General features: G+C 45.1%; 4 protein-coding genes and 1 pseudogene across 9 annotated transcripts; 2 read left to right on the forward strand and 3 right to left on the reverse strand.

Moving 5' to 3' along the window:
- Positions 1-1,327: 1,327 nt before the first annotated feature.
- Positions 1,328-9,104, forward strand: XCR1 (X-C motif chemokine receptor 1). The gene is made up of 2 exons (XM_084752188.1): positions 1,328-1,468; positions 7,015-9,104. The coding sequence occupies exons 1-2, from the start codon at positions 1,447-1,449 to the stop codon at positions 8,049-8,051; spliced, it is 1,059 nt and encodes a 352-aa protein (XP_084608314.1). The 5' UTR covers positions 1,328-1,446; the 3' UTR covers positions 8,052-9,104.
- A 1,671-nt stretch (positions 9,105-10,775) lies between these two features.
- FYCO1 (FYVE and coiled-coil domain autophagy adaptor 1) lies at positions 10,776-92,418 on the forward strand (the record flags this gene model as incomplete). 4 transcript variants are annotated; one of them, XM_084752811.1, is made up of 18 exons in its annotated part: positions 10,776-11,181; positions 22,155-22,288; positions 24,546-24,652; positions 26,265-26,390; positions 30,189-30,295; positions 31,672-31,815; positions 35,474-35,564; positions 36,402-38,744; positions 40,171-40,263; positions 40,656-40,774; positions 41,802-41,969; positions 44,060-44,209; positions 44,515-44,726; positions 47,327-47,471; positions 65,315-65,410; positions 80,536-80,746; positions 86,794-86,903; positions 89,296-92,418. In XM_084752811.1, the coding sequence occupies exons 2-18, from the start codon at positions 22,234-22,236 to the stop codon at positions 89,369-89,371; spliced, it is 4,353 nt and encodes a 1,450-aa protein (XP_084608937.1). In that variant the 5' UTR covers positions 10,776-11,181; positions 22,155-22,233. The 4 variants fall into 4 exon arrangements, with proteins under 4 accessions (XP_084608937.1, XP_084608940.1, XP_084608939.1 ...); XM_084752813.1 differs by lacking the exon at positions 10,776-11,181 and adding an exon at positions 11,229-11,690; XM_084752812.1 differs by lacking the exon at positions 10,776-11,181 and adding an exon at positions 21,171-21,272.
- On the reverse strand, positions 54,809-60,946 carry CXCR6 (C-X-C motif chemokine receptor 6). 2 transcript variants are annotated; one of them, XM_084752818.1, is made up of 2 exons: positions 60,753-60,946; positions 54,809-56,679 (listed from the first exon to the last, which is right to left on the reverse strand). In XM_084752818.1, exon 2 carries the CDS (start codon positions 56,677-56,679, stop codon positions 55,630-55,632), a length of 1,050 nt encoding a protein of 349 aa, XP_084608944.1. In that variant the 5' UTR covers positions 60,753-60,946; the 3' UTR covers positions 54,809-55,629. The 2 variants fall into 2 exon arrangements, with proteins under 2 accessions (XP_084608944.1, XP_084608945.1); XM_084752819.1 differs by lacking the exon at positions 60,753-60,946 and adding an exon at positions 60,434-60,743.
- A 3,199-nt stretch (positions 92,419-95,617) lies between the features above and the next one.
- Positions 95,618-109,038, reverse strand: CCR9 (C-C motif chemokine receptor 9). Its single transcript, XM_084754773.1, has 3 exons — positions 108,860-109,038; positions 101,731-101,775; positions 95,618-96,809 (listed from the first exon to the last, which is right to left on the reverse strand). Exons 2-3 carry the CDS (start codon positions 101,749-101,751, stop codon positions 95,721-95,723), a joined length of 1,110 nt encoding a protein of 369 aa, XP_084610899.1. The 5' UTR covers positions 101,752-101,775; positions 108,860-109,038; the 3' UTR covers positions 95,618-95,720.
- A 5,870-nt stretch (positions 109,039-114,908) lies between these two features.
- On the reverse strand, positions 114,909-115,947 carry LOC311580531 (ribosomal biogenesis factor-like; annotated as a pseudogene). Its single transcript has one exon. The product of its transcript is annotated as a ribosomal biogenesis factor-like (transcript).
- Between the last annotated feature and the right edge of the window lie 27,567 nt (positions 115,948-143,514).

Genomic DNA, 143,514 nt, shown 5'->3' on the forward strand with positions numbered 1-143,514 from the left:
CCTGTCCGGTTTGACGTTCTGCCCTGACTTCCTTCAGTGATGGACAACTATGTGGAAGCATAAGCCACATAAACCTTTTCCTCCCCAATTTGCTTTGGCCACGGTGTTTCATCACAGCAGTGATAACCCTGACTAAGACAGTGGAATTTTCTAGACTGCCAGCAGGTAGGAGATGGAGGCAGTGAGTAAAGCATGCAGGGCGCCTTCTGCTGGCTCTTAGCCTCATGGATAGAAGAACTCGAGAACAATTATAGAGTTTGAGAAGAGAAACAACAGGACAGCACCCTCAAGGTTTTCTTAGCTTCCAGGGAGGCAAAAAAAAAAAGCCATGCTATTTGAGTTAGAGTCAGGAAAACAGGCACCCTCAGCAACAGAAGTCGGCCAGCTGCAGGGTCTGATAGTGGAATCTTTAGAGAGAAAGAGTGAGAATGTCCAGAGGGAAGTGAAAAGAAGCTGGAAACTCTTTCCTCTTTTTGCCATAAAAAGTGGGAAATGGCATGTCTGCACTGCATGCTTTGCTATATGGAAGTCATTGAGAAAGTCCTTTACCTAACTATCCGTGATCCTGGAAATGGAGAGCTAGACTTTCTTACGTCCAACAGCAAATTTGATCAGTACAGGTTTGATCTGGAGGTTTGAGCTCATAAACAGCATAGTGTAGAGCCTGGGTATTCGTTAGTTTTTTTTCACAAAGATTGAAAAACCAGCCCCAGTGCCCACTAGAAGCAGTTCCTTCCACCACTATCCTTTGGCTCAGAAAGAAAGTGTAACCCTTGAGCCGACACATTTTGGTAAATTCCTGTGTATCATGCAGACTCAATCTGGGAACCAGAGGCCCCTGTGAGTGCACCACAGAGCTGGGCCCAGATGCAGTTCTTAAGGCTCCCGATGCAGCAGCAGTACGTTTTATTTTGGGGGTTATTTGTTTGGATGTTTAGACAGGGTCTCATTGTAATCCAGGATGGTCTTCAACTTACTGTGTAGATAGGTTTACCTTAAATTTTGACCCTCCCCTTACCTTTATCCCCCAAATTCTGAGATTATTGGGAATGTACCACTACATCTAGAAAGCAGCAGTGCCGTCGGTGTGACAGTATATCCAAATCTGGTCTCCTTTTGTGTGGGATTGCAACACAAACAGAGCCATGTATCTTGTTGGAGTTGGTTGGCTGAACACTTAAACCAAAAGATCCCCAGTCCACAGCTAAACAGTGTTTTAGAGCTTTATGGGGTAGGCTAAAGAGCCTGCCTGCAGTTCATACTGAAACCAAGCATAAGGTAGCATTTAAAAAAATAGTTCCAAAACTTCATCCTTAATAAAGAGGAAGCGTGAGCCCAGCCTAGACAACTCAATGGGATCTGTATCTATCACAGGGTGAGCTCTGCGTGAGGCTCTAGCACTGGAAAACTAAGGAAGCACAAAGCATACGGACCTGGAAAAGTGACATGGAAAGAGGTTCAGACTCAGGTGAGTTCCTTTACATACATTTTAAACTTACATTCCACCCCCCTCCCTTTAAGAGCCTGCTTCAGGTCACCAGAACCATTTAGCAGACTAATAAACCCCAGGAGCTCTGAGGCTTGCCTCTGAGACTCAGACTCCTTTCACCTGGGATTTCCCAACAATTTGTACTTTTAGAGAAGGAAATCTATGCACCTTTCCTTGAGTAGTGCGGATATAAGTGTTTTCCTTGTTGAAAGAAACCGAGGGTTTCTTCCAAGTTGCTGTGTAAGTTCTTACTACTGTTGATGGCAGGGTAACTTAGAACTATGTTGCTCAACCTAAATTACCTCATGGGCCAAAAATTAAATTCACTCCCTTAGAGTTGAGCTAACTCACAGGGACGGTGAGGAGGAACAACAGAAAAACAGAAGCTATATTCCTAAAATACGTTAGCATAAAAATAACAACTTCGTTCAAGGAATATAGCAATTTTCTTAGTGCCAAATATAAGTGACCGTGACCCAAAACATGGAGTCAAGTTATCTTGAAGACCTGGTGTAGTGGGGACAAGGTTACATTCTGTTTTACTTTTTGAGACAGTCTCACATAGCCCAGACTGACCTCAAATTCACTGCATTGCTGAGAGTGGCCTTAAGATCTCCCCCTCCACTATTATTATTTTGGCCTTGAGCTCTTAGTTCTCCTAAGAATGATGGAGTGACAGAAATGTGCCAATACACTAAGCTGTAACACAAACTTTTACAAGTTAAGGTCTTGGCTAAACATGTGCCTGTGTCCTCAGGTAGGCAGCGGCTACAGTGCACAGGGTTTCTCCATGCAGGTCTGACTGAGATGCTGTGGCCTTCTTAGCATTAGTGCTGGTAGGGGTTGATATATCACATCAAATACAGAAACTGATGATAGAAAATGGCCATTACAAGACCACGTATAACTTTGGCTCTTTATTTGCAACATTTCACCTCTCCACAGTCACAAAACCCCAGTAAGTGAAGGACAAAGAGTCTTCGGGCTCCAATACATGGAGAACTTCAGTTCACAGATGCTGCTCAGAAGAGCTTGGGATTTGCCACCCTTCTGCTCGGAATCCCAAGTTTTCCTAGCACAGAACAGGGTGGCCTCCAGATTTTTCAAGGAAATGGAGTGGTTTTGTGGCTTTGCTTCTAACTTGTTGAGAACTTGTATTGAGAACGGATGCTAAACTTTGTCAAATACTTTTGTGCATTTAACAACAAAGATGATGTAGGTTTTAGTTCTGTTCTGGTCTGTTAATATGGTCATGTAAAAATGCCTTTCAAAAAATATTTTTGGAGCCACAGAGATGGTCCAGTAGATAAAGGTTCTATCCTAGGTATCTGCATGGTTGAAGGAGACAACCAACTTCCATAAGTTTTCCCCTCCTCCAAATGCATACCATGCCAAGTATGTGACGCATATACTCATAAACACAAATAAATAAATAATGTAATAAATATTTTAAATGTATTGTTGAACTTGACTCAGCTTACATTTTGGAAAGAATATTTGTGTTGAGGTAAAGATGTAGCTCAGTTGGTAGAGCATTTACCTACTGTGGGCCAAGTTCTGGATTTAGTCCCCAGCACTATATAAACCTGGTGTGGTGGCACAGGCCTTGAATCTTAGCAGTCTCAAAGTACAGCCAGGAGGATCAGAATGTTAAGAACCTTGACTGTATAATAAGTTCAAGGCCAGCCTGATTCAAAAAGTAAAAGGAGGATTTTTGTTTCTGTGTTCCTGTTCATGAAGAATATTAGTCTATAGTTTTTGTTTAACTTTTTGTCTTATTTTGGTATCATGGGTATACTTGCCTCACAAAGCAAATTGAATGGGATCTATCTTCTATTTTAGATATTTGTGTAAGATTGATGGTTTTTTTCCTCAAATATTTGAAAAATTCCTAACACTATGGCTCTGCCCCCCGCCTGCAGGGAACAGCACTTCAAATATAAATTCAGTTATTTCAGACATTACTAGTATGTTTATGGTTCAAAGACCATCCCATAAGCCAAATATATGGCCAAAACATCGGGCTTTCTATCCTTTTTCCTTCTGTTATTTATACCTCTCACTTTCCAGTAGTTTTAGTTGGCCTAAACCTGGCTATCTGAAAGAAAAAAAAAAAAACCAACAACAAACAAACAAGCAAAAAACCTGCAATATTTGTATAGCTTATTTTAACACAATGATCTTCAGTTCATTCATTTTTTTTTCAGAAAATTACTTAATATCATTTTTCTTTATGGATGAATAAAAACTCCATTATGTTATGCCTTAGTTGCTGTTCTGTTGCTGTAAAGAGAAACCACGAAAGAGGCAACTCTTACAACAACGTTTAACTAGGAATTTGCTCAACATTTTTAGAGTTAGTCCATGATCATCATGGTGGAAGCAGACAGGGGTGATGTTGGAGTAAGAGCTGAGAGTTTTACATTCAGAGAGGGGGAGGTTAAGGGGGAGGGAGAGGGGGGAAAGGGAGAGAGAGGGGAGAGAGAGGGAGGGAAAGGAAGGAAGATAGAGGGAGAGGGAGGAAGAGGAGGAGAGAGGGAGAGAGAGAGAGAGAGAGAGAGAGAGAGAGAGAGAGAGAGAGCTGACTGGTGCTTTTGAAGATGCAAACCCTACATCTAGTAACAGGCACCTCCTAATCCTTCCCAAACTTTTCCACTCCCTGGTGTTTGAGCCTGTGGGTTCATTCTCCTTCAGATCACCACAGTGCACATCACGTTATTCTGCATCTGCTCATCAGCTGACAAATCACCTTCGGCTGACTCTGAATGGTGTTGTAAGAAACATAGATGTGCAGGTTTCTCTGTTGTAAAGACTTAGAGACCTTTGGGCATATACCAGGAATGGGTCATGGGGTAGCTCTATATTTAGGTTTTTTACCGTACCCTCTCCACCATTTGCTGTTTTTAAAATGATAGTTACTCTGACTTGGGGGGAGCAGTAAAATATCAATGTGGTTTTTAATTTGCATTTCTCCAGTCCCTAAAGATGTTAAGTATTCTTTAGGGTTTGGGCCATTTGTACTTCATCTTTTGAAAACTGGCTATTCACTTCATTTATTGATTGAGTTTTTTGGGTTATTTAGTTCTTAAAAGTTCTTTATATATTCAACTATTAATCTTCTGTCAAATGTATAACTAGATTTTTCTCCCATTCTATATGCCTTCTCTTCATCTGATTATTTCCTTTGCTAAGCAGAAGCTTTTTAATTTCATGAAATCCCATTTGTCTATTTCTTGTATTACTTTCTGAGCTACTGGAGCCCTTTTCTATGCCAAATCTTGAAGTGTTTTCTCTGTTTTCTTCTAATAGTTTCAGAAGTTCAGGTCTTAAATTAAAGTCTTTACTGCACTTTGAAATTTTTTAAATTGGGATCTAATTTATTTTTTACATGTAGATAACCAGTTTTCCCAGCACAATTTGTTGAAAAGGCTAGCTTTCCTCCAATGTATGTTTTGATATTTTTGTCAAAAATCTGGTAGTATCTATAGCTGTGTGGGTTCTTTATCTATTCCACTGATCTACACATCTTTTTATCCACAACCATGCTGCTTTATTACGACACAACACACTTTTTAAATAAAAAAAAAATAGCCCTAGCTGACCTCAAATTCATGATCTTCCCACCTTAGTCTCAGAGTAGCCAAACCATAGGCATGCACTGCGCGCCCAGCTTATCTCAATTGTAATATTTGAGCTATCTCTCTAATTATCTTCCTCAAAATACAAGAACTAGAAGTTTGAGTTGTATTGTTAGCTGCTCCAGCTTCCTGTTTTTATAATGCTGATAAAGTGTTTTCACCAAGTTGAACCACTCTCCTGCACCATGAAATGGAGGTGGATCTATCTTACAAAAAGTTGCAGAACCACAGGGAGTTGCTACGGCCTATAGGCACAGCCCCCCCAATCACAGGGAGTTGCTACGGCCTATAGGCACAGCCCCCCCCATCACAGGGAGTTGCTACAGTCTATAGGCACAGCCCCCCCCATCACAGGGAGTTGCTACGGCCTATAGGCACAGCCCCCCCAATCAAAGGGAGTTGCTATGGCCTATAGGCACAGCCCCTCCAATCACAGGGAGTTGCTATGGCCTATAGGCACAGCCCCCCCAATCACAGGGAGTTGCTATGGCCTATAGGCACAGCCCCCCCAATCACAGGGAGTTGCTATGGCCTATAGGCACAGCCCCCCCAATCACAGAGAGTTGCTATGGTCTATAGGCACAGCCCCCCCAATCACAGGGAGTTGCTATGGCCTATAGGCACAGCCCCCCCAATCACAGGAAGTTGCTACGGTCTATAGGCACAGCCCCCCCCCAATCACAGGGAGTTGCTACGGCCTATAGGCACAGCCCCCCCAATCAAAGGGAGTTGCTATGGCCTATAGGCACAGCCCCCCCAATCACAGGGAGTTGCTATGGCCTATAGGCACAGCCCCCCCAATCACAGGGAGTTGCTATGGCCTATAGGCACAGTTCTCACACACACACACACACACACACACACACACACACACACACACACAGAGCAGGTGATGCCAACTCACTTATCTGTCTCAGATAACTGCTGCTTCCAGCTTTTCCTCCTCCTCCTCCTACAATCCAGCACCTTCAGTGACTAATCACAATGAGAATTCCAGCCTTCCAGCCATTTCCTCAGGTACCCGGCAAAGTTGAACACATCTGGCTGACTACCATGTGCTTAGCTGCTCTCCTGCATCCCTACTCCAGATACCTGCCTTCCTCTTCAAGACCTGTAAACCAAACTCTCAACTGAAAAAGCTTTCTGCTCCAACAGCTAATCTTCTGTGTTAGCAAGGATTTGGCCTTCCAGAATTTTCATCTGTAGCTTTGGAATTATTTTTGCTTTGTCTGTGATCTCACTTTTTCAGGCTGTCCTAGGAAAGAGAAAAAAATTGAAAGGGATCCTGCTGTCAAGATCTACGCAGTTCATGAAGAGAAAATAAGAGATAATAGGGGAAATGAAAGAAGAAAGGGAGGAGAGGGAGACAGGGGAGACGGATGGAACACTCGCTATCCATCTATTGAATAAGTGTATGAATGACATTGAGTAAATGATCTCTAGCGAATAACTTCATTAATGAATCTGGAAACACGAGCCCTTTCATATATGAAAAACTAAGGCTCAGAAAGGCTTAAAAAATGCAGAGGGGTACAATACTGGGGGTCCACTTTGCTTTCAAGTCTTTCAATCCTGCTCCACTTCTCTTTTCCCCCTCAACTACTGAGAACCTGTGTTATTTTAAGGCTTCTCAGTTGTCAGTCTACCAGAAAAATGGAGCTTGTGACAGAAAGTAAATCAATGCTGTGTGTCATTGGTCAAGAAAGTCTTTCTACGGGAAAGAAAAATGTTCCTTAAAGACTTTATGTAGTAGCCCAATTCTCGATCTTGTCACAAATAGTTCACTAATGGACTCTAGTCCATGGACTTTACCTTTTTTGGTAACATGGACATAATGATCTCTATCCTAGCCATATGGCTTTAAACCCAACATGTCTATCATTTCAGATGCTCTCAGTGTTCCCGCCTCCTGGGTCCAGATGGAGTCCCCTACAGCCTCTGAGTATATCACCACCTCTTACGACTATCAGGATAATGGGAGTCTTCTGTGTGAGAACAAGGTCACCTTTGCCAGATTCTCCATCACTGTCCTGTACTCTCTGGTATTTCTTCTCAGCCTGGTGGGCAACAGCCTGGTGTTGTGGGTCTTGGTGAAGTATGAAAACCTGGCGTCACTCACTAATATCTTCATCCTCAACCTGTGTCTCTCAGACCTGATGTTCTCCTTCCTGCTGCCCGTGTGGATCTCAGCCTATTGGGGTTGGTTTCTAGGTGACTTCCTCTGCAAGCTCTTCAACCTGATCTTCTCCATCAGCCTCTACAGCAGCATATTCTTCCTCACCATCATGACCATCCACCGCTACCTGTCTGTAGTGAGCCCCATCTCTACTCTGGGTATCCATACCCTCCGCTGCCGTATGCTGGTGACCACAGCTGTGTGGGCAGCCAGCATCCTATCCTCCATCCCAGAAGCTATCTTCCACAAAGAGAATTCCTCGGGATGTACTTACTCTGAGCTCCATGGGTACTTAGCCTCAGTCTACCAGCACAATGTCATCTTCCTCCTCTCCATAGGTGTCATCCTGTTCTGTTATGTACAGATTCTCAGGACCTTGTTTCGCTCAAGGTCCAGACAGAGGCACCGGACTGTCAGGCTCATCTTTACCATTGTGGTGGCGTACTTCCTCAGCTGGGCTCCCTACAACCTCATCCTCTTCCTCCAGACACTACTGAAAATTGGAATCATCCAGGAGAGCTGTGAGATCAGCTATCAGCTGGATGTTGCTATGTTCACCTGCCGCAATTTGGCCTTCTCCCAATGCTGCTTCAACCCAGTGCTTTACGTCTTTGTTGGGGTCAAGTTCCGCAGACACCTGAAAAGTCTTCTCCAGCAGGTGTGGTTGTGCCGGCAGAAGCCATCCAGCCCTGTCCCGCTCACCCACTCCCCTGGTATCTTTACATATGAAGGCCCTTCCTTCTACTGAGCAGAGAGGATGGACACAAGGAGGTGCCATGGGATGTTAGAGGAAGGCAAGGAGGGAGAAGTGCATCAGGAAGGAGAGCTGAAGAAGACACAACTGTGGGGATACCAGCAACTACTGCAGGGGGATGGAGGGAAGGCATGACACCTGTGGGAGAAAGTGCTTCCATCTGGGAAACCCAAAGCAACGCTTCCTGGACTCAGCTCATCATTCATCCTCTTACTTAGACACGGGTTGCTTATCAGTGATTGGTCAGAAGATTCTAAACGGAAGGATTTCCAGACTCTGGTAGCACTTGAAGCTTGAAGTATGTGCTTAATGTGCCGTGTTGTTGCTGGAACATAGGGTTGTCCCAACTGACTTCCCCCTCTTTGGTGGTGGGTGGTTCTGTGCTTCTTAGCAGCTACTGAGGAAAACTGTCCTCAGGACAAGAATAATCACATCCTCAAATAAACACAGTCACAGTGAAATCTGGACCATAAGGTCCCACTAAACTGAAGATCGTTCTGTATTCTGGCAACAGCTGCTAACACAATAAACTGGCTTTTAAATATTTGGCCCATAATTGAAAGAATGAATGCAGTGCGTGCTACCATCTGCATTAAGTAATTATTTGGACAATACAAAGATGAATATGATATGGTTGCTGACTTCCAGGGGACACCAATCCATCTGTAAAGGTCCAGATAAGCAAAGACCACTAAACAAAGTCATGCAGGCCGAAGGTTCCTCTGACATTTCATCTCTTCCTGCCACCCGGATCATGGTGCCAGCTTTCCATTCTCCAGAGCTGACTTCTCCTACAGTACCGCACTCCCTTTCCATGAGCTGCCAGGGCCAGGGCCTGTAGCTTCTGCCTTCCTAGGGTCTCTACAGCTTGTTTTCGTGATCATCTCTACAATGGCCTCAATTCCACAGTGTCTTGCTTTTTTTCTCTCTCTCTCTTTGTTTCATCTTCCTCCTCCAGGAGGCTGCCTGCTTTGAGTTTTTCTCTGATTACAGCTTCTTTGCCTGAAGTTTTTCTTTGAAGCTTTAATAAAATTGTTCCCAAGCTTCCTTCTGAGTCAGTTCTTAAATTCTTTTATTAGAATCTTAATACAAGCTAAGAACCCCACTAGGGGACCCAGATTTCCCTGGTAGTCTAACACAACTCCACCAGAGAACCCAGAACTTCAGGTAAAACATTGTTGCCTTTGGAGAACCTTAGGCTGCCATGTCTGCAGCCAGGTCCAGAGGCAGAGCTCAGATCCTGTTCTTTCAACCATAAATAAATAAATAAATTATGTAATGTATTTTTAAAGAATTACTGAAAAATAAAAATAAAACCATAAAAGCCATAGGGTTAACCAGGAAGTATTAACTTTCAAGGAGGAAGAGAGATGGCCCAGCCAATAGGTGAGAGTACTAGCTGCTCTTCCAGAGGGCCCAGGTTCAGTTTCCAAAACCCACTTGGTGCCTCACAACCATTTTTAACTCCAGCTCCAGGGAAACCCACTGCACTTCGCCCTTCTGGCCTCCTTTAGACAAAGCTGAGCATTTCATGGACCTGACACTGTGTTGGGTAGAGATGCCTCAGGGACCTTCACTCCATCCTAGTTCAGAGCTCTGGCCGTTAGCCGGGTGGGCTTGGAACTCCTTTACCTCGCCAAGGCTCAGTCTTCTCATCTTTGGAGTACAGATATGAATCCTACCTGCAGCACAGGGTTATGCCGAGTTTTAGGCAGGATGCTATATAGGTTTTTGGTTAGAGTATGGCGTACCAGGTTCTTAATACATAAATCATCTGCTGTACAATACACACATGATGTGACCCCTTAAAGCTAAATCATCTAGTGATGTCATAGCCATCTTACTTTGTCTGGCTATATCCCAGATGACTTGCCTACGAAACTCTCAAAATGCATCACTGCCCTTAAATAACTCATGATTGTGGGAAGGCCTATCTTTCACTTCTCTGTAAACTTATTTGGGGGTCTAAGTTTCAAACAAGGGTGTTTATAATCCCTCTCATCCTTAGCAACCCAAAGCTGTTCAGACTGTGGTTAGAGCAAGTTTTCCTCAGTTCACTATGATGATAATTCTTCATTTCTGATGTCATCTCCTTTCACTTCTCTCATTTCCTTTTGTTTAAAAAAAAGGGAATCGTTTCTGTTCAGGAGGCTCCTTTTTATCTCCACCCACACATGGCCAACTCCATCAGGTGAATATGTTGTCTCATATACCTCTAATGTAAACCATGAAATTAACTAAGAAATCTCATTTCCTTCTTTTATGAATTTATCCTAAAAGTCTGGAATAGTGAGGTCTGGCAGATGCCGCTAGTTAGGTAAGTCCTGTAGGACAGACAGGCATTTCTAGCTAAAATGGTGAAAATTAAGGCAGAGCAAGGAGGCCAGGCAGAGCTCAGGAGTGTAGCCTAGTTACTGATGTTCCTATACACTGTCTCTTTTCTTGAGCATGTTCACGGATACTGGCCTTGGAACGCCAGGTTCTATTGCATCAGGCTTTCAGGGTGCTTTGCAAAATACATCAACAAACAAAGACAGGGCTGAGGAAGCTAAGCATAGTTCATTACAGATAATTTCAAAATTTGATTTTTATGTCTCTGTTAAACGAGGGGAATTAAAAACTAAGAATTTCGGTCCAGGAATACATAGTGGGTTCTTTTTTTTAGCTCAATAAATAAAAATTAATAGCACAAAAATACTAATGACATAGTTTTATATTGTTTGGGGGATTTTTTTTAAATTCAAGTATATTATATTTACAGCTCATGCACAGTTCAAAGCCAAACAGGCAAGCCACGTTGCAAGAACTTAACAACAGTAGCCAACAACACTATATCAGGAGTCACGACAGTCGACTTCCGGTCCATCTCTGAGTAGGCAAAGCTGGCTCGGGTTTCCCCTAAAGGGACGTCATCTCCTGGAGCATGCCGGGAGTCGTAGTTGATGTCCGCCGGCCCGTTGCACCCGATGGGAGTTATAGGCCACCTGTCGAGCATGATGGGAGTTGTAGTCCTCACGCGCTCTCGGTGCTCTGCGCGCTTCATGGCCGCCGGCACTGCGCTCTCCTACTCTTCCGCTCGGCCCCTGAAAGTTTCGTTTCTGCCCAGCAGTGGACCCATGAGCGTGTAAGTGCCGCGGGCGGCCGGAGAGACCTCGGGGACTCTGGGGCCATCCTGGACCCCGGCGCGGAGGTTTCTCGGGGGCGTGGGTCCTCACCTGTTGCTGAGGCTGTCCCCTCCCACTCAGGGCGCCCGCCGCCGAGGGAGCACCCTCTGGCCAGACAGGCTGGCTTCGGTACCCAGGCTGTTTTGGGGGTCGGCTAGAAAGACCCTCAGCACTGTTGCAAGACGCGAGCCGGCAGAGGGGCCACCCTGTGGAACCTCATAGTGAAGTCGCCCTGTGAGGCGGAGTTTCGGCAGTACTCCAGAAACCCCTGGCACAGGAGCCAAGCCCTAAAGTTCTATCAGGCATTGGGGCTTAACCCTCAGGAAGCCATGACCTCTCCTTGCAAGACTCCTGACACCCTGTCGTTCCAGGAAGGACAGTTTGTGCCTTTCTGTGTCCTCGCTGACGTTGACCTTAACCACTGCACTTGTGTTTAGGTAGCTCTGCGGTGAAGTTTCTGGAAACACCTGTAAGACAACTTAGTGTATCTGGTGTAGTAGACTGAGAGCTTGTGCTGTTGGCACCCAGGCTTGGGCTGGGAATGGGGGGCAGATCGACACCCAATTTTTATACGAGAACCTGTGGTTGACACTTTAGCCACATAGCTTCCTTTTAATGCATGTAACGATTCTTTTGTGCCACTTTGCAATGTTTCCACTGCTGTCTCTTGCAGAAAAACAGCACTTGTTGATTTTTTTTTTGGCTTTGGTTAGAGGCTCTCTGCCTTGCGTGTCCGACTTACCACAGAGGTTTCCTTTCTAGACCGAGAAATGGGTCAGGGGCTTTTAGGGGTAGAGGATCAGGACATAATCTACTTACAGCCTCTCAGCAGTGGTGGTCTGAAGCAAGGTTAATTCCTCTGCCATCTGCCTGCCTGTCGCTGACGACGCCGCTGCTGCTGCTGCCGCCGCTGGGTGGGAAGAATTGGTATCAAGCTACAGTTCTTGCTTTTAGTTTTGCAACCTTCTGGATCAGATGGCTGCCTCTGACCCTCTTGGTGTATGACAACCAGTTCTGCTGTGTTGAAATGCAGAATACTAGTTATGGGCCAGGATTGTTATCCTGGAAACCAGCACAGTGTTGACTGTCAGCCTCCTTTCACTAAAAGGATCTGAAAAGCTTTAGGAAACAGAGTTTATCTGCTGTTGTTTAGTGCTCATCTCTGGGTACCACTTCTTCAAAAATCGCTTATTTTATTAAGAAAATAGGTAAGGTACACAGAGTCCTGCAAGGCCGTGTGTGTGTGTGTGTGTGTGTGTGTGTGTGTGTGTGTGTGTGTGTGTTTCATATTTTACTTTATTTTTGCAGTTGCTTTAGAACTTGGAAATGGTCTCAGGTTCCTTTGCCATTTAGCCAGAATGGCTAAGAGCCAAGTGTTTAGCCCAGTTCTTTGGGATGAGACAAAAGACACCACTTGTAATAGCAAGGTAATCAGTAACATCTGGTGGCCTTGGCCTATTTTGGTCATTGAGGCTGGAGGTCTCCTGCCTCCAGAACACAAGAGTAACCAAGAAGTGTCAGTCCCTGATCCTGGCATCCCCTTACAGGAAGGGTTGGCTGACAGGTCACCTCTAATTTCTGGAGATTCCAAAAACAAGATATTGATAACTCAAGACTGGAGTGTATCAATGTGAGTTAGAGGAAGTGTGTTGACGGGAACCACTGGTAGATTAGGAGCTGCTGTCATTACAAGCATCCCCAGGCAGCAGAGAGGGTCATGACTAGTGTCTGTACCCTCAGAGGTACCTGTAAGTAGAGGCCGGTTGTCTGTGGCCATGTTGACATCTGGTCATCTAGGCAGCTGCTTTGTTTCTGCTTCTCTCAAGCAGCATTTGAACTTCAATTTGAGCAGCTATTGTGGGGTAGAAATTGGGATGTTTCTGCGGGTCTACACATGGAAAAACACTGCAGTTAACTGAAGTGTCTGTACCATCCTAGGATCATAGCTCTGGCTCTGCTCAGTTGGGTAAGAGGAGGAATATTGTCATCTGTTCTCTAACATTGGAGCCAGTTAGTCAGACTGGTCTTCATAGTGGCCACCAATGGCCCTTTGAATTCATAAGGCTCTGAGGCATTTGAACAGCACCATGGGCCCATTTTCATGTGGTCCGGGTCACAGTGGCAGGAATGAATATATTTACACATTGTGGTTCAGAGGGAAAGCATAGGAGAATCTGTGGTTTGAGTGCTGTGCTGTGGCCTGGTGATTGGTTTCAGTACTATGGACTGGTCTAGTGGTTGCTTTTTGTACCTATGGGCCAGCCTAGCCATCCAGTAGCCTGAGGTACTACACCTTTGGCCTGAGGCAGGACATCACTTTCAGTATTTCTTAGCATCCAAAAAACCTGAACCACAAGAGCCATTCAAGCAAACTTTTCATGTACTTGGAGCTAGGCCAAGACAGAATTCCCAGGGGATTCAGTGTCAGTCTGGACAACTGAACCAGAGACGGGTCAGTTGAAATGAACTGTAAGAGGCCGGATGTAGTGGCACACACCTGTAATCCCAGCAGCACCAAGGAGGCAGAGGCAGAGGCAGGTCGATCTCAGTGAGTTCAAGGCCAGCCTGGTCTACAAAGTGAGTCCAGGTCAGCCAGGGCTACAAAGAGAAACCTGTCCCAAAAAACTGAAGGGGGAGAAAAAGAAAGAAAGAAAAAAAGAGAGAAAGAGAAAGGAAGGAAGCTGTAAGGAATTTGCTGAAACTGAAGCTATAGCCCTGGATGGTTTTTTCCAGGACAACTGAAGACTTGGTCAGGAACATGGAAAAGATACTTTCTTAGCCAAAGTTAGCCGCTGAGAACAGCCGTTCTCCCCCTTCCTCTGTTCTCCAACCACAATTCTTAATCTGTATGTGAAGGAAGATAAAGGCTCCCCTCCCCTCCACTGTATCCAAAAAACAAGATAGAATGTGTTCAGATAACTTGAAGTGAGCTAAATTAAATGTACATTGAGTCTCATTCCACCGTGCCGCGACTCTCCTCACACTATTTGTTGAATAATACGCGCAGTCTAAAAGGCTGACCAGGGTTGCATTGACAGAACTCACCTACCCCTGATAAGGGAAAGTGTCGTGACCATTGCCTCCCGCTCAGACTTCAGCTACCCTGTGCAGTAGGGAATTTAAAGCTGTTAGCTTTTTCTAACCCAGCCAGCTCCCAAATAATGAGACAGAGACCTATTAGATTTATTTAACAAGCCTTAAGCACAGTGACTGAGCAGACATCCATCTGTGCTAACCCTCTATGCTAACCTGGCTCCTTGCCATCCTCAGTTTTGCCTTGGTTCACTCCTTGCCTCATGGACAAATCCTATCTCTTCCTGAGACCCCTGGCTGGGATCAGCAGTCCCGCTTTCCTCTCTCCTCTGCCCAGGCATTGGCTGTTCAACTTTTTAACAGCTAATTAGAAATAAATGGGGAGCATTCTCTACACAACATTGCTAAAGGAGATTCTTCAGTACTCATTACAAAGCCCATGTCTGGACTGTTACCAGATCTGGGGCACAGAAACACAGTCCACAAGACGGTCCTCTAACAACTCTGGGTCTTGACTTTATTTTCTATCATGCTCCTCCCCAGGGGCACACCAGAACCCAGACTCCAGAGACCACCTCACTGCAGTTTGCCTACTTGATTGTCAGATCCACACATCTGGGAATGGAAGATGGCTTTGGGGAAATATGTTCCCCTTTAGGCCACCACAACAAAATGCCACAAATTAGGCTTAAGCAACAGAAACTTTATTTTCCCGCAGCTCTGAAGTCCTAAATAAAGGCTTGGCAGGTCCTGAGGCCTCTTTTCATTTGCATTTGGCCACTTTCTCACTAATTCACATTTCTGTAGTGTTTCGTGTGTTCGTAGTTCCCTTTACAGAAACACAAATCAGATTGGATCAGGACCTACCATCAAAACTCCACTTAATTTCAGATGTCTTTCCACCAAAGACTCCATCTTCAAACACAATCATGTTCTTAGATATGGAGATTAAGGCTTCACCCTAAGACCAGTTAGTAGACACAACACTGCCCCTAATAAGAGGGTGGGCTAAGGGGGGGGGTGGCGTGTGGTGGGTGGACTGGTTATTATTCCGGGCCAAGTGAAGATTTCTAAGGAAGACTTCCTTAGAGAACAAACTGTGGTACACCCTTATTTCTGTCCCAAATAAGGCCAGAAAGAGTAGTGGACTTGGTCGGGGGAAGGCTTGGGGATCATGAGGCAGAGCTCAGTCTTGATAAAGGGCACAGATCCCTGAAACCTGGAGCCAGAGCCTTGGCTTCTCAGGATAATCCAGGCCAACACAGCTAAAAAGAGATTAGTGGACAGTCCTGCCACTCCAGAAAATGGGACCTTATGTCCCAGGCTAAGATGTGAACCACAGGTGCTAGTAGAAATCCCCTGAGCACTCAGAACACTGGCTGTCTTTATCCAGGCTAGGGTAGAGGAGGTTCCACAGCCCATCCCTGCATTGTTTCCCCACTCACTCTGCATAGTACTTCTGTGAGAGTCTCACAGCCAGGACAATATAATCTCCACATTTACGTGTTTGTTTTAAAATGCACATAATTTGTACCGTGTAGAAGTAACTTTTATTCTCCTGGCTCAGTTGTTGTCTGGGAGACTTGCTGCCTCTTTCTGGTAACCTAGGCCTAGTCCTGGAAGCTTTTAGCCTCCATACAACCTAAAGTAGGCCTAGAATGTTTTCAGCCTCTGGGACTTACTGCTTAATAAGCTCACCCTTTCTTCTTTCTGAGCTCTGGGGTGGCTGGTTCAACTCAGCTCTTCTGACTCAAACACCTCTTCAAGCTGAATTACTCAATCTGGGTTCTCTCTTGGCCCAGAATTGCTGTGCTTGGCCTCAAACTAACTCAGCAATCTGCTCTAATCTTCTGTCTTATTTTGTCTTCACCTGAGGTCTCTCTCGGCAACCCATCTCTCTATTACTGTCCTGGTAAAAACTGCCTCCTCTTTCTCTGCATTACTTCATTAAGTAGCTTCCCTTTCCTCTCTTTTCATGAGAGTTGCGGGTATCCCATTCTGTCAGATCTTCTCTGATTCGTCACCTTTTCTGCCACTCAATTAGACATCACTTTCAAACGTGGGTGCTTCCTTCTATAAGCTAATTTTACCATTGTTTGGGATTGAAGGTGTGTTCCACCACACCTAGACCTAAGCTCTTCTTTACCTGGTACTTCTCTATACCAGGCTGGCCTTGAACTCACATCTGCTTGCCTCCGTCTCTTGGATTAAAGGCGGATTTGTATTCCAGGCAGATCACACAGACCTAGGTCTTTGGATGTGATCTCTTGCCAGAACAGCCTTGTTCTGAATTAACATTCCTCTATAGTACAAAACAAAAAATAGAACTTTTTTCCATTTTGTAAAAAAATTTGGGGGTTTATAATATAATTACAACATTTTTTTCCTCCCTCCAAGCCCTCTCCTATATTCCTCTTTGCCAAATTGTGGCCGGTTTTGTTAGTGCTCTAGGGAAATGACTTAAGAAACCTCTTATAATTGGTGACAGGGACGTGGGCAAGAGAAGGTTCAAGACACAGTGACTGTATCATAAATCCTCATTCTGTTTAAAAGGTGATTGCAAGAGAGAGGGTTCAGAAAAGATGACCTGGGCATGCAGCTGGGAAATACTTTAATTATAGGTCCAAGGGGTTGGATCACCTAATGAGCCTTTGCTAATATTTGCTGAAATGCCTGCCCCTGCGTTGGGCTCTGGAACCCCCTATAAAGTACCATAGTCACTTAGTAAGATTCTGGTGAGGGTAGCCTGCCTGCTCACTAACATTTTTCACATTCAAGCTAATAGGACCTCCTGGTCTTCAAAACTACAAATACCAGTCAAAGGCCGTCATCTCTGTTGTTTGTAATGAGGTATTTAATACAGTGCTGGGTATGTTGAACTAGGTCAAGGCTATTTAGTCTTGCAGAAAGGCCTTCTGAGTTTCAACATCATGTATTTCTTTTGATGAAGGTGGAATTTGCCATTGTTTCACTTTGTTTGGCACTGGGGAGGAATCCACTAAACCCAGTTCTCTCTGGGTCAGTTTTTAGTTGTCTTAGGAAAGCGCGGTGAGGTGGACTTCCACACCCCAGCTGTCTTCCTCAGGATTCTTCCTGGTGTGGCTGTTCAGACACTGTGTTGTTGTTCATGCTTGAGCCAGTTTGTAGGCGCCATTGTGAATACTAGTCATTCACAATGTAATGTGAGTGTAAGTAAGCTTCAGGCGGAGTGTCTTTGTTTCTTAGTTTGGAACTAACATACTGTATATGTTGTGTTTAGCATGTAGGGTATCTGGACAGGTGTGGAATTAATTTGGATATCAGAGATCATCTTTCACCTCTAAAAGAATACCTTGGCTCTGACTAGGTTCTCAGTACTTAGTCCTAGGTAAAAATAATAATTTTTTAAGTCAGCGTGTTTAGTTTCTTTTCTTCTTGGCCAGAAAGTTTGATGGCTTAAGGCGTTGGGATAGACTTAAACATAACATCGAGTTGTTGGCAAGAAAGATTTTAGCTACATGTATGGAAGCTCTAGTATTTTCTGAATTAGGGGAGCAGTCTGCTCAGGAGTTGTAGATGGCAGGGGAGACTTTATCATTCTAGAAGTCGTATAGAGGGGGAAGTTGACCATGGTGTGGAGATTAAAACTGCCCCCTGCTCTGTCTTTCCTTGTTAATAAAGCCCAGATCAAGGTTACAGTACTCCAGAGTCCATGGAAACAGTGTCCTTCAGATAACTCTGCTCTCTCCAGGGAGCTCTGATGTTCTTCCTATTAGGTGACTGCCCAGAGGGTTTGTTGTTGTTTTGTTTTTGTCTTGTTCTTTTTAAGTGCCAGTGGTTCTCAACCTGTGGGTCGCCACCACAACAGGGGGTGCATATCAGATATCTTGTATATTAGATAGATAGATAGATAGATAGATAGATAGATAGATAGATAGATAGTTCATAACAGTAGCAAAATTACAGTTATGAAGTAAGAATGAAATAATTTTATGGTTGGGGGGTGACCACAACATGAAGAACTGTATTAAAGAGTCACAGCATTAGGAAAGTTGAAAACCATTGTTTTAGACTCTGGAAAATTAGCCTGTGAGCCAAGTACAAGCTAAGTCAGTTCTCACCGTGAGTACCATGGACAAAGGGCAGCGGCTCTCAAGCACCACAAAGTTTTGTTTTGTTTTTTGTTTGTTTAAAACAGGGCCTCACTATGTAGCCCTGGCTAGCCCAGAACTTGTTAGGGAGATCAGGCTGGACTCTAACTCACAGAGATATGCCTGTTTCTGCCTCTTGAATGCCAAGACTAAAGGTGTGCACCATCACACCCAGCTCAGTCTTAAAGGAAATCATTTTTGTCTGTTTCCACCTCCTTGTGCCAAGACTTTGGTTTGATTGGCATACAGCTTTCCCTGAAGGCCAGACTCCAGAGAGCTAGAACCCAGGAAACTCAGTGAGTGGGTTGTACAGTACACACACAGCCACATCTTCAGCTGGGTGTCAGTCACAGTGGGTTGTTCTCACCTCCTTCCCAAGCTTCCTTCACCGAGAGACACGCACCTCAGCCTCATTGTGGCCCTTACGTTGCCTGGGCATGCAGCCACGGGCTTCATGGCGTGAGCGTGCAGTCATCCTTCTGTGTGGTTACATCTGGGAGCCACATGCCCTGAATTGGCAACGGAGGAATGAGTAATGCCGGGAAGCTGTTGCCGCCATCTTCACTCTGCCTCCACCTGGCCTCACCTGCCTCTCCAGGGACATCCTGGCAAGTTGACACAGAGACTCTGTCACCTCTCCTTCTAGCATATAGAAATGACATGTTCTTTTGTCACCTTTAACAACTTATCACACTACTGCTTTGAGGGGAGATACAATTTACAGTTAGGTGAATTTTATTTATTACTATTGGGTTTGTTTGTTTTCTGTTGTTTGTGGCTTTTGTTTTTGTTTTTTCAGTGCTGGAGCTTGAACCCATGGCTTTGAGCATCCTAGGTAGGCACTACCAGTAGGGCTGCATCCCCAGCCCTTTGGCTTTTGGTATGGAGATGGAGTCTTCCTGTATAGCCTAGCTGTTTATATAGGGTTATCTGGGTAGAGGGAAGCTCAGTAGAGAAAATTCGTCTTGTTGGCTCAGGGCATGTTATAGGGATATTTTCTTAGTGAATGATAAGGGAGGAGCCCAGCCCATTGCTGGCAGCACTGCCCCTGGGTCCCAGGTTGAATAAAAAGGCAGGCTAAGCAGTCAGTAAGCAGTGTGCCTCTGCGATCTCCTTCAGTTCCTGCCTGCCAGTTTCCATCTCAGGTTCCTGCCCTGACTTCCTTTCATGATAGATTACAACTGTAAGCTGAAATAAACCTCTTCTTCTTCAAGTGGCCTTTGGTCTTGGTGTTTATCACAGTGATAGAAAGCAAAGTGATAGAAAGCAAACTAAGACAAATTGTCTGGGCTTTGTCTGAAGAAGTAGGCTGTTGTTTTAAATGGAAATTCCAATCGTTCTATATTACCAATAAAGACTCAGGAGCCGGATGCTGGGGTGAAAACCTGCTAGCTCAGAGAGGCAGAGAAAGCACCAGCTGACCTTCCTGCTCAGCTCACATCCCAATGGAGATGGCCTCAGCTGACAGCCCAGGAGGAAAAGGCCAAAAAACCCAACACAAAGGCTTGCTAGCTCAAAAGCCAGAGGGCAAGAAGCTGAGGAGGGGAAGAGCTAAAAGCCCAAGAGCTCAAGAGCTCCTTCTACTTCTACACACTGTCTTAAATACCCCTCAACTCAAAAGCCTGTCCTACTCTTTAAGCCTTGTCAGATGGCTTCTTGCTCTGCCTCTTGACCTAGGGTTAACTTCATTAAATCCTGTGTACAGAAAGCTTTTGGGTTAAAGGTGTGTGTTAGGGCCCAGCCATGCTAAACAAGAGACAGGTTTCTGCAGTTCACAGTCTGAGGGATTACCATGGGATCAAAGGTCCTGCAACCGTGGGCTTCTCAGAAACCACTCCTGTCCCTAGTCTATTGTCCTCGATGAGTGGTACCAGCACTTGTTGGGGCCTTTATAGGCAGTGCTTATTAGGACTGCGGTCTGAGTGCCTGGCGTTTTCTTCCTGGGCCTGAGAAGCCCTCTGTTTCCACTGACTCACAACTGTGCTGGCTTGTGAGTTAAAAATAGATCTGAGGCACCTGTTCAGTGACAAGCCTATGCTGACCTAACCAGTCAGTGGAATGCTTATAAATATCTGGAGTTGCTTATGCCTTAGGGCCATTTTCTTACCAGGGCTTCCTTGTGCCACCTCCAGGAGCGAGCTATAGCAATGAACGAGTGAGAGCTGGCCCGTGTTAGACAGACAAAAAGTGACATGTTATAGTGAGCCGCTGACATTCAAGACAGTCCCAAGGAGCCAGTAGAAGGCTTAAGTCATGTTCTGTAGTGATGTTGTGCTGTCTTAGGGTTCTGCAGGGTTTACTGGGAAAACTCCAGGTTTGAAACCACACAGAACAGTAATCAAGTCAATTCTACTCACTGGCTCTCAGCCTTAGGTTACAGAGCACCAGATTTTCCTTATAAACAGGAAAAAAAGATTGTGAAAAGTAAGTGCTCTGTGTAAAATATGTACCAGAGCCCTGGGCAAGCTCTCAGTAATATGGCTGCTACTGTTCATACAGCAGACATTGTGCCTTCACACAGGATGCCTAGAGGGCAGATTAGAGCGTCCTAAAGGCCTTGCTGTCCACATGCATGGTCTGAACTCTTATAGCTGCTCACATCTCTTTTTGTTGGTCTTCAAACACTACTGTGTCCTTAAATGACATTAACAGCTGCCCAAATTGAGCCAACTGTAGACTTTCCAACTGAAGAAAACTATGACTGAACTTAAAATAGTAGCTTGTCCCTGGGCTGGTGGGAGGGCTGTGTAGGCCCCTGGGTGGCAAGTCAGGGAGTATTTTTACCCTCAGGCTTAGCTGAACATAGAGTAGAAGAACCTCAAAACCCTGACAATGGAGTTGTCACCTTCTACTAGGCAGGCCAAGCGGTTCCTGTCAGAAGCCCTAGGGTATGTATTCCCAGCCTCCTGCCCCCCACCCCCCAAACAAAACAAAACAAAACACTGCCTGGCTATGAGTGCTCCTTAGAAGGAAATATGAGAAAATAACGGCTCTGAACAGATCTGGCTCCTCAGAGTTTAGGGATGTCAGAATCTGAGGTAAGTAGGCCTGACCTCTGTGGAAGGTGGTAAAGGAGCCGCTGGAGACTTTTCAGAGGATGAAATATGAGGCAGTTATGTCCCAAGAGACAGGATGGGCAGATCAAAAAGAACCAGCTATGCTTTTAAGTTGGTCTTGCTCCTTTTAAAGTCTGTTTTAGTTAGGGTTTATATTACTCCAATAAAGACTGTGACCAAAAGCAACTTGGGAAGGGAAGAGTTTATCTTAAAACTCTCCAGTCATACTCTGTCACTGAGGGAAAACAGGCAGGAACCTCGAGGCAGGATCTGGAGCAGTAGCTGTGGAAGAAAGCTCTGCCTGCTCTTCAGGACTTGCACAGCCTTCTTTCTTATACCGCCCAGGACCAGCACCAGCCACAATGGGCTGAGCCTTCCCACATCAATCACTAATTAAGAAAATGCCCTAGAAGCTTGTCCACAGCTTAGTCTTAAGAAGCATCTTCTTGCTTATCGTTCCTTCCTTGATAACTCTAGTCTGGATCAAGTTGACAAAAATAAATAAATAGATATAAAAATAAAAAGAACCAGAACAGTATTGAATCAAGTCATGGTGTCAGAACATAAGTATGTCAGAAGCAAACCTGAGAGTACCTCCTAACAAGATTCACACAAAAAGGTCACGTCGTCTCCTTTAGGAAAGACACCTGTTGAGTCCTTACCTAGAGTGGAGGTCCTCCATACTCTTTAAACTGTGGCCTCTTCCCTGTACAGGTGCCACCATGAAGTCTGACCATCGCTGACTGGCAGCCACACAGCACTGAAGTGAGTAAGCATTCAAGAAAGGAGGACCATGGCTTCGAACAGCACTGAGACCCAGCTCCAGAGGATCATCCGTGATCTACAAGGTCTGGTTGAATGGCCGATTTTGAGGAACTTGGGCCTGTGCCCTGGCTGTTGGTAGTCGGAATTCCGCCCTCTCCTCTTTGTTCACACACAGAGTAATTGGAGCCCTCAGGAGACATCATATTGAAATATTTGGTTCTCAGATACCCAGCCTCCGTCTAAGTGGGAGGGCTCACCTCACATTCCTCTCAGAGCAGCATAGCTAGTTGGCGAACAAAATCACTAAGAAAATTGGAGCTGGCTTCATTGGTCTATATGCTTTAAGCTGCCCAATTGCCTTTGATGGGATCACCCTAATGCACCCCACACCTGCCCTTACTGGACTTTGGGGAGCTTGGCTTTTAGTGAGAAGGATGTTTTCCTCTCTGTGAAAGGGAGGTGAGAAACTTGGAGGTTTCCTGTTGCGTCTGTCCACACCAGCCCCCAGCCGCTGGTGGCCACTGCCCTGCATTTTAGCCCTTGGCCTATGACCTCCCGGCTTCCTGAGGAGCCACTTGGGTTTGTTGCCCTAACCCATTGGAGAAAGGCAAGGGAGGGGAAGCAGACAAAACTACACCCTGACAGAATAACAACATTTCTGTGGACTGCAGTATCCAACTTTCACCATTTTAGATGATTGCCCAAGGGATCTTCCTCTTTGGTCCTGGGAGGCATATGCCATTGCTGCTGTCACTTGTTCAGGGGAGGAGCTAGGCACAGTGGAGTGTCTGACTTTCCTACTATCATACAATCAGTGTGGAAGAGTTACACACCACCAGGCTTAGCTGGTGACCACACTAGACTTTCAGCTAAAATGGTTGGTGATTTTTGTTTTATTTTCAGTTTATACAGACATTCAGAGAAAAATAAGTGACAGTTTGGACAAATCTGTGTTTGCCGTTGGCCTTTAGAGAGTTCACCACAAAGTAGCCTTTTCTGTATCACAGTGGCTTGTTTTCAAAGAAAGCCTATGAACCCACATTGGCTTCACAGAATCTCACAGCTGATTCGGTCGTCTTAAAACCTACATCCTGTCCTCAAACCCAACCAACAAACAAGGGAGCAAACTGCACCCTGGAGAGGTGAAGGGACCAATGTCGTCTTAGAGCTCAGCTGTTTGCTAACAGGATCTTAACGCTAAATCTCAACCCTGTATCCCTTGTCTGTAAATGGGGGTGATAATAAGAGTCTTATTTCCTAGATCCCATGTTGTATTTAATTTGTCCATCTTGTCTCAGCACTAAAATTAGAATTCTTATTACATAACATCTCAGACTTACTAAACTAAGGCAGATACTCCATTAATGAAATATGCACACCCAGTTAACAGAACATATTGTTATCATTGTTACTGTTAAGTGTACTTGCTGGGTGCTCTGAAACCTGTGCTGACAGGGTTGTACTAAATGCTGTAGTTTGTACTAGAAGCTTGGCTCCCACTGTTGAAGAGAAATGAAACTTTTTAGAGTCTAGTGACAAGTGATTGGGTCATGGCCACCCTGAAAAGACCTCAGTGCTGGTTTACAGAGTAGTCTTTTAAGTATGGTTTAATTGCTGTGGGGGCAAGTTATGAAATGGATCTTTACACGATTAAGTACCAGAGGCCACCATTTGGCATCTTCAAAACTGATGCCTTGGCTTTTACATGTGTTTCTTGTTTAATTCATTATTGTAAAGCAAGTGTTGCCTTATTTTTCAACATATCTAACATGAATCCCAATTTCAGGGCTGTTAAAATGTTACATATTTTTACTTGGTGAATACCCAGCATTTGGTGTTTTGTTATTACAAAACAAAACAGAATTTATCCTGGCCATTCTCTTGCCCTTCACTGTCCTAAGCCTGTTTTTTGTTTTGTTTGGTTTTGGTGTGTGTGTGTGTGTGTGTGTGTGTGTGTGTGTGTGTGTGTGTGTGTGTGTGATTAATCCACGTACCAACCATTTGTTGACTTGCTGTCCAGCAAGTCCTACACATAATGCTAGCTTGGTGGTGGACACACAGGGATGAATGTACAAAATGAAACAAACCCATGCCCAGTCAGCGAGCTGCTGGAGTGCACTGTGCCTCTCCTACTGAAGTTGTATCATCTGAACACTGACATGTCCTTTGTGTTCCCGAGGTGACTGTCACTGACCACTAACGCTTTCTGGTGTTATTTCTGCTCATTTCTCAGACTTGCTTTTCAGCACATCTAAGATGCATGCCAATTTTAGGGCTGTTTAAGTGTGAAGTAGACAAGTGTGTCTCTCCAGTCACATGTTCCTGTTTGTTGTCTTAAAGATGCAGTGACAGAACTAAGCAATGAATTTAAGGAAGGAGGAGAGCCAGTCACAGATGACAGCACCAGCTTGCACAAGTTTTCTTATAAACTTGAGTATCTTCTGCAAGTAAGTGGCGCCTGTCACGTGTTGTTTTGTCACAGTTGTCTCTTGTTCCCCATTTGCGTGAGTTTTATCAGTTTCCAGGATGTCGTTCAGAAAGCACAAAGGAACAATTAAGCCCCTGTCCATGAGACTAAGAGTCAAAGCAGTCCTGAGAGCCCAGTCCTCCCGTGTGGTCAGGATGCTCTGGGAACTGAGAGCTCAGTCCTCCCGTGTGGTCAGGATACCTTTCCAGCAAAGCTCTTAGCTGCAGGGTAGTTACTTACACCCTTTGAGAACTTGGCGTGGTCTGTGGTGTCTTTCTCTTACAAACACAATATATGTACACAGCCAGGCATGAAGGCAGTTTTCAGGAGTGCAGACTCTGGAAAATCATTCACAGTCCATTACAGAGCCTTGCTCCTCAAGCTGGTTACCATGGCACTGGCTATTTTGTCAAGCAGACATTCTTTTCATATTTTCATGGTGTAACTTTTGTGCCTGGTTAGTTTGACCCAGACAAGTATGATGGTTTGGGAAGTACATGTTTTTGAAATAGACAGGAAGTAAATAGACCTGCAGTCATTTTACCAAAGTTGTATAAGGCAATACTATTTTTGTTTGCTTGCTTGTGTTTTGTGTAATGTGGATTTGATAATAGCGTATGTGAATCTTGCTCCCACAACCAGGGGCAAATGCGATAAATGGTATAAAAAGATACCTGCTGTACTCTAGACCCCATCCCACTGGAGAGCCCAGGGTGGGAGAATGCTAGAGTAAGCTCCCCTGACACCAGCTGGCCATCAGGGTTTGCTTGCTTTGTTTGTTTCTCTTTTCCAGTTAAGCCCATTTTGGTTTTGAATTTGAAAGTACTTAGCACTGACAGCTATTTGACTTTTTCTTGTATTCTAAGAGAGTTGAGTAATGGATAAAATGTCATTACCTCGTTCCCTAAGCTACAGCACTGTTAACACCCTGTTAACATAAGATTCTTCACTTGACTTTCCTTATCACATTAGGGGTTTTCCACCAAACTAGTAACCCATAGGAGGATAGATCTGTTTTTTTTTTCTTTTATTACCTTTTTCTCCTTCTTGCCTTCCTTTCTCCATCCTTTTCTCTCTTTTTTTTATTAATCAGTCATCTATCCAGCTTGCTACACTAAACTACAACTCAGGCTTTATGCTAGATAAGTCTTTTGGGATAGCTATTAGTCCTAAATCCTACTAGTTATATGACCTTGAGCTGTATTTAGTAGCCTTAGTCTGCACATCTAGTTTGTGAATTGTGGGCTGGAGAGATGTCTCAGAGGTTAAGAGCACTGGCTGTTCTAAAGGTCCTGAGTTCAATTCCCAGCTCACATGGTAGCTCATAACCATCTATAATGAGATCTGATGCCCTCTTCTGACGGGCAGGCACACATGCAGGCAGAGCATTGTATACATATTAAATAAATAAATCTAAAAAATAAAACCCCCTTGTTTTGAGATTAACATAATCTAATTTGCCAGTAAATCAAAATAAGAGCATTAAGAGCCCCCCAGTACCTGTCCCTAGGAAGCTGGTGATGTTTTATCATGTCAGTAGAGCATGAACAACAGTGAGCTCAGACTCTGTCTCTATTCCTTTCCCTGCCCAGTTTGATCAGAAGGAGAAGACTAGCCTCCTGGGTAGCAAGAAGGACTACTGGGATTACTTCTGTGCGTGCCTAGCCAAGGTGAAGGGAGCAAATGATGGGATACGGTTTGTCAGGTCCATCTCTGAGGTAAGCCAAGCCACGGACGGAAGGACCGCCTGTCTTCCCCTGGCATGTCTAAAGCTTCTTGGGGGACACCTCTTCTACAAATAGCTGGGGTATAGCATGAAGTCTGTGGGTGGTTAAGAAGCCAAGACACTGGGCACCTGTTACTTGGTTCAAGCTCATGGAAACTAGCTGAGTGTAGACTAAGCAGAAATGAACCTGGTCCAAAGTTTCACTCCCCAGCTAGGCTGTCCACACTGGAAGTCTCTGTTTATGGCACCCTTTGGAAGTGTGCAATACCATTTCCTTTTTTTTTTTTTTTTTAATAAATCATTTTCTTTGGAATTGCTAGGCCAGGGAGCTTACATGACAACTCATTAGGTAAAAAGTATTGGGCACCAACCCTGATAACCTAAGTTTCAGGTCTAGGATTCTCATGATAGAAAGAGAGAACAGACCTCGCCCATATATGCCATGACACACACATATCCTAGAGTGAACACACACACACACACACGTGTACACACACACACACACACACACACACACACACACACACACACACACATACTGAATGAATGAATGAATGAATGAATGAATACCAATAATTTTAGTGTTGCTAGGCTACTTTTCCAGCAGTTTCCTCAGGAAACTTAGATGTGAGGGGAGAATAGCGTAGAATCTCAACGATATTTCTTATCATGTAGGGCTGCTAAGTGACTACATCAGCTGGGCCCTTGACAAAGGGCTGAATGCCCTGGCTTTGACTTACTACACACAGACACACCACAGTGCACACTTTTCTTCCTTGTGGATCCTAATTTGCAATCCTGTCCCAAGACCTCCGTGGCAGTTCCTTTAATCCATTTGCCTTGGCTGCTTTGCATCAGAAGCTAGAAGGCCTGTGTTGAAGTCCATGGCAGAGTCTGCTCAGGACACCATATTGTGAATGACTCAACCTCAGATGATTCCCTTCACGCCTCTTTCCCATCCCTGTCCCCAATAACTCTTCCTTTGTCATCAGGACAATCAACCCAGAAGTGAAGCTCGTATCTATGGGAACTGCTGGGTACTGAGTGACCCTAGTACTCAGGTGCCCTTTTGGTCTTCCAGTGTAACTAGAATTTGATAGCTCAGAAGAATTTATAGACTTCCTCAGGGCCTTTTGGGCAGGAGATAGCCATATCTCTTTACTGTGAGCACTAACATATGTGAGCATTCTAGTGAGCCTCTTCTAGGGGCTCAAAGTGGGCCCTTTTGGCACCGTGTTTCCCTGAAGTGTGAGGAAGCCAGCTGGGCTCCAGGCTCATGGTGCTGTGTTTCCCTGAAGTGTAAGGAAGCCAGCTGGGCTCCAGGCTCATGGTGCTGTGTTTCCCTGAAGTGTGAGGAAGCCAGCTGGGGTCCAGGCTCATGGCGCTGTGTTTCCCTGAAGTGTAAGGAAGCCAGCTGGGCTCCAGGCTCATGGCGCTGTGTTTCCCTGAAGTGTAAGGAAGCCAGCTGGGCTCCAGGCTCATGGTGCTGTGTTTCCCTGAAGTGTAAGGAAGCCAGCTGGGCTCCAGGCTCATGGTGCTGTGTTTCCCTGAAGTGTAAGGAAGCCAGCTGGGCTCCAGGCTCATGGCGCTGTGTTTCCCTGAAGTGTAAGGAAGCCAGCTGGGCTCCAGGCTCATGGCGCTGTGTTTCCCTGAAGTGTAAGGAAGCCAGCTGGGCTCCAGGCTCATGGCGCTGTGTTTCCCTGAAGTGTAAGGAAGCCAGCTGGGCTCCAGGCTCATGGCGCTGTGTTTCCCTGAAGTGTAAGGAAGCCAGCTGGACTCCAGGCTCATGGCGCAATGGCCTGGTTTAAAACACAAGGAGCTCATGCTCCCTGCAGGTCTCCTGCCCTGTGCTGCTTTGTGTTCTCTTCAGCATGGTGTCTATGGGCTCTAATTGGATGCGAAGAAAACTCGGAACTGAGTAGTGAAACCTGGCCCCTGCTCTAAAGCAATTTTTAAAAAAAGGGATATGTAGTTAACTTTCATTTGCAGTATAGAGGAAATATTCCTTTTCCCAAAGGACTTTACAGTAAGTAGCTAGCTCCCTTTATATAATCATCTGTCTCTTCAGCTAATGAGCTGAAATGTTACCATGTCGGAAGTTTTGCTGTCATGTAGGAGGAATAATAATGGCTTACTCCTGCTCAGGGAGGGAGCTAGCAGACAAGAGTGGCTTTGTGGGCAGAGGTCTGACTAAACTCCTCCACTACAGTTTTTGCGTATGTAGGTATACACCTTGCCTAGCTGTTCTTGGCTGCCCAGATGTTGTTCCCACTGAGCACTTTTTCTCCACTCACTGTCAGAGGATAAAGTGTTTGTATTTGGGTCCAGCATCTAGGTTGTCCCCTAAGTATCTGCTGAGGTAACTATTTGGAAGCATACCAATGTGCTTTATATAAGTCAGTCTTCTGCTCACCTCCACTTCAGCCGCTGTGACTATGCGTAGTACAGACATGGAGAAATATCTGTGGCTTTCAAAGCTCATGAGGTTTTATGTCTTTTAAAACCACTTCATAATATATCATTTCCTTGAGTCATCACTGAGAAGGTAAATTGCTCTGAGTTGAAGGTGTTAACTGCTACTGGGATGTTTACAGCATCATTGATGCCTTAGTGGTATGCCACATATACCCTGTCTCAATCCAGGGCATCTTAACAGTAGAGAATAGTAAGGCCTTTTCTTGACCAAAGTACTGTCATCTCTCTCTCACCACATTTTGACCATTAAAGGGGTAGAGTCTTGGCCCTGCTTTCTCTACTTATATCCAGAGCTTGTGCCAATAGTTACCTGTGGTAGGTCAGTGTGTTTTGAATGCTTGACTGCTTTAGAGATGATAGCTCAGAATTAAGAATCTCAGTTTGCAAACCTGTCTCAAGCATCTTCTATGGCAGTTCCCTTTAGTCTACTTGTTTTGGCTGCCACATGCCCACAGCCAGTAGGGCCCTGCATTGCAGCTTCATAGCAGAGTCTGCCCAGAGCACCATGTTGCAAGTGACTAAACCTTAGATGGATCCCTTTATGCCTTTACATGCTTTCGTCATCACAGTCATGGTAGAGTTATGGACACCTGGGCTTTTCTTATGACATACACTCCTAGGTGACAAGACTTCCTGGAAAGTCCTGTTCTCAGCCATGGCACACTGACGAAATGCAATGAGTTGGCTTATCTAAAAAGAAACCAGCCCAGTTTGGAAAAATATGGACAGACACATAAGGGGTTGGTGGTTTTTATCTCCATATAGGTGATAACGGAAGCTGTTGTACATCTGGCAAAACCTTTGCAAAGCTCCCCTTACACAACTCCACTCTTTCTATTCTCCCTTCCACACATTCCAACCAAACCTCTGAGGCCCCTCTCTCAGACCCCCAGGACCTTACACCTAGCACCAGCCTATCTTAACATCCCTTCCTCCTGTAGCTCCTGTGCGAGAAGCCGTTCAGCTGCCTCCAGGTTTCACTTCTTGCTCTAGATTAAATAAAGGAGTTTCCTATTTGAATCAGATTCTGATGGAAAAGGAACAAAAGTGACTCTTGAATATGTAAGTGTTTGAGTCATATTGATATATCTTTCTTCACGTGTGTGCTGCAACATAGTCTCCGCTGGAGGCCTGGGATGAGCCCTCCCAGCTCAGACTTCACTCTAGAGTGACAGTACCAGATGCCTTGTGTCCTTTGAGGGGCATGAGAGCTGCCAGTGTCAGAGTAGGTTGAACAGCATGTTCTGTCTTGTATGTGGCCTTTGCTAATCCTCCCTGAGGCAGGTGTTCTTCCCAATATAATCTGTGTTTTCAGCTCCGAACATCTCTGGGAAAAGGGAGAGCCTTCATTCGCTATTCTTTGGTGCACCAGAGGCTGGCAGACACCTTGCAACAGTGCTTCATGAACACTAAAGTGACCAGGTAATTGCGAGACTTTGCTGGGCTCAACCCCATAGCACTGAGAAATGGAAATCATGTCAGCCAAACCAGAATGCCAGCAGCAGGTGCCTCTAGTTTCTTTCACATCCGTTATTCTTTTCTCTTTTTACCCATCTTTGAACATGTAGGATAGAAGAGGGGAAGACTGCATTTCTCTCGTTCTCTCATGTGCCCAGCTGTGACTTAGAGCTTAGAGCCCGACCTCTTAACTCCTACCAGAGTGAGGACCCCTCAGCCTGTCAGGGCTCCTTGGAGACTGAAGGGCCACTGCTGTGAATCTAGGTTGCCCATGTGTCAGCCTTTGTACCTGTTAAGTGCTACAGGCTCACCAGGAAACAGGAAGGGAGGAGGAGAGGCAGGCCTGAGTGAGGAAGGCCAGGAAGTGTTGGGTGAGGAGCTGCAGATCTGGAGCTATCAGCTGAACCTCCTTGGGTTGTCAGCATTCCTTTTCTGGGTCTGCTCTGCCTCTCCCCAGAAATTCGAGTTTATGCAAGAAAGAACTTTTTTAAAATTGCAAGCAAATCTTAGCTCTATATTGTCATGTTTGCATTTTATTTACATAAAAGAATAGTTTGTATTCCTGTGACAGGCTTATGAGTTTAAAAAAAACATTTGCGCAGCTAGACTTGGTGGCACATGCCTGTAATCCCAGCACTCGGAGGCAGGGGCAGACAGATCACTATGAGTTCAAGGCCAGAATCTAGGACAGCCAAAACTACACAGAAAGCCTGTCTCAAAAAACAAAACAGAACAAAAACATTTGTGAACTTGATTTGAAGAGTATATTGATCTGGGTATTTGGTAAAGACTGCTTTAAACAGCTCAAGCTCACAGACCACAAATATCAGCCACGTAATCCCTTAAACTCATCAGTACTGTGCTTTTAACTTCTTATTGCTTCATGTGAAATACATAAACCACTAACAACGTACATTCAACATTTCTGGATAGACATCTGCTCCTTGGCTTTTTATTTGATGTCTGGGCAGAAGTTAGAAATGAGCCCAGTGTGTCTTGTTGATTTCTGTGAAAGGAATAAAAGTTGAGGTTATCTTCACAAAAGGAAGTGCCCTGTCTCCTGTAGTTGCCCTTTCTTGGCAAGTCACTAAGATTTGAGGATCTCAAATTCTTTGAAGGAAAAGAGATATCATTGCAACAGTTTCTTTGGTGGGAAGAAAGCTTATTTGAGAACCTAAGATCTGGCAGTGGGAGATAAAATGGTTCGCCTGTTTTTTGATTTAGTGACATATTACTGGGTCTGGTAAAGCAGAGAGAGAGCTGCACAGATCGTCTTGAGTAGGTTCACTCTTTGCTCATCCTTGTCACTCCTCAGTTGATACAGTGTATATTTTCTGCAGTGACTGGTACTATGCGAGAAGCCCCTTTCTGAAGGCAAAGCTGAGCTCTGACATTGTGGGCCAATTGTATGAGCTGACAGAGGTTCAGTTTGATCTAGCGTCGAGGGGCTACGACCTGGATGCCGCCTGGCCCACGTTTGCCAGGTACTGTGGGGGATTGCTTTCTTTCAAAAAGTTGAGAAAAGAGATGTGCGGTGTTTTGGGGACTGCCACCCATCTGTCCGGCCATTCTGCCTGCTCAGTAAACTACATACAGCCTCATAAGTAGTCTTTCTGCCTTCCCCATTTATTCGTTCATTTATATAAGCATTGGCTCATGGGCTTTTGGGTAGTGGTGGGTTTTTGTTTGGGGGAAGTTGTCTTGTTATATTGTTCAGTGGCTTACGTTCTGTCATTATTTTGGAGCATAACCCATATTTGTCCAATGGGAGATTTTTTCTTTTGGGCTGATACTCATAAGGTTTCTTTCTTCAGTCTGATACATTTGTCTTTTAAGAAATAAAATATCAGCCGGGCGGTGGTGGCGCACGCCTTTAATCCCAGCACTTGGGAGGCAGAGGCAGGAGGATCGCTGTGAGTTCAAGATCAGCCTGGTCTACAAAGCGAGTCCAGGACAGTAAGGGCTATACAGAGAAACTGTCTCAAAACAAACAAACAAACAACAACAACAACAAAAAAAAAAAAAGAAAAGAAAAGAAAAAAGAAATAAAATATCATACATCTAAGTACGTACCTTACTGCTGTCTTTCTCCTTTTTCCTGTCCAGAAGTACACAGTACAAGCTTGAGGCATATCGATCGCAAGGCTTTGTTTTTTCTATATGTATATGTATCCATAAATATTTTATGATATCATATATATTCTATATAATGTACATTTTCAACATTTTATGTACAGCGAGTCATGAGAAAGCTGTTACTTTGTACTTGCCTTTTTCATTTCATATTCTGTAGTTTTACTTGTACATACACCTGTGGCTCTATGGCGGTGGGGTAGAATCAAGCCATAGCACTATGTGAGGCCACACTGCTCATTACTTCACATGTTCTGTGACAGCTTTCATTCAGGAATAGTTGTTCGACCATGTACTTCACAAGCTCATTTACAGGCCAGCAGACCCATGATGTAGAATATTCAACTTCATGAGTAACCGTATCCAGGTGTGACACCCCCTTGTGGAGTTAGGATGGTTCCACCTTTCCACAGTGATAATGCACCAAGCGTTTCCTTCCTCCATCTCCATCCTCCCTCCTCACACACACGTGTGAGTGTGTGACACTCTTGACTAGGGTCATTACTAGGTTGAAGGGACCAATAAGTCTGACAGTTCAATAACTCCAGGTTGATTATGGTGGGGTAAAGGTGTGATTAGATTACAGTGTCCTGTGAATGGAGATTTGTCCCGCAGCCCTGTGCTTCAGAGCCACAGCACCCAGCAGAACTTTGTTCAGTGAAGGGTCTTATTTAGTCCCTTATACAATCTTATATATATAGTCCCTTGTACAGTCACCGTGCCTGAGGCTCATTCAGGTCTTCAGCCACACTGTAGATACGTAATAAAGAAGTGACTTTAGCCCTCTCAGCACAGTGGTACCTTTTTATTTTTTAAACCAGTTTGAATGTTTTTTCTTTTTCTATTTTTTCTCATTGACAAATAGACTGTGACAGGTACCTAAAACAACTAAAACTTGGAAAATGTTTTACTGAGGCTTTTTGTTTGTTTTGTTTTTGGAGGCGGAAGAAGAGTGAAAGAAAGCTACAGTATTTAGGTTGATTGCTTTGCCTGTGTGTGCATGTGAGTGCATGCATGTTTGTATGTGTACGCATGTGAGTGCATGCATGTTTGTATGTGTGTACATGTGAGTGTATGCATGTTTGTATGTGTGTACATGTGAGTGTATGCATGTTTGTTTGTATGTGCAAATGCTTGGATGTCAGAGGAGGGCACCAGTTATCCTTTGTTCCTCTGTATCTATTATTTTGAGGCAGGTGTCTCCCTGAAGCTGGGCCTCTCAAGTTTTCTGCTGTAAGCTGTAAGCTAACAAGCCCCAGTGATCTTTGTGTCTTCACCTCTCTTAAGAGATGGGATTTCTGAGGTGTCCAGGGTACTTCATTTGTCACATAGGTGCTGGGATCCAAACTGCAGTCCTCATGATTGCTTAACAAGCATTCTTAACTGTGGGGCCATCCCTAACACCCACACCATGATGTTAAACCACAGCAGTGGAGCACCTGCCACAGCCCATGATGTTAAACCACAGCAGTGGAGCACCTGCCACAGCCCATGATGTTAAACCACAGCAGTGGAGCACCTGCCACGGTTCATGATGTTGAACCACAGCAGTGGAGCATCTGCCACAGCCCATGATGTTAAACCACAGCAGTGGAGCATCTGCCACAGCCCATGATGTTAAACCACAGCAGTGGAGCATCTGCCACAGCCCATGATGTTAAACCACAGCAGTGGAGCACCTGCCACAGCCCGTGATGTTAAACCACAGCAGTGGAGCACCTGCCACAGCCCATGATGTTAAACTACAGCAGTGGAGCACCTGCCACAGCCTGTGGAACTCTTTGGAAAGAAGTGTTGTGTTTTCCTCTTTTTGCTCCATCTAGGAAAGAGTACTCCTGCATTCAAGCATTTGTTACTATAATGAAGAACCTGAGGCAGACTACCTTTATAAAGAAAAGACATTTCTAGTCTGGGGGCATGACTCCGCAGTTAAGAGTGCTTCTTGCTTTTTCAAGAGGTCCTAAGTTCAAATTCCAGAACCCACATCAAGCAGCTTACAGCCACTTCAGCTTTAGGAAAATCTGATACCCTCTTCTGGCCTCTACCGGCACCCCTTCACACATACACCACACATAAAAATAAAGCCTTAAATTTTTAAGGAGTCTTGAAACTCCTCCTTTTAGGGGGAAAAAAGGAGGGTGGCTTGTCTTGCTCACAATTTGAGAGGCTGAAGGCCTAGGCAACATGGCCCAGGCTCTGGCAACGGATCCCTTTGACTATCACTTCAGAGCAGGTAGGCAGAGAGGGAATGAGGAATAGTCTATGCAGAAGTAAGACATCACATGCCCCAGATAGTAAGCCAGGGGTTACTGTTCCATAGTGCCTTCCAGCAGCACACCCCCAGTTGTTCTAAGGGCTGATATTAGCCACATTTTTTAAAGGTCCCACTATCTCTCTGTACCACCACTCACAGGACCAACATATGAACCCTTTGGTAGACAAATTTAAGAGATATCCAGACCATATCCTCCTACCACCTGGTTGCATAGTGTCTTAGTCAGGATTTCTGTTGCTGCAAGGAAACACCATGATCAAAAAGTAAGTTGGGGAGAAAAGAGTTTATTTGCTTATACTTCCATATAGCTGTTCATTATTGAAGGAAGTCAGGACAGGAACCAGGAGGCAGGAGCTGATGCAGAGGCCATGGAGGAACACGGCTTACCTGCTTGCCTCACATGGCTTACTCAGCCTGCTTTTTTATAGAAACCAAGACCACCAGCCCAGAGATGGCCCCACCCACAATAGGCTAATTGAGAAAATGCCTCCCAGCTGGATCTCATGGAGGCATTTCCTCACCCAAGGCTCCTTCCTCCCGATGACTCTACCTTGTGTCAAGTTGACACAAAATCAGCTAGTACACCTAGTAACTTTCGGTACCACTTCCTTTGTGCATGTGTGTATGTGCTGTGTGTGCGTTTGCACATGTGTTCGTGGGGGAGGGGGAGTATGTATATACCTGAGTTTGTTTTCTCATCTGAATGCAAGTGTGTTTGTTCTGTGGCCCCACAGGAGGACACTGGCCAGCGGCTCTTCTGCGTACATGTGGAAACCTCCCAGCCGGAGCTCCAGCATGAGCAGTTTAGTGAGCAACTACTTGCAGGTACTGTCAGGAAGGCTGGGCTCAGCAGGCTGTTAGTGTGACCCGGGTATGTCTTTTCCCCTAGCACCTCAAGGGTTAATTTTCTCAAATATTTGTTGTTCCAGGCAGAGTAATAGAACCTTTCAAATATATCCTGTAATTTAGATTCTTACAGCCAGGTAAAGTTTAGATCTTTTTCAAACTGCGCTCCTAAAATATTTAAAGTATTTTACAGCACTGAACTTAGAATTGACCCTGTCACCTACCAGTGCCCAACTAAGGGAAAATTACTTAACTTCGAAGCTTCAACTCCTTCTTCTGAAAGAGGGAGCAGTCGGGTCACCCCGGTCATAAGTGGGGGAGCAAGTGGAAGAGTGCTTGAGAACAGTGGTTGGGGGCCCTATCTTCTCAGAAACAGGAACCTATTATAACTACGTAATAGAAACTTACCTGCAGCACAGGAGTAGTCGTTGTGTATAAAGAGCATTAAACATAGAAAAGACTACACTTTGGCCCCAGCTGTGATTCTTGTCATGCTTGGTGCTGTGCATATAATACAATGCGTTAACCATAATTGCAGTGTGACTGAGTTTAGATTTCCTGAGACCCAGTGCCCTTTAGACTCAAAGCTGACGGAGGCTGGAGAGAGACGTGAGTCTGCTTAGCAGCAGGGCTGTGAGACCCCGAATGTGCTCTGACCTGTGGCAGTTTACGGGTTCTAGTCTTTGGAGTAGCTCTAAAAGCATACCTCAGGGCTAGGCAGTTCCGCTGTCTGCACTTCTACTTTCACTGACTACAAAATCTATCCAAATAATGGGCAGGTTCATTCCAAAGCTCCGGTGTTTTACTTTCCTCTAGACTCAGGAGATGGCCTCCAGTTTTGACCTGAACAGTTCCCTAAACAATGAAGCACTTGAAGGCTTCGACGAGATGCGGCTGGAGCTGGACCAATTGGAGGTTCGGGAGAAACAGCTACAAGAGCATGTGCAGCAGCTGGACAGGGAGAACCAAGCACTTCGCGCGATGGTCAGCAGGCAGGGGGAGCAGCTCCAGGCAGAGGAGAGCGCTGGCCTCACGGGCCTGGTGGCAGAGCTCCAGAAGCAGGGGCAGGCCACCCAGGCCACGGTGAAGACGCTGCAGACATGCCTGCAGGCCCTGGAGCGGAACGTGGACAAAAAAGAGAACAGCAGCCACTCAGCCTCACAGCTCGAGAACATGGCGCAGAAGCTTGAGGCTGTGAGAGACTCCTTGGGTAGGAAGAACCAGCTTTTAGCCAGCCTTTCAGATTGCCTGGCCAGGGCTGAGAAGAGGGCAACTCCATCTCTGGACACAAAATTTCATCAAGAGCAAGTTCCTGCTGACCTGGCCCTGAAGGTCCAGGAGCTGAAGGGAAAACTTGAAGCCCTAGAAGGAGAGAACACCAAGGCCCAGGAGCTAAACAGGCAGCAGGATATCAAGCTGGAGCAGTTGGCCAAGGAACTACAGCTGAAGGAGGAAGCCCGGGCTGGCCTGGAGCACTTAGTGAAGGATGTGGCCCCACTTCAGGAAGAGTTAGCTGGAAAAAAGCAAGAGTCCTCTCAGCTCCGGGAACAGCTGCAGGAATCCCTGGCCCACCTGAGCTCTGTGGAGCAGGAGCTGGCAGAAGCCAGGCAGCAGGGAAAACAGCAACAAGAAGAAAAGCAGCTGCTGGAGCAGGAGGCCAAGTCTCTCACATGGCAGCTGCAGCTCCTGGAGACCCAGCTCGCACAGGTGAGTCAGCTCGTGAGTGACCTGGAGGAGCAGAAGAAGCAGCTCACGCAGGACAGAGACCGCCTCAGCCAGAAAGTAAGCACACTGGAGCAGCTAGCTGAGGTGCAGGCAGCCAACAAGAGTAGGGAGGCTCTGGCCTCCCCGAGCTCTGTCCCACCACAGGCTGGGGAGAGTCCAGAAGAGGGGCAGCAGTGCCTCCAGGAAGAGCGGGTGAGCAATGCCACAGCACCAGAGGCAGACCAGGAGGAGTTGCAAAAGGTCAACCAGGAGCTACAGAAGGAGCTGCAGAACATGGCTGTGCGCAACCAGCTCCTAGAAGGCAAACTGCAGGCCTTGCAAACTGACTACAAGGCACTGCAGCAGCGAGAGGCAGCCATCCAGGGCTCCTTAGCCTCCCTGGAAGCCGAGCAGGCCAGCATCCGGCACCTGGGAGACCAGATGGAAGCAAGCCTCCTAGCTGTGAGGAAAGCCAAAGAGACTATGAAGGCCCAGGTGGCAGAGAAGGAGGCTGCCCTGCAGAGTAAGGAGAGTGAGTGTCGGCGCCTGCAGGAAGAGGCAGAGCAGTGCCGCCTTCGGACAGAGGCCCAGGCCCAGGAGCTCAGAGCTCTTGAGAGCCAGTGCCAGCAGCAGAGTCACCTGATCGAGGCCCTCTCTGCAGAAAAAGGCCAACAGGGACTCAGCCTACCTCAAGTCAACACAGCCCAAATGGCCCTGTCTCAAGCACAGCTGGAAATTCACCAGGGGGAAGCCCAGCGGTTACAGACTGAGGTGGTGGACCTCCAGGCCAAGCTCCAGGTGGCCCTTGGTGACAGAGACAAGTTACAGAGCCAGCTGAGCGTGGCCGAGGCAGTCCTGAGGGAGCACAAGACCCTAGTGCAACAACTGAAAGAGCAGAATGAAGCGCTCAACAGGGCCCATGTCCAGGAGCTGCTGCAGTGCTCAGAGAGAGAAGGCATCCTGCAGGAGGAGAGCATCTGCAAGGCCCAGAAGCAGGAGCAAGAGCTGCAAGCCCTGCATGCAGAGCTGTCTCGGGTGAGGTGCAGCTCTGAGGGAGCCCACCTGGAGCATGCAGAGCTACAGGATCAGCTGCACCGAGCCAACACAGACACGGCTGAGCTCGGCATACAGGTCTGTGCCCTGACAGCCGAGAAGGATCGACTGGAGGGGGCACTGGCTAGCTTGGCCCAGGAACTCCGGGACTCCAAAGAGGCAGCACGACAGGAACGAAAGGCCTTGGAGCTCCAAGTGATGGGACTACAGCAAGAGAACGAGAGCTTGCAGGAAAAGCTGAAGGCAGCTGAGGAGGCGGCTAGTTCATGCTCTGGTCTGCAGGCACAGCTGGCCCAGGCCGAGCAGCTGACCCAGAGCCTCCAAGAGGCTGCAAACCAGGAACGAGATGCTCTTAAGTTCCAGCTAAGTACTGAGATCATGGACCACCAGAACAGATTGAAGGTAAGCTCAGCTTTAGGCATTTCTCAAGGTATACCTGGCTCCATAATTAGAAAGCCCTGCAGCAAGAAAAGGGTGAAGATCAAAAAAATGCCTGGTTTCGTTCAGCTGTAGCTCACACTTCTTTACAGAGACACACCAGGCAGAGCATGGGGAGTAGTGCCTTCGCCTGCAGCCTCCACTTAGGCTGTGGCAGATGTTGGCCCACACAGAACTTTTTTCAAAATTAGTAGCCAACACTGGCAGAGCAGGATGTACACAAATTCAGTTCTGTAGCCTCTTTTGAATTTTCATCAGATCTAGCAGCCCATTTCTCTATCCCCACAAGGCAGCAGGCAGCAGCCACTCAAGGAGTGCACACAGCCTTCTGCTGCTTCTCCTGCTGTGCGTGTGTGCACTGCCCGTTCCGCACATGAGCTTCAGCTTCTTGCTCAGCCTTAAGTTTGGGAGCCGCATCCTCCACAAGTCACCAGTCTGTGACAGCTTAAATCCTGGCTCTATTCCTTATTAAATCATCAGTTCCTCTGTGCTGTCCTGATGGCTGCAGAGTGTAGGGAGCTGGCTCAGTTAGGAAAGCAAGGCCCTTAAAGCAGACAAAGCTGCGAGACCCCAGCAGAGCCTGAGCCTCTGATACTGCATGAAGAAAGGGGGCTGAAGAATGGGTGGAAACATGAGCAGCTGTCCTGAACTCACACTGTGGACCAGGCTGGCCTCAGCCTCTCAGAAATCCGCTTGCTTCTACCTCGCAGAGTGCTGGGATTACAGGCATGCATCACTGCGCCCAGCTAAAAATGAATTTTTTATTAAAAATAAATAAAAACAAAAAATTATAAAAAGTGGAGAGCCAGGCAAGGTGGTATACCTCTTTAATTCCAGCAATTAGGAGGTGGTAGCAGGTGGATCTCTGTGGGTTCAAGGCCAGCCTAGTCTATATGACAAGTTCCAGGCCAGCCTGGACTACATACTGAAATTCTGTCTCAAAGTAAATAAATAAATACATACATACACTCAGTGTCGATCTCTGGCCTCCACACACAGACTTTTGCATACATAAAACATGTAAACTGCATACACAACACCAAAGCAACAGCAGAACCCAAAACCAACATGGGTCAAAGTCTGGCACAGCCTGACCCTAAACCTCTGTGCTTAGGCCCCTGTGTCCTCAGCCCACTCTGCACCCTCTCCTAAAAGTGCCCTCCCCACCCCAAGCCACCCCATCCCTGAGGCTCATGGACCATTTTTTTCACCTGCAGAAAGTAATTCTGTTTGAAGAACAAGCTGAGTCTCTTTTCGTAGCAAACTTGCAAGTATTTTGTTACCAGTAGAGAAGAAGCTTGTTGAGCCACTTCAAGGATAGTGGTAATAAAAGTGAAGGAGTCTCAGAGCAAGAGCCTCTCTCTTACGACACCTTCCTTATCCTTCCCAGACAGCCAATGAAGAGTGTGGAAGCCTCAAGGCCCAGCTAGAAGAGCAAGGCCGGCAACTGAAAATGACTCAGGACGCTGTGCAGGAACTGAAGGTGGGCCTGCTTTCACTAGATTGCTGAAAGCTCACAACGCTGCCAGTTCTCAATACTCAGACAATATTCCAAGTCTATGCCATGACTCCCTTCCTCTCCCTGGACTTTGGGCTGAGAGGATATTGTTCTCAGTCACCTGTGTCGGTACTCTCTAGTGTCAGTCAGTAACAACACTCCATGCCTCCTGCACTCCAGCACCCCACTGAAGAGCAGGCTATTCCCCACAAATGCAGAACATAGGTTCCTGGCCTCATGAGCTTCAGCACAACAAACCTTTCCCCTTAGAAACAGCCTCATGAGGCAGTGTGGCTAGTGTGGAAGAAGAGGCAGTCTCTTCTTCCATGGAGGGCAAGGATTAAGGTTTGTGTGCTCTCCCCAATGTCCTATACCAGGTCACCAAGGCAGCCGTGGAGGAGAAGTTGAAGTGCACCAGCAGCCACCTTGCAGAGTGCCAGGCCACTTTGCTACACAAGGATGAAGAAAGTACGACTCTTCAAATAAGCCTGGAAAGGTCAGTCACGGGGTCACCTGGAAAAGTCACTCTCAGGGTCACCCACACAGCTGCTGCTGGTCTTCAGGGAGTGGGTAGGTGCACTCATTTTAGAAAGTGAGCCACTTGCACTAGATGAGAAAATCTTGCAAAAGTCATGCCATCAGAAAACACGGGTCAGAAGCTTGCCCCGGAAACCCCCCCCCCATCTTCTGCCATCGTCCACACAAGGCAGGGTGCTTGTTTCGTCTGGTACCCCTTTTTACCTCCAGCAAAGGACACACTAACTGCATGCTTCCAAAAATCTGAAAGGAAGCACAGAATGGCAGGAGTAAGGAGAAGCTCTGAGCCCTGCTTGCTTGTGGCTTGTTCTCAGGGCTGCGTGTGCATCCTTGGCTGAACAGACTTAACTGGAAAGCATGCAAACAATGTAGGCTTTCCATAGAATGTGACTTGAGTGCAGTTCTTACCTTGCTGTGTCTTCGGGTTTGTAGCATCCTTAGAAACTGCCATGGAAGGGGATAGTTAAACTGTGTGGGATGCATGGGATTGGGCAGCCAGCCAGCTCCGTCAGCCCCTCTCCTGTATAGACTCCCTAGGGTCTAGAACAGAATTCAGGGGATTAAAGAATGTATCAGGTAGAAGGCCTGCTGAGTGTCCAGCACCCTCCCCACAGACCTCGAGAGCAAGTTCCTTCTTTGTAACCACCCCTGAGAGACCACACCTCTCCTTCACGTCCTGACTCTGCCCCCTGCTCAACCTCCATCACTATCCCATAAGTCTTCCACTCCCAGCCTAGGTCCTGCCCAGGAATCCTTACAGGAGAGTATGTTACCATCCTGGAGTGTCTCTGCCATCTCAGAATACCCCTTCATGGTTGAGGGGGAAGTAGGGAGAGTGCATAACCCATGTGGAGCAGGTCACACCTCACCATGAGAGGAAAAGGCCCGGAGGGCTGCAGGACCTCTCACTGAAGGCCAGGAGAGCCCAGAAATCCCGGGAAGCTGAATATCAGGGCTAACAGCACAACTTACTTCTCGCCTCCCAGAACTCAGAGGGAACTTGAAAAGGCCACATCAAAAATCCAAGAGTATTACAACAGACTCTGCCAGGAGGTGACAAACAGGGAAAGGAATGATCAGAAGATGCTTGCAGACCTAGATGACCTGAACAGAACCAAGAAATACCTTGAGGAGCGGCTGATAGAGCTGCTCAGGTGAGTGTGGGGCCGTCGGGGACACTGTCCCGGACTGACTTTTCTTAGAAAAAAGCATTTCTGAAAATGACAGTTTAGTGAGACTGGGCCCTTCTCCTCTAGCTCTGGCCATCTGGAAGGCCAGTCTCCCTGATCATGGCACTGTTCTGTGGGTTTGGGTTTCCATGGTCATGCAGGGCTGTGTCCAAACTCTGGGTGTTTTGCTAAGAATGACAGTGAAATGACATTTAGTAACTTTGGTCATTTCCCTATAGCTGTTGCCCAGCTCCAGGGAGCCGTCTCCTCTTGTCTGTCCCTTTTTCGTAGGATCAAGTCTCCCTGTGGGAAGCCAGCAGCAGTGCCCATGTAAGAGTCAAACTAGCAAGGGCTCTGAGGGAGCCAACATGTTCCACTCTTGCACTCAAGAGTAGCCATGGTGCCTGACTTTCTAAGACGATGTGGAAGCTGAATTTTTATATGAAATGTTCTGATTATTAAATGCTTGCCAGTCGTTCACAACTTTAACTTCTTAAAGGAATCAAGTATGCAAGATAAAATACTGTCACTGTATCTCCCTCCCTCCCTCCTTCCTTTATTTCTTTCTGTGACGAAATACTTGGCAAAGGCAACTTAAGGGAGGAGAGACGTGTTTTGGCCTGGTGTCCAGACCGTCTCAGGCAGCCCTGGCAGGGAAGGCATGACAGTGGCTTTGCTTCAGTCCATGGCAGTCAGAACTTAAGGCAGTAGTAATATTCCATGTCTTAGCAGATGACGAAGTAGAGACTCCCAGTGACCCACCTTCACCAGCCATGCCTTCCATTCAAAAGTTGCACAGCCTCCTCAGATAGCACCGCTAGCTTTTCGGGGGCTGAGGGCTCAAACACATGAGTTACTTCAAACTCGAGTCATAAGAACTATGCAGCGTCCGGCAGGGATCCACCCATGGCCACTCTTGTTTTTCCACCTCTAGATTGATTTGAAGCAAAATCCAGACATAATATTACTTCATCTATGAACACTCCATGTCAAACTTTCCAAGACAAGAGATATTTTTGCTTTGTTTTCTGTATTTTATTTTGAGACAGGATCTTAATATACATCCCTGGCTGACCTGAGACTCACTATGTAGATGAGGCTGGCCTCAAACTCACAGAGATGTACTTGCTTCTCTTTCTCCGGAGTTCTGGGATTAAAGATTTGTGCTACTACACCCAGCTTCCAAGACAAGAGCACTTAGACAACTACACCTTGAAAAATAAACGTGTCAAGAGACACTTGGTAAAACCTTGGGGCAGATAAGTTCTGACTCCTTCCATTTGTGGTGGTAGCAGCCATGAGTGTGGTGTGCCTAGGTTTACTCGTCAGAATCCCAGATATCTTCTTGAGGAATGTGCTAGAGAAACCAAGTAGCATTCTCACGTTCCAGGGTATGAGTACCCGGCTTCCTAGCGACATCAAGGTCAGATACTGTGGACCAGCTGGAAAACCAAGCTGGCCCAGAGGATGAGTCTACCTGTCTCGTAACAGTTTATGAATCCTTGAACAAAGCCAGCTATCTCTGCGTTCCTAATCCTTACCCACCTTCAGAGGACCTGGGTTCAATTTTCAGCACCCACAAGACAGCTTACAACTATCTTTGACTACAATCCTGGGGATCTGGTGCCTTCTTTATACCTCACGGGCCTTGCACATGTAAAAGAACACAGACATACATGCAGGCAAATTGCTTATTGCAGGTGCACTCGAACCATGCCCATTATCAACTTGGTTGAATGCTTAAGCTTACACCTCCAGTAGTTTTTGGTTTTAGTGTTAATTAGATAATTAGAGTGATATATCAGTACTGGCAGTTCCCTGTGGTTGACTAAGCCTTCTGTATATATCATGTGCCCATTACATACTCTCACATTACATGGGCTAAAAGAAAAACCCAGTGTGTCTGGGTGCCTTTGGAAGCCTCGTCAGAGAGCCTGTGCTTTGAGGACCTCGAGTTGGGAAGAGGAAAAGTGCCTTAGCTTCTGTGGCTTGGAACATTGGATATCAGCTTTCTGAAATGAAGTGGGGGTCATTGTTAGCTCCTTGCAGATTCTTAAAATATGGTATTATTGCAGGGACAAAGATGCTCTCTGGCAAAAGTCCGATGCACTGGAATTCCAGCAGAAGCTCAGTGCTGAAGAGAAAGGTATTGGGGACATGGAGGCCAACCACTGCCATGACTGCAAGAGGGAGTTCAGCTGGATCGTGCGGCGGCATCACTGCAGGTCAGCAGCAGGCAGCTGGCTGGTGCAGGTGGAGGGTCTGAGACAAGTGTGGGCTACTCACAGCCCCCTGAAAGGATGTGAGTGGACTTAAGGGAACTCACAGGCATGTGGAATACTTGGAGACCAGCAATCTGTTAGCTGTTTTGAGCCTGTAGGGGAAATCAGATGGTGCCAGAGAACACAGCTCCTTCAGGCAGAGGCATGGGCCACCAGGAGCCCAACACAGAGACCTGTTCTAGTACCAAGCAGACCTCAAGCTCTCCCTTGTGTGTCCTTCTCACAGCCTGTGTTTGTCTCGTTCCCAGAATATGTGGCCGCATCTTCTGTTACTACTGCTGTAACAATTACGCTGTGACTAAGCCCAGTGGCAAGAAGGAACGCTGCTGCCGAGCCTGCTTCCGGAAGTTCGGCGAAGGCCCTGGATCTCCTGATAGCAGTGGCTCGGGCACTAGCCAGGGAGAGCCCAGCTCCAGGGTGTCTCCAGCTGAAGCACACCCCCAGGCCATAGGAAGCCAAGGTCAGGCCTCTGTTCCTGGGTTCATAGATGTCACTGCTCTCTCGCTCTGGCCAGTTATCTTGAGCAAACTTTATTCAATGGCTTCCAAACTTAGGTGTCTAAGAGATGCATTTAGGTGCATAGACTACCACCGACCCAAAACTTTCTTATATTACTAGAATTGATAAGGGAGTAACTTTCTCCTGCCATGATTGAGTGTGATTTAATAAGGAGTGTGTGTACACACATACTACCAATGAAATACTCGCCATACATTGAGAAGCCTGTCCTCTGATGACTCTTTCCTGATATGCGTTATCTGTCCTATGGTAACCTAAGACCAGCAATTGTACTTTCAGTAGTCAGTATCTTTATTCCTTTCTCTTAATGGCTGAGGAGATTATATTCTTTGTGTCCTCCACCTCATCCAAGAAACAGACACAGCACGCGGTTTGATTCCTGCTACTTTTGCATCCAAACCCCCCTGATAGTTGGCCCAGGCTGTCGTCTGGACGCTGGGCTTCTCCCCGTCCAGGCATCATGGCTGGCTGAGTTGGTCCTGTGAAAGCTCCTTCGATAGCCTGAATGCGAGGCGCATGGCCTCCAGAATCCTGCTCCTCTCCTGCTTACATGGACCCATAGACCTTACCACTCAGGCATGGGGGTTGTGCTTTTTCACACACAGCATTGCGGTCTTCAGATCTTTTCTTGTTTTTTTAAAAACTGCAAGTCCTCTACGTATTCTGGATATGAATTTTTTATCAGATATGTTTTATAAATGTTTTCTCCCAATTTACAGCTTGTATTCTAGTTTTCTTTTTGAAGAGAAGTTGTAGTTAAAGTAAAATTTATATCATGTTTTATGTTTCAAATTTTTTATGTATCTAACTTTGCTTAACCCTGTATTTAAAGGATTTAAAGGTCTCTCCTCCTCCTCCTGTTCCTCTTCTTCCTCTTCCTTCTCTTTCTCTCTTTCCCCCATCCTTTTCCTCCTCTTCTTCCTCTTTCTCCTCCTCCTCTTCTTTAAATTTTGGGTTTGAGGTTTTTTTGCTTTGGTTAAGTGAGTGAGTGATTCAGTGGGTGGTTTGTTGGTGACAGGGACTCACTTAGTAGCCCAGCTGTTCAGGAACTCTGTATAGACTGAGCTAGACTCAAACTCAGGAATCTGCCCGCCTCTGCTGATTAAAGGTGTGTGCCATCACACCTGGATTCTTACTATTTTAGGGTGTGTGTGTGTGACTTGTTTTGAGTTAATTTGTAGTGTGGTGGTAATATATTTGTCAAAAAGCCAATTGAAAACAAAACCAAAAAACAAACATATGAAAAACCTGACCTCACATATTTGAGTCTTTTTCTAGACTTTGTTACATTCCATCCATCTGTGTGCCTTTTTTTTTCACACCAGTTCCTCACTGTATGGTTACCACAGATTGTTTGGTTTGATTGTTGTTTGTTTTTTTGGTATTTTTGCTTATTTGTGACAGGATCAATTTCTTTATGTAGCCCTGGTCATCCTGGAATTTACTTTGTAGACCAGCTGTCCTCAAACTCACAGAGATCCACCTGCCTCTGTCTCCAAAGTACTGGGATTAAAGGTGTGTGCTGCTGGTTGCTATAGATTCCTAATGCCTCTTACTGACAAACAAAGATAGCCTTCCAATTTTATTCTTTACTGAACATAGACATTTTGGAATGAGTTTCTTGGTTTCTAAAAGTAAATCATGATGTGGTTTTCATTGGGATCTCATTGAGTCTGGAGATCAGTTTGCAGAGACTTGACATCTTCATAGAGTGTTGACCATTTCAGTCCAGGAACACGGAAGAGCTTCCATCTGCTCTGGTCTGTGTTGTCCTTGCTGAGCATTCTTTTGTACCTCTCTCACCCAGTTCCCATCCCTTTGGCAGCCTCAGAAGACAGGTTAAGTGTAACAAGTCCTTCTTGTCCGTCGGCCTTCTGCTTCTCTATCACAGAGAGCTGAGAGGAAAGCACACCCTCTACAGCAGAGGACAGCGAAGCCACCATGCCTCTGTACCCTAGATTCCCTTGCCCTATCTCACAGATCATTTCTTGTCTGCCTCAGACTTAACCCTTACATTTCCATGGTACGTGCTCATGGGCAGCAGATTTGCACAGTGGCTGCCTATCGAGTAGTCAGGGCCAAACAAAAGACCCAATGCCTCCTGCAGAGCCCTGGAGAGAGAGAGGTTCTGTTCTACACAACAGTGGACTATAAGGGGGAGGAAATTAGGAAATCTGCTTCAAATTATTTCTGCTTGTGTCTTATGGAAGATTGTCTCATTGGATCAGTACAGTTCTTTGTTAGTTTCTATCCTGATTTTTCCCTTTCTAAATAAGGGTCTGAGAGGTTGTGGAAGTAGTTGAAACTTCCACCCTGCCTTTAAGAGAGGTCTTGAGGCTATGTATTCAAAATCTTACATAGTCGCTCCGTTTTCTGGAATGTTCCAGTAGTCTTTCTCTCATACTTACATAAAATAAAGTTAAGAAACCATTTAAGTTTCACTCTATCGCCTTGTTCTCCATTGCAGCACGCTCTGTTACCCCAGGCCTGTGCTTAATGGTTGTATGTCTTTTTCTCTCCTGGTTTGCCTCCACCACCCAGGAGTCAGCCCAGTCTGCAGAGCACCAGATGATGCTGTGTTTGACATCATCACTGATGAGGAACTGTGCCAGATTCAAGAATCTGGCTCCTCCTTGCCTGAAACACCGACTGAAACTGATTCAATAGACCCAAATATGGCTGAACAGTGAGTAGATGTCACCTCCATTTCCAAAGTGCTCATGAAGTGCCTATCCCTTGTGCTTTTTTTTTTTTTTTTTTAAATCAAAGGACCAGGAATATAAGATGTTAGAAGTAGGATTGGCTATCTCTGCTGAGGGAAGATGCCTCAGAACAGTGTTGAGAATGTGATGGCTCTTGAAAAGGACAGTGCTAAGGAAACAGGCAGGGAGATACTCTATCAGAAAGTCCTTGGGAGCTGGGCACGGTGCCCTGACTCAGAATCTTCACTTTAACCAATCTTTGCCTTGGGCAACTGTATTAGTCAGTTCAGGCTGCTGCAGCAAGAGACCACAGGGTGTGTGACTTAAACTATGGAAATGCACTTTATTATCATTCGAGGGTGGATATCAAAGATCTAAGTGCTGCCAGCGTTGGTTTCTTCTCCTTTGTTTGCAGATCGCCACCTTCTTGCAGCATCCTTTATATCCCTGTGTCCTTTAATCTCCTTTTCATGCCAGGACACTGCTGGATTTTTTATTTAATCACCTCCTTAAAGGCCTTTTGTAATTAAAATCATACCAATTTTAGTTAAAAACCATAGCTATGATTTAATCTAAATAAATCTAACAAATTTAAATAAATAAATTTAAATAGTTTAAAATTAAAGCCCTCATTGCCAAACCTAAGATAGCTCCTGTTCACCGTTGCTTCTGTGACTCTGAACCAGTTCTGTCCTTCATGAAACACTTGTCTGACACATTCAGGTCAGTCGTCATCACTGGTGTTCCCCAGGTATCTTCTCTTCCTGGAGCAGTAGGCCATGATGTGCTGAGACCCTGTGAATCCATGAACCAAAATAAATCCTTCCTCCCTTAAGTTATTCCTGCCAAGTATTTTGTAGTTAAAAATAACAACTTATCACAGAAAATTGGAGTCGTGGTTGTGATTAAATCTGACTGGTTGAAGACCTTTGAGGAAGAATGTTAAACAGTTTGGAGATGCCCGCCAGCAAAGCCCCACCTGTAGGCACAGCTTAGTGAGCTGCGTTGGTGGTGTTCTTAACACCAACATGCCACTAGAAGTGTGAACAATCTAGATTGTGCTGTAAGGTTTTGGCTGGGGACAAGAACTTTATCAGGAGTTGGAGTAAAGATCACTTATGTTCCATTCTAGCTAAATAACTGACCACGTGTCGCTTGCGTCCTGAAGCTTTGAGTAATGCTGAACGTAAAAATAATAGACTAGGGGCCAGAGAGGTGGCTCAGCAGTTTAGAGCACTGGCTGCACATTCACATCAGACACCAGGTAACCATCTGTAACTCCAGTTCCAGGGAGTAGGATTCCCCTCTGGCTACTGTGGGCACCTGCATGCACATGATACACACAACCTCAAGCAGTATACATACATACACATTAAGAAAACAATGAATTTTAAATTTATTTATGCTCTGGCATGAACTCTTTGCTTCCTGACTCAAGCCATGTGAACAGGCTTCAGCCTCTGACTTGACACTCCTGCCGAGCGTAACACTTAGCTCTAGTTTTAGCCAAGTTTATGAGCACTGGGGGAGGGGTGTGGGGGAGCAGAGCAGCAAGACATGAAAGTATTTAGCTTGGCAAGGAAATAAGTGCAATTATATTTAAAGTTGTAGACAAAGTAAGTGTGGACAAAGTAACTAACACTGTTAGAAATTAATGCCATCAGCCATCAAAAGGAAATGGCTGCTTTGCATTGAGACAGTAGGAAAGAAAGGTGCCCTAAGGCCAAGAATCCTCTTATCAAAGGCTTCAGAATATAAAAAGGGAATGTTTGGACAGATTCAAGAGTGACCTTCTCTAAAATGATCACCTAGGAAGTATTTTTTCCAGGAGTAGCTACGCAGACACTGCCACGTCATCTGTGTCCTAGAAGATCCAGCCACACATGAAGCTGGCAGCAGAACTACATTTGCCACGCAGTGATGGCTTTGTGAGCATCGCAGAATGCAAGAGCTGCAGGTCATAGAGGCTTGACTGAGGTTCTAGAGAAAAGCCTGCGAGGCTAGCAGTGTGGAGTAGGGTCAGATTCTCTGGCAATCCATGAGTGAAAATCCATGCATGAGAGTTGGAGGGTAAAACCTAAATTGCAATGGAGACCCCAGTATATTGTAGATACCAGAAATGTGGAACATTTGCCAAGGAAAATTTCAGGTACCTAGTAGAGGCAGTCCTAGAGAAAGCCTGTATGTGCGACAGGCAAGAAGGCTGGTAAGGGTAGAGCTTATATCAAATTTGTCCCACATTCCAGACGTAAAGCTAGGATTTAATGTTTTCACTGTCACACTTGTCATATCTCTCTTTGCTCTACCTTCATTTCTCCCTTTTAGAATGGGAATGTTTTTATGTATTAGAAGTATGTAATTTAAGTTGTTACTGGTCTCACAGTTGAGCATGCCTTAAGTTTCAAAAGAGACTTTGAACTTTCAAACAGTGTAGAGGTGATTAAGACTACAGGGCTTTCTCTGAAGCTGAATTAAATGCAGTCTGTGTTGTGAGATGGCAGTGAGCCTTCGGGGTCAAGGGCTGAATGTTACCCTTTGAATCTGAAGTGTCTCTGATAGGTTTGTTTTGAACGTTTAGTCCTAGGCTTGTGGCACTGTTTTGAAGGCTGTGGATCATTTAGAAGGTGTGGCCTGACTGGTGGAAGCAGAGGTCAAAGAGGTTAAGCCTTGGAAAGTTTTGACTACCCCTGGTTCCAGCATGAGTTCTCTGCTTCCGAGCCTAGTGCCATGTAAATGAGTCTAGACAAAGCTGCTCTCTGCCCTGCATTCCCTGCTACGATGGGCTGACACCTTCTGAGCCAAAACAGATCCTTCCTTAAGTTCCTCCTGCCAGCTACTTTATAACCGCAGTGAGGAAAGAAGCAGGTGCATCTCAAAAGGCCAGCTCTCCTGGTGCTCACGGCGACTCACAGTGAGGTCGCTAGCTCTGCTGCCCAGAATCCAAAATAGGGCCAGGAGTCACCTGTCACCTTTATCAATTCCTGCCACATGGGAAGGGCTGTACTTAATGTTTATGAGGCTGCTAGCCTAGATTTTAAAACTTGAGTGCATCTCCACACTTGTGTGTCCTCTGACTGTTAACACTGAATTCAGCTCATGGACAAAGCTTCTCTTTGCCAAACCCAAGACAGCTCCTTCTCACTGTTGTTTCTCTGACTTTAGACCAGTGTTCTCTTCTTTCTGAAACCCTTGTCTGGCACACACTGGTCAGTAGTCACCAGTGTTCACCCCAACCCCCGTGACCCAGTGGACCCCAGGATTTCTTCTCTTTCTTTAGCAGGAAAATACATTCTGCCCTTGGTACCTGCAAGCTCCATGGATAGAGACAGGTAGACCAGGAGCTAGGAGCCCAGCAGGGTGCCATTGATTTTTAAAGTGTTCTCACAGACACCTGTACCCTGCATAAAGTAGCTATTCTCTAGCTTCCTCCCCGTCTTTCACCTTCCTCTTTCCTAGTAGGAACAGAAACAGAAAGCGCCCAGACAGCTGACAAGTGTGCGTAGGTTTTGGTCTTGGGAAATTGGGAACTGTTCCAGAGGAAGGAAACTGCCACCTGCAGCTGCCAGTGCAGGTCTGCGATTCACTGAGAGGAACCTGTAGTCCTTGTACCTCACCTATGTGAATGGAGAGCCCCCTGTCTACACTGTAGACTGTGTGTGTTAGCGTGAGCTTTGCTTTGCTTCTGTTTTTTATTTTTTGTTTTTGTTTTCTTGGAGACAGTTTTTCTGTGTAGCCTTGGCTGTCCTGGACTTGCTTTGTAGACAGGCTGGCCTCAAACTCACAGAGTGCAGGGATTATAGGTGTGCACCGCCACCACCCGGCTTATGGGAGCTTTTCCTTAGCTTTCTTTTCTTCTCATGTTGAAAACTCAATCAAAGTCTGAGAAAATATGAAAAGGAGAGCCCTACGCGTGCACCGCCATCCATCACAGAAAACTTAGAAAGGTAACCAGTCTGAGGAACAAAGCAACACAAGAGAAATTAAGCTTTGACCCTTCCTATCAGGGTCAACTGTCCTTCACTCATATCTGGCTTATCTTGAATGTTGACACTTAGGAACACAGCCCTCACCTCACAGCCCTGCACAACCTTTCAGACATGCCTGTAGTCTCTCCCTTAGACACCACTACCCAGATTTCCAGTTGTTCTTAGAATTGAGGTGATAGGTGTTTGGCTTGCTCAGTCTCTGCCCAACTCACACACAGCCAAAGCCTCCGAGACCTGGCCTACTCTCCAGGTACCAGATATACAGGCCATTCAGGGTGAAAAGATTAAGCTTTGGGCACAAGCAAGCCTCCAAGCCCTATGGCCATGGCAGTGCAGCCTCTGAGCACAGCTCCTTTAGCTGTGCAGGGCAGCCTAGCGTACATTCCATCTACCCTTCCTTAGGAAAGGGAGTCGAAGACAGTGCCTGGGCCAGAGCCCTCCTGTGGAGATGCGTGACATTTCTGACGTTGTCCTGGTCTGTGCATAGACATTACCATGCACACATGCTTCTCAGCATTTCCAGCTTGTAGCCTCACCATCAGATTATACTAAATGATCTGAACTGAAACCCGCCCTCAGTGCCTGCTTGCCAGTCACTTCAGAACCAAGGCTTTGCAGCCAGGGTGCTTAGCGGAAGAACTGTGGTCAGCAGCCAAGAGATCTGATGCCTGCTGTCTCAGAAATGAAACAGGGACAGGATATGGTGATCATGGTTAAAGTTGAAAAGCCATCTTAAGTCTATATTACCATAGGACCTCTGACTGTGGAGGAGCTGGCAGACCCTCTGTGTAGTATAACACCTACCTGAAAGCTCTGTGGCTACTGTTTAAGGGCAGAGAGGCTGCTAACAAGGACCAGCCCTCATTTAATTTTCCTCTGAAGTGGGGGTGACAGTATCAAGCTGCCTACAAAACAGCACTCCTAACTGGGCCTGAAGAACTGGGCGTCTGGCCAAGATGCTGCTTTGAAAGCTGCAGTGACTGGCTTCTGGATTCCGTGCTCCCTCTTCTGCCTTCTTGTAGCACCATCTCCTCATCCAAGACCCTCACCAAGAACTCCTGGGTGATCAGATGGCCCCTAGAAGGGAGTCGCCATGCATTCGCCTCTCTGAAAGCATAGCTGCGTGTGGCCTCTGTGTGTCTAACTGGAGCCAGAGCCCATCAGCACCTCCACTACGTTAAGTAATGCAGAGCTCAGTGGGAGTGGAGCACAGTCTTTGTTCTCAGGCGCTGAAACACGTTTGGATCGTCTGGATTCAAGCAGGGTCCATGTTCATCCAGCTCCAACCCTCACTCAACAAAGCACCCTGGCCTTTGATAGGATCTGCTGCTATGAGCAAGGAAAGCCAAAGGTTGGGAGAAAGATGGCTGAGTGAGACCCCTGACACCTCTGAGGGAATGGAGCCTACAGCAACAGCCTTTCCTGAGCCGTGGTGCAGGCAGACACACGCCTTCTTTAACTAACTCATGCTGGGGTTTTTTGGTTGTTTTGTATGTGTGTATATTTATTGCCAATGATGGTGTAGGTACAGGAAAAGATAGTAACCTGCCCCAGTTGTAGTAAGATGCTCAGAGAATGAGGTGAATGGTGGCTGAGGAGGCAGAGAAGGAAGGTTCTGTTGGCTGTGCTTAACTGGCGACAGACAAGCAGGCTTCTCTTATGCCGCTTATAAACGCTTCTGTGGGGGAGCCTGCAAGAGGGCGTGATCCGCAGGGTCTCCCACCTCATCTGATTTCCTCGTTGGGCAGACAGCTGGTCAGAGATAACCCGGGAAGCATTGCCACCTGGCAGTGTGAGTCAATGGGCCAGGCCTCAGAGAGACTTTCTAGCATTGGCCTGGGTTGACACTGTTTCTGAATGCTGAGTGCCCAGCCCTGCCTCTCTCTAGAATGCCTATGTAGATAGTTACATGTCACATGACTCACCTTCCTTTCCATTTAAAGCCTATGCCTCCTGAGCTGGGATATTAGGGAAGTCAGAGACTCAGGCCCCCTGCATCAGTAGTGTTGCACATAAAGACGAGTGCACTGAAGGGTCAGCCTTAGCATTATGCATAGAGTGGGCTAGTTGTTTGAACAAGCACTTGGTGTTGTGTGTCACTTGCACATAACAAGGGAGTGTATTATCACTCTTACATGAATGGGTTTGATAAAACGGGACATGGGACCATGTGGGTACTCCAAGTGTGGTCAGATTTTTTTTTTTTTTTGAGCCAGAATTTATATGGCATGCCCTGCATGTCCAGAAAGAAAACATACAACAGCCTTTGTCACTACACCCACCCTTAGGGATAGCATAAGGAACCTCTACTATGTCTTTTAAGAAATAACTTGTGCCAGTTTGGAGATCTTTCGCCCACAAATTAGGTTGTGTTGTATAGCGTTTTGATTTGGTTTGTTTTGAGACAGGGTCTCATGTAGCCTAAGTTGGCCTCAAACTTTATCTACCTGAGAATAACCTTAAACTTTTAATCCTCCTTCCTTCACCTCCCAAATCCTGGGATTATAGGTATGTGACACCTAGTGCTGGGATTCAAATCTAGGACTCCATGCATGCTAGACAAGCAGCTACCTCCCTCACCAGTGTTAGGTGTTTCATATGTATTATATGAAGTCCTCAAATCAACCGAAAAGATATGGCCAAAGGTCAAGAGATTTGTTCAGGTCAGGTGTGCTGACATATGTCTTCAACCCAGCACTTGAGAGTCACAGGCAAGTGCATCTCTGTGAGTTCAAGGACAGGCTGGTTGACACAACAAATTCCAGACTGGTCATGGCTCTATAGTAAGGAGGGAGGGAGGGAGAGGGAGGAGCTAGAGCTCGGGTGCAAGCATCTGAGAGAGGTAGAGATTGATTTGTTTCAGGTCCTGCGTAGTGAAGGGCAGGGTGGCGTCCCTGGGCTGCTCTCCTCAGATCCTGACCCCGGGGTCAGCTTGCCTCCTATGCGTTCTGCTCAGCTCTTTAGGTTCGTGGTCCTATGTAGGTGAATGATTTGGTGGTACAAGCACATATAGCCCTATTCATCTGATTGCCAGGATCTAGTCAGCATGAGTCTGGATGTAAAATTACCTCATCCTGGAGCAGTGTTACAGAAGTTGAACAAATGCACCCCACATCTTGGACAGGAGCAGAAACCACCATGAAAGCAAGATTGTCACCATTGCTATAGTCCATTTCCTGCATAGACAACTGCTACCAACGTTTAGTTTTAACTTTTTCCCTTTATTCAGGCCTAGAAGTTAACCACATTGTTTTTGTGTAGTTCGTGAGGGTTTATTTTGTTTTGTGTCTTAGGTATACCAAGTTAAGGTAGAATGTGCCTAAAGATGAAAACAGTTTGAAAACTTTTATAAGATTTTATTTCTTAGCCTCAAAACTCAATATTTGCTGTATTGTATGTATGTATTACATGTCATGGCCATTGGAAAAAATTTTTTTCCTTTTTTTTTTTTTAATGAGCTAAGCCACCAGAGTCCACTCTAGTAATGCTACTTAGATTTGTTATAGTATTAAACTCTGTTTTATGCATTTTTCTAGTATTACATGGACCATTGAAATTCAGCTAATTTACTCGGGCCTAAGTTTAGTCTTATGCTGCTCTTTCCAAGACTGATCCAAGAAAACATAAGCATCCACCAATATAGAAGGCAGAGAGAGCCCTGGATGTGTCAGAGCTATTATCCTGTTAGATGCCTGGTGATAGGTCTGAACTACATAGATCAGCATTGGGGGAGGCCACAGGGCTGCGCCTCAACTTTCCACTGCTTTACCATAACATCTTCTAAACTCAGGAGCTCTGCATGTCACCTGCCATCAACAGCTTTGTTGATGCAGCTTCTCTTCAACATTTAACCCCAAATTTGGTAAAAAGAGAACCTGAGATCTCTAGAGTTAGCAGTCATAACCTCGACTTCAGCATTCTTAGGCATAGAAGAAAGAACGTGCTTAAAAATCCCAAGACATTCCCCTTTCAGCATTAGGCTTAGCTATTAAGAACAGGGCAATCTTCTGAGAAGTTCTGTACACAGCCACAGTTTTCAGTGACTTCTCCGTGAGAGCCCACATGCTATAAGCAAAGCCTTTATTGTCGCGTCTGAAGGACATAGCCATGCTCCTAAGAATTCTGATACTAGCTTCTCCAAGTCTGGGAGGGCTTCCTACAGTTGGAACATGCTGGTGGTCTGTACATTGGGGGAGGCAGAACAAGTCTTAGAATTGTCCTCAGAAGACTTCCACTGGTTTGAGACTCCCAGGTAAGGGAGGCAGCCAACATCTTTCACAAGTTTCCAGAGGTTCTTCCGGAACTTTAAGCCAACAAAGGCATAGAGTACAGGGTTAAGGCAGGCCCGGAGGTATGCTATAGCCTCTGTCACTAGGATGGCGTATTCAAAGCTGGTCATGGTATAGAACTCCCAGCTTGTGCTTCGGATTAATTTGGTGAGGTTAAAGGGTGTCTGAGTCAGCAGGAACATGGCCACTACAAGGAAGATGATCTTTAGAGATTTGTGCTTCTGGAAGTTTCGAGCATGAAGCAAGGTCTTGATGATGCCTGAGTAGCACACGACCATGGTGAGCAGTGGGAGAAAGAAGCCCAGAGTCATCTGCGTGACAAGAACCACAGTGGATGTCGCCTCATTGTGGTACTGACAGATAAGCTTGTCAGGGTGTTCAACACTTCCATAGATGATATTTGGCAAGGAAACTAGCAGCGAGATGACCCAAATGAGTAAGCAAGTGAGCTGGCCCCAGACCTTCCACTTGGTCTGCTGCCTGAAGACCCTGGTAGCCTGGACCACTACAATGAAGCGATCTACCGTGATGCAGGTGAGAGTGAGCATGGACACATAGAAGTTCACGGTATACATGCCTTGAAGAGCTTTGCACATGACTGTGCCGAAGATCCACTCATAGGTGCCTGCATAGGCCCAAAAGGGCAGAGTACAGACAAACACCAGGTCAGCCAGGGGCAGGTTCGCCAGGAACACATCTGTCAGACTCCTCAGCTTCTGGTAGAAAATGTATACAATCAAAACAAGGGAGTTCCCCAGCAGTCCAAAGACAAACACCACCAGGTACATGCAGGGCACAAAGACCTCCTTGAACTTGAGGAACTGTTCGTGTCTCTGCCTGTTGTCACTGGAATTGCCGAAGAGCCAGCCAACTGTGTCGTGGTGCTCATCGTCCATGGTGTCTGCTGTGGCAGGCATCTGTGAGTCAAAACCCAAGAGTTACATTTGGGTCTGTTTGAGTGACGTTTTTCTTCCCACATACTTACTAACTGCATTTAGGAAGCAGACTGTCACCTCTGTCCCCACTTGTCGTGCTCAGCAACAGCAGTGTGCTCCAGATTCCTCCCATGCATATCCCGTAAAACACTGCTCAGTTGTTTAAAAAAGAGACCATTCAATCAAGTGAGCACAGTAGCCCTTTGGTTTTATTGTTTTGTATTGTATGGATGGATGCCTTACCTCCATGTATGTATGTGAACTGTGTGTGTGGTGCTCACCAAGGCCAGAGGAAGGTGTTGGATTGCCTGGGACTGGAGTTACAGATGGTTGTGAAGCACCATGTGATGCTGGGAATCAAGCCAAGGTCCTGCGGAGACTGCCCGGTGCTAACTGCCGAGCTGTCTCTCCAGGCCCACAACAACTGGCTATCAGCAGGGCCCGTAGAGGCCCTGTGGCTTCCTGGGTCTCACAGCAGGTGCCTACCACTTTGTGCCCCGTGTCGGTCAGGGTTACGTTACCCTGACATAAGCTAGAGTTGCGTGAGAAGGGCTCTCACTTGAGAAAATGTCTCCATAAGACTGGCCTGTAGGGACACTCTCCACCGTGGAGTGCTGAGTGGGCTCTGACTTTCATGCAAACTCTGGGGCCCCATTTCTGACCACGTCCCCTTGATGGGGAGGCCTGGTGACACTCAGAGAAGAGACTCGATACCCTATAAGCATTTACAGGGGAGGAGGTCGCCCTCAGTCACAGACAAAGGGGAGGGAGGGAGGAATGGGAGGATATAAGGGATGTGTTAACAAATGAGATGTAATATGAATAATTAATAATTTAAAAAAGAAAATAAAGGGGAAATATTCAAAATCTTAAAAAAAAAAAAAAAAAAAAAGGCTGGCCTGTAGGCGAGTCTGTCTGTGCTGCATTTCCTTAATGAGAGATTGATGTGTAATGCCCCATCCCTTTCCTGGTGAGGACGCCCCTGAGCTGGTAGTCCTGTGCACTAAGGAAAAAACAGGATACATGCCAGGAAGGAAATAGCCATGTAAGTAGCATTTTTCCATGGTCCGTGCTTCGGGTTCCGCCTCTGGGTTCCTGCTCTGATGCACTATCATCAGGACATGTGAAACGAAATAAACCTTTTCCTCCGCAAGTTGTTTTTTGGTCATGATGTTTTATCACAGCATTAGAAACCCTAACTAAAACAGCCCCACTTGTTAAAAGCCATGAAAGCCAAATCAAATGCCCCTTCTAGGATGCTTCCTTACTGGTATACTCAGGGGCTCGGAGGATGATAAGGATCATGCCTGGCTGTGGAGTATTTCCTGTTTACTCTTCCTCGGTAAAAGGGCAATTGATGGGACAGCAAGGGAAAGAGCTGGCTCTGTTACGAGGGATTAAGGTGGTGTCCTGATGCCCCAAACCAAACTTCTCCAGTTACCATCTCTAACAGTTTATGACATCTATGCTGGAGCCTCAGGTCCTGAAGATGCATTTATTTTCAGGAATCTCTTAAGAAGGAATGTGGCACCACACAAGGAAACAATTTCCTTCGGGACCTAATGGTCTCTTCACAAATGGAAGGCCAGTTAAAATGGTGTGTGAGGTGGAGTGGCTGCTAAATAGGTTTGTAGCAAAGGCCACATGCCTGCCTTTCTTGCCCAAGACTTCATCCTCTGTGGCTGTCGCGTCTCTGATCCTGCTCTGCCTTGTGACTTTACCAAGGACCACAAGTAGGACATAGGGTGATGTAACCTGTGGCCTGACTGTAGGGACAACTGTGACAGCATTTGGCCTGAGAGTACTGGGCCAACCTTGCCAGTGTGGATTCTAGATGTCTGAAGAAAAGCATATGTTTGGTAGAACCTCTGTAAGATTTACCAAGACAAAACACTCCCTGGTCAGATGAGGGCATATGAGAGTTGAAGACATCCTCCCCTTTTAATCCATGTGGTCATTTCTTGCCCTGAAGTTGAGTCCTAAGCGGAAACAGTGACCACCCGGATGCTGTCGCAGCCTCCACCTTCCCTAGAGCCATAGTGCCTTTTCTCACCAGCGAGGAAAGCCCTTGCCTTGCAGTAAGGCTATTCAGTAAATAGTCCCCACGCCTACACCTCAAGGTTAGATCTCAGGTCTTGATAGGCTGGTAACAGGCATCCTGCCCAGCAGCTTTCTGAGGTGCTACAACAAGGTCAGATATTGTGTGTGTATGTGTTATTGACTCAAATGAGGATTTTTTTTTCATCTAAATTATAAACAGCTTTGCTTTCCTAAGAGTATCATTGAGTTCTCTGTTGTTACCTGACTTGTACTTGACTTCTTGTTGTCCTACCTTTTTCTGGACCCTTCAGAAAGTGTGCACATTCACAGTCAGTGTTCTGTTGGCAGATAGAGACTAGACTGTACAAATGGAATATTGAAAATCACTGGACTGGGGAGATGGCTGTCAGCAAAATATTTGCCTTAGAACCATGAGGACCTCAGTTCCCTAAAACTCACATTTAAAAAAAAAAACAAAACAAAACAGGTGAGTGGGGCTGGAGAGATGGCTCAGAGGTTAAGAGCACTGACTACTCTTCCAAAGGTCCTGAGTTCAATACCCAGCAACCACATGGCTGCTCACAACCATCTACAATGAGATCTGGTGCCCTCTTCTGGCAGGCACACATACGAGCAGAATATGTATAAATAATAAGTAAATAAATATTAAAAAGAAAAAGAAAAGAAAAGATGTGCTCACTAAGCGATAGTGGCCTTTAAAAAAAAAAACAGGTGGGCGTGCTGGTGTACACTTGCAACCCCAGCACTGGGGGGTAGATACCCACAAACACTCAAGTGTACGTGCATACACACAAAACCACTGCCCCTTACACAAAAAGTTAACATTTCTTTATAATAATTGAAATGTTGATTTAGGAAAATGAAAAGGTAATAAAACTTTGGACATAATGTAAAATCTTGATAGTAAACTATAAATGTTTCTAAAGCATAAAATGTAACTCAAATATTTAAGAAGTGCTTTTAATTATTTTGGAAGTTCCAGTATATTTAAACTGCTAAACGAAAACGATAAATATGAGAAAAACATGGAAAAAGAAAAGCATGGGCTATTATGGTTACAAGGAGATGCACCCTGATCTTCCTGTTGCCACCTCCCAAGGACTGGGATTGCTACCACACCTGGCTTCTTAACCTTTTGTGGTCTTTGAGACATCTTTGAGAATCTCATTATAACTGTAGACCTTCCCTGAGAAATAATGCCACACACCTATTATAGACTCTTGCTTTAGAACCTTTGGTAACATTTATAATTTTTACTACAATCTCAACAGACCAAACTCTGTCAGCATTGGCCTTTGTCTGGCAGGGTTACAAATTATTTATTTCTTCTCCTTTTTACTTTTTTGTAGTCTATACTATCTACAGTTGTGCATTGACTTATACAGAAAAAAATGAGTGGTAATTGTGGATTATATCTTGTTTCATAAGATACAAAAGAACAACAAAAAAAGGAATATTATTGATTAAAAATAGAAGAACAGCGCCAGGCGTGGTGGCGCACACCTTTAATTCCAGCACTCAGGAGGCAGAGGCAGGCTGGTCTTTGTGAGTTTAAAGCCAGCCTGGTCTACAAAGCGAGTCCAGGACAGCCAAGCCTACATAGAGAAACCCTGTCTCAAACCTTCCCCTCCCAAAAAGAAGAAGAAGAGGAGGAGGAGGAGGAACCATGACTTACCGGTAGAGACGCTCCAATACCTTTGTTCCAAAGTGAGGTGCGCTCGCTAAAGGTCTGCCTCTGCTTCTCTGTGATATGACCTGTGTTGATGTCCCTGGTGGGTCTGGTTATGCCATTACTACTTTTCCAGTCCTTTTATAAGCATTTGCTATATTCCAGAACCAATGAAGTAGTTTCCCTATTTTCTAACCCTTACAGCAATCCCAGCAGAGAGGGATAGGAGCCATGGATAGCTGAATTCAGTAGCTTGCACATGTACGTAGGTCATAGCACAGGCAGGAATCTGAGAGACCCCGGCAAAGGAAAGCAAATGACTCACCAGTGGAGAAGCCCCAGTAGCTTTGTTCCAGAGTGAGGTGTGCCTGCTAAAGATCTGCCTCTGCTTCTCTGTGATGTGGTCTGTGTTTCCGTCAAATAGTCAAGAGCCTTTAGCTGGTGACCTACCCCTCTCTCTGTGCTCCAGGCACAATCCACGTGACAAGCTTGACAAGCCCGCCCACCTATCTTGAGAGTGGAGGATGCAGCCTGATTCGGATGCTTCAACCTCCCTTTTCTTGTCTTGGCAGATACTCTGCTGTTAGAACACGGCAGGGCTCCCATTTGTTAACTAAAGGGGAGCAGTGAGTAGACCTGACTTCTGTCAGTCCACTGAAGAAGGTGGACTTTGTCCATTAAAATTACTTTGTTTACTGACCACACATAACTTTGGGCTATACATTTGGGTCTAGGCTAACACAGAGACCATGCTATGGGCTAGACTCTGTGAGTGCATCTCCAGCTTGTCCCACAGGTGTCTCACATCAGCCCCGAAGGCCAGGTATTACCTCCATTTACAGATGAGAACATAGCAACCAGGGCCAAAATAATTGGTGGGTTCAGAGCTACAAGCTCAGGTTTCCGTTCACTCCCAGATCAGGGACTGGGTCACTTCTAGGTGATTGACTGTGCTGGAGGCCTGGTGTGGCCCTACATGCTGGCCCCGCAGGCCTCTGGCAGGCAGTGCCCACCTACCATGCTCATCTTGGCTAGAGCTGCCCAAGGTTGCCCTCCTAGACCTTCTCCCATGCGGTAAACATTATGATCTTACTTCAGTCTGGTTATTAGTTTCTCTTGGAAACTACCCTGGAAGTTAGGAACTGAGAGTGAGAGCAGAATCTAGAAACCAATATTGGATTTTGCTGTAAGCCAGGTATCATGCTAGAGGCTCCCATGGTCAGCTGTTGGGTTTTGTTCACTTCCTCATGGATGCAGTGAGCAATGAACAGATGAAAAGATGAATAGGCTGCTCCAGATACTGAGAGTGAGATCATTGATGCTCCTCTCCTTCTAAAAGATCTCTTTGGGTGCTAGAAAGATGGCTCAGCAGTTAAGAGCACTTCCTGTTCTCCCAAAAGGCCCTGATTTGATTACCAGCACCCATATGGTGGTACACAACCGTGTATAACTCCAGCTCATATCTGTGAGCAAAACACTCATACACATAAAATAAATAAGTCTAAATATATTGTAAAGTTGCCTTTTAGGACAAGACACCCCCTTAGACAAAAATGGCCTGACCCTGGGGCGTTTGAGTTCAGAGTTAGTGGTTTTCCTACATTTTCAGGGTAGCATGAGAATGGCCTGAGCTTTGTCAGGCTTGGTTGTACTCTTCCAGAAATCATGTATCTTCCCCAGGAAGAACAGAGGCCCATCTTGAGCCTCTGTTACTGTGTGTGCATGGTCATCTATAGGTATATGCATGGGTGGATGTGGGGAGATCACCTGTGGAGATTTGACAATACATGGTACTTTTGTCATCGTTGTGCTCCAATGGAAAGTTCTGTGTGAGCCCGATGTGGTGGCGCACACCTTTAATCCCAGCACTCAGGAATCAGAGACAAGTGGATTGCTGTGAGTTTGGGGCCAACCTGGTCTACAGAGTGAATGAATCCAGGACAGCCAAGGCTACACAGAGAAACCCTGTCTTGTAAGACAAAAAGAAAGAAAGAAAGAAAGGAAAGAAAAGCTCTGTGTAAAACAAAAGATTTGCAGCTAAATTCAAGGGACTAGTCCATTTGGACCCACTTTACCAAATACATAAATAAACAAACAAACAAACAAACAAGCAAATACCTTTTTACTACTCATATCTCTAGTGCTGGCTGTTCCAGGGTCCTTATGATCCTTTGAATCAGAGATCTAAACTTCTCAGGAGTGCACACCCAATTGTCTGTGTCTTGTGTTTCCTCTGAGATACTTGAATGTCTAAGATAGAATTGAGAAAAGAATGCAAGGGACATGCTAGGCACTTCTGCTGCCATCTCATCTTGAAAGCCAGGTTGTGCCGACCTATCACCTTTTCTAGAAACCTGAAACCCTCAAGTCAGAACTATTAGGGTATCACCTCTAGGACCCAGGTTTTTTGGGTTTTGTTTGGTTGGCTGGTTTTGTTTTTTGTTGTTTGCTTGTTTGTTTTTTACATTTCCTTCTGCTTTGGGGGAGAAGTTAACACGGGGCACCAATGGGTGGCCAAGCTGTGGAGGACAAACTCATGACTGAGTAACCCTGAGGGAATAGCGAGCCATTCGCAAGTAAGCCAGTGCTGGCTTGCTTATTAGCACCCCTTGCTGGTCACGAGGGTGGGCCTGCGGGTTTGTGTTTTGTGATAAGGCCATAAGAACTAAATCTTCCGAAGCTAAGATCTTAGAAGTGCTGGCTTTTGCTCCGTTGTTACACGGACAGGAAGTAAGTTACCATGGTGGTTTGCTCTGTGCCACACTGTAAGACCGGCCTGTGTGGGGACTGAACCTTTGACGTACAGCTAGTCCAAACTAGGAGCAGAAGTCTTATAGTTTATTTGACTTTGACTCATTTGAGTTTACATGGCAACCTATGACTAGCGACCACTGTTGGGCGATACAGTCTGAACTGAAGACTCCCAGTGCCCTGCTGGAGCCTAGGATTCAGTGGAGCAAGTGACAAAGTAGAGAGAAACCTCCAAGAAAAACCATAAGCAAGTCATCAAGGGCTGCTGGGCATTCCTCAGGTGGAGCATCTGGTTTTGACAGCCTAATAATACAGTGAAAAGCTAGAGGCCTAATTGGAAGTACCCAGGTGACGCCTCGCCCCAAGAGGGATGAGCTTCCGCCAATTTGAGAGTAGAGCCCTTAGCCTCTGCCTCGTCTGCACCTCTGTATTCCTTTTTCTTAAATTTTTTATCCTATCTATGGGGGGTATTTTGCCTGTGCATGTAAGTATGTGCGCCGTATGCACACAGTGCCTCTGGGGCCAGAAGAGAGTGTCGGTTCCCCTGGGACTGGAGTTAGAGACAGTTGTAAACCACCATATGGGTACTGGGATCCAAACCTGCATCCTCGGGAAGAGTGGCAAGTGCTCTTAACGCTGAGCCATCTCTCCAGCTTCAACGATTTATTATTATTTTACTTAGGTACATATTCGTGTGTATGTGCATATAGCTGCTCATGCCTGAAGAGGCCAAAAGAGGACAAGGTGTTGGGTTTCCTGGAGCTGGAGTTGCTGGTAGTTGTGAGCCACCTGATATGGGTGCTGCAAACTGAGCTTGGGTCTTCTGGAAGAATAGCGAGTACTCATAACTGCTGAGCCATTCTTTATTCTTTAGTAAAATTGGAGTATTGATTTACATCCACCCTTGAGGGCATTTGGGATGGAAAAGTCCCTTACACTGAGGCTTATGATGCAGACATTTCTTAAGCATAGGCTATGTGTTCGATGAGAGTCCTAGGAACACTGGGATCATCATCACCTTAGAGCAGCGGTTCTCAGCCTATGGATCACAACCCTGTTGGGAGTCACATATCAGATATTTTACATTACAATTACAATAACAGTAGCAAAATTACAGTTATAAAGTAGCAACAAAATAACTTAATGGTTGGGGCGGGGGGGTGGGGTCCACCACAACAGGAGGAACTGTATTATAAAGGGTCACAGCATTAGGAAGGGTGAGAGCCAGTGCCTTAGAGGGAAGAGCACATCAGCGGACTGGCGGGCTTGTCACCCTGAGAAGCAGGCGAAGCTAATGGTAGGCCTGTTGTGAGGAGCAAGGAAGGGAGAAAGGTCACCTGAGAACACTGGTTTTTCTGGGCTTCTCAGTAGGAAAGAACATGGCTGTAGAAGAAGAGAGGTTGTCCTCTAGTGGTCCCGCTTGTGTTTCCTGCTGTTCTCACGCGTGCTTTATCCCTTGAAGCATTTACATGACTACCTAGGAGAGGCCAAAGTTCCCCAAAACGCTGCAGAGCTTTTGAAAGCGTGTGAAGCTGGAGTGAGCACGCCTGGTGTCCAGGCGGTCAGGAGCCTTTGGTGAGAGGGACGTACTGACCATACCTCTGTCATCTGAGTTCCTCCAGAACGCTCGAGAAGGGACAATTAGAGCATCTTGGGAAGGAGTCATCCTTGGCAGAAGACCTTCTAATTGAGGCTCCCACATGGGAGCAAACCATTTTCTCTCTTGGATCTGTATCTTCTTGGGTATAGTTGCCAACTGATGTTGGTTGGATTACGAGACCCCTAAGGGCTACTAGCCAGGCTGGGCGTATAGCCCTGGGTGGAAACACATGAGCTGTAGTCAGGGAATGCGAGAATCTGGAACCAGCTCTGCATGGGCTTCAGTTCTTGTGCCCCAGGGCCAGGACTAAGGAGGAAGGAGGAAATGGTGCTGTCATCACACCTGCCCCCACCATCAAGAAGGAATTGCTGGTGTGGCAGGGGAGAGTAGCTCATCGGTGTGTATGCTCACACTCCTTCCAGGCAATGTCGGTCTTCACCCTGCTGTCCTTGCACAACTGCATTATAGAGCTCAGGCTGTAGAACTTGCTGTGCTGATTGATAGCTGATGGCCTGTTCTCTTTTGTGATATTTCAGGGACACCACATCCAATTCACTAACCCCTGAAGACGCTGAGGACATGCCCATGGGGCAGGATGCTGAGATCTGCTTGCTGAAGTCAGGAGAGCTGATGTAAGTGGCAAGCTGCTGATTGGGCCTTTTGTACCAGTGGAGAGAAGTTCCTGGGGGGAATGGAGTCTGGGGGGGGGGGACACTGTCAGAGCCAGAGCTGGCCCACCCAGTGCTCTAGTTTACCACCAGTGGAATGAGGGGCACAGACACTCACAACAAAGGACGAACATCAAGCAGAATGAGTGATGACCAAAGACGGACCCACATAGGAGTAAAGCGAGAGCAGGCTTTGTTAAGAAAAGCTAACAAAGAGTGAGGAAGTTTAAAGAAAGTCGGAAGAGTTCTAAGAGAGGAGAGAGAAAAAAACATTGAGCTGTTTTCTAGAGGCAGGACTTGTTGTAGGGAACTAGACAAAGATGGAGGCTATTTCTGCTGATGTGGGATGATTCTCTGAGCACATCACAAGCCAAGCAATGGAAAAGTCCCACACTCTGCACATTTTCCTCGCCCAGAACTTGTGTGTTCTTCAGATGCTGCTCTGCTCACCCAGGAGAGCAGTTTTTGTTGTTGTTGTTGTTGTTTTTTTTTGTTGTTGTTGTTGTTTTGGGTTTTTTTGGCTTGGGTTGGTTTTCCAGACAAGGTCTCTCTGTGTAGCCTTGGCTGTCCTGAATTCACTTTGTAGACCAGATTGGCCTTGAACTCGCAGAGATCCACCAGCCTCTGCCTCCTGAGAGCTGGGATTACGGGCCTACACCACTGTCCCTGGCTGAGCAATTACAGTTTTTTAACCGTCCTGTTCATCTCTAACTAGTTTTGCTAACCATTGGTCTGGACTATCTGCAGGCTTGGCTTCTGCCCTCTAGTTGTTGATACTGTAGCTGTTTCTGGTCTCAGAAGTTGGTGGAGTCTGTTGGTAGATCATTAAACTCCTCCCTTTGTTCTTACTTGTATGCAGCCAGTTTGTAGGGCTTGTTTCATTGTGTTGTCTTGGTTTAGGTAATGTTTAGAATTGAGTTCAAAGTCTCTTGCATAAGAGACAAGTACTCTACCACTGAGCTACATCCCAACCCCACCCACTTGTAGTTTTACCATGAACTCTTGTACTTGTTTGTGGAGAGCTAACACTAACTCCTATTGTGGAACCACAGCCATTGTGACTCCATCTTGTTGCTAGACTTCATCTTAGGCCTGTCCTCAGGCATGTCCTCAAGGTCACCCCAGTTACTGTAAAAAACACAAACTGTTCCAGGAAAAGAACCTCCCTAGGCCTGAGCCAATCAGGGGACGACAGGAATGCACCTAATGTCCTCAGTTGTTAAGCATTTCTTAGGCTTGACCAATCCCCTAGAACCAACCTATCATATAAGATGTAGCTATAGTTTTTCTGTGTTGCCTCAAATCCAGCTTTTTTGTCTGCAGGGTAGTCTTCTTTCTGGGGTGGTCTTCTTTCTGGACTAGGTGAAAGACTCATGTTAAGGAGATGTTCTTACCCACAATTTAGTCTGTTGCAGTTAGCTAAATTAGAAGCAAGAATATGTGAAAGAGCAACAGTGCCTTGTTAGAGCCTTTGTGGAAGTGGGAACCGGCCAGAGGCGTATATATGCCCCTCAATAGGGCTGTTGTGGAGCAGGAACCAGCTAGTGCCTTATGTATGGCCCTCGGCGGGCCTTTGTGGAAGTGGGAGCCAGCCAGATCATACAAACACTGGCTTTCCCCAGAGCCCCATCCTTCCTCTTATGTGGTCAGCTTGGCTATCTCATACCCAGCTGACTCTTTTTCACTTTCTAAGGTGTTTCAGGCCTCTGAACCCTGATGTCTGTCTTAACTGCATCAGGGGCTTCAGCTTATACATTTTATTTTTAAAGCATAATTTGTGTATGTTAAGACTTGTCTTTTAAAGTGTATAATGGTTAGATTTTTAAACAAATAATGTATCATAAACAATATAATTAAGAAATCAAACAATCTGTCACTGAAAAGTTCTCTGTGTTTCCTTCCCTGCCTTTCTTCTTCCTCCTCCTCCTCCTCTTCCTCCTCCTCTTCCTCCTCTTCCTCCTCCTCCTCCTTCTTCTTCCTTTAAAATATTAGGGCTTTTGTTTTTATCAATGGTGGCTTTTTGGTTTTTGTTGGGACTCCATGCAGATAAGATACATGCTTATCTGTGCCCCGTGTACAAACCTAATTGGTGCCTATAGAGGCCAGAAGAAGGCATCAGATCCCCTAGACTTAAAGGTACAGACAGTTGTGAGCTGCCATGTAGATGCTGGGCATAGAATCCTGCTGAGCCATCTCTCTAGCCCCATTTTGGTGATAGTGGTGGTTTTATTGTAAGAACAGTGGATTTTTGTTGTGGAAAATGGAAATAAACTATTTTGATCTGCCTAAACACCAAACAGAAACCATCCTCTAAGATTTTTAAGCTTATTTTGGAAAAACCCTGCAGTGGGAATGAAATACCTAATAAGTTGTGTGACAGAGGAACGCTGTTAGGGAGCCAAGAGGAAGACCACTGCTTTGACTCTTTAGCTACCATGATCCATAAGGGTGTCGTCAGCCCACACTGGACACACAGCCTTGGAGAACTGTGTGCTGCGTTGACTGCAGGGCCTTTGTGAAAGGTTGTTTTTTTGGAAGACTTTCATGCTAGCTCTTATGAGCAGGCATTTATAAGAACGAGATTTCCTCCTTTATAAACTGCTGAGTTTGTTTGTTTGTTTGTTTTATTTTGGCAGAAGTGACTCCAGTGTTTTTGTTTGTTTGTTTGTTTGTTCTTAAGACAATGCAGGGTTTTATTTGGGGAGAAAATCCTGCAAGGGGTGGCAGTCCCCTCAAGAATCAAGGCTAGCCCCCCAATCCCCGACCCACCCCCCCATCCCCACTTATAAGCTGGGATAGTTATAGAGCAGAAGAGGGTGAGGAGGGCCATGGAGACCCCGGCGCAATTCCTGAGCTGCTAGGAACGGGCAAAGAGTGGTGAGTAAAAGAATTAAGAAGCGAAAGGTGGTTATCTCTTATGGCCAGACATCACCAGGATTCTTTCGTGGTTGGGAGGGACAGAAATCTAGGCTTTAGTTCTAGAATGCTAATTACAGTGGTTTCAGAAAATTGACTCTGTTTTTATTCTCACTCCTTTCACCGTAGCCATCTATTTTCTTTTTGTTGTTGTTGTTGTTGTTTTTTGTTTTTGTTTTTTCGAGACAGGGTTTCTCTGTGTAACATCCCTGGCTGTCCTGGACTTCCTTTGTAGAACAGGCTGGCCTTGAACGCAAGAGATCCGCCTGCTGTTGTCTCCCAAGTGCTGGGATTAAAGGCGTGCATCACCACTGCCCAGCTCTATTTTCATATATATGTATATGTGTATATGTATATGTGTGTGTGTGTGTGTGTGTGTGTGTGTGTGTGTATGAAGCTTTTGACATGAAGATTCTAAGCTTTTTCTTATGTTGTTTCTTTTGTTTTAGTTTTTTAAGACAGGCTCTCAAACAGCTCATATCTAAAACTTGCTATGTAGCCTGGGGTGGCTTTAAACTACTGATCCTACTTCCTCTGCACAGGTCACAACACTTAAAAGCTTTTAAGTTTTTGTAACTTTACTATAGCTTGACACCATAAAGTTAGTTTTTCCAGTGTGGGTTCTAGTGGCTGCATTGTCATTTCTGAAAAGAACCATTCACTCAACTGCTGACATATATTCATTGCTACATCAGGCACACTGGGACACAAGGAAGACAAGAGATCTCTTCCTGGAGAGAGGAATTTGCAGTTTCGTGTAGACTACATTACAATGGCATGAGTTGAAGGAGCTGAAGAAGTTGCCAGATAACTATCTGAGGGAATAATATTTCAAGCAGAAGGAATTGCCAGGACACAAGGCCTTAAAAAAAGGTAGTGCCTAGTAAGTTCAGGGTGTTAGAAATAAGTTCCAGAATGCAAAGAAAGAGACCACCACTCCAATTGAAGTGTCTGGACAGGGCAAGTCGTGCTTGGAAGAGCCAACATACAGAGACAGGAAGTACGTTTGGTTTTTATTCTAATACAGGTGGTGTCTGTGACTTTTCTCCATTAGCTTAATTCAATTGGCTACACAAGGAATAAAAGAGGAAGGGGAAAGAGGCCACTGTGCCAGGCCATCAAATTTCTGGAATATAGCAGTGGGCCTTTGTGTAAACAAAGGTATTACTAGGAGAAGGTGAGTAAAATTTGCACAAAAGTCTCACAAAATAGAGGAGATAGAAAGTTTGGATTCCATGTCCTAAATACAAGCTTTATAGTATTTGATAAAAAAAGACACACATTTGATATTTCTTAACAAAAGTATGAGAAAGAGCCAGTGTAAGTAGACGCAGAGAGGGTGAGGAAGCCAAGGATCCAAAAGGAACAGAGGTTCTCTGTTGGGTTCATGGTGGAAGCCAAGAAAACTCACTTCAGATACAGAAGCTTAAGATGAAAGCTTTGTTTTCTGAGCTCAGGGAGGTGACCAGTTGGGGATCTGAGTCCCTGAGGGGAAGCTGTATTACATATTTAGAGTGTAAAAACCCCAAGGCGAGGGGGCTTTTGGCATCATGGGTTAGGTAAGGGGGTTTCTGTTGGACGCTGGGCCTGGTCCAGGGCACCTGGCCTCAAGGCCTTTAACTATTTTTCAAGACATTAGTCTAGAATCCAAGGTTTTTAATTTATCCTCCTAGACATTTGGTCCGGAGCTCAGGGTGACAAGGAAGCAAAGAAGTGGGTCATCTGTCTGTAGTAAGTGAGGGCTTTGCAGGCAATAAGTGTTTTTACTATTTAACAGACAATGAGGAAAACTCAGAGGAGTTATGCTAGGCTCCTGTCTGCAAGCATAGCAGAGTAACATTAACAGTGTCAGGGGTTGGTTCTCTCCCATGGGTGGTGCTGAAGTAGGCCAGGTAAGGAATGGCTCCGCAAGCCTGGGAATGTGAGCCCAGTTTGACCTTGCTAGCAAAATATAAGAGTTGCTTTCATAGGGCTGGGCTCTGGTGGCTACCTCTTTACAGTTCATATTAATAAGATTACAAGTATCTGTTGTGAAGGCTTGGCTTTTAATATGAGGGGAACAAGAATCCAGAATCATTTTTGGAGCTGAAGAGTGACTGCATTTACGTTTGAAAGAGGATTATGCTGATTGTTGTATGTGGAAGATAGGGAGGAGCCAGGGCGGAAACAAGAAGGCCAGCTGGAAAGGGGGGAAACAGGAAGGCCAGCTGGAAAGGGCGGAAACTGGAAGGCCAGCTGGAAAGGGCGGAAACAGGAAGGCCAGCCGGAAAGCTATCCTAAGAACCCTGGATCGTGGACTGGAGAAGTCAAGAACACTAACTGTTCTTCCAGAGAACTTGGGTTTGATTTTCAGCACTCGTCCGTGTGGCAACTTAACTATCTGTTAACTCCAATTCTAAGGAGCCCTCTTCTGGCCTCAGTGGGTACTTCATGCACATGGTATACAGACATACATACAGGCAAAACATACACATACATTTTTTTTCTTTTTTAGTTAAAAAAATGAAATAAAGAATTGTGTGTCATTGGACCAGGTATTGGCAGAGAAGCAGAGATGAGATCAGATCTAGATGTCACTGACAGACTTTCTCAAGGGTTAGATATGGCAACCCGAACAGTTAGTTGTACATTTAGCCAATATTTAGATGATCTTTGGACTGCACTTGAATTTGGGTCTTGAGGCTGGCCAGACATGAAGAATTAAATGGCTAGGCTGCTCTCAAGCTGTTTATTGGAAGAGTGGGAGGTGCTGGAGAGCCACACGTCTGCCGCATGTCTACAGACAGCTGGAGAATCCTGTGCTCCCTTTAACCCCGGCAGGGAACGTATTCTAAGGAATAATCATCATAAAAGTGACAATTAGAAACCATTAAAGACAACTTGAGTGTTAATTTCTGTCAAATGTTTGTCTGCCTCCGTTGGTAATCGTAGACCTCATCTGAGTCTGTTGCTGTGATGCACTGACAGATTTTTAACATACTCTTCAGCTCTCTACAGGTAAACACCCTTGGCCATGATATATAATTCATTTTTAATTTTGTATTTTGTTTTTTATGCTTCTGGAGATTGAATCCAGGGCTTTCTGTATGCAAGGCAAGTGTTCAGTCACCAAGCTGCAGCCTCAATCTCCACCCTATACTTTCCTTAGTGCACAGCAAGGTAAATCAAAATAACTAATGTATATACAGAATTTGTGGGGGCTGTTTTCATTCAGCACTTTAAAAACGGGGTCCAACTTCCTCTGGTTTTCATGGTTTTACTTTAAAAGTCCTTTATCTTCCAAGTTGGCATTTTGGTGTTCTCCAAAATGACAGCGTGTCATTTTTCTAACTCCTATCAAAATTTTTTCTTTCTATTTTCAGAAACTTGCTTGGGGTAGTGCTTAGCATGAATTCTTTGGGCATTTTCTATTTAAGTTGTGCTCAGCTCTTAAACATGGAGGCTTATACTTTCCCCATACTTGAGAGGTACTTAGCCATCGTTTCTTTAAGTATTGTTGAGATGTGCTCTTTTTTCCTCTCCATTAAAAACTCCAGTGGCTGGTTGGTTTGCTCTTTGTTATTATCTATCACCCTCTCCCTGGTCTCTTTTTTCCTATTGTTCAGATTTTTATTTTTCTCTTTTAAGTTTGACTGTCAGTATTCATTCTGCACTTGAGTCTGTCCAGTGAGAGGGTTTTTTTTTTAACTTTAGTTGTTATACTTTTTAAATTTATTTATTTATTCACTTTACATCCTGATCACATCCTTTATCCTCTCCTACCTACCCCACCCCCCACCCCCCTGTTCACCCCTCTGCCCATTCTCCGCTTTCCTTCTCCTCAGAGAAGGAGGAGGTCTCCCATGGGTACCAGCTCTCCCTAGTACAGTAAGTCACTACAAAACTAGGTACGTCCTCTCCCACTGCGGCCAGACAAGAGGCAGCCCAGTTTGGGGAACAGGATCCAAAGGGAGGCATCAGAGTCAGAGAAGGGCCCCACTCCAGTTATTGGGGGAGCCACATGAAGACCAAGCTGCTCATCTGCTACATATGTGCAGGGGGCCTAACCCAGTCCTCTTTGGTTGTAGGTTCAGTCTCTCTGAGCCCTCATGGGCCCAGGTAGATCTGTAGGTCTTGTGGAGTCCTTGACCCCTCTGGCTCCGTCAATTGTTCCCCCCAGCTCTTCCATAGGACTCCCCGAGTTCTGTCTAAGGTTTGGCTGTGGGCCTTTGCATCTGTTTCCATCAGGGGCTGGGTGAAGCCTCTCAGAGGAGTTGTGCTAGGTTCCTGTCTGCAGGCCAAGCAGAGGAACACTAACAGTGTCAGGGATTGGTTCTCTCCCATAGGTGGTTCCCAAGTAGGACCAGTCTTCAGTTGGCCATTCCCTCAATCTTTGTTCCATCTTTGTCACTGCACATTTTGTGGGCAGGACAGATGTTGGGTCGAAGGTTTTGTGGGTGGGTTGCTGTCCTTATCTCTCTCCTAGAAGCCCTGACTGGCTACAGGAGGTGGCCACTTCAGGCTCCATATCCCCTGCTGCTAAAGAGTCGCGGCTAGGGTGTCTTCTGTAGACTTCCTAGGGCCTCCCCCATCCCAGGTCTCTGGCAAATTCCATAGATGCCCCAACCACTGATTTCCATTCTCTCCCCTCTTTCCATCCTAATTCTCATCCCTGCCCCCCTCTCCATACCCTCTCATACCCAGCTCCCTCCTGTAGGCCCGCCTTGTAGCTCAGCGTCTTTGGGTCTGTGGGTTGTAGCGTGGTTATGCTATACTTTATGGCAAGTATCTACCTACCGGTGAGTATATACCGTGCACGTCGTTTTAGGTTTGGATTCCCTTGCTGAGGATGTTATGCTCTAGTTCCATGCATTTTCCTGCTTCAAGATGTCCTTGGTTTTACTAGCTGAGTAGTATGCCATTGTACCTCATGTACCACGTTTTCTTAATCTGTTCCTCATTTAAGGGACATCTAGGTTGTTTCCAGTTTCTGGCTATTACAAATAAAGCTGCTATGAGCATAGTTGAGCAAGTGTCCTTGTGGTATGATGGAGCATTCTTTGGGGATATGCCAAGAAGTGATATAGCTGGGTCTTAAGGTAAAACTATTCTTTTTTTTTTTTTTGAGAAACTACCAGATTGATTTTCCAAATGGTTGTATAAGTTTGCACTCCCACTAGCAGTGGAGGAGTGTTCCCCTTTCTCCACATCCTTGCCAGCATGTGCTATCTCTTGAGTGTTTTTTATCATAATCATTCTGACTGGTGTAAGCTCAGGATCACTTTGATTTGGATTTCTCTGATGACTAAGGAGGTTGACCATTTCTTTAATTGTGTCTCGGTCATTTGAGATTCCTCTCTTAAGAATTCTCGGTTTAGATCTGTACCCCATTTTTTAATTGGGTAATTTGGTTTGTTGTTGTTTGATTTCTTCAGTTCTTTATATATTTTGGATATTAGCCCTCTGTAGGATGTAGAGTTGGTGAAGATCATTTCCCATTCTGTTGGCTGCCATTTTGTCCTATTGACCATGTCCTTTGCCTGACAGAAGCTTTTCAGTTTCATGAGGTCCCATTTATTAGTTGTTGATCTTGGTGCCTGAGCTGCTGGTATTCTATTCAGGAAGTTGCCTCCTGTGCCAATGAGTTCAACTCACTTTTTTCTCTATTAAATTTAGTGTATCTGGTTTTATGTTGAGGTCTTTGATCCACTTGGCCTTGAGTTTTGTGCAGGGTGATGAACATGTGCTGGTGCTAGCTGGCAGAATCAGCAAGTACCTGGATCCGGGGCATGAGTACGGAGAAATAAAACAGATACAGGAAAAGATAGAAAAGATGTAGCAAACGAGATAAGAAAAAAAGACAAGTATTCTAGAGAACTAACAGTAAGTTCTGTAGACCCAAGTTTATTTTTCTCAGAGCTTTTATACAGTATTCATCCCTGTGAACCAGAAGATTCTTGGAACAGAAACAAATGCTACCAATTACTTTAGTTATCTATATGCTTAGACTTCTTTCATCTTAAGGCCAAAGAAGTACATCAAGCTCCACATCCTGACCTGGAGTTAATAATAAACTTTCTTAACTAACACAAGTATCTTGCCAAGTCGTCAAGGCCGTGTGAAAGTCTGCAAGCCAAGGTCATAAACCCTCTGGCCTGCTTCACTCCAAAAAACAAACAAACAAACAAACAAAAAAAAACGGCTCCTAACAAATATGGACCTAGTTGCGTTCTTCTTCATGCAGACATCCAGTTAAACCAGCACCATTTGTTGACAATGCTTTCTTTTTCCAGTGTATGGTTTTGGCTTCTTTGTCAAAAATCAAGTGTCTGTAGTTTTGTGGATTTATTTCTGGGACTTCAGTTCCATTCCACTGATCAACTTGTCTATTTCTATGCCAGCACCATGCCATTTTTATTGCTATTGCCCTGTAGCACAGCTTGAAATCAGGGATGGTGATGCCTCCAGAAGTTCTTTTATTTTATAGTATTGTTTTTAGCTATATTGAGTTTTTGTTTTTCCACAAGAAGTTGAGAATTGTTCTTTCAAGGTCTGTAAAGAATTGTGTTGGCATTTTAATGGGAATTGCGTTGTATCTGTAGATTGCTTTTGGTAAGATGGCCATTTTAACTATTAATCCTACCAATCCATGATCATAGGAGATCTTTCCGTCTTCTGATGTCTTCTTCAATTCATTTCTTCAGAAACTTGAAGTTCTTGTCATATAGGTCTTTCATTTGCTTGGTTAGAGTTACAACAAGGTATTTTATATTATCTGTGGCTATTGAGAAGGGTGTTGTTTCCCTAATTTCTTTCTTAACTCATTTATCATTTGTATATAGAAGGACTACTGATTTTTTTATTTTTAGTTAATTTTGTATTCAGCCCCTTAGCTGAAGGTGTTTATCAGTTATAGGAATTCTCTGGTAGAATATTTGGGGTCACTTATATATACTGTCATATCATCTGTGAATAGCACTATTTTGACTTCTTCCTTACTAGTTTGCCCTTTGATCTCCTTTAGTTTTCTTATTGCTCTAGATAGTACTATATTAAAGAAATGTGCAGAGAGTGGGCAGCCTGTCTTGTCCCTGATTTTAGTGGAATTGCTTTAAGTTTCTCTCCATTTAATTTGATGTTTGCTATAGGCTTGCTGTGTATTACCTTTCTTGTTCTTAGGTATACATCTTGTATCCCTGATCTCTCTAAGACCTTTAGCATGAAGGGCTGTTGGATTTTGTCAAAAGCTTTTCTAACATCTAATGAGATGATCATGTGGGGTTTTTTTCTTTCAGTTTGTTTATATGGCTGATTACGTTGATGGATTTTTGTATATTGAATTTCCTCTGCATCCCTGGGATGAAGTCTATTTGATCATGGTGGCTAATGTTTTTTATGTATTCTTGGATTCAATTTGCGGGTATTTTATTGAGTATTTTTACATTGATGTTCATAAGGGAAATTGGGCTGGAATTCTCTTTCTTTGTTGGATCTTTGTGTGGTTTAGGTATCAGAGTGACTGTGGCCTCATAGAATGAATTTGCCAATGTTCCTTCTGCTTCTGTTTTGTGGACTAGTTTGAGGAGTGTTGGTACTGTGAGGCTTTTAATACCTTCTTTTATTTCCTTAGGGGTCGTAGGACTATTTAAATTGTTCACTCTTGATTTAACTTTCGCAAGTGGAGTCTATCAAGAAAATCATGCATTTTATTTAGATTTTCCAATTTTGTGGAGTACAGGCTTTTGAAATAAGACCTAATGATTCCTTGGATTTCCTCAGCGTCTGTTGTAATGTCCCCCTTTTCATTTCTGATTGTGTTCATTTGGATAGTGTTCTCTCCTTTTAGTTAGTTTGGCTAAAAGTTTTTCTATCTTGTAAAACAGCTCTTGGTTTCATTGATTCTTTGTATTGTTCTCTTTGTTTCTAATTTATTGATCACAGCCCTGAGTTTATTTCCTGTTGTCCGTTCCTCTTACGTGTGTTTTCTTGATTTTGTTCTAGAGTTCTCAGATGTGCTGTTAAGTTGCAAGTATGAGAACTTTCCAGTTTCCTTATGGAGGAGCTTAGTGCTGTGAACCTTCTTCTTAGCACTGCTTTCATTGTGTCTCACAAGCTTGGGTATGGTTTGCCTTCATTTTCATTTAATTTTAGGAACTCCTTAATTTCTTTCTTTATTTCTTCCCTGACCCAGTGGTTATGGAGTGGAGAGTTGTTCAGTTTCTATGAGTTTGTAGGCCTTGTGTTGTTTCTGTTGTTGTTGAAGTCCAGCGTTAGTCTGTGGTGATCTGATACAAGGGGTTATTTCGATTTTCTTGTATCAGTTGAGGCTTGCTTTGTGAGTGACTCAAATAGTCAACCTTGGAGAAGATTCCATGAGGTGCTAACAAAGGTATATTTTTGTGTGTGTTTGGGTGAAAATTTCTGTAGATATCTGATAGGTCCATTTGACCATGACATCTGTTAGTTTAATTATTTTTCTATTTGGTTTCTGTGTCGATGATTTGTCCATTGTTGAGAGTAAGAGTATTGGAGTTTCCCTCTGTTAATGTGTTGGGTTCTGTGTGTGATTTAAACTTTACAAATTTGGTTGCCCTTGTATTTGGGGCATAGATGTTCAGAATTGAGGTGTCCTCTTGGTGGATTTTTCCTTTGATAAGTATGAAATGTCCTTCCCCATCTCTTTTGATTAATTTTGGTTGGGAGTTTAATTTATTTAGATATTAGAATAGCTATACCAGTTTGCTTCTTGGGTCCATTTGTTGGAAAAAAAAAATCTTTTTCCAGGCCTTTACTATGAGGTAATGTCTATCTTTGATGTTGAGGTGTGTTTCCTGTATGCAGCAGAGTGATAGATCTGTTTACTATTCCATTTTGTTAGCGTGTGTCTTGTTTATTGTAGAATTGAATCCATCAATGTTGAGAGATATCAATGACCAATGATTGTTAGTTCCTGTTACTTTAAGGTTGGTGGTGGTTTTGTGTGTGTGTGTGTGTGTGTGTGTGCGCGCGCGCGCGCGCACATACATGCACACATACACACACACACACACACACACACACTTCTTTGATTTTGCTAGAGTGGAGTTATTTTTTTCCTGTGTTTTCTTGGGTGTAACTAACCTCCTTGGGTTGGAGTTTTCTTTCTATTATCTTCTGTAGGGCTGGACTTGTGCATAGATAGTGTTTAAATTTGTTTTTTTCATGGAACATCTTGTTTCCCCCATCTATTAGTGATTGAATGTTTTGTTGGGTATAGCAGTCTGGGCCAACATCAGTGGTCTCTTAGGTTCTACAAGATATCTATCTGCCCAGTTTTTTCTGGCTTTTAGAGTCTCTGTTGAGAAGTCAGGTGTAATTCTAATAGATCTGCCTTTATGTTACTTGGCATTTTTCCCTTTCAATTTTTAATATTTTTTTGGTTTTTTTTTTTTTTTTGGTACATTTAGTGTTTTGATTATTATTATGTGGCGGGGAGATTTTCTTTTCTGGTCCAATCTATTTGATGTTCTATACGGTTCTTGTATGTTTAATAAGCATCTCTTTCTTTAGATTGGAGAAATTTTTTTCTGAGATTTTTGCTTTAAATATTTTTGGTCCTTGAAGGTGGGAATCTTCTCTTTCTTTTTAATCCTACGATTCTGAGGTTTTTGTCTTTTTATGGTGTCCCTGATTTCTTGGATATTTTATGTTAGATTTAACATTTTCTTTGATGGATGTATTGACTTCTACACCTGAGAGTCTCTCTTCCATCTCTTGTATTCTGTTTGTGATGCTAACTTCTGTAGTTCCTGTTGTCTTCCCTAAATTTTCCATGTCCAGGATTACCTCTGTTTATGTTTTCTTTATTGTTTCTATTTCCATTTTTAGTCTTGGCCATTTTATTTATTTCCTTCACCTGTTTTATTGTAATTCCTATATTTCTCTAAGGGATTTATTCGTTTTGTCTTTAGAGGCCTCTATCATCATAAGAATAGATTTAAGGTTTTGTGTTTCTGTTGTGTTAGGATATCCAAGGACTTGTAGTAGGATAGCTGTCTGGTGGTGCCATATTGCCCTGGCTCTTGTTGGTTGTGTTCTTACACTGGCCTTTAGTCATCTGGTTGTCCGTATTGTTGGCTGAGTGTTTCTGGTGCCTGCAGGACTCCTCAGGGAAGGTGGGTAGAGCTGTGGTCCAGAGCTTAAATGTTCCTGGGGCCTGGTAAGCTTCCTCAGGAAGGCAGATAGAGCCATGGGCTGCAGGCTGGAACCCAGAGAGTAGCCTGCAGCTCTCTTCTGCTGGCTGTGTCCTAGTTGGACCCCCAGGTAGGGCTTGGGGGGCATCTAACCTGGATGATCCTGGGGTCTGGTCCAGCAGATGTTCTCGAGAAGGCAGGTAGGGCCATAGCCGTAGGGTGGATGACCCTGGGGCCTGGGAGACTTTCCCAGGAAGGTGGATGGGGCTGTGAGCCAGAGACTGGAGACGTGTATCTCTGGGGCCCCTGCCAGGCTTCCTTGAGAAGGCGGGTAGAACCCTGGTCTGAAGGCTAGATGATCCAGGGGCCCAGGAGCCTGGAGGCTGGGCCTGTGTGTCCCTGAAGCCCATGCAGGCTTCCTCTGCAAGGCGGGTAGAGCTCTAGGCCAGAGGTTGGATGTTCCTGGGACCTGGCAGCCCTCCTTTGTCTAGTTGTTACACTTTTAAGTCCTAAAATTTTGTTCTGTTGTTTCTTAAAATTTTTTTCCTCTGGTAGTTTTTGTGTATTTATATGCTTTTTCTTTCTTTTTTCATTATTACAAGAATAATTGAATCAAACATGGTGGAACATATATGCCTATAATCATAAGTACTTCTGAAACTAAGGCAAGAGGATTCTGAGTTCAAGGCCAGGGCTGAGTAAAAAGACCTTTTCTCAAATAAAACAAGTTGGGGCCTGGGGAGGTAGGTAATGATGCATGTTACCTTGTTTAGCCAGGATTGATAGGACCTCCCAAGTTCTGGGATTAACAGTGTACACCACCAATTTGTTTTGTTGTTTTATTTATTTTTAACTATTTTAAGGGGGGGGAGAGAGAGATTGAGATTGTGTGTGCTCGTATGTGAGTGCAGGTGCCTTTGGAGACCAGAGTTCCCAGCAGCTAGACGAGAATTTCAGGCAGTTGTGATCCACTCTACATGAGCCCTATGAACTGAGCTCAGGTCCTCTGCAAGTAGAAGGGTGATTACTGTAGGTCAAACCTGAGAGAACCTGGCTCAGAGTTCACAGTTGTTTTGAGTTTTATTTTCCAAGTCTGTAGAGTGGGAACACCCATGTTTTCCTCACATGGCCATTTTGGGAACACTGAAGATTGTATAACTGAGGGAGGCCTTGCTTCATGCTTGAGGAACTGAGCCAAGAGGCTGAGTTCTACTTTCCCATAATCCTGGGCTATGCATCGTGTCTTTGAATGGCTGAGGAAAGAGAAAACACTACTCACCTGGAAGGCACCTGGAATTAGTGGCAGTGAGGATTCCCACCCAATCAGGCTCATCTTCTGATGTTCTCTCACCCAGTCATGCAGTATGGTGGGCCAGCTTCAGACTGTTGCAACAGTCTGCCCCCAAGTAGATCCAAGGATGCTTGCCCATAGGAAGAGGTCAGAGGCTTCTTCTCAACTGCACCATCTTCATTGTTATCAAAATGGCCATGTGAGGAAAACACGGTTGTTCCCATTCGATAACCTTGGAAAATAAAACTCAAGACAACTGTGAAATCTGACCCAGGTTCTCCCAGGTTCAACCCTTCCACTCACTCTCACGTAAATCTGAAAAGAGACTGGGGGAGGTGTTTCTGATTAGGTGACAGGAGGAGGCAGAACTTAAAGGGGAAAAGAGAGTGGCTGAGTTGTGGGGCATCTTCACAGGTATGATAGGACCAAATCATCCCACTTAAACCCATAAGAAACTCAGAGCCAGTCAGGCTGGCTCCGTAGTTTCCATGGGCTTTCAGCTCCATGTGGGCAAGGCCACCCTATATCTTTCACAGCTGTGACTCCGTGTCAGGAACGATGCCAGCCATGTGGTAAGCACTCAAACTAAAGCTTTTGTCTGAGCTGAGCATTTCATAAACATGTTAGTCAGGAGTGCCCGGGTTTTACCTACCAAGAGTCTCAAAGCTCCAGTTACCTCAAAGCCTCAGCTAATCCACTGAAACAGATTCCTCTTTAAACTTTTATTTTAGGATCAAATTACCCTTCACAGTAGAGGAGATCACCAGCTTTGGAGAGGGCAGCAGGGAGCTGTTTGTGAGGTCCAGTACCTACAGCCTGATCCCCATCACTGTGACTGAGCCTGGCCTCACCATCAGCTGGGTCTTCTCCTCTGACCCCAAAAGCATCTCCTTCAGTGTGGTCTTCCAAGAGACAGAAGACACACCGCTCGACCAGTGCAAGGTAGGCCGGGCTCCCTACCACGGTCCTTAATACACTCGAGGCACCTGAGCACACCTTCCCCAGAGCAGACAAAGCACCTAAGACTTGATTACCTTGGGGAAACATGACCCAGAAGTCAGTTTCAGGAGAGCTGTCTTCATATAGCTGAAGGTTACTTCTGTGCCTCATGTGTTTCATCTGACCTTGGGATAGAGCTGTAGGTAAATCTCAGAGACATACAAGAGAGAGGATTCTGTTTAATGATGGCTTCTTTACAGAGCTCTGCAGAGGAGGGCTCCAGTACGACTTGGCAGCTGAGCTTTATAAAATCCATGCTACTCTAGGTATAAAATGTTGGCAGTGTGGGACTGCAGTTCTCAGCCTTGTGGCTGTACACTAGAAAGCCAGGGAGAGCCTTTTAACCCTAATCCTTAGGCCAAAGCACAGATTACTAAATCAGTGTGTCCAGGCGACCCTCAGCAACCCCACTGAGCAATCCAAATTGAGTAGTTCAGAGCCACAGAAGGTCTGGGTAGATTACAAGGCTTGGGACAGGGCTGTCTAGAGCTTGGAGGTACTGATTCACTGTGAGGTGAGGAAGAGGGGTTCCCATGCCCAGCTCTGACTTCCCATGTCTATAAGGCAGAGAGGAATAATGAAGAGTAGAAATGCAAGTTGAGGGCGTGGCCCATCTTGGACACAGAACTAACAAGCAAAGATGAGTCGGCACCAGTCACAACCCACATTAGCTGCCATCCCAAAGAGGCCTGTGGGACACCCACGCAGCTTTGGGCTTAGATCTGTCTCTACCTGCTGCTTATTAACCTAGCCCATCTGGGTCACAGAAAGAGAACCAGTAGAGGTGAGTCAGGCTCCGGTCACAACCCACACTATCCACCATACCAAGGAAGCCTGAGGGGCACTCAAGCAGCTTTCAGCTTGGAGCTCTCTAGGCGTGCTCCTCTCCTGCCTAACCCAACTGGAAAAAAAGACAGGGAAACCAGCAGAGCTGAGCTGGGTGCAACACCCATTGTCTACCATCCTGAAGAGGCCTCTGAAGAGCCCTAGCAAAACATCCTTCAGCTTAGAGTTCTCTTTGCCTGCTCCTAACCTGCCTAGCCTACATGGGACCCAAGAATTCTACCAAGGAACTTCTACAGCTGATAAACACCTTCAGCAAAGTGGCTGGATTAAAAAAAATCAATTAAAAAAAGCAGTAGCCCTCCTTTATACAAAAGACAAACAGGCTGAAAAAGAAATTAGGAAAACAACATACTTCACAATAGCCACAAAAAGCATAAAGTATTTTGGTGTAACTCTATCCAAGCAAGTGAAAGGCCTGTGTGACAAGAACTTCAAGTCTCTGAAGAAATAAATTGAAAAAGATATCAGAAGATGGAACAATCTCCCATTTTCATGTATCGGTAGGATTAACATAGTAAAAATGTCCATCTTACCAAAAGCAATCTACAGATTCAATGCAATTCCCATTAAAATGCCAACACAGTTCTTTATAGACCTTGAAAGAACAATTCTCAACTTCATTTGGAAAAACAAAACAACCAACCAAACCAAAAAACCTGAATAGCTAAGACAATCCTATACAGCAAAAGATCTTCTGGAGGAATCTCCATCCCTGATCTCAAGCTGTACTATAGAGCAACAGTAATAAAAAAGCATAGTACTAGCATAGAGACAGACAGGTGGATCAGTGGAATCGAATTGAAGACCCAGAAATAAACCCGTACACCTATGGGCATTTGATTTTTTGACAAAGAAGCCAAAACCATACATTGTAAAAAAGATAGCATCTTCAACAAATGGTGCTGGTCTAACTAGATGTCTGCTTGTAGAAAAATGCAAATAGACCCTTACTTACCACCCTGCACAAAACTAAAGTCCACTTAACAATCTCAACATAGAATCAGAAACACTAAGTCTGTTAGAAGAAAAAGTAGGGAAGAGCTTTGAGCTCATTGGCATAGGAGACAACTTCCTGAACAGAATTCCAATAGCTCAGCCTCTAAGATCAACAATTAATCAGTGGGACTTCATTAGACTGAAAAGCTTTTGTAAGGCAAAGGGCACTGTCAACAGAACAAAAGGGCAGCACACAGACTGGGAAAAAATGTCCACCATCCCTACATCTGACTGAGGGCTAATATCAAAAATTTATAAAGAACTTAAGAAATTAAACACCACCAAACCAAATAATCTAATTAAAAGTGGGGTACAGCACTAAACAGAATTCTTAACAGAGAATTAGTTGAGAATAGTTGAGAAACACTTAAAGAAATGCTCAGTGTCTCTAGTCATCAGGGAAATGCAAATCAAAATGACTCTGAGATTCCATCTTACACTTACAGATTGGCTAAAATAAAAAACTCAAGTGGCCAGCCAGGCTGGGTGTGGTGATGCACGCCTTTAATCCTAGCACTCAGGAGGCAGAGGCAGGTGGATCTCTGTGAGTTGGAGGCCAGCCTGAGTCTACAAACCAAGTCCAGGACAACCAAGAATACAAGAGAAATCCTGTCTCGAAAAACCAAACCAAACAAACCTCAAGTGACGGCATATGCTGTCGAGGATGTGGAGAAAGGGGAATACACCTCCATTGTTGGTGGGAGTGCAAACTTATACAGCCACTTTGGAAATCAATCTGGCCCTTCTTCTGAAAATTGGGAATAGTGCTACCTCAAGAATTAGCTGTACCACTCCTGGACATATACCTGAAAGATGCTCCACCACACCACAAAGACATTTGCTCCACTATGTTCATAGCAGCTTTATTTGTAGTAGCCAGAATCTGGAAACAACCTAGATGTCCCACAACCAAAGAATGGATAAAGATACGTGGTACATTTACACACTGGAATACTACTGAACTATTAAAAATAAAGACATAAAGGAATTTCCAGGCAAATGGATGAAACTCAAAACAATCATCCTGAGTGAGGTAACCCAGACCCAGAAAGACAGGCATGCCATGTACTCACTTATAAGTGGATATTAGCCAAATAATTCAGGATAACCACACTACAATACACAGACCTAAAGAAACTGAAAATCAAGGACAACCCTAGGGAGAAAGCTTAATTCTCATTCAGTAGGATAAACAGAGTAGACACCAGAAGCAGTTGAAGAGAAGCAACAGGAAGGGAGCCTACCATAGAGGGCCTGAAAGACACCACCCAGCAGGGGATCCAAGCAGATGCTGAGACACACAGCCAAACTCCAGGGTGGAACACAGGGAGTCTTATGGAACAGTTGGGGAACAGAAGGACCTGGAGGGGTCAGGAGCTCCACAAAGTGACCAGTGGAGCCAACAAATCCCTGTGGAGGAGGGGGGTACTGCAGGGACTGATGCACCAGCCAAGGACCATGCATGGTGAGGACCTAGACCCTCTGCTCAGATGTAGTCCATAGGCACACAGTCTCCTTGTGGGTCCCATAATATGGCGAGTAGGGACCACTTCTGACATGGACTCTGGCCCCCCACATTGATCACTTCCCCCTGGTGGGGAAGCCTTGCCAGGCCGCAGAGGAAGAGGATACAGGCAGTCCAGGTGAGACTTGATAGGCTGAGGTCAGATGTTAGGGGCGGAGGGAGGGAGTTGTGGGAGGGTAGGTAGGACTGCAAGGCAAGAGAGACTGGGCCACAATTGGGATGTAAAGTGAACAAATGAGAGGGCGGGGGTGGAGAAATGCAATTTGAATTTGAATCCCAAGAGAAAGAGAAGCCTGTCAGACGTACTAGGTTAGAGCAAAATGTGAATTTTAGGCAGTTAGTGTCCTAGAGGTAGTCAACTAACAGAAACAGTTGCCCTACCTGCATAGAAGTCGGTCATGAGAAGTCGGGGCTCTTCAATGCTGATTTTCAGCAGCTTTCATTTCTGTTTGGCAGCAGTAGGCCAAATGAAGCAACAGCAGCTGAAGCCCTTGCACTGTTATAGTGACCCTGCAGGCCCCAGGTGCCAGGCCCTTAGCTCTGTAAGTGTCTCTGAGCTTTGGGGTTTCTCCATTGCTCTGTTATTTACCCACTCGTCCTCATGACAGATGGAGCTGAGGGACTTGGCTTAGCCAGCCTTGACTCAGACAGACTTCCAAGGTATCAGACCTTCCTGGGTTTAATGACCACCCATGTCCTTCCCCACAGTGAACACAAGGGGGCAGAAAAGGCCCATGTCTAGGATACTTAGCTGTTCCTCTGCCCTTTCAGGGCCAGGTCGTCAGTCCGCTATGAAGATGCTATTTTCTCTGTCTATGGTCCCCTGAAAGGTCATGAGCCTAGACAGCCTTTCCATGTCCACATCTTTAGTACCTATTCAGGGGATTTTTCACTAACCTAGGCCTTTCAGAAAATAGATGGCTACACACAGGTCTCATAATAACATTTAGGGCCTTTGCTGGATCCTTGAACAACCATAGTTGAGATCTTGTTATATCCCAGATTCTGTAGAGTCTACTGTGAACAGAGAGATACAGAATAACACCAGATCTGTTCCTGAAGGATTCTAAGTTTAAACAGAAAGAGACCTGAGAAAATATATACCTGTGGTTCTAGGTAGAAATCACAATATGGGTGGATAAACGTTAGAGATACCCCTGGAAGGGGCCCTGTGCCTACAGTGAAGCCCACACTGAGTGAGACTGTCTGACTGCAGGGTAAGGGGGTGGATAAAAGTAGTCACTTCTGAGGTCATTGGCTGTATTAGCAGCTCACAGTGTTCTATAGAGCTGCTGGTCTGTATAACCCTTTATGTGTCGCTTTCTTAGTGGACCACACAGGGCACTAGGAGGCAAGTCCCTCTAAGATGGGAGAAGAAGGGGAAACCAATTAGAATAGTAGTCATCTCTTCCTGTCACATCTTCAGTTTTCTTTTGTTTTAGGGCAAAAGGGAATGTGTTCATGGTGTGTACATGGAGACCATAGGATAACTTTATGGAACTAGTTCCCTACTTTCACCTTTTTACCTGGTTTTCAAATTGTCAGACTAGCAAGACAAGCTCTTTTCCCCACTTAGCCATTTTGCTAGCCCGTATAACTTCAGTTTTAAGGTTAGGCCTGTGCTTTAGCTGGTAGTCAGGGAGAAGACCTTGCCCCAGTGGGGATAAGGTTGACCATCCAAAGACTAGTCCTGGTCCACAGACTGTGTGCCCAGATTTTCCCCCTGTGGACAAATTCATAATTCTGAGATGATAAACAGGAGGCTAAGAAGCCTGTCAGACACACTGGGTTAGAGCAAAATGTGAATATTAGGCAGTTAGTGTCCTAGAGATAGTCAACTAACAGGAACATTTGCTCTACCTGGATAGAAGTCAGTCATGGGTAGGCAAGGGGCTCTGAGCTTAATTCTCGTTCAGTAGGATAAACAGAATAGACACCAGAAGCAGTTGAAGAGAAGCCTACCATAGAGGTCCCTGAAAGAAAAAAAAAAATCACATAGTCCAGCAGGACCCAGCCAAGAGAAGCCTGTGGTGAAGCCATAAGAAAAGCCATGGGAGCCGGGCGTGGTGGCGCATGCCTTTAATCCCAGCACTCGGGAGGCAGAGGCAGGCGGATCGCTGTGAGTTCGAGGCCAGCCTGGTCTACAAAGTGAGTCCAGGACAGCCAGGCTACACAGAGAAACCCTGTCTTGAAAAACCAAAAAAAAAAAAAAAAAGAAAAGAAAAGAAAAGCCATGGAGGAGAGCGGACCCAGAGCTCTATAGGGAAGCTGAAGGTCATCTATGCAGACAGGACTCAGTCCTCTGAGAACTAAGGACAGCACTAGGACCTGCACAAGGCCACTGATCAAATGGACATTTAGAGTTAGTCCTGGCTTCCTAGAGCATGAAAGTTCTGCTCCTCCCGGTGGTGGAGCAGCTTGGCAGTAGTACAGTCAGGGGTGCTGGGTTCTAGGAGCAATTCACACCTGCCTTCTCCCCACAGTGAGTTGAATAGGTAACACCCCACCCTTCCTGGGGCCAAGTTCTAGTCCCAGCCCTATACATCTATGACCTTGTTGGAGTGCTACCCTACCTAGAGGATTCACAGCTTGTGTGACGCCGTCTCACTGCTCTCCCTGCCAGGTCCTCATCCCCACCACCCGGTGCAGCTCCCACAAGGAGAGCATCCGGGGCCAGCTGAAGGTCCGAACCCCCGGCATCTACTTGCTCATCTTTGACAACACCTTTTCCAGGTAGGTACCTCAGTTAGTCATGGCGCCTCATGGCTCCACCTGTGTCTCTGCATCATGGTCCCTGTTCTCCAGCACTGAGGCACACACTCAGAATCAAGACTTAGTTGTCAAAGTGTTTTGTTAGTGAGTCTGTATTTTAGACCCTTCTTCTCAGTTCACTGCTCATGCTAGGCTTTATAAATCAAGTCTGTCAGTTACTTTCCTGTCACTGTGATGAAACACCATGCTTAAAGGCAACTAAGGGAAGGAGCTTTTTGGAGTTTTAGTTTCCGAGGGAGAGTCTGTAATGGCAGCAGGCAGCCAGGGCAGGAAGCTGACAGATCACATCTTTACCACATGCAGGAAACAAAGAGAGCAAACCAAAATATGGCAAGACTCACCCCCAGTGACATGCTTCTTCCAGCAAAGCTTCACCTCCTAAAAGTTCCACAGCCTCCCCAAACAGCACCACATGCCAGGGGCCAAGTGTTCAAATCTGTGAGCCTTTTGGGGGACATTCCCATTGGAACTGCAGCAGTAGGCTGACACTTACAGGGTGATGCCGTGTACCGACCACTCACTGCTCCACAGAGGGCTAGTGGTGCTCCAGGTCCCATGGCTGATCCCTCATCCTGAGCAGTGCTCACCTCTCTCAGGTTGATTCCCACTGCCAGGCCATAGGAGGAGAGGCCAAGAGCACGTGAGTGATTAAGAAAGGAGACAAATGCTGTATGTCATAGGAGCAGCCTTTGCCATTTTGAGCTCCCCAATTGCTTCAGGCAGAGGGTCATTGCAGGCTGCAGGCTCAGGGGGTTCTGATCTCAGTTGTCAGCATGAGAATATAAAAATGATAAGCAGTGGCTAGAAAAGGGAACAGGACACAGCACCCATACAGACAGCATCTCTCTTGCACCCACAAGTCAAGACATTTGTCCCTACAGAGGGCTTCTGGCTTCCAGGTAGCTTCTTTACTGGGGCTGTCTCTTGAAACAGACCTGTCTTGGCTGTGACTGTCTTTCTCCCTCACAGGCATTTGGCTTTTGGCAGAATAACTTGATAGGATACTCTAGGCAAAAGCTGTCCCCACCCACCCACCTCAACTCCTCAGGCCTGGGCACTCAGTCCCTATGAGACTTGAAGTGACCTTCCCACTTATCCCTAGGTAAGAGAGCTCTCTGCCTGAGTCTGCAGGACTTCTGAGTATACTCGGCCTTTCCAGAAAGCTGTCCATGGGGTCCCCACCTGGGTGAGCAGCAGTAGCACTGAGGGGCAGGGTTAGGAGAGGCTCTGTAGCCAAGCCCTGTTCTTCCTGCTGCAGCTCTAGTTAGCCCTTTTGTTTTGTCTTGTTTTGTTTTATTGTTGTTGTTGTTGAGACAGGGTCTCTCTGTGTAGCCCTGGCTGTCCTGGACTCACTCTGTAGACCAGGCTGGCCTCAAACTCACAGCGATCCACCTGCCTCTGCCTCCCTAGTGCTGGGATTAAAGGTGTGCGCCTCCACGCCCATCTTAGTTGGCCATTTTGTGTGTGTGTGATGACCCCAGCCTTCATAATTTCTTTTCATGTGGTTATGTTACATTTCATAACAAGAAGACTTGTTAGTCTTCTTGTGTTATAACATTGTGTTAATGTGGCAGCTGTAAGGATGCATTCCACAGTTTGGGAATGTTGCTTTCTTCATTCATATAATAAAACACTGCTGATGTTGCACGTTATCAATGGTCACTGTAAGATTTCAAGTATGGTAACAGAAATAATATATCGTTCTCTCAAAACAAGGTTGGCATAAAACACTTCTACGTAATTATTATGTATTTTGCTCTTTTTTACCACTCAACCTTGAAGACAATTAACATAGACTAATCATTTGAACTTCAGTAATGCTCATCAAAAGAGATGGCCCCTTTTAAAACACTCGACAGTCTGACAGGAGTGCAGTAACTTGGAGAATGTTAGGTTAAGTGTGATGAGGGCAGTGTGCGGCTCCACCAGGCTCCTGGGTGATGTAATGCTTTGGAGAATGCACTCTGCCCACAGCACATGCGGATCAGAACTGACACAGATATCCAGCATGCCATCCATTCTGCCTCTGCCACGGCCTCCACAGCACCTAGTCTGTCTCTCCATGAAGCCCTGACTACTGGCACCTCAGAGCAACTAGAAAATGAGGGCCAGACTTACAGCCATGCTCCACACGCAAGCTCCACGAATTCCTTGGTCACAGTACATAGGCCTTCTTAAGGGAGAGCATTTTACTAGAGTAGCTAGGCAGATGATGGGGCTGGGAACCAGGGACACTGAAGTGGTCTTCAGAGCTGACTTTGCCTCCTACACCCAGCCAAGCCCATTCAGTGACAGCTGCACCCCTCAGTCTTCACTAAAATAACACCTTCATTTTCCATTTTTGTTTCTTCAGATTTATCTCCAAAAAAGTATTTTACCACCTGACTGTTGACCGCCCTGTGATCTACGATGGAAGTGATTTCCCGTAGCATCAGTACCTGAACTTTGATACCTCTTTATCATCCACAGGAAACACTACTCCTCCTCACTCCTCACCTATGGCGTTAAATACACACACACACACACACACACACACACACACACACACACACACACAGAGAGAGAGAGAGAGAGAGAGAGAGAGAGAGAGAGAGAGAGAGATGGAGAGACAGAGAGACAGACAGAGAGAGAGAGAGAGAGAGAGAGAGAGAGAGAGAGAGAGAGAGAGAGAATTTTTTAAATTAAAAAATTAGAAACAAAGGAAAGAAAATCAGTTATGCTACAGCTCACCAGCCCAGAAGTTCTGCCTGGGGCCTTGGGCTGCACCTAAGAAACTACTCTGCCAAGATCCACAGTGGCTCCATGCAGCCATCACTCTCAGTCTCCAGGGCTCCTTAGGATCAGATGAAAGACTCAACTATCTTCTCACCCAGAGAGACACCTTGCCAAACATTTATACTCTAGGAACACCATTGACCTTGCCTGGGATCACAGTTGGTAACAGCCAGGCCAGAAGTGGCCATGATAGAATGTCTACTCTCAACAGCCAGGACTATAGACCATGGGCCACTGCCCTGCCTACCTTGTGAAGCCTTGCGTAGTCCCAGGAGGAGGAGACCACAGGGCCACCATGTGAGAGATAACTCTACCCCTTAATTTTCCCTTAAGTGGGAGCTGCTTCTCCCACCTAGCAATCTTGGGGAGACCTGAGTTGTGCTATCCTCCTGATCCTTTGTATTCTCAGGGGCTTTGCTCAGCCAGGCCGCTCAGCAGCTCTAAATCCCACATGCACACAGACACATAGACACACACACACACACACACACACACACACACACACACACACACACACACACACACACACACACCACACCAGCCAGAGCAGCTACTGCCTGAAGGCTTCGGCTCTGTATATGGATGGCAGGAGTGCAAATACAGGCTAAGCTCCCTACAGTGGAGCTCACGTGTCAGCCCATGGCCCATCTTTGTTATCAACGTCAGATTTCTGCCTCACCTGCAGACATTAGTTGTTCACTAATGAGCAGAGCCAGTGTAAGAACCACTTTCAATACCACTTCCAAACAGTCTCTGGTAACTTAAGAAGCAACAAACAGAAAAACAGGTCATAACTTTTTGGCTTCCATCTGCCAGTCACTCCCTCCGCGTTTACCTACATCCTGCTAGTCGGCTCACATCTGCCACTGCAGACAGTTTACTGTTTCCTTTTCTAGGACAGGAAAATAGATAGCTTACATAGCTTCCTGTTCTCGGTGGCCCCCTTTTACTCCCACCACCAAGACTTTGTTCATTGTGAGGCCAGCATGTGTAGCCAAGGCTTTGAAGAATAATATGGCTCTGTGTAGGTCCGTATGGGGCCCGAGATTGCTGAAGACTGAATCACCTTATTTTGAGCCCTTCCACCCTCTTGCAAATGGAATGCTGATGCCAGCTTGTTCACTTGGGCAGCAGCAGCTAAGATCTCATAGTTATTGCTTGGCTTCTCCAGGGTGTGTTGGAGACACTGGCCTCCTGCTGGTGCCACCGCCAGCGTGAGTGTCAAGAGGCACAGTTCACTGAGTTGCTGTTGTGAAGGTGGCCTGGGAGGGGCCTGAGGCCTTCCTCTGTGTTTATCCTGAACCTCTGTTGCTCATCAGGAGGCCCGTGCGGTTCTTATGAAGCCAGCTCAGAACTGAGGTGAAAGGCTCCAGTGCAGGCGGCCTAGTGCTCCAGTGGGTGCTTACCAGCCCTGTCTCAATGCTGACTTGTAGCTCACTGGCCATGCTTTCGCTTGCTGAGCACCAGGATAGTACAGAACACTGGGCCCTGTACACGTGTGCCTTTCATACATAGCTTTACGGTTTTAAGTAGTTCTCAATTTTACTGAGGTTTAGTTATTGGAGTTACTTTTTTTAAAAAATTAAAATGACAACTGAAGAATCACTAAGGAAGAAGTTACACTGAAAGTCATAAGGAAGCATCCTTAAGATCCTGGGCCAGACTTTTCCCAGGGGAGCCCTTCCTCGTAGCAGCTGTGTTTAGTGGTGTTGCCAGCTGCTTGGTGGCCAGTGCCACTGAAGCACTACCAGACTTCATGCAAGAAATAAACTAGCCACCAAGACACAGGAGAGTGTATCTGAGACAGAGTAGCCCTGCATGCCCGAGTGAACGCTGAGAGCATTGCTGACATTAGCACCCTGGGCTCTAGCTTTAGCCCTGGTCCGAGCGCAGACAAAGGAATTCTCAAGCAGAATTCTGGAGCTGAAAATCTCCATATGGTTTGCGAAGTAGAAATGAAGGAGATGTCATTTCTGAACAGTTTCAATTGTCCCCCAGGTAATCAAGCTACTCCTGGTCCAAAAAGAAGGAAATCTTGTTACAGATGTAGTTTGATGTTCTTGTGTTTTGTTTTTAAAGTCAGACTCAGTGATTCTTCCTGTGAGAATTCTTTAGACTGAGAAAAAAATTCTTGGCTGAGAGATTTTGAAAAAGGAGGCAGAAAGAAGACATGTTTGACTCCTCAGCACCGTGGAGTGTGGTGCGAAGACGATGAATGCTGCTCACATTTGCAAAGCAAACACTACTCGTAGAATTGCACGTATCCCATCTTCCTCCTTTCACTTATTTCTTCCAAGGAAACGGGAAAATTAATTCATAATTTCCTTTTCCTTCTCAAGCACTTTTTAAGTTTCAGAAGACCTCTGTGATCAAGGGGCCTTGTTAGAGCCTTTTGATGTGTGTTTAATCTAGACACTGCTTTTGGTGCTGCAGTGACACTGAGCCTCCGCGGGAAGGCTCAACATTTGGAGTGCACTTTAATTCACTAATCCTTGCTTCATATGGCCTTATGAGAAAATAGTCAGGGAACCCAACCTGCCAAAGACTTACCCAGGAGCACATCAAACACCAGCACTTCATCTGCACAAAGGGATGAGGCTTTGGTATTCCTGAGTATACTGCTTTGATAGTGTCTGCTATGCCATTTGGACATGTTTTATAACCTCAGGTTTTAAATAAAGCAAACACTATGGCATCTGGAGTAGCATTGTTTTTCATTCCTCTGACACAAATAGATTATAAAGTGAGTGACAGAGCTACTCAGGGAGCAGGGAGCAGAGCATCTCACAGGCGCCCTGCAGATGAGAGTGTAAGTGACAGATGTGCCTGGCATCTGTACTCCTTGGTCGTCTCTGAGGTACTGAGACCTGCTCAAGCCTGCAGTTCCTTCCATCTACACTCCTCTGCGATGCGTATGGCTCCAGCCTCTCTCTAATGGCATCAGAGTGCTCAAATAACAGTTTAATCTGCCAAAATAATGAATAACAAAAGCCACGGATGGCTCAAGCTCGATGTTAGTAAGCTTGTGGCATTGATGCGTTGTAGAGAAACAGAACAGCAGACGCAGCAGCCCTTCCCCTTTGCTTACTGTTCTGTAGGTAGAGAATTTGGAGAGGACCCCTTGCATGGATCTAGCTCTGGGTCTCTCAGGTTCATGTCAGGTGTCGCCCTCCAGTCTTCTCCACATCATCTTTTTTATTATTTCATTTTATGTACATGAGTGTTTTTCCCATATGTATGTATGTATGTCTACCACATGTGTCTCTGATGCTCATGGAAGTCAGAAGAGGATACAGGATCCCCTGCAACTTGAGTGACAGGCAGCTGTGACCACCATGTGGGTTCTGGGAGTTGAACCTGGATCATCTGAAAGTAGCCAGAACCAAGGATTCTCTAGCCTTTTACCTTAGTTTTTGAGACAGGGTCTCTCACTGAATCCAGCACTCACCACTGTCTAGACTGACTGGCAAGTGAACCCCAGGGATTCCTTCAGTCTTCTCTTCCCAGCACTGAGTACGGGGGTACACATCTGCATCTGGGCTTTAATGTGGGTGCTGGAGACCTTAACTTAGGTCCTCATGATCGCACAGCGAGCGCCTTAACCACTAAGCCGTCTCCCCAAGACCTCCAAGAACGTCTTAAAACTCTGTGTGACCATTACATTAGGACCTGCACAAATCTTGTGCTTCCTGTACTGTTCCCTGCCTCCTCTTCACAAACCTTGGGATTTTTCTAATTGATATGCACTTGCCTTCAACGCCCACTAAGCCTCCGTCGCAGGGCCCCTTACGTATCTCTTGGCCAAACATGTAGACTGAGCAGGTGCAGTGAGAGTTCACTCTATGCTTCTCTTTCTGCCCCTCCCCCTCAGCACCATTATGAGTCCAGGACAAAATGTTAGAACTACAGCATCAAATGAGCACTCAGGAGCAAACAGAATCCCACCCGTGTGCTGCTGCGGCTGTGTGGGTGTGTGTTGTGGTTTAAATGAGAAGAGCCCCCATAGGCGCATGTATTTGAAGGCGTGGTCTGCAGTTGGTGGGCTGTTTAGGAAGGGTTAGGGGTGTGCCTTCTAGAGGAAGTGTGTCCCTGGGGTGGGCTTTGAAGTTTCACTCTGTGCTACTGACCTGTGAATCGTGCAAGCTCTCAGCTTCTGCCCCAGCACCATCCCAGCCTCCGTACTCCCCACCGTAATGATCAGGAACTAACCCTCTGAAACTGCAAGTCAGTCCCCCAATTAAATGCATGTTTCTATAAGTTGCCTTGGTTATGGTGTCTCTTTATAGTAATAGAACAGTAACTAAGACATTATAGCTTGTACTCGCTTATTCAGTCCAAGTTCCTCAAAGGGGCAGATAGCTGGGTCTCCTAGAAATGACAGTCAATGATATAGACACCTCTGACTTTGTACTGACCTTGTTCTTGGAAGTGATGCCTGTGATATTGTAGCTCGATTATCACTTTCTGCTGAGCTCCTGCTATCTTTCCCAGAGATGCTAATTTTGTCTCATGCATGCGTGAAAGATGAAGGGCAGAGAGAAAAACTTGATTGGGGTAGGTTGGATGTGTAAAGGTTTACCACAGTCTTACCTTTTACAATGACTGTATTTCTATGTAATCTTTAATTGCTTATACTTACAATACTGAGAAAGGGTAAAACAAATGGCAAGTTATAAGCACTTTTAAATTATAAAGCACTTTTCCAAGATATGCAATGACTTTTTCAACGTGAGAAATTCAACATGTAGTTAAAAACATAGGTGAAAAGTGAATTATATTACATATTTTTCTTTTTAAATTGTATTTATTTCATGTGCATTGTTGTGTTTGCCTGTATGCATGTCTGTGTGAGCGTGTCAGATCCTCAGGAACTGGAGTTAGACAGCTGTGAGCTGCCATGTAATGCTGGAAACTGAGCCCAGGTCATCTAGAACAGTCAGTGCTCTTAATCACTGAGCCATCTCTCCAACCCATTTTTCTTAAAGCTCTCTAAAGTTAAAAGTTTGTAAGCTGTTGGCACTGCAGAGTAAGGAAAGGGGAGGCAACAAAGAGGCAAAAACAATTCTGAGAGCCTCGGAGAGTGCATGTCACTGACATGGAGAAGATGGGAGAACCTCTAGCCAGTGCCTCTGCCCTGAGGAAGTCTCAAAGGCCACCCCCTCCCACCCCCCCCACCCCACCCCCACTCCCCCACCCCCCCCACCCCCGTCATCCAAGCATCATCCCAGGCTTCATTCTGTGAGGGCCACTTTGCCCACACCAGGGAGCAGGCTAGATCCTCTCCTGGATCAAGCCTGCAGCCAGGTTTGGACATGGCATCTCTTGCTAGACACACAGTGGGCCGGGAGCAACAGACTCGAGGTGATGCTGTGACATGGTCAGCTGTGTATGGGCTGACCAGCCTGTCTTTACAGATAGCACCAAAACAGGAGCAGTGGTTTCCCTGCCCCCTCCCCGGCTCAGGGGGATCCGAATAGCATTCCACCTCAGAAAAATGAGATAGACAGTCTTCCCACCAGTAAGACTATAGAGAAAAGACTTTATGAGTGGGAAATGTCACTAAGCCTTGCTTTGTGGACTATGGTGACGGCCAGTGTACTTGACTCCTCTGGAGAGGAGCAGCATCGGATGTGAAGTAACAGAGGTGGAGCACTAAAGAAAGCCAACACGTCCAGAAGCCAGCTGCACTGACAGGGGCTTCCTCGCTGCTGTTCACATACCCTCCTCAGAGTTGCAGTTACTGCAACCAGAAACCAACTGGTGCCTTTCTGGGGAGGGGTCAGTTTTGAAAATTTTGTTTGGCAGATCCTACCTGAGCACAATAAAGCTGTTTAAGCTCATCCTAGTTTGTTTGTTTTGTCCCCCGCACCCCACCCTACCCCACCCCCGCCCTGCCTGTTTCCTTACTATTTGCTTTCTCTTTAGTCTCATCAGTGGGGAGACTGTATTTTGTCTATATATTTCACTTTTTCCAAAAAGGGCCATCTGCCTCAGGGGATTCTCTCAGAGGGAGAGAGCCCCCGAAGTTGTTTCCAATAGCATAGAAGAGAGCTTCAAGCTACCCTCTCTCCTAGTGAAGGAGACCCACTGGGCCTGGCTGATGCATCCCATGTTCTTCAGGGTCTTCACCAGATCCCGGCGGAATCTCTCCCCCACAAAAACATAGAGAACTGGGTTCAGGCAACTGTGGAGGAATGCAACAGTCTGAGTGACCTGGAAGCAGATGTCAATATTGGCGGAAATAGCGCAGCTGGAGATGAACATGGTGTGGGCATCGACGGCCTGCACTGCGAGGATGCAGTTGTAGGGGAACTGAGACACGATGAAGACAGTGAGGACAGTGATGGTCACCCTGAGGGCCCTGTGCTTGGATGACTTCTTGGCGTGCACCAGGGTATGAATGATGATGGTGTAGCAGAAAGCCATGACCATGCAGGGCAGGAAGAACCCCAGCGTCACCTTCAGGATCAAGACAGCTGACTTTAGCTTGGCATTCTTATCCTTAGGGTAGACCATGGTACAGATAGAGATGCCAGATTCCCTGCTGACTTGGCTGTACAGGATTTCTGGGGTGCAGAGCACAGCTGCTGTCACCCAGATGGTAATGCAGACCATCTTGCTGTACAGCAGCCTTTTCTGCCTCCACACCTGAGCCTTCATGGCCTGTACAATGGCAATGTACCTGTCCACGCTGATACACATGATGAGCAGCACGCAGCTGTAGAAGTTCATCTTGTACATGCTGTTCACAACCTTGCACATGAAGGTCTGGAATGTCCACTGGCCAGCAGCAGCAGTGGCCCAAAAGGGAAGAGTGGCGAGAAAGAGCAGATCAGCGATGGCCAGATTCAAAAGGAACATGTCGGTCATGGTCTTCACTCTTGTGCAATACCAGTAGACAAGGATGACCAGGCTGTTGCCCAGCGTGCCCACGAGGAACACAAGCCAGTACAGAGGTGGAAGGAAATGGCTCGCAAACTGCCTGACATTGTTTTTCTGACAGAAGAAGCTACTGAAGTTGAAATTTACATAGTCTTCTGTGGAAGCAGTGGAGTCATAGCTGTAGTCGTCAAACATGCCAGGCATAAGGCTCTGTAAAGAACATGGAGAGCATTCAGTCAAGTCATCCTGCCTGATGATAGATAGAATAGCCTGGCCCAATGCCAAAGCCCTATGGAAAAGCAAAAGGAACACGTGTGTTGGGAGGAGGACTGCGTTGTGATTTAGTTTGGTTTGAGCGTGTAAGGTTATGAAATACTGGTCACCAGTATCATGGTCTGAGGTGGGGCCTACTGTTGGTTATGTAATGGGCACTACCTTGGAAGGCATTCATGAGTTCTCTTGGAATCCTAGTTCCTAAAATAGCAGTTTGTCATAAAAGAGGGGGAGCCTGGCCCCCAAATCTCTCTCATGTCCTGTCTTGCCATATGATTGTGTGCTTCCTCTTTTATGTTGTTTTCTGCCATACTGTGTGGTATAACCAGGACCAGAGGTTGGCCAGATGAGGCTGCCTGAAGAAAAGTTTCTGTACAGTTAACCCAATGTACGGTGTTTTGTTAAAACAATAGATAGTAACCAGTGAAATGTTTATTTAGTAAATGTTTATGAGCCATCTGTAAGTTGGTTACTGTGCTAACTGCTAAAGATACTAGGTAATCGAATCTGGTTTCTACGTTCATAGAACTTAACTTATTCATGAAGAATTCAGAGAAGCAAATGAATGCTCATGGTGTGAGTGACAAGTATTCTGATATGATAGGAACCACAAATGGGCATTTACTTGAACTGTGTGAGTGACTGTGACATGGGACAGTCCTTTCCCCCAACTAGTCGCATCTGTAAATAAAAAAAGTAATCAGGAGCTCTTAAACCTACTGGAGTCACAACACCTCTGAGTTTCCTGAGAGCCCTAGAAGTATAAACATGCAACACAACACTCATCACACACACACACACGGTGACATCCTCAACTGCACACTTAAATGTGAGTGTGTTTAAGAGTTCCCAAGGGCTCTTGTTGAAAAAAAATATTAAAATTTCAAGGCAGTAAGCCTTAAGTCAAATATGAACATTCTTAAGCACATGAACCCTGTATGACCACATGATCACACACCCAGGATGCTGGTTCTGATAGACACACATGGCCACACATGAACCCTGTATGACCACAGTGATCACACACCCAGGACACTGGTTCTGACAGGCACACATGGCCACATGAGTAGGGCACACTTGCACTTGCACACTCTCATATGCCTAAGCATGCCCACCCTCCTGCTCACATGCACATCTACATACTCATGCACACAAGTACACATGCATAGACATCTAGACATGTATGCTAGTGTGTCATTGTACTTCCTGTGGGTACCACTGCTAGAGGAGAAAGGGGTGGATGAAACCTAGGTGGGCAGAGAGTGGATGTATGAGGGTGCCAGGTCCAGGGCTGCACTGTTGAAGCCTCCATCTTACCCCCACCAGCTCCTCTTTGCGGTTCCCATTAGGCTTTAAAGTTTCACAGAGACTCTTAGTCATCAGTTGTCCTGCCCTGAGGGACAGTCTTACAACATTTCTTTTCCTTGAGACAAGTACAATAATTTTTTTTCAAGTCATCTCTCTGTATTTGAACTAGACTTACTCTCTGTGAGGGTAGTTAATTTTAGTAAGTATGTTAGTACATTAGTTAATTTATATACTTACTTATTCATATTGAATAATAAAATTCCCCTACTTTTCATTAGCTGTGCTATATAATTCCCATTTGCTTCTGATGGCCAACCAGCCTTTCCCAAACCCTATAGTTGCTAAATACTGGAGAATCTGCATATTCCATTTTCATTTTTGAAAGTAACAATTATCCAAGCAGATTCATCTCTGAAGAATTTTTTTCCCATTTTAATGGCTTGTTGGTACAATACAAGGCTCTTGAGATGTCCTCTAACATTCTCCTTAGTAATATTTCCTTGAGTTATTTGAGTATGGACTATTATCTGTGTGTGTGGGGGGGGGTGTTTGTGTGTTATTTTTACTAGATAGATACCAGGTCATACCAAGTAAGTTCATCATAATCATTACATAGTAGGAGGCTGATGTCTCCAGAATTCTGAGGCTCACACCGCTAAGTCCAACCTACTTGACCCTGGCTGGCAGGAAATAGCAGGAGGACCTCATGGGTGTCTTGGAGTGGCTCTAAAGAGCTCATGTTGTGAAAAACTGAGCAAAGCTCCTCTCTCTGTTTTAGATATATTGGTCCCCAGGTCCAGACACAATTCTTAATTTAAATTTAAAGAAAGACCAGTGTCAGAAGATGCATCTCTGGTGCCAGAAAAGTTGTGCCAACACTGGACATGAGACCAGGTCCCTGGGGAAACCAAGCTGTCAGCTGAGGGTCCCAAGTGGAGTTTGAGAGGAAGAAGAGCTTTGGGGATGGAATTAGACTGTGAGAGCACCTAGACCCAGGACCAGGACAGTAGAAGACTTACAGGTGGGCGGGACATGAGGTAGACTATGAACATGAATAAGGATAATTAGCAGCCCACACAGAGATGATGCAAAACTTTGCTTTTGTGGACTTTTGTGTGGTTTTGTTGTTGTTGTTGTTTTAGTTTTCATTTTTTTTTACCATTTTTTTTATTAATTTGTTCATATTACATCTTGATTGTTAGCCCTTCCCCTGTTTCCTCCCATTCCTCCCTCCCTCCCACTACCCCCCTTCTCCCCTCCACTATGTCTGTGATTGAGGGAGACCTCCTCCCCCTATATATGCTCTAAGATTATCGAGTCTCTTCTTGGTAACTTGCTATCCTTACTTGTGTTAGTTAGGTTGTTGTTGTTGTTGTTGTTTGTTCAAATAGCTTTAATAGACTCTTAAATTATCCCAAGGTGTTGGCATAATGTTCCTGTGGACGGTGCACAGTTTACCCTTGTTGATTCAAATGCTGAGTTCCCTACCCCACTCTCTGGTTTCAATCTGAACATTGCGTTGTGATGTTTACTCTAAGTGTCTCCTGTCTCAAGTTTGTGTAAACATGCCACAGTTGTCCTCTGTGTTGCCAATAAAAGCCAACTAGCCAATGCCGAGCAATACAGAGGGTAGGATGGGACATCTTGGTCAAGAGAGGGTAGGAGAAAGAGCAGGAAAATGAGGAGGGATGCTTGTGAGAGGACCAGGAAACACCAGGGGAAATGAGCCAGACCGAGGATACGAGGAAAAAAGGAAGTTGGAATGGGAGGGAACTGTATTAGCTTGGAGGTTTAGGATGGAGTAATTATTGCAATGCTTTGTGCTCTGGCCTAATTAAATGGATCCTAGTTTCTCTGTGTGGTTATTTGGGTATAAAGCTGACTGAGGAGTAACTGCTGGCTTATTAAAATGATTAACAACATTAAATATTAACAATCATTCAACACAAGGATTAGAAGCAATTAGCAAACCCCTCCGTACAGGCTACAGGGGAGGCCATTTCTCTAGGACACAAATATTCACAAATGCAGTTTCCCAGGACAGAGGCAGATTTCCGTGGCAGAGTGAATAAGGAGTCAAGAGAAGGAAGGAAGGAGGAGGAAAAGTACATAAGAGAGGAGTCGGCTCAAGATGTTTGTGGTCTGGTGTCTGGGGAGAAGAAACATGAAGAGGGAGCTGGTGCCCTGCGGAGCCCGCAGGGTTGAGTACGTTGGGAAAGGTGGGTTCCTGCACAAGCACCGAGGAAGAGCGGAAAGGCTCCTGGAGGAGGCTTGACTACAAAGAGGAATGACAAATGCCCTGGATCCCTAGGCCACCCAGATGCCCCCAGCACTCCTAAAAGAGGAAGATAGCATGTCCTGAAGAGACACAGGTAGCCAGGCTTTTTGTTGGGCCAGGATTCCAGGCCACAGTGCCTTCTGGAGAACTGGCTCAGTAATTAAAATACCTCCACCCCTCATTTGCTCCTCCACTTTGCTTGAGACCTTGGATGCTCGACCAAGTCCCCCAGCCTCAGCTTGCAGGTCAGTAATAGGCGCTGGCAGCACGTGCAGCACCTGAGTGGTCAGATCTCAGAGGGGCAGGATCAGGGTGTCATAGCCAGTTTACACTCTTTTGTGTGGGAGCCCCAGGCTCACTGAGGTCCACCAGGCTCCCAGCGTCCATCAGGACTTCTCTATCCATGGAATGTCATCACTGTGGGGACTCGACTTCCTTTATCTGCGCTGGCTTTTCAGGTTTGACCATTTTCCAAAATGCAAATGAAAGATGGCGTCTGAGAAGCACTGCTGAGCATCAGCCCCTCAGCCTCAGAGGCCAGGAACCAAGGTCTACTGCAGAGGAAATCAGGGCTGCCTCCTCATGTTCCTGGGACCAAATTAATAGTCTGTGCAGCCATGGAAATATTCCCAGACAATGCTAAGGACATATTGGTGTGTCACAAATAATTTTGTTGACAATCTAAATCAGCCATCCCATTCTGTAGGTCCTAGAAACCTACAAGGTACTGTGAAGGAAAATTTGTTCACTTTACCGAGGAGGCTTAGTTTTGATTATCTACTTGTAAAACGTATTTTTCCCTTTTACAGATGCAAAATGAAAGCCCTCAAATAGTGTAAGGTGCTAGCTTTGCTTCTATAATTAATCCATCCTATACTTCATTTCATTTTATGTTAAAAATTTTTTTAATCTAGATAATGACTTGATCTGCTAAACTTGGTTCAGTTCTTGGCCTCTCTGAGAAATACCACAGTATCCTTTTGAAGGAGCTGTGTGTTATGAGAGAAAATTGCGCATATGTCCATGCCAGGGCTTTTACTAAATCTTGTCTTCACAGCATGCCCCTCCCAATGCCGACTCTACATATAAAGGCGTGGGTGTGGCCTGAAACATCTCGTCTAATGATGGTCACTGCTGACAGGGCTCTTCTCCTGCAGCACCACACAAGACATCCATCCCCACAGGTAGATTCCTCCCCATGTCCCCATGCAGGGAGGGCCAGAGAGTGGGAACAGGTGTGTCTGAAGCACCTGAGGTCATGACTATACTTACTGCAAACTCTGTGGGTGTCATAGTAGGTCAGATGCCAGCCAGCTTCTAGAAAGAAAGAACAACAACAACAAAAATCAGAAAGAAGACAGACTTACAATGCATGCTAGGAACCAAACACCAAAGGTGGAGATTCAACATTGAACTTGTTTGTGTTTGTGAAAAAAAGTCACAAGAAAGCATTAGAATGCATGTCCCTTTTCAGCCTATAGCAGCTGTCAGAATATTGTTGGAGATATGGGATGAAAGCAACAATTCCAGAGTTACTACTTATTTCTTTACTACAACAGCCCAAGCATTTAATTCTTAATTTCTTTTAACTTAAGTATCTAGCAAAACTTGCATTGCAGATGATGAGCCACAGGGACTCTCAGATCATCTCCGATCCATCCTTACAGTGTAGCTCATTTCCTCCTGGCTCAACTTCTGTAAGTTCTGAGAATGGCTCCCCCCTCCCTACCTGTACTTTATTATAGCGCCTAGGCATGAGCTAGCAATACCAGGTCAGTGCTCCCTGAAGAAGGGTGTCCAGACATCCAGAAAGGGGAAGAAACCCAGGTTTGTGTAACCAGAGTTGGATCCTTTGAGGAGAGGTCTGCGCCTGCACAGCACCTCCACCCCAACCCCAGTCAACACTGAACTCGGCACATTCTGCTGCCTCCTTTCCTGGGCCTTTCCTCCACTCTGCCTGTCTCAGAGTGCTAGGGACTTCTTTACACAAAACTATTCTGGAAAACAGCTTGTCAGATGTGTGTGTGTGTGTGTGTGTGTGTGTGTGTGTGTGTGTGTGTGTGTGTGTCCATCTGTGTCTGTGTTATGTGAGTATACGCACGTGTGTGAATACCTGTGCCTCGTAAGCCCAGAGGTCAGCAGCAAGTGTCTTCAGTCTCTGCATTTCCTTTTTATGCATATGGGTGTTTCGCATTCATGTCTGACTGCTCACCAGATGCGTGCCTGGTGCCGGATGAGGCCAGAAGAGGGCATCAGATCCTCTGGAACTGGAGTCCAGATGTTTGTGAGCTACCATGTGGGTTGTGGAAATTGAACCCAGATCGTCTGGAAGATTGTCTACCAATGCTCTTAACTACTGAACCATCTCTGTAGCACATTTTTCTTTTCTTTCTTTTTTTGTTTTGTTTCATTATGGCAAGACTTCTCACTAAACCCAGAGCTCACCATTTCAGCTGTACTGGCTGGTCTCCAAGATCAGCCAGTCTATGCCTCTTCAGAGCTGGGGTTATAGGCATTACCATTACACTTGGCTTCTGTTGGTGCGGAGGATCCAAGTGTGTACAGCGAGTACTTTAACAACGAGCCATCTCCCAGCCCACTGGAGGACAGTTTGGCAGCTTCATAAAAAGTCAAACGTGTTTTTACCACACATCCAACATTCCTACTCCAGAGTAGCTGCCTAAGAAAAACCACAACCTTACGTCCCCAACGCGCATGAATTTTCACGCCAGCTTTGTTAGTGACAGCCAAAGAGACAGCCAAACTGTGAGTGTAATGGTGGATAGATGGAAGAGCTGCTGGAGCGTCCACATGATAGGAAGAGGAACAGGTGGCCACCCCGCACTGGAGTTCAGACTGGTCGACACAGAATTTTATGCTGAGTAAGGAAGGCGAACCAAAAGTATATTGTTTGTTTTCACTTACGTAAAACTCAAGATAGTGCAGAGCAGCCTCCAGTGGCAAAGGCAGATCAGAGGTTTCCTGGAAAGAGGCCATGGGGGAACGCAAGAGGACAGTTGTGATGCCAAGGTGACGGGGAGCTTTGAGTGGGAGGAGGGGGGTGGGAAGGTGGACGAGAGCGTGTTGTTCATTTTACATCTTTGCAGCTATTGTTATTAGGACTTAAAGAAGCTGCAAAAGTAAAGAGGAAAAAATAACGTTTCTTTTTTCTTTCAGTAATCAGTCATCTCCATCATCAGCAAGCCCACAGGGAGCTGCCACACCTTTCTTCCCTGCCCTTCCGACAGCAGCTCTGCCAAGCACCTTGGTGCCTTGTGTTGTGCTTTGGAAATAAGGGAGCCACACAAACTCACAGTTTTAAAGTATTAGAGGAGAGGGTTTGTGTGGCCGTGTAGCACTATGATCCCAGGGGGGAAAGAGCAGAATTGAGAGTTCAGGCCAAGCTGGTCTACATAACAAAACTCTAAAAAGTAAAATTCTATTACATAGGTAAATGAATAGATATACTGGAGCTAAATAGACACACACACACACACACACACACACACACACACACACACACACACACACACACACTTCTCTGTGTGTCCCGTATGCTTGAGATTAGATCTGGGGGAAAAAAGTGCTTTGGATGTTCATCCTAAGACAAATGGAAGCCTGGAGTGGGGCTGACCCTGAGTCAGTGTGGACCTCAGCCTGGGCCACATCCTCACTGAATCCCACCGCACCTGCAGGTAGCTGGGGAAATCTTTATATTGTCTTTAAATATACTGTTTTTGGGTTTTTTTTACTTTTGTTTTTACAATATATTTTTAGGGCTGGAGAGATGGCTCAGAAGTTAAGAGCACTGGCTGCTCTTCCAGAGGTCCTGAGTTCAATTCCCAGCAACCACATGGTGCCTCACAACCATCTATAGTGTGATCTGGTGCCCTCTTGTGGTGTGCAGGTGTACATGTAGGCAGAACACTGTATACATAATAGTGATAAATAAATCTTTTTAAAAATTTAAACATGTATTTTTTATAGAGTATGGAGCTAGACAACTAGCTTAATGATTAAGAGTGTATACTGCTCTTATAGAGGACCACGTTCAGTTTCCAACCCCCACAGAGGGAGCTCATAATCATTAATAGCTCCAGCTCCAGGAGGCACCGATGATACCTCTGGCTTCCAGAGGGATCTGCACTCACATGAACATACTCCCACACAGACACAGACACAAACACACCAAAAAAAAAGCTTTAAAATTTTTAAATATTTGGCTAATATACAAAAGTTGAGAGAAAAGAATCAAAATACTGAAACATTTAGATCTCCAATAACTGATATCAGCTTGTTTGCTTGTTTGTTTGTTTTTCGAGACAGGGTCTCTCTGTGTAGCCTTGGCTGTCCTGGACTCACTTTGTAGACCAGCCTGGCCTCGAACTCACAGTGATCTGCTTGCCTCTGCCTCCCGAGTGCTGAGATTACTGGCATGCGCCACTGCACCAGGCTGATATCAGCTTCTGTTTTTCTTTCCCAGGCTTGTTTCTATGCATGTACTTTTTTTTCTCTTTTTCTTTTCATCAAACAAATTATGATGTTTTATCCATTACTAGGTATTCTTCCCCACCTAAATAAGCTGGCTGTGTTGCCTTCTAACACACCCTCTAATTTATCTAATCTCTGTTTATAATTACTTTGAAATACTTCTGGATGAATAAAAGTGGGACATGCATTTTTTTCAGAAAATTATACTCTTTTCTTATTAAGTTTGAGAATCACAACTTCTCCCCAAGTTGCATTTCTAAACTGTTGTGGGGTCCTTGGCTCTTTTGGGGGTGATGGATTTCGCTTCAGCCACATTTCGGGTATCATCAAGACAACACTAAGCCTATGCTAAGATAGGAAATTCAAATGATAAAAAGAAAAGCAACCTTTTGGGGATAAAAATTACTTTTCCACTAAACGAAAAGTACCCCTAAACTAAGCAGGCCGCTTTGGGAAGCGCCGACTGGCCTGGAAACATGAGTCATAAATCACTCCACATATTTCTAGAACCAATGGCTTATGTCACCTGACTTTTCCTTGTATGAAGAGTTTGGACAGTGGTCACAGGACACCTGAGAAATTTTTCAGAAGAAAGAAGCCAGAAAAGGAAGGCGGTTTTGGTCATAGCAAGTTATAGTGTGAGGACAGCAACAACTATGTTGGTACAAGTAATAAGAACTCTTCTTAGTGCAGGGTGTGCAGCCATTGGTGTGCATGTTTACTAGCCACCGTGGGGGTAAACAGCACCAATGTGTAGCTCAGGACACCTCTGCTCAGTAGATGCTCTGCTGAGAACCTGCTCTGGTCTCTAAATGCTGGAGTATTTTCTTACAGAGCAGAAGTCTGGAAACAACCTAATATACAGCAGCTGGCCACCTTGTGATGCACCTACTCCAAAGCCACATAGCCAATTAAAAAGAAGAGATGCTTCAAGCTAATAAAGAGGCCACTAAAATTATTAGATTAAAATGTAAATTTCACAAGACTGTGCTTTATGATCTTTAAGCATATTAACAGTAACTTGTACCATTCTTGGAACAGAAGCTGTCATGAAAAAGCCTAACCCATGATCACCAGTGAAAAATAAGACTTGATTTTTTTTTTCTCTTTTAAATTTTGTAATAAATTAGAATACTTACTGAGTGTGTGAAATTGTAAGAGCTGTCATAAAATAACTTGCCAGCCTTTTTTAAAGGGAGAGAGGTGTTCATCACACCTGCTTACAAAGCCTCCTCCAGCTGCCAGAGCCACAGCTGCCAGCCCACTCCAGGCTCCACTAATTAGGACAGAAATCAGACACTAGCTCCTTATGAAGATTACTCTTTCTTCCATTATAAATCTGTTTCTGACACAGGAAATTTGGAGAGAACCAAAGGAGAAAGCATGCACGCGTGTGCACACACACACACACACACACACACACACACACACACACACACACACACTCCCCCCTGAAGTCCTGCATGAAGACCACAGGCAGCTTTGGAAATTTAAATTGATTTCTTTTTAATCTTTGGACAGATACTTGTCAGATGTGTTGCTGCCCGGGCAGTCTCAGAGCTAGCTTTCATTTTCTTCTTGCCTTGAGAAGGAAGGAAGAAAAAAGAAGGGGGAAAGCCCACATATGACAAAAACACTCAGAGAGTGAAGGAACCACTCACGTCCCGGGAGTGAGCAGCCTTCAACTCAACACAGCTCTGACTTCGCTCTCTCAGCACTTTGCTCTCCTTGTGGACCCCGACAGCTGAGTCCGTGGTGGCCTGGACTATGGGAAGACCACTGGGCCAGAAACCATTGCTCCTCTGCTTTTGCTTTATTCTTTCTGCAGGTGGGGCTTGGCCACAAGGAACACGTCTTCACAGAGCCTGGATTGCTCATCTGGAAAACGAGGGCAGTGACACTCCTACCTGATCCCAGGGCTGGGTGGACAATCGGGTAGCAGGCTCCGCTCCGCTCTGCTCAGAACATAAGCTCTGTAAGGTCACTTCCATCCACAGTCAGTGGCCAGTGTGCTAGACACTAGCTCAGCATACACAGCAGGCCCAACAGTTCACACCCTGAGAGGCTCACACTCAAGTTCAGTGAATAAGCTGAGGCTGGAAATGACAAAAGCAGTGTCCGGAGCGGCTGCAGGGATGAGGACAAGAAGGACTTCCCTGAGAGTCACTCTGCTTAGAGTCACGGGGTGAGGCAAGGGACCAGTGTTCTGTGGCAGGAAAGACACATCAGCTAAGACGTGAAGCCTGAAAGCACAGCATCCAGGAGGCAGAGGAAAGCGGCTCATTCTACAGAAGTGGAAACTGCCTATGCGGTAGGCCAGTCTGAAATTATCCTCACTCTGCCATTATTTTCCTATTCTTTGTTTTCCTTAAGGAACTGACAGAAAAAATTCAGATGGATGTGCCTTGTCATCACCCATATCCAATGCTACTGGCACTCACAGTAGCTCACGCTGTGAACAGAAGTTATGAACCCAGGTCTGTTCTATTCTTTGACCTTTGTCCTATTGGCTACTCATGAGTTGAACCATCTCATGTATGCATACATACATACATACATACATACATACATACACATACACACATATATATACACATATATACCATATACGTGTGTGTGTGTGTGTGTGTGTGTTCAGCTCTGCTTTTTTTTTTTCTTCTTTTTACATTGGGTCAGGAACTCTGAGTCACCTAGCATAGGGCTCATTCACGAAGCCTGGGTCAGGAGCTCACTTCCCTGGGTCCTGTGAGCACAAGACGAGAGCATAGGCAAGAGTGGACAGAAATAGAAAGAAAGGGGCTCTGAAACTCCAAGTGCTGAAACGAGTAATATTTTGGATTGTTTGGCAAAGAAAATAAAGAGGCAGATTCCCTCAGACACTGGAACGGACACTAAGCAGCAGCTGCCCTGGCCTGCTGGCTGGCTTTAGAGCAGGCTAATTAGGAACTGATGAGCGAGGGCGGGGGCGTCATGGGTAGATGGCTCCGAAGTTAAGAGCAGATACTGCTCTTGCTGAGGACCTGTGTATGAATCCCAGCCACGTCAGATGGCTCACAACCAACCACCAGTGCTGCGAGCATCTGCTCTCCTCACCTGTGCACATGCATAATTAAAAGTAAAGTAAGTCTTTAATTTTTTTTCTTAGAACTGAAGAAGGTGAACATACCATAAAAGAAAGGACACAGCAATTTTTTATGGATGGGTCATTTAAAATAACAGCTTCTTTTCTGATTAAAAAGGAGTAGTTTCATAATGCACAAAAAAGATTCAAAATCATAAACACACACACACACACACACACACACACACACACACACTCCTTATATATAAATGATTTTAGAAACTCAAGTACCACTTTCCAGTTGAGCCATTGTTAAATTTCTGAGGCATATTTAACACAACACACACTCCGTGGAAAGGTGGCCACACTGCACACAGTTGTATGTGTATGCCTTAGTCTTCCCTGGGCCACTCTTCACATACTGAACACAGTAATGACAACCGAGCACTTCACTGTCCAATGACTCACAGCCCACTTCACAACTCACTTCTTGTTGCCAAGTTTTTTTCTGCTATATGAGTCCTTTCCATGGCCAGTCACTTAGACCCAAGGTTGTCACCCCTTTTGCACTTTTGGTAGCCCTCTTGCTACCTGTCCCAACACTACTTTCCCCCCTTTCAATGTATGAATCACAGACAATGCTCTTGAGCCTTCGCTGTGTCAGGAGGGAGGCTCATTACTCACCCTACAAGCAGCCCTAACCGTCTGGAACTCTGTGACAAAGGTCCTGGTGCACATGACACCTGAACACATAAATTCAAGCTTGGGGTGTAGACGCCTTGGTGGCAGCATGTAGCTAAGTACACAGGTGACACCGAGGGCACAGAGGAGGAGAAGAGTGCTACTCACCAGAAAGGGAAGCACGGAGCCGGGCCTGTGGGGAGAGGACCACTGCAGCTGTCTGGGATGAGGGGTTAGCTTCTGTGGGTTCTGAGCAGGCTGCTATCCGATAAAACACACCAAAAAGGAAGCCAAGCCACGTCTGCCTGTGTTGTCACTGGTGGAGTAACCCAGAAGGGTGGGGAGCCACCTGCTGCAGCTTCTAGTGACGCACATCAATCATTTGCAGCCAGAAATGGAGAGCTGAGAACCACTGGGATTAAGGGGAAACATCTTTAGTGTGGACAGTATAGAGGCTAAGAGCAGATTGTCTGTCTAGGCCCCTGATACTGACAGGGACAAGGAACATGGGAGTCTCGGCCAGAGGCACACATGAGAACGGGCTTGTGTGAGGTGCTACCTCTGTGCTGTCCATCAGGACAGCCAAGGCTATACAGAGAAACCCTGTCTCGAAGGGGGCGGGGGGAATGGTGTATCCTTTCAGGCCTTGAGAGACCTGTGTTACCCAAACTTACAGCTACTAGCCAAAGTTCCCACTGAAATTGAAACTGCAGTGGGAAGTTGACACTCCAGTGGCTGCCGCAGGGAACTGTACAGATGCCTAACTTACCTGATGTAGCAGAGCACTCTGCAGATGGTGCTACCTTAGAAAGCTGTGTATGTGATAGGCAGCTGGTCACAGACTGTGAAGGGCCAGGGACTCCTTGAATGCAGGAAGGTTTTACACATACATTAACATTGTTAGCCAAAGTGTCTTTATGAATCACAGGTGTTTTCGATGAAGTTTTGAAAAGTCTCAACATGCAAATGTTATATTTTTATAGACGCTTACAGATGATACCCTCTCACAGGAACACAGTTATAGTGAAGATTCTGTTATCATTATTCTTAAAAACTCCTTTTTTATACTTAAAATGTACAAATCAAAGCTCATTTAAGAGGACTAATTGCTGTACTAAATGGCTAATATCCACTTATAAGTGCGTACATACCATGCGTGTCTTTCTGGGTCTGGGTTACCTTACTTGGGATGATCCTTTCTAGTTCCATCCATTTGACCGAAAATTGCACATCTTTGTTTTTAATAGCTGAGTAGTATTCCATTGTGTAAATGTGCCACATTTTCTTTATCCGTTCTTTGGTTGAGGGCCATCTGGGTTGTTTCCAATTTCTGGCTATTACGAATAAAGCTGCTATGAACTTAGTTGAGCAAATGTCCATGTGGTAAAGTGCAGCATCTTCTGGGTATAGATGAGTCTTCAGGTAGCGCTATTCCCAATTTTCTAAGAAACCTCCAGATTGATTTCCACAGTAGTTGTACAAGTTTGCACTCCCACCAGCAATGAAGGAGTGTTCCCCTTTCTCCACATCCTCACCACCAGATGCTGTCACTTAAGTTTTCATCTTAGTCATTCTGATGGGTGCAAAATGGAATCTGAGTCGTTTTGATTTGCATTTCCCTGATGACTAAAGGCACTGAACACTTCTTTAAGTACTTCTTAGCCATTAGAGATATCTCTATTGAGAATTCTCTGTTTAGCTCCATACTCCTTTTTTAAATTGGATTATTTGGTTTATTGATGTTTAATTTCTTGGGTTCTTTATATATCTTGAATATTTGCCTTCTGTCAGATGTAGGGTTGGTGAAGATCTTTTCCCATTCTGTAGGCTGCTGTTTTGCCCTATTGACAATGTCCATGCTACAATCCACGGAACCAAAGAAGCCAAGGAGCGTACAGGGAGGATGCTTGAGTCTCACTCAGAAGAAGACATAGACATCTGAAGCAGATGAAGGGAACTGGGTGAGAGGGGTTGTGGGTGGGGGGGGGTGGGGGGGGGGAAGAACCACGGCAGAGAACAGAGATCAGTAGGGGGCCATCTCTGGAACTGGGTAGGCTCTCAGGAGTGACCATTGCTGAGACTAGTAACAGAAGGGGCCGGGTGAGCCTGAACTCACCACCTTCTATAGACAGGTGGGACTTCCAGTGGAGGGAGGGGGACACCAACCCACACATAAAACCTTTGACCAAAAATGTGTCTTGCCTACAAGAAGTGCAGGGATAATGATAGAACAGAAATTGAGTGAATGGAAAACCAATGCCCAACTTGAGACCCAGCCCATGGGAGAGAGCCAACCCCTGACACTGTTAATGATTCTCTGCTGTGCTTGCAGACAGGAGCTCAGCATAACTGTGTTCTGAGAGGCTTCATCCAGCAGCTGATGTAAACAGAGGCAGAGACCCACAGCCAGACAATAGGCTGAGCTTGGGGAGTTTTGTGGAAGAGTGGGAGGAAGGATAGAGGGAGCCAGAGGGGTCAAGGACACCACAAGAAGACCTACACAGTCAACTAACCTGGGCTCATGGGCCTCACAGAGACTGAGCCACCAACCCAGGAGCAAGTGTGGGCTGGACCTAGTCCTCCTACACAGGTGTAGCAGATGTGCAACTTGGTCAACATGTGGGTCCCCTAACAGTGGGAGTAGGGGCCATCTCTGACTCTGCTGAGCTGCCTTGTCAGGCCTCAGTGGGAGAGGATGCACTTAGTCCTCTTGAGACTTGATGTGCCAGGGTGAGTTGGTGCCCCTTGGGGGCCTCTCTTTCTCTGAGAAGGAGAGGAGAGAATGGGGGGAGAGGGCATGAGGGTGGGACTTGGAGGAGAGGAGTGAAAGGGCCTGGGATCAGGCTGTAAAGTGATTAAACAAACAAACAAACAAATAGAAGACTAATTTCCTCTTGGTGAGTTTAGCATCCTGTTGACTGAGTGCAATGTTACTCCCAGACACACAGCCCAGCAGTCACCACCAACTGGTACAAAACAAAGAGATTCATAATTTGCCCTAATCTATATCTCAGTGGGGGAAAGCCAGTAAATGTATGAAAGACACAAGCAGTAAGAGTGAAAGATGCAATTGATTCATCAACCTCCAGGTAGCCATGGTGGAAGCAAGCCAAGAAATTTCCTTCCTTCGCCCCACCGTCTTGAGCATAAATAATGTGAACAGAGGTACTATCAGGTTCTGACAGTGTCCAATTCTTCAAGAAAGGAGGGAACAGCAGGAAGAGGATGCCCCAGGCCCTGACCCTCTGGCCACCTTTAGGCAGAGACAGCAGAGAACGTGCTGCGTTTGCCTTGTGCCTGGAAATCCTCCTGGACAGAGACTAGAACCTTTGCACCTCCTTGTCTAGCACACATCTCTTCAGCAGGTGAGAGTAACTAAGGAACCAGTGCTAGCGCATCAGACCAGCCAAAAGAGCTGTTTCAAAGAAGGAAGGTGATGGAAACCATGAGAAATAAAACTCAAACATGCCCCGGGTCAGGTTCCCTCCTCCACAAGGCCTCCATGGTCCAGCAGAGAGCAAGTCTGGGAGAGGTACCGCTCTCACTCACAACGATCCTCTCTTAGGGCATATGGAAGAGGCTAGGAAGTCTGGAAAAGGCAAGGACATCCCAGAGAGAGTTTCTGGATTCTCAAAGGAGCCCAGGGCCATGGAGGTATGTTTTTAGTTGTCTAGTTTGGTTTGTTTCTTGCAGGGAAAGTTCCATCTCTTTGCTGGGCTTCTGCATTACCTGTTAGAATTCAGAACTGGGTGACAGTGGTTCACAATCCCCTTTTCAAAAGGTCTCTGTATTTTCACCCTGTCTAAGACGGGTTCTAGAAAGCAGGACGTTGTGCCCTCAGACACCAGGCCCGCTGTTGTACCAGTAACCGATGGTCTCTGGTGAGTAAGTGAATCCGTAATTGTAGTCTACAAGTCCCAGTGTCCATAACAGAAACTCAAATCGGTCTCATAGCCGAATCCAGCGGACTTGTCTGGTCCCCTGCTGCGCCTTCTCATAAACCATGTTCTAGAATGGTCTGGCAGAAAAGAAAACTGCTTCAGTTTTCTGCTCTCACAGTGCACTGACAGCCTGGCTCGCCTCCTTCTTTGGAATTTACACGTACTAGGAAAGTCACATTGCAAAAGCACATAAGGGTCTTTGGAAGGAAGATATCGTGTATCTCCTTTTCACTGGCTAAGGTCTTTCCCTGACCTGAAATGAGAAGGTATGATAAGTCAGCAAAAAGCAGTTTGGTGGTAAAGCTCTACCTGGTGTAGCACAGAGAGTCCCCAGTTCAGACTTCTAGGAGTGTGAAAGGGCCCTTCTGTGCCTGCTGATCACAGAGGGCAGGGAGCAGGCAGACCTTTGGCCATGGATGTGGCCCAGAATTACATGCCATGAATTTACTAAGCATTTTCAGTATAAATTAGGGAAAACAGAAGGAGCCAAGTGCAAGTCCCAGGACTTGAAAAGACAGCTAAGAATGTCCTGGCAGCAGCAGTGGAGACACCCCGAAGCCATACTATCCAGCATGCAATGACGGAGAACTACAAGAAATAACTCTGAAACTAGTGGGACTAAGAAACTGGCCTTTTAAAAAATGTCTTTTAGGCAACTGTGGTAGTGTAGGCTTTTAATCCCAGCACTCAGGAGGTAGAGGCAGACAGATCTCTGAGTTCAAGGCCAGCTTGATCTACAGAGTTAGTTCCAAGACAGCCAGGGCTACTCAGAGAAACTCTGCCTCAAAAAAACTAAAACTAAATAAATAAATAATTTATTTAATTGCAGTTAAATCACTCAGGTAGACCATATAGGGCCAGAGTGCCAGCCAACCTCAATAGGGCCGGGGTGCCGGGCAACCAGGCCTCCTGTTTTCCCAAAAAGACCAGAGCCAGGGACGGCTCTCACCACCAGCTAGCATCCTTAGAATGCCCGGACTCTTTAAACTCCTCATGATCGGTGGTTAGCAGGGGGGAAAGGAGGACAAGGGCTTTAGTCACTCTGCCTAGCCTCTGTTTGGGAAGCCAGGCTGTAATCAATGGCCAGAGATAAAGGCAGTAAGCACATGTCCACATGTCCATCAACAGTGGGACTGTGGGACCTGAAGGGACCCACAGGTGGTCCGTGCTGCCTCTGAGCTGAGTGGTGAGAGGCTGCAGAGAGGTGTGGGTACCTTGAGTAGAGGGAACATGAGTACAAGGGGAAGTTGCTTAGCAGACAGTGGTGCTCTCAGCATTGGATGTGGCCTGGCTGAGGTATTGGAGGCCCTGCGGGTGTCAGAAGTGTCGTAAGTCACCAGACAGAAAGGTTAAGAGTTCAGTTGATACTACCACTACTAGAGAACACAAGATATTGATAAGGGCAAGAGTGCCAGCCTAGCCTACCACAGGTCTGTGCTTGACACAGGTGAATTGTGAGACTGGTGCCCCTCTGAAGATGATAAGCTCAGTCCTAAAGAGGTGGCATTTAAGACCTCGATCACATGAAATTGTGACTACTGGGAAAGGTGAAGTAACCACTCCCAACACAAGGACAAACTTGGTAAGTTCTGGATGAGAAAGACCAATATGGAGTACAGAGAGGGGAAAGAGGAGCCAGAGAACAGGAGGCACTGACTGCCTCAGAACATGAGGTCAGCTACCTTGGGATATGACTGTTCAAAGCCAGTTCTGTGGAAAGGCAGTGAGGGGTTTCTGTCATGGTTGTCATTGTATTTCTTCACTCTTTCTTTCTTTCTTTCTTTCTTTCTCTCTCTCTCTCTCTCTCTCTCTCTCTCTCTCTCTTTCTTTCCTTCCTTTCCTCTTTTCAGTTTTTGAGACAATGTCTTATTATATAATACAAGACGGTCTTAAACTCACTGCTGTCCGTCCACCACCTCCCTGAGGATCACTGGTGTGGCCACCACACCCAGTACCTAGTTCCATTTTCAGTAGATCACTGGCAGCTGTGTTTAAAGCAATAGGGGAAAAAAAAGCCAACCCTCGGTTTCACTGAAGGCACTAGAGCAAGTAGGTGAATTATAGCTCTTTGTGGCTACCGAAAGGCAAGATCACCTCAGATGCCACTGGCAGCCCGGCTGCAGCTGTGCCCTCCCTGACCCTGTATGGAGGCATGAGTGTATTCAAGGGCTTGAGTCTCTCCAAGGGAAGCTGGAGATGTTCATTCACAGTGAAGAAGCTAATTGTGCAGTGAGACCTGGGGGTGGTAAATAGTCTTATTTATAATTTTTAGTTCATAGCCAAAATTCACCAAAGACTCAGCAAGTCCTTGTATGTCTTTCCCCACCATAGGCAAAGTCTCCCCACCCAACACTGCCCTGCAACGTTAAGAGGTGTTATAGGCAATCTTGTTGCTCTGTCAGTATTAGCGGATCTATTTTCATGGTGCTGCAGCTCTTTCTGCATAGATTTAAAGGAAAGGTTGTTTTTGTTTTTGTTTTTGTTTTTTTTTGAAAAGTTTGCAAATTCCTTCTGTATATTTACAAAAGCCCTATTTATCGTTAACTTTTTCAGCCTTCATAATATTTATCTTCTTAAGATTAGTTAATGACTGTTTTGCCTTGTTTTTAGCCTTGAAGAATTTTTGGCTGGCTATGTAAAATGCACTCCTAGACTTCTGCCATTTTAATTTGGTTTTGGCCATTGTCAAACTCTAGAAAGTTCATGCAGCTGCTCAGGCTCCCACTGATGCCCAGGGTTTTTTGTTTTGTTTTGTTTTTGTTTCTTTATTTAGTTTTGTTTTGTCTTTTGAGATGGTTTCTCTGTGTAGCCTTGACTGTCCTAGAACTTGATCTGTAGATCAGACTGGCCTAGAACTCACAGAGATCTGTCTGCCTCTGCTTCCCAAGTGCTTGGATTAAATGCGTGCGCCACCACTGCTGGGCCTTGATTGTATATTTTTATTTTAATGAGATACAAGTGTAGGAATCTCTGCAAACATCAGGGCTGGCAGAGACATAATCTGTGTGAGGCAAGAGGTAGAGTTCAATATAACTTAATTAGCTGGTCTTGGTCCAAACTTCTAGAGTCTGACCCTGGGCGGTTTATTTTACCCAGATTTAAGCACAGCACAATTTTGAGGAGAAAGTTTTCTGATGATAATTAACTTAATACCATGCATACAACAAAGCTTAAGACATGTTTACATTATAACTCTTTGGAAAGCACAAATTGCTTCTTTCATAAGGTGGATTCTTTGACTCAGACACAATGCTCAGGATAAGGGTCTAGGCAGAATATAATAGGCTGCGGTAGTTAGGACTGGCCTATCCCTAAGATAACACAGAAATCACCAGAACTTTTATAAAGTACAAGTGACATCTCCCACAGGGATGGGTTGTATTGACTGAGAAGCAATGCTTAAGATCTAGTAAGGAAGATTCTGAGATAAACAAACATAATAGAGGAATTCAGATGGAGCCTGGCCCTACACATCACAAGCACCACCAGGACATGAATACATCCATTCCCAGCTTTCTTGGTGGAAACAGGTAGCCATCCCCTTCCTTTGAAGAGACAAGTATCTGTGTTTGACATCCTTGCTTTCCATAGTACTTATCTATGGGCACAAGGACCTCTGCCCACTACACCAACCTTCGTAGCTCTGCCCAGCCTCATTGTGCGTGATACTAGACAATTTGTTCAAAAGTTAGAAGTTCAATGGTTAGTGTTTTTTAAAAGTCAGAAATTTTCCATAGCATCAAAAACAGCTATGTCAAAATGTCCTCAGTTTCAAGATGGCCACATCAAAGCAACCACATAAAGACCTCTCGTCCTGCAAAGAAAACCCAAAGTGGAGCTTCTTGTTGGGGACTGCAGGCTGAGGCTTCTGCTGGGGCACCCTCTCTCGGTTCCACAGCTGCTAAGCCCACAGTACCAGAAGCATCTTCCTGGCAGGTGACACATGCAGGATCTCACACTCCAAGTCTCCCAGTTATCACACTGCTTGAAGACCATAGCTGATGACAATGTTTCTACATTTCAAAATTACTGAGTAGATTTTTAGCTATTCTCAACACACACACACACACACACACACACACACACACACACACAGAGAGAGAGAGAGAGAGAGAGAGAGAGAGAGAGAGAGAGAGAGAGACAGAGACAGAGAGAGAGACAGAGAGAGAGAGAGAGAGAGAGAGAGAGAGAGAGAGAGAGAGAGAGAGAGAGAGAGTTGGCAAGGTATTTAACTAGCTAGTTTTAATCTTTGTATGTGTATAAAGCATTCATATATTTAAGAATCACATCCCACTCCACAAATGCATACAAGTATTGCTTGTCAAAAATTATATGAAAAATAAACCTTGCTTTAAAAAATAAAGACACCATTGTGGTGTTTATCTTTCTCATGGGGTTAGAAAATTTCACATTAACCACACTGGGGTAACTATGCCAGAAACATCACGCGAACTTCTGAAACTGAGTTCACTCTGCAGGACTCAGGGCAAGAGTCTCTGAGGAGCTCACTGAGTTTCCTAAATCCACGTAAGAGTGGAAACTTGGATTCAAATATAAGTGTGATTAATTTTAACAGTCCCAGTCTTTCCCCTTTTCCTTCCTATCTGTAATTCACACCCTTCACGAAAACTGTTCTACAAATTTAGACGTTTGTGTTAGGGCATATCTTCACCCACTGACCCAAAGAGAAGAAAATATAGCATCCTCTTCTCTAGGTCAAATGAAAAATAGAGAGTAGCATTAGTGTCATATCTCACGTCTTGTTAAATGATCTACACATGTGTGTAACCTTCACAGCAATCATGGAAGGTGGATAGCATTCCAGCATTCACACCTTAAAGGAAATGAAAGTGATATTTGAAGAAGTGAAGGGCTCTGTCCAAGGTCATACAGCTGGTTAGTGGTGAAGCCGGGCTTTGAACCCAGGCCTACTTCAAAGCCCTGCCCCTCTTTTGTCACCTTGATGCCCACCCCTCTCCAACACACAGCACCACATTTGCATTAACAAGTGCGCTTATTCACTCATTCAGTTACTCAGGACTGACTGAGACATTACTGTGCCCAGACTTTATTCTAAATCCTGAGAACATAGGAACAAAAGCAGATGCTGATACAGGGCACACTCAAAGGTGTGATGAGAAAAGGGAAAAATAAGCAATATAACAGACTGGAAAGGGCTCTAAAAGGCTCTAAAAACAGGTTCTTGCTCCACAACAGACTACTACAAAACCAACACAACATGCTAAAAATAATAGTTACTGACTTCACTCATAACCCTGTAAATGACTGGACACTAAGCTGGGCTCAACTGGATGGCTCCTTTGGTCTTGTTATACCAGGTGTTTATGGTCAGCTACAAAACTAATGATAACTGTTTAAGACCGCCTTCACTCTGGTCCAGCCTGCTTCCTATCTGCCAGCTTGCTAGGCTGTGCTTGTACACTTATGATATGTAGGTTCTAGAGGCGATAGAAAAAGTAACTCAACATCTGAACTGGCACAGCATCACCTGTGTCAGATGCTATTAGTCAGTGAAAGTCACAGGATTAGTCCGATTCAAGGTATAGGGAGATGGCTACCTCTTAAGAAGAAAATTTTAAGGTAAAGAGTTTGGATATAAGAGTTAGATCTGTGAGGCAACATAATGTTAGATTTCTGAGGCAGCTTAAAGAGACAGAAAACAAGGCCCGTGTGACCTCATCAGAAGGAACTGTTTGTTTCAAACGGTGAGAGGCTGATGCAGTGGTGGGGTGGGGTGGGGTGCCTGCTGAGGGGGAAGAGGACCCTTGGGGTGGATAGCGGAGGTTTTGGGAATGCAGTTTGCTGGGGCTACATACAAGTCTGTGCTTTCCCCCCTCGCAGAGTTGTTTGTCCAGACAAGGACATTTTATCTTTAGAACCTGCCTTGTCCCGGCTATCAGGATAGGGGTCATTTTGGGCGACTGTGTTTGGCAACGGTAGTGATGGGTAACAGGCTGGAGTTTCAATACAGGGCCTTCCTTGGTCAGGTCAGGCAGATTTTGTTCAAGTTATGTTCAGACTATAAAGATACTACTGATTGTAGTCATTTAATGGCACTAGTGTAGAACACGGGGTGACATGGCAGAAGGTGGATGGGGGGGAAGGAAGTGGGATACGGCTGCTTCAGTGGAGAGCAGAGATGCTTATGCTCAGAGCCGAGGTGTGGGAAGGAAGAGCCATGGTAAGGAAGGCCAGGAAAGAGCATCTCCTGGGATTAAGTCATTATAAAAGATACAGCTCTTACAGCAAACAGCTCCTCTACACCCAACTGTAGGACCAGTGTATATCCAGGAAAAGACTCTGCAGAGGTCACCCAGGGTAACCGTATACACCTTCAAAACTGCTCAGTCTTTCACCTCCTGTGACTCCAAAGGGGTTTTGGATCCTTAAGAATGGCTTCTAAAACAGGAATCTAAAAAAGAAATAACGATTGGAGAGATGGCTCAGTGTTTAAGAAAACTTGCTGCCCTTGCAGAAGACCCAAGTTTGATTCTCAGCATCCACATGGCGGCTTATAACCATCCAAGACCCCAGTTACTGGGAATACAGCAAGCACATACATGCTGTACGTGCATGCAAATACCATATTAATACAAATATAAAATAAATCTTTAAAAAGAAAGAAAAGGAAGGAGTTTTTAGTCTGCTTATTTGTTTTGATTGATTGTCTAAATTTAGGGGAAGATGTAAAAGGAACAGATGGAAAGAGGGCTGCACAGGCGTCTGCTACAGGGACACGGAGAAATTGTATTTTTAAATGAAAATTAAAAAAATAGTTATCTGTTTTTATTTTATGTGTACATGTGTTTTTTTCTACATGTTTATCTGTACACCGTGTGAGTGCCTGGTGCCCACAGAGACCAGACAGACATCAGATTCCCAGGAACTGGAGTCACAGATGATTGTGAGCTGCCCTGTGGGTGATGGAAACGGAACCCTAGGGCTCTGGGAGAGCAGCCAGTGTTCCGAAGAGCTGAGTCATTGTACTAGCCTGAGGAAGAAAAGAAAAGCAATCAGAAATTATAGGAAAAGCCAAAGGCTGTGTAAGTAACGGATTTTCATAACTACCTGCTACATGGCAATGCAGTAAGCAACTTTAGAGTCACTATAAACTATTTATTAGTATTGGTAAAAATGCTGAAATGACATTGTAAAGATGGAAAATGAGTGAGGCCAGGGTAAGAATAAGACCCTCACTTGTAATCACAGGAAGCCAGGCTTGGAAGTGTCTAGCTGTAGTCCCGTGTCCGTTGGGGGTTGTAGTAGATGGATCTCCTGAGTGGTGGAGCTCCAGATAACCTGAGAAGTAGAGTGTGATCCCATCTCAGAAATGTCTGAAAACGACCGAAAGCCTTCTGACGTAAAGCACGGCCAACAGCTGCTTCAGCGTCTGCTCTTCCCGGATGGGCCCTCAGCTCAGAGTAGGATGGCCTTTCATGGAATCCCAGCTCCCATCCCATCTGTAAATGTAGCTGCCGAAGGGTTGTGTTTCCCATCTCTCAACAGCGGAAGAGGAGAGACCACGACCACAGCTGCTCTCACAAGCTCCCGTCATCTCTCTTTTCCTCCCTGATAGAAGGTTTCTCAGGGAAGTTATCACTCACTCTACAGTTCTCAGAGCGGGCTCCCTGGGACAGACGCAACCGAGGAGGCATCACCTAGAAACCTGCCGGGGCTGACTCAGACCTTCCCAATCAGACCCTGGCGGCCTAGGATTCCCCACACCCTGCAGGACAGGAATGCCTGTGTGCCTTCCCTGTGCTATTACTAAGTGGGCAAGCTACAGATGTCACCCAGGCCCTCCTCGGCGAGGGGTTCAGCCTGCTAGCTGCCTCCATACAGATGCAAACATCACCTAAGCCAGAGCTGGTTCCTAGACGAGCAGGAACCTGCTTCGGCCAGTCTGAAACCATATAAAACAGAATTATAAATCGACTGTGCCATGCATATACATCTTTTTTATCCTCTTATCCTCTATTGGCTCCAGGGCCCCGGTTGACACATATCAGAACTGTCACCGAAATGATGGCTCCCCTGTCACAGTTATCCTTGGCCCCCCAGCGCTATGCCATGGTTCTCTCAAGCCCCCAGCCTTCATCGTCTCCCTGAGAGATTTGATGCTCAGATAAGTTGTGCTGTGGTTGAGCATGGTTCACCCAGGCTCCGGGGCCCCCCGCTACCACCTGGCTGCTTCTTTGCTCTGTATCGGAGCGTGATGAGCCCCTCAGATAACTCTAGGCGGGGGGCCATGAGCTTACGTCATTTCCTGAGACAGGCAACAGACAAACAGCAGCCTGAAGTCCGAGCTCCAAACATGGAAAGATCCCTATGGGAGAGTCCCCCTTAGACTGAAATAAAGCTTAGTGCAGGACGTGAGGGTGGACTTCAGAGGCAGGAACCGGCAACTCTGGTACTCAACGCCTCTGGTACTCACGCATCTGGCAGACTTACTAACTTCTCTCTTTTATCTTTGCCTTTGCAGTCTTGGGGGCTTCATTCTACTTGCTAACGATGTGTGGGTGTTAAAGTCACGCTATGGAAACAAAACACGCACAAACACATACCACAGCTTTTTTTCCCTCCTCCTTCTATGTGAGCAACGTTTTTGTGACTTTCTAGTTCTGTAGGTTGCTGCCTCCTTTTCACAATTTCTATTAGAAAAGAAACTCAATTCCCACCAACCAAAAGTAGAATACCCAAATCTTCAAAATGCGCAAAAGCACAAACAGCTTCCAAGTGAGAAAAGAAGATCTGAAAATTAGTAATTGTGAGGCTGGGCAGAAGCCTCACTGAACAAACCTCTCTACATGCAAGTGTGAGGGCCTGACATCAAAGTCCCAGCTCCCATATAAATGGCAGCCATATAAGCAGCTCTTCCATAATCTCAGGACTCAGGAAGCAGAGGAGGGGATCCCCAGGGCAAGCTGGTTGGCTGGTTAACGGAATCAGTAAGGTCAAGGAAGGCATTCATGCCCGTGGCTGGCTTCTCCATCCACAATCACTCATGTGGGTCTACACCTGCATGCGCACACGCACACACACATGCACACACACACACACACACACACACACACACACACACACACACGAGGATAGTATTTTCATCTTTCAAATAGATAACTTGTTTTGAGTTTAGTAGCAAATATTAGGGTTGGAAAATCAAATATTCTCACCAACTCCCGAGAATGTGAAAACTGGTCCTGTCATATTGGGAAGGATCATGACAACATCTGTTAAAGTGTAAAGTTGTCCACCCTTGACTCACAGCATTCTACGAGCCTTCCACGGGTGACGTCACTTTTCACATTTGCTGATGATGGAAAATCACCAGGAGAAGATTACGTAAAGCGTAGTACATTCGTTCTGCGCAGTGCCATGTAACAGTAGACAAAATAATGCTGGCCAACTTGTACAAACATGGAAATATCCCTGAGGTACTAAATGATGAAAACAACTTGCACATCGTGTACTCAATGCGCTAGCATTCTCAACAGCAAAAGCAACCTGTCTGAGAATATTTGTATTGGAGTTTAACCAAATATCCTGACAAAGGACACCTAAAAAAGAAAGTTTTTCTCTGGATCACAGTTCAAAGTGAAGTCCATTATGGTAGAGAAGTAAAGGTGTCAGGAACTTGAAACATCTGGTCATATCAAATTCACTCTGAATAGAGGACAGCAACAAATGACTGCGCGCTATACTAATGATAGGTTGCTTTCCTTGTTTACAAAGTCCGTGATTCCCTGCTTAGGGAAAGGCCACACCCACCATGCAGATGGGGTCTTCCCACATCAGTTAGCATACATCTCCAACACACTGGTGTGTTCGAAGGACCACCTCCCAGAGGAGTATACATCTTGCCAAGTTCACTTAACACAAACCACCGTAATATGTTTGTTTATAATGGTACACAAAAGGCTTGAGAAGGCTGCAAACAGATGACTACAGTGCTTACCTCTAGGAAGAAGGCAGGGTGGTGGTGAGAGGCAGTTAAGAAAGAATTTGGCCTTGCAATCACTGATACTTTACTATAAAGGTGTTCTGAGAAATAAATTGTGTAACTGTATATGCAGTGTGGAGTGTTCAACACAATAAAACTGAACATTTTGAGATTCTAATAAGTTTTCTATCTGTTGGGCAACATCACAAAAAACTGGAATTTGTTTTGAATATTAAGTAGACTTTGTTCTTTAGAAAGTTATTATGAAAAACACCTTGTTTGTTAATCTTTCCTTATCCATCTGACGATTAAGAACAAAGATCAGCTCTTTGCACCCAACCACAGACACACAGATACACACACATGACACAGAGGCCATAACTCATCCTGGTGATGTTATTTCCACGTGCCACCCCACCGTGCAGCCTTTCAGGATGTCTAAACCATATCCAAGCAGGCCTGATATGGTGATAGCTTAGTTTCCAAACTTCCGTGCCACCCGACTGTCAACTCATAATTTTAGAGCTGATGAAACTCAGTGACGCCTGACTTGATGGCAGGGACTGGACTGGTGGGTGTCAGCTGACATCCAGACACTTGGCTTCCTGACTCTACATAGATGTGTGAGTACCCTAGCCACATGTCATCTTGTCAGCGCTGCCAGGGTGGCCCACTGAAACCATCTCACATGTTTGTTACAACATGCTAACTCACACACCTCACCGCTGCTTAATGCAAAGACAGATTTGGAGGAAAACACAAAGCCAGGCCCGATGGCTGGAGAACTGTTGGCATAGCCAGACTCTCAATGAGCTTGGAATAAGCCGATGACAGCCATGGAGGAAATGACTTTAGCCACGGCTTACATGATAACACAAATGTCACCTCAAGTTCTCCCAGACCTCAGAGTGATCTCTTTTCTCTGGGCTAGACTTTTCGTTTTTTTTTTTTTCAATAAGATGGGGACTTTGAGACTCCTAAGTGAGATAAAATATATTCTGTGCCAGACTATCCCAGACTTTACCCACATTGCTTTCTGGCACTTTCCCAAAAAGAATTGCTTATCAAAGATATAGGCAACTGCGGGCTCAACACCAGTTGCACGTCTATTAAATGTCAAGAGGGGACTGGGCCGTACCCTAGACGTGGGAGGACAGAACTTGGCAGCCCAGGACATCATGCAACCAGTTACTTCACTGAGACACTGACTGCATTTTCCAGGATGAACACAAGAGTACAGAAACAAGGACAAGACTTCAGACTTATCAGACATGGCTTCCTCCATATCTTAGTCTCAAATAGAGATCAGGAAGCCCCAACAAAACATAAGGGTGACAGTGTACATGTGACATTATTGAGAGAACTTCCCAGGACAAAAAAGGCTGTGAGAGAGGCCTGGAGGCCTGGTACCCCTCACACTACAGTGAGGACTGGCCAGCATCCTCTATCCTAAGTAGTAGCAGCACTGCCTGCCAGCAGTGGCCTCTGTGTCCAGTCTGCCCTTCCTGCATTTCACTTTCTCGCACTTTCTTTAGCTCTTTGGCCAGGGTCACACAAGACCTCTTCGCCTGAGCCCGCTCTCTCTTCTCAGTGGCTGTGTCTCTTTGCCTCCTGTGCATTTGATGGCTGCTCAAACTTTAATGGGAAGATCTTATTACAATACAAACTCTGAGATGAGCAGTGTTGAGTGGACCCTGAGACTCCCTTTCCAATAAGCACCCAGGTAATGCCCATAATGCTGGACTGGAGCCATGCTGAGCAGCAGGACTGCTGTGGTGTGAGAGTGAGGCCCGCCCTCAGAGAGGAGCCCTCTGAACAAACTTCCTGAGACTGAGAAACAATGCCCTGCTGTCCTGTAGTGCACACTGAAATGTTGTCTGTTGGAATTAGTTACGTCCCATAGATTATGTATTGTGGAGTCAGACAGAACCAAGCATATCCTTCTAGCATTAACTAACCAGGGGGTTGGGCAAGCAGCTCCTTTGTTTAGTTATAAAAGGATTTTACCCTTTAATCTGTATTTGGAATTTTTCTGGGTCTATGCATATAGTTATACATTCAAATTCATCTCTCTCCTTGTTAATGAACAAAGGTTCTCCCACACTCTGTCCCTCTGTCTCTCTTTGTCTGTCTGTCTGTCTGTCTGTCTGTCTGTCTGTCTGTCTCTCTCTCTCCCTCTCCCTTTCCCTCTCCCTCTCCCCCCCCCCCACCCCTACCCCTCCTCTCTCTTACCAAACTTGTCTGCAGTGTAGAATCTGAACTTGGTTGTTAATGCAGATGTTTTCTAGGGCTGTCAGAACTTCTCAGGGAGCCTGAATGATTTATGGTTTACCACCACCATGCTGTGAAGAGAGTGGTTTCCAGCAAGTTTCACTTGTGCAGCCCTGAGCTTCAGCAGAAAGTTGGGGAAAATCCAGTAAAACCTGCCCCTCCCCAGCCTTCCTCAGCACACAGCTCTCCGGGGCGCTCTGTACAGTCCACTCTCAGAGACAGAATTTATCGTTAGCTATGTTCTCTAAAGCAATGAGAACAACACTAACCTTCATATCTCAGTTCTGTTTCAGCCCATCTGGATGACTCTTCAAGTATATCTGATGGACAAATTGACACAGCAGCTTCCCAGAAGGAAAAAAAAATTTTTTTTGAGACAGGGTTTCTCTGTGCAGCCTTGGCTGTCCTAGACTCACTGTGTAGACCAGGCTGGCCTTGAACTCACAGTGATCCACCTGCCTCTGCCTCCCGAGTGCTGGGATTAAAGGTGTGCACCACCACCACCTGGCTGAAAAAATCTTGAATAGGGTATTTTAGAGGGATTGTTATCAGCTGCCTTTTCAAGGGAGTGAAAGGTCTTTTTTATTTTCATTTGTTCTCATATTATTTCTATTTTCTATATAAAATGTGCATCACTCTTGCAGCCCTCCAACTCCTCCTGGCTTCTTTACCCATTCAACCACTGATCGGCTTTTACCATAGTTTAGTTTCTATTAATTGAAATATTCAGTGTTTATTCTTTTGTTGTCTGACTTATTTTTATTTGTTAACTTATTTTTTACTGTTTTGTTTTTTGAGACAGATCTTGATACATATCTGACATTCTGTTCAGTTTTTTGTGTGGACATGTGTTTCTTTCCCCCGCCCCCCTTGGGTAAAAACCTAGTGATGGAGAAGCTAGGAACTATGGTGACTGTTTAGAAATTTTTATATTTCTACCATGAGTGGATGGATTTCTTTCTCTTTTAAAAATTTCACATAGGGGTTGAATGAATATATACTATCATAAAAGGAATCTCTAAATATAGGAATATACAGATTAAGAAAAATGTTAAGTCCCTTTTATTCCATCTGCCTTCTAGTTCCTCATTCTTTGCGTGTTATGGTCACACACACACACACACACACACACACACACACACATATGTGCAAGAATGCATGCGTGGTGTATGTAAAAGGATCCCAGGAGCTCTAACTCTTACTTTGCTCAGTAGATGATGAAATTTACAGATCTTTTCTGTCCAGAGCATACAAATTTCTCCTCAATTTTTAAAATGCTGCTGAGATTCCCACTTCACTAGTCAGAAGGGGAAGGTAGAGTTTTGTGTGAGGTGTTTGTATACATGAGTGTGCATTCAGAGCCCTGAGGAGGGTGTTGGGGGCCATCTTATTCCCTTGAGACAGGTGTTTCCCATTGGTCCTGGAGTTTGTAGAAATTGCTGGATTTTGTGTTTCTGTCTCTCTGTCTCTCTCTTTCTCTCTGTTGGTCTCTCTCTCTCTCTCTCTCTCTCTCTCTCTCTCTCTCTCTCTCTCTCACACACACACACACACACACACACACACACACACACACACACCTAAACTAGCTGGCCAGCAAGCCTCCGTGATCTTCCTTTTTTTCTTTTGTCTCCCCACCAATGCTGGTGTTACAGGAACATGTGGCCACATCTGGCTTTTACAATGAGTGCTAGGTGTCTGGACTCAGAACCTCATACTTGCTCAGAACAATTTCCCCATCTCTGAAAAGGTTTCTTAACATGGTTTGGATCATTCTCCCAGCTTGAGAAACTGCTCTCTTCAGAGTTTTCAGCTGACATGAGGATCTGCCAAGCTCCTTTTTCTTCTGGTAGCCTGAGAAGCCAAGGCCACCCTCCTAGAGCACTACAGGCCTGGCCAGCCACTGCTGGGTGAGCCGCAGGGAACAGCCACGCACGCTGCCCAAGGGCTGGGCTTCTTTGTGCCAGTCCCAGCAGTGAGAACAAAGTCACCTTTTCGGGCCAACTGTAAGTCCCTGACTTGGTAAGGAGGAGGCTCTTGGGAGGGTTAGTCATTCTGAAAAGGGCAAAAGGGCTTCAACTTTTCAACTCTCAGCTTTAAAGATGAGTAAACTGAAGAGTACTTATCATTGTCAGAACATTTACCGCACGTACCAATGTGGTGAAAGAACCTTCTGTCTCATGTTAAACAGACAACAATATCAGCCCCACGCTGTCGACCCAACAGCTTTTCCTAGCTTCCCCTCTCTGTCTCTGTCTCTCTGTCTCTCTTTCTGTGTGTCTGCGTTTGTGTGTGTGTGTGTGTGTGTGTGTGTGTGTGTGTCTGTCTGTCTGTCTGTCTGTCTGTCTGTCTGTCTCTCTCTCTCTCTCTCTCTCTCTCTCTCTGTTTTTCGAGACAAGGTTTCTCTGTGTAGCCTTGGCTATCCTAGACTCCCTTTGTAGACCAGGCTGGCCTCAAACTCATAGCCATCTGCCTGCCTCTGCCTATCTGAGTGCTGAGATTAAAGGCGTGAGCCAACACACCTGGCTTTTCTCTGGTTGTTTTGTTGTTGTTGTGGTTGTTGTTTGTTTGTTTGTTTTTTTATTTGGGGGAGGATTTGGGTTTTTTAATATAATTAACAAGGATCCTAGGACCACATTAAATGACACTTCTTCATCCTCCAGCAAGTCTCAAGACTGCATAAGCGGGAGCTGTGTTATCACAGAGTTGTATGCTCTGAATTGAACATTTTGTCATGAACACATTTTTGCATTACTGAAGAGTAACTTAGATGGTAACTTCAACACAATTTTTATTTTACACCTCAATCACAACCCCACTCCCTCCCTTAAATTCAAATTTAAATTGTAAATGACTCATAGTACTTCAAATAGACATATGACTTGTTTAACCTTTACCTCATGGTAACATATTTGTACTAGCCAACAACGATTTCAGGTAGCACTAGTGGAAAAAGTTATTTCTGTATACCATTCATGGTAATAGGTAGAAAATAAGTTCTGATATCAACACTATAATGAAGCCATGCATTGTGCCCCTACTTTAACTTATCTTTCTACAATAATCCTTTTCTTGCTATTTTAACTTTATGTCGTTCTGTTTTCGTTCCTACTCTAAGACTTCAACCTTCAAAAACATACAGACTTTGTGCTCAGTACTTAAAAACTCCCTGACAACTGTAGTAGGTTGAACACCCATGGACAGCTCATTCCCAGGGTGGCCTGGATGTCACAGTTCATTTCACATGTAATATCTAGCCATGTGATGTTTGCAAAAAAAAAATAAACTGGAGACATTGTGCTATTAACCCTCTAATGCTTTATAATACATTTATAAAAACAACTTTACTACCTAGCAAAACAACTCTCGCATGTAAAATTATTATTAATTATAATAATTATATTTAATAATTGTAATATATAATAAATATAATAATGATTATATTTAATCATAATTTAGTGGCCAGTCTATTATCCAAGTTGCCAGATGTCCTTTGTTGTTTCTTGTCCGAACCAACCCCCAACTCATTGCACCTGGCCGTTTCGTCTGTTCTTTACCTTTTTCTCTCCTCCCTTCATTCCATTCAATTTTTTTCTGCGGTAGAGATTGAACCCAGGGCCCTGCACATGCTAAGCAAACTCTCTAATACAGGACTGTGTTCCCAGGCCTCCTCCACGTCTTGTAGTTGAGACTCTAGTGCTTTTCTACAACCCTACCCTTGGTACAGCCGGCAGCAGTGGAGGCCTGCTTTGCTGGCTGGTGGTGTCAATTAGCATGTTTCTCTCTCCCTATATTTCCTAGATGTTTCACCCACAGGTGAAGTTTCCCTCAACCAAGCATCTTCGATGAGACTGGATCACAGGTGGTGCTCGGCACGGAATGCACGACTCCCCCACCACAGCATCAGGGGGTGAGTCGGCTTCATGGCGCGCTTGTGCTATTTTGGGCACCATGTGTATGTCTAGGTTCCAAGCAATCTGACAGATCTGGCCTGCTTCTTCCTCCTAATTAGCGGGTACAAGGTCCTGGATGCTCTAAGTCCGTTATCCTTGTTTTATAGCTGACATTCTCCAGAACAGAGCTTGACCTTGTCCACTGAGGTTTCCCAATTACCTTGAAATGTAGTTCCAACTTAAAAAGCATTAAATGCACTTTCATGTACATCCCATGCTGTCAGAATTGGTATAAGCTGCCCCAGGTCAGTTTCTGTCTTTCTCTTTTATGAGTGTCATTGTGGGCTTATTAGTTATACACTCGGTGAATGTCTTTTTATCGAATTAATCTTGGATCCTATGATAATACTTTTCTCAACAGATTCCAGTGCAGACAAAACTAAGTTAATATAAAACCAAGTTTCACAACAAGACAAGTTCCAAGTATAAACATGAAGCATTCTGGAAAGAGGAAGCAGGCCTTCCTCAGAGAACGATAGTCAAGTCATCCAGCAGGACATCCAGACCTTGTTCTGTGAGAACAATCACGTTATCTCTGGTACAGATATCATAAAATTATACGTGTGTATGCACACACACACAGACACAGACACGCACACAGACACACACACACAGACACACAGACACACACACACAGACACAGACACGCACACAGACACACACACACAGACACACACACACACGCACACAGACACACGCACACAGACACACACACACAGACACACACACACAGACACACACACACGCACACAGACACAGACACACACAGAGAGACACACAGACACATACACGCACACAGACACACACACACAGACACACACACACAGACACACACACACATGCACACAGACACAGACACACACAGAGAGACACACAGACACGCACACACAGACACAGACACGCACACAGACACACACACACAGACACACAGACACACACACAGACACACACACACACGCACACAGACACACACACACATGCACACAGACACAGACACACACAGAGAGACACACAGACACGCACGCAGACACAGACACACAGACACACACATGCACACAGACACAGACACACAGACACACACACACAGACACACACACACAGAATCACACATGCACACAGACACACACAGAGAGACATACAGACACGCACACAGACACAGACACACACATGCACACAGACACAGACACACAGAGACACACAGACACAGACACGCACACAGACACAGACACACAGAGACACACAGACACAGACACGCACACAGACACAGACACGCACACAGACACAGACACACACACATAGACATACACACACAGAGACACACACACACAAGCTTTCGGTACTGTTTGTGTATTCCATTTGTGCCTCAGTAAAATTCTTCTTACTCCAGTGTGGACCAGAGAAGCCAAAAGGTTGAACCTCCCTGAGGAACGTCATCTCTTTATACTCTGTTGTGCCTGCATCAAGATACAAGAGAATCCACACATGAAGAAAGGCCATAGCCTTGCTGGGGATCCTCCCTAACTGCCAGTGACTGAACCCCAACCCAAGTCCAAAGGTATCTGGTTGGTCCATACTTTAAGAAGTTTCCAAGCCACAGAACCTTTTTTCCCTCTAAGCAGCAGTTTGAGCCACTCTTGCCTTTCTTCTTCCCCATGTAACAAATGGCAGGAAGCGGAGAAGCTGCATCCCTTCTAGACAATTCCTCTAGTAAGACGATGTTTCCTCATTGTGGCTTGAGGGGCAACACACTGCAGAGACCCTGTATCTTCCACACCCTGCCTGCCCTGATGGGTTTCAGTCTGTCTTGTGTTGCCCCTGTTCTCTCCCTAAGGAGCGTAGCCTGCAGAGAAGCTGCAGCGCCTCAGCACCTCACCTTGTGCACACTCAGGTCTGTCCAGTAGTTGCCCTGCAGCAAGGCTGAAGCATTCTCTAGCTCGTCTGTACATTTCTGGTATTACAGATGTGGGATTTGGAGGATAAAATGAATTGTGAGTTTCTTCAAAGGAAAAGCAAAGCGTAGAATCAGTGTGCCTAGGTTTATACCTCACTTTACCTCTCAAGAGCAGGCACCCACGTGTCTCGCAGTGTGACACTGAGAGTCTCAGCTGGTGCCTGGCATGCGTGTCAGGTATGCTGCCATGTGCATTTCATGGATAAATTAACAAACTTGATCACCTAAACTCCATAACCAGCCATGTGTGGTATTCATTTCTTCAGTCAAAAAGTAAGCTCCATGACAAAGACAGTAACCATCAGATGGGAAATAAAATACTTTGACAGGGCTGGCAAGATGGAACATTTACAAGATAAGAGCATTGGCTGCTCCAGCAAAGGACCCAGGTTTGGTTCCCAGAACCCAAGAAGCAATTCCAACCATCTGTGACTCCAGTTCCAGGATATCCAATATCCTTGCTTCTGTACTCCGAGGGTACCAGGCACACGTGTGCTACAGATACAGTGCAGGCAAACTCTTACATGCATAACTTAAGAATAATTTTTAACAGTGTCACAGCACCTTAGGCAAGCCACATGACTTTTGGGGAAAAGGGGAACTTTATATAGAACAAATTTGTAGCAAGCTGAGCACTTCCCTCACAGCTTTCAGCTCCTATGAGCAGGCTTCCTTTTTAGGTAAGAGATGAGTAAATTCTTTCAATTGGTTGTACAGAAAGATGAGATTCACAAAGCCTTAGAAAACCGTGGACCTCAAACCAGTTGTCTGTTTTAGTTAATACCTAAAAAAAATAATGGTGAGAGTTTTTTTTCTTAGCAGTGTGCCAGCTGTTCTGTGATTTTTGCCTCTGGCATCAGTCTAAAAGCACATGCAAAGAGGGGTGTGGTGGTGCACGCCTTTAATCCCAGCGCTCAGGAGACATAGGCAGGTGGATCTGTGAGTTCAAGGCCAGCCTGGTCTACAAAGTGAGTCCAGGATAGCCAAGGCTACACAGAGAAACCCTGTCTTGAAAAACAATAAATAAATAAATAAAAAATAAATACACATGCATAGACCTTTGTACGTATAATACATCCAGATAGACTCCCTCAGTGGCTGCCAGTTCACCAGACTTTAACATTTTTAGTCTCTCCTCCTTCTCCTTTCCTCTGCACAGATTAAATGGTCTTCCTCTCAGGCTAATCCACCTTCTAGCTATCAGGCAGGTTCACTTGGCTTCTGACCCAGAAAACACAACCATGCGGCAAAGCGAGGAGCACTTCAGGCTTCCTGGAGGTTTGTGTCTAAACCATTGTTTTCAGTTTTACTCATGATCCCCCCTCTCTCTTAAGATTAAAAACAAATCCCGTCTTAAACTTTTGCCCTCTGAAGCTTTTATCTGTGACACGGTTTTGTCCTTTCATTATGTTTCTTTCAAAATAACTACTCTGCCCGCAAACAGTGCTGACACTGGGCCCGGGGTTAGCCCGCTCCCCAGGTCTGCTCTAGGGTAAGCCCCACTCCCCAGGTCTGCTCTAATTTCCTGGAAGCTGCTCCTGCCTCCACACTCACTGCAGTGTGCTGGGCCATGCTCAGATTTGTCACTGTTTTAAAAAATATCTTGTCTCTAAAAATAATCTCCTGTAAAAGCACAGAAGAAATATGTTCAAAGGAGAGTCAGGCGGAAACGTGCTGGTGGGGAACTCCCCTGGAATCGGTTGGGGAGACCTAAGCTGAAAATCTCTCCAAACAGCAGGAAAAGGAGAAAAGGAATTTTCAAGATTAAGGTCATAAAAGTAGCACTGGTTCCTATGGGTTGAGTAGTTTAGCCACCTCATGGTTGCTGCATAGACCCTGGGAACTGAGTCTCCCTGCCATGCAGGAGACTAGGTAAGGACAACACTTCCTACAAACCTGGTGTGACCCAGCAGGCCATGTGACCCACTCTCAAGAGATTGTGTTTTGGAGCTGGAGAGATGGCTCAGTGGTTAAGAACACTGGTTCAATTCCAAGCACCACGTGGAAGGTCACAGCTGTCTGTAACTCCAGTTCCGGGGTTCTGACACCCTCACACAGACATATATGCATGCAGGACACCAGCGTACATAAAATAAAAATAAATAAGTTATATAGAAAGAGAGAGAGAGAGAGAGAGAGAGAGAGAGAGAGAGAGAGAGAGAGACTGTGCCTCATATGCTCCGAATATTCACCAAAATGTTTGATTCTGGCCTAATTTTTCTGACAAAACATAAAGTAATAAAATACTATAGTGAGGCAGAGGAGGAAATGCCTTCTGAAGACAACATCACAACCCTATTAAGAGAAAAGTGGGATTTTTACATTTGCTACTGGTATTATTTGCATTACCTATGAAAGAAACATTTATTCCATCAAAGATAAATGGATAAGTAAAATGTGCTGTGTACACACAGTAGTGTTATATTCAACCATAAACAACAAAATCAAGTAGGATGGCACAGATGTGTGATCTCAGCACTAGAAAGGCTGAGGCAAAAGAACTGCTGAGAATTCAAGGCTAACTTGTGCTACATAGTGAGTTCCACAGTGTCTGGTCCCAAGAAATCTCTTTTCTCAAAGTCTGGCATTTAGACAAAAGCAAGTTCCCCCTCAGAGACTTAGGAAAATAGCTTCTACCTCCTAAAAGTCAGCATTCTCCTCATCTCTGGCAAAGGGACCCTGACTCTTCTCACTGAGGTGCCTATTAGCATATCAAGGTCTACACCAGCTTCCAGGCTCCTCTAATCTCCACTCAACGTGTTAATACACTTCAAAGTCCTCTGCTCAAGTGCAGGCCACACCAGCCAGAGCAGGTAGGAAAACTCAGACAGAGACTCCCTGCTGGACCAGAGGCCCCTGCAGCTGCCAGAACTCCAGATAGGCCACTCACTTCCTCAACTCCCTCAATGCCCCCCACTCAATTCCCCCTCCCCTCCTCACCATGGTGTTCCAGCCTCCAACTCCAGTTGGAGGAGGAGAACCTCACCTGACAAGTATATTAATTCACAACATGGCTGTTCTGGCAAGATATTATATCCTAAGGCTTTCTAGGTCTATGTGATCTGGCTGGTAAGAGATGACATCCAAAGATTTTCCAGATCTGTCTGGAATACAAACATGCCTTTAATCCAGGAGACAGAGGCAAACAGATCTGAGTTCAAGGTCAGCCTGGTATAGAGCAAGTACCAGGTAAAGAAAAGCATAGGAGCAGGCATGGTGGAACATGCCTTTAATCCCAAATGAAGGTAAAGTTGGTTTGTATAAGGAAACACCCATGATTGAACGTGATGTCTAGTTGAGTGGCAGAAAAAGTGACGAATCAGAGAATATTTGACAGAATAGGCTATCACCTAACTCTCATGAGAAGAGAGAAGAAAAGAAAGTTACTTAAGAGGCAGTTTTACAGAGTGGAGGAGAGTTTTACCAGGATAGTAATAGAGAAATGGGTTGCAGAGAGAGAGAGAGAGAGAGAGAGAGAGAGACAGAGAGAGAGAGAGACAGAGACAGAGACAGAGACAGAGACAGAGACAGAGAGAGAACTCAAGAGAAGACAGAATAATCCAGAGAATGAGAAGGAGAAAGAAGATTATAGCAGATTGCTGGATCAGTTTGAGGCCAAGCACAGCAATTCTGGGCCTACAGAGAAGCCAGATTGAATAAGTCAGATAAGAGAAGAGTTTGAGCCAGAACAGTTGAGCTGAACCAGCCAGCTTGAGCTCATAAAGAACAAGTAAGGGTGAGTTTATTCAGCAGTAAGAACCAGAGGCTGAAAACATTCTGTCCTGGGTTAGGTTGTATGGAGGATAGAAACTTTTGGGACCAGGCTTAGGTTAGCAGAAGGAGGTAGTGAGCCTCCCAGACAACAACTGAGTCAGGAGAATAAAAGTTACTTTTGCAGACAAGAGACCACATAAACCAGAGGACCAGAGAGGAAATAGAAACCAAGGAACAAAATACCCAACCAACAAAAATACTCAGAAATAGCACCTAGACCTATTATCACATCAAACCCAGAAGTCTAGACACCATCATAAGAACACAATCAACAACAGCCAGGGCAATACGTCACCACCAGAGTCTGTCCGTCCTACTAACAGCAAGTCCTAAGTATTCCAACACAACTGAAGCACAAGAAAATCACCTTAAAAACAACTTTATGAAGATGATAGAAGGTCTTAAAGAGAAAGTAAATAAATCATTTAAAGAAACTGAGACACAGAAAAACAAAAACTTAGAAGAAATTAATAAATTCCTTAAAGAAAGCCAAGAAAAATGCAATCATTTGAAAGAAGTGAGTAAAATGATTCAAGACCTGAAAATTAAAGTAGAAACAATACAGAAAGAAGAAATAGGGTATGGAGAGATGGCTGAGAGGTTAAGAGCTCCAGCTGCTCTTCCAAAGATCCTGAGTTCAATTCCCAGCAGCCACATGGTGGCTCACAACCATCTATAATGAGATATAGTGCCTTCTTCTAGCCTGCATGTGTTACATGCAGACAGAACACTGTATACATAATAAATAAATAAATATTTTTCTTAAACAAATCACATACTGAGGGAATTCTAGAGATGAAAATTATAGGCAAGCAAACAGGAACTACAGAGGGAAGTAGTAGTAGCAAGTAGACCCCCTGCTCAGAAGTAGTCAACAGGCAGCACAGTCTCCTTGTGGGTCCCATAATATGGGGAATAGAAGCTACCTCTGACATGGACTCCGGTGCTCAGTTGATCACTCTCCCCTGGTGGGGTGGCCTTGCCAGGCCACAGATGAAGAAGATACAGACAGTCCAGATGAGACTTGATAGTTTGGGGTCATATGATAGGGGAGGAGGGCTCCCCCTTTCTGAGGACTAGGGGCCAGGAGGTGGGGGATAAGGAAGGGGGCTATAATCAGAATATAAAGTGAATAAATTTTAAAAAAGAAACATTACTAAAGCTTAAAACACATATTGATTCTCACACATTGAGACTTCAACATCCCACTTTCACCAATAGACAGATCATCCACACAAAAACTAAACAGAGACATAATGGAGTTAACATGTCATGCTCAAATGGACTTACTAGATATATACAGAAGAACATGTCACCCAAACACAAAAGCATTTATCTTCTCAGAACCTCACATAACTTTCTCCAAAATTGACCATATACTTGGTCACAAAGCAAGTCTCAACAGATAAAAGAAAATTGAAATAACCCACTGCATCCTATTAGACTACAACGGATCAAAGCTGAATGTAATCAACAATAGAAATAATAGCCTACAAACTCATGGAAACTGAGCAACTCTCTACTGAATAATAACTGCATTGAGAGAGAAGTAAATTAAAGAATTTCTAACTCAATAAAAAATGAATATACAATATACTCAAACTTATGGACACAATAAAAGCAGTGCTAAGAGGAAAGTTCATAGCACTACGTGCTTACTTTAAAAAATTTGGAGATATCTCCTACCAATAAATTAATAGCACACCTGAAAGCTCTAGAACAAGAAGAAGTAAGCACAGCTAAAAGGAGTAGATAGCAAGGAAATATCAAACTGAGAGCTGAAATCAATAAAATAGAAACAAAGAATCAATGAAACAAAGAGGTGGTTCCTTTAGGAAACAAGATAAACAAACTCTTACCCAGACTAACTAAAAGGCCGAGAGAGAATATCCAAATTAACAAAATCAGAAACAAAAAGGAGATATAACAGCAGACACTGATGAAATCCAAAGAATCATTTGGTCATACTTTAAGAAGCTGTATTCCACAAAATTGAAAAATCCAATAATAGGTACCATTTACAAAGTTAAACCACAATTTAAAAAGACATATAGCCCCTAAGGAAGCAGTCATAAAAAGTTTCCCAATGCCCCACGACCACCACAAAAGAAAGAAAAGCCCAGGACCAGACATTTTTTAGCCCAGAATTCTATCAAACTTTTAAAGAAGACCTAATTCTTCCAATACTCCTCAAATTATTCCACAAAATAGAAACAGAACAAACATTGCCAAATTCATTATTTGAGGCCACAGTCACCTTGATACCCAAACCACACAAAGATATAACAAAGAAAGAGAATTACAGGCCAATTTTCTTCATGAAAATTGATGAAAAAATACTCCATAGAATAACCACAAACCAAATCCAAGAACACATCAAAGATATCATCCATCATGACCAAGTCGGCTTGGTCCCAGGGATTTGAGGATGGTTCAACATATGAAAATCAGTCAATCTAATCAACAATATAAATAAACTGAAAAACAAACAAACAAACACATGATTGTCTCATTAGATGCAGAAAAGGCCTTTGAAAAAATCCCAAACTTTTCATGATAATAGCCTTGGAGAGATCAGGGATACAATGGACACAGACAAACAAGATAAAGGCAACATACAGCAAGTCTGTAGCCAACATCAAACTAAACAGAGAGAAACTCAAAGCAATTTCACTAAAATCACGGACAAGATAAGACTTTTCACTCTATCCATATCTATTCAATAGATTACTTAAAGGTTTAGCTGGAGCAATAAGACAACTAAAGGAGATCAGGGGGATACAAACTGGAAAGGAAGAATTTATGGTATTGTTATTTCCAGATGATATGATAGTGTACATAAGTGACTCCAGAAAGTCTACCAGGGAACTCCTGCAGCTGATCAACACTGATACAAGATTAACTAAAAAAAAAAATGTAGTCTTTCTACATACAAATGACAAATGGACTGGGGAAAAACAGGAAAACAATACTCTTCACAAATAATATAAAATATATTGGAGTAAGTTTAACCAAGCAAGTGAAAGACTTGTATGACAAAAACTTCAAATCTTTGAAGAAAGAAATTGAAGAAGATATCTGAAGATGGAAAGATCTCCCATGCTCATGGATTGGTAAGATTAAAATAGTAAAAATGGCCATCTTACCAAAAGCAATATACAGATTCAACACAATCCCCATCAAACTCCAGCACAGCTTTTCACAGACTTTGGAAAAGCAATATTCAACATTATATGGGGGAAACCCATGATAGTTAAAACTATATACAATAAAAGAACTTTTAGAAGTGCCATCATCCCTGATATTAAGCTGTGCTATAGAGCTATAGTAATAAAAAAAAAACTCACAGGGTATTAGAATAAAAATAGACACATTGATCAATGGAGTGAAATTGAAGACCCAGACACCTATGGAAGCTTGAATTTTGATAAAGAAGCAAGAAATAAACAATGCGGAAAAAGAACACATTTTCAATGAATGGATGACTGCATGTAGAAGAATGCAAGTAGATCTATACGTACCACCCTGCACAAAACTCAAGTTCAAATGGATTAAAGACATCAACATAAAACCAGAAACACTGAACCTGATAAAAGAAAAAGTGCAATATAGCCTTGAATACATTGGCACAGGAGACAGTTTCCTGAACAGAGCACCTATAGCACAGGCACTAAGATCAAGAATTAATAAATGGGACCTCATGAAACACAAAACTTCTGTCAGGCAAAGGACACTGTCAATAGGACAAAACAGCAGCCTACAAAATGGGAAAATGTCTTCACCAATTCCACATCTGGCAGAGGGCTAATATCCAAAATATATAAAGAACTCAAGAAACTAGACATGAGGAAAACAAACAATCCAATTTAAAAATGAGGTACAGGTCTAAACAGAGAATTCTCAGTAGAGGAAACATAAATGGCTGAGAGACACTTAAATGGTTAATATCCTTAGCCATCAGGGAAATGCAAATCAAAACCGCTTTGAGATTCCATCTTATACCTCTCAGGATGGCTAAGATCAAAAACAAAAGTGACAGCAGATGCTGTCAAGTATGTGGAGCAAGGGGAACACTCCTCCATTGCTGATGGGAGTGCAACCTTGTACAGTCACTATGGAAATCAATATGGTGACTGGGAATCGGTCTATCTCAAGGCCCAGCTATACCACTCTTGGGCATATACCCTAAGGATGCTCCATGGTGCCCCAAGAACACTTGCTCAATGATCCTCATAGCAGCTGTCTGTATAACAGCCATTTATAAGTGGACATTAGCTGTAAAGTAAATGATAATCACTACAATCCACAGACCCACAGAGGCTAAGGAACAAGGTGGGATGCATGGATCTCTCTGGGAAGGGAAAGTATTATAGATTTTTTGCAGTGGATTTGGGCAGGGAGAGATGGGATCAAGTGGGGTGGGGGTAGAATGGAGGGAGGGGAGAATTACAGATAGACACGATTGGAACTGGGGGCCTTTGGGGGACAATGTGGAAACCTACTGCAGTGGAAACTACTTAGAATCTATGAGTGTGACCCTAGTGAAGACCCACAGTAGTGGGAGATATGGAGCCTGAACCCACTGTTTTCTGTAACCCAGCAAGGCTTCCAGTGGTGGGACTGTGATGCCAACCCAGCCGTAAAACCTTCAACCTACAATTTCTCCTGCCTGCAAGATGTGCTGGTTAATGGTGGCGCAGAACTTTCTGAAGTGCCCAACCAATGACTGGTCCAACTTGAGCCCCACACCACAAGAAAGAGCCCACACCCAACACTGCTTGGAGGGCCAGGAACCAGAAGCTGGATAGCCCAGAGACGTAGGAATGAACAAGACACGACTGACCGCACCCCCAAAGTCAACGAAACAATTCTTAATGGTGTCCTAATATACTCATAGATGAGTGCCAACCACCATTAGAAAGGCAGCTGATGGGAGCAGATACAGAAACCAACAGCCAAACATTAGGTGGAGCTCAGGAAGCCCCTCGGGAGGAGGAAGAAGGATTATATAGCCCAGAGGGGTCGAGGGCACCAGGAGAACACGGCCCACAGAATCAACCAAGGAGGACTCATGGGGGCTCACGAAGACTGAAGTGACACTCGTGGAGCCCTGGGCTGTGCTAGGTCTTCTGGATATTATCGTTGTGTAGCTTGGTGCTATTGTGAGACCCCTAACAGTGGGAGTTTGGGGTGTCTCTGACTCTTGCCTGATCTTGGGACCCTTTCCTTACTACTGGGTTACCTTGTTCAGTCTTGATATGAGGGTTTGTGCCTAGTCTTACTGTGACTTGTTCTGCCATGTTTGGTTGGTATCCCTGGGAGACCTGCTCTTTTCTGAATAGAAACAGAGGAGGGGTAGATCTGGGGGAGAGGGGAGGTGGGGTGGGCACAGGGAGGAGTGGAGGAAAGAGAAACTGTGGTTGGTATGTAAAGTATTAGAGAAGAAGAAAAAACCCGAATCATTGATTAAACAACTTGAAAATCACAAAGTAATTATCTCCTTTACACATCAGAGACGAGGAGTGAAAACAAGCAGCTGCTGTGAGTCAGGGCTTTGGGAAGCACCTTGTACGGTCACCAGTGCTTCTGCCCCAAGCCTGCACTCCAGGCAGCCTGGCTGGGTGTGACAGCTGTAGTGTGTCTGGAGCTGTGCATCACAAAGGCCTCTCAGCCTCTTGACTTTGTTGTCCTGAAATTTGCTCTAGAAAATCGATTTCTGAAAATGACCTTTGAAGCCATGTGCAGTATACAAGCTTGTAGCTCCAGCTCCTCAGAAGCTAAAGCAGGAAGACACCGTGTGAGACTTGCCTGGAAGACATAATAAGACAGCAAGCATCTCGGATTTCAGATTTAATGACACCTCTGGCAGTGCTTGCTGCTGCAGTTTTAACTTAACTTCAGATATTTAAAAGTGAAGTCTCACCCATTCTGCAGTTTTGTTGACAGGACTGATTTCTGGGTTGATGCGATTGTTCACAAAGTTAGGTACGCAATTTAATTTTTTAATTTATGAGCTCTCATTTCACAGAGAAGGTGGAAAACACTCATGAGTTTTTACGCTATTCGGGCATGCTTCAGGAACTCCTGTATGAAGCAAGTCTGACTCCCAGCAGGGGGATTTCTACAAAGTGACCAGGACTTCATACCAGAGCTGACATTGCTTCTTCTTGTTGCTGCTGCTGCTGCTGTTGTTGCTGTTGTTGTTGTTGTTGTTGTTGTTGTTGTTGTTGTTGTTGTTCTGGTTAAGAGGAACAGACTGGTAGCTCTTTCGATGTCACAGGGTAGTGATGGGTTGGGGCATGATCAAGATGTGCTGGAAGCAACATGAGAAAAGAAAATTCACAAGAGAGGAGGCACAATCCATGGTGGGTGAGTAGATAGTGTCTGCAGTAGAGTGAGACTGCAACGCTGGCAGGTTGTCAACCGTCCCTAGATGTACTGACTCAGTCAGTTTTGAGACTGCTAACAAAGCTTGCCACTTCCCACAAACAGTCTGAGTGTGCAAGCGAGAAGAATAGGGCAGGGGTGCAGATTTTATACCATTCTCAAAAATGAACACTGGGAATAAGCCAAATTTGATAAACAGAGTCCAGTGGTAACATGAAGTGCTGAAGAAGAACCCCACTGTTACGGGATAACAGCTGAGGAGCCTGCACAGATGAAAGAACAAATCGGGGTGCTGAGGGGCTGCCGCAGGGGGGAAGGGCTTGCTAAAAACAGCCCCAAGTCTTAGGAGAAAGACACCTTGGCTATGTGGACACTTAAAACAATGACAAATTTACAAGGTGGCTCAGCAATGACATTCCATTTATTTTCTTTTTGTGTCATTAAATTATAATAGTGAAAACTGCTTAACATATTCAAGTGACAGGGAAGCATAGAGTTAGAGCTCTACAGCTTTCAGTCCCCTTTCCATAGTGGTGTGCAGAATTTACAACACTGCCTTTCTGACTTACTTGTTCGTGCATTTACAAAACTGAGACTTTAATGTGACCACTCTTCTTTAATCATTTTTCTTCATACTGCATAGTATGGGTATATTTCCAGCACATAAAGAGTCTTCCTCTTTCTTATGGTCAACTGAAGAAAATTAGCCTTGTATCACCATAGTGTAATTTGTCATCGCACCCTAAGAGGAAAAAAGATCTCAACATAGCTTACCACACCAAGAAAGCTGAAATGACATCTGTACACACATCTTTGCATTTTTGTTTTTCTTAAATAAGTTCTTGGACGTGAAGACAAATCAGTGGGTGGAAGGGTGTGTGCATTTTCAGTTTTGATAGCAATTTCTAGATTGTCTTCCCAACAATGGTCACATTGTTTCATCCTCTTATCAGGATTTTTTTGTTTTGTTTTGTTTTTGTTTTTGAATTTTGTTTGTTTGGGTTTTGTTTTTTGGTTTTTTGATACAGGGTTTCTCTCTGTAGCCTTAGCTGTCCTGGACTCACTTTGTAGACCAGGCTGGCCTTGAACTCACAGTGATCTGCCTGCCTCTGCCTCCCTAAGTGCTGGGATCAAAGACGTGTGCCATCATGTTGCAGGATATTTTTGATCCCAGTGTGATCCCTGAGATTGGATCACGTTGTAGGAAGGACTTTGAGTTGAGAGTTATTTAAGACAGCATGTACAAGGAGAAGGACTCTCAGGCTTTGGGGCTTTAGCTCTTTAGCTTTTAGCTCTTGACTCTTAGCTCTCCAGCTCTTGAGCTCCTCAGCTCCCTGGCCTTTGGCTTTTTGGGCTTTCTGGCTAGCAAGCCTTTGGCCTTGGGGTTTTTTTGTTTGTTTGTTTGTTTGTTTGTTTGTTTTTGTTTTTTTTTGTTTTTGGCCTTTTCTTTCTGGGCTGTCAGCTGAGCTAGTGAGCCTTTTGGGCCTCCTCCATTGGGATGTGAGCTGAGCAGGAAGGTCAGCTGGTGCTTTCTTTCTGCCCCTCTGAGCTAGCACGTTTTCACCACAGCATCTGGCTCCTGAGTCTTTATTGGTAAAATAGAATGATTGGGATTTTTATTCCTGAAGCAATTTAAGAAATATAAATGTACATTCCTGGGTATGATGAAAATCTAATTCCTCGTTTGGGACAACCCTGTCCCAATCCACCCATCAGTCCACAGTCATCAATATCCCATACTTTTCCACCCTTCTGAGGCAGCATAATAATCCCACTACATTCTGGAATACATTTCTAAAGGTCTTCTCTCTCTCAGATCATAAAAACAGACATTCATGCCCTCGTCTAAGTGTCTTGGTACTTGCTGTCTGCTTTGAGGTTGTTTTCCAAGCCCACATTTCCCCTTGACTTGATTACAGGGCCAGTTTCGAAAGGGGTAGCCCCATCTTGCTTGTTGTCGCCCCCCACCCCACATAGTGCCTGTCATGTATCTAGTTCTGTGCGAACAGTTGTTGAGCACCAGGATGAGCTAGCAGGTTAACAAGATGAGCGCGTGTGTGTGAGGTGTGAAATAAGGATTTGCTGGAGATTGTCTCTGCAAGCAACTTTTCTTTTACTTCCTAAGAAAATGTTTCCCACAACTGATGTTTGATTTTTTTCTTGAGATAAGCTTCACTTTTGATGGGTTTGGTGTTTGTTTCCTTTCAAGGGTGTTGTCAACATATGGAGATTTATCAGTGAGACTCATCTATGGTTTGCGCTAAATCTTGCCACAATCCACACTGTCTTAAAGGTGATTTTTACCATGAACCACTTCCTTGCCTGACTTTTAATGCCTTCTATACATATTTCATTAATCTAATTTGTCAGCGCTTTTCCATGCTTTGCCTGACCCTAGCGAATTTTGAAACTGACTGAAAATAGCCACCTGCAACTTGGAGATCAATGAAGTGCCATGTCTCCTCACAGAACCTCTCTGTCCTAATTTTCCTTCTGTCGTTGGCGTAGAACCTTTGCTGAAAAGTTACTTGGGAAGGAAATGGTTGTTTTAGTTTGCACTTCCCGGTCCCGGAACTCAAGCAGGAGTT

The sequence above is a fragment of the Acomys minous genome (assembly GCF_964271855.1).
Source record: "Acomys minous genome assembly, chromosome: 13".
NCBI lineage: Eukaryota > Metazoa > Chordata > Mammalia > Rodentia > Muridae > Acomys > Acomys minous.

Coding starts and splice junctions, on each gene's coding strand:
- XCR1 (XM_084752188.1), top strand. CDS start 1,447: ATGGAAAGAGGTTCAGACTCAG. Junction 1,469..7,014: donor GGAAAGAGGTTCAGACTCAG/GTGAGTTCCTTT, acceptor CTATCATTTCAG/ATGCTCTCAGTGTTCCCGCC.
- CCR9 (XM_084754773.1), bottom strand. CDS start 101,751: ATGACACCCACAGAGTTTGCA. Junction 96,810..101,730: donor TGACACCCACAGAGTTTGCA/GTAAGTATAGTC, acceptor TGTTCTTTACAG/AGCCTTATGCCTGGCATGTT.
- CXCR6 (XM_084752818.1), bottom strand. CDS start 56,679: ATGCCTGCCACAGCAGACACCATGGACGATGAGCACCACGACACAGTT.